A 144,179-nucleotide genomic window follows, 5' to 3' on the forward strand; every position below is an offset into this window, starting at 1 on the left:
TTAGCCCCATACTAATAGCTCATTCCTGTAAATCTAGCTACTCAGGACACCAAGTCTGAGGATTGTGGACAGGAAAGCCATGAAACTTAGATCTCAAAAAGAGAAAAAGTAGAAAAGAGCTTGTGTGTGTGTGTGTGTGTGTGTGTGTGTGTGTGTGTGTGTGTGTGTGTGTGTGTGTGTGTGTGTGTGTGTGTGTGCGCACGTTCTAGTAATTGGGCTCGAACTCAGGACCTGGCACTATCTTTTACCTTTCTTCATTCAAGGCTGATGCTCTACCATTTGAGCCATGGATCCACTTCCAGCTTTTTGTTGATTAATTAGAGATCAGTCTCATCAACTTTCTTTCGCAGGCTGGCTTCAAACTGTAATCCTCAGATCTCAGCCTGAGTAGCTAGAATTACAAGTGTGAGCCACTAGCACCACCTGGCTGAAAAAGAGTTTTGAAGAAAGCTGAAATGTGAGATGTTTGTCACGCAGAATGAAATTTGAATTTCAACTGTGAAATGAGTATGCCACACATATTTGATGTTTGAAGTCATCATATAATGTCCTTAGTATATGGAAGCAGTTCAATAACATTTCCTATTTCTGTACTCACAGACAAGTCCCACCCGCAAGTGCATTCTGTGTGTGTGTGTGTGTGTATGTGTGTGTGTGTGTGTGTGTGTGTGCCTACCGAGGGATGGGTAGGGGAAGACACAGATTTTGTATCATTTATTTAGAATCTCTTTCAGCACTTCCATAACTGAAGACAAAAAAAGAAGAAAGAAAAAATGGACACATTGCTGTTTTTATTGCTTTTCTGGCTAATTTCCAGAAGAGACTAATAAAATAATGCACATATCAGCACTGCCTGTGAGCTATGAGCAGCATTTATTTATTCATTCTAATTAAAAACTATTTTCATGTCCAAATGAAAAATTTTAAGTATATTACAATGAATTGCAAAAGATTAAAAATACTATTTTCTAAGAGTCAGTAGTGACAAAGAAGACAGATTAGTAGGCAACTTTATTTCTATATGAGCAAAATCTATTACTAGAAACCAGGGCAATTCTATGACATGATAAAATCTATTACACATGATAAAATATATAAATTTGTGACACATGATAAAATATACAAACCTAACTTCCTAAAGTAAGTACCCAGGGAATGCACTATTTTAAAATAATTGATGGCTGGGAGCCAGGAGCTCACACCTTTAATCCTGGCTACTAAGAAGCCTGAGATCTGAGGATCAGGATTCGAAGACAGGGCAGAAAAGTCCCTGTGAGACTCTTATCCTCAATTAACCACTCAAAAACCGGAAGTGGCACTGTGGCTTAAGTGGTAGAGCACTACCCTTAAGCACAAAGAGTTTCAGAGCAGGCCTTAAGTTCAAGCCCCACAAATGACAACAACAACAACAAAACCCCCCACAAAATCAGTAGCTGATGCGCTCATCCAAATACTGGACAGAACTAAAAGCTAGTCACTGGCAAAACCCTACTTGCTATTGTGGTTCCACGCAATTAAAATCTTTATTATTCATAATACGTGAATCCTGACTAGTTGCTTACTACAATCTTGGAATTCAGAGTTACAGTAAAATACAGGCTCCCCTGCCTCAGCATGAAAGCTTCCTTGCAGGCATTCAAACATTCACTGTAGATAAGACACAAAGAATTGGAAATTCATTCATTCAGTAAGCACTTTCTGTCAATTTGTGTAGTGAGGCACTGAAGTATGACACTGAATAAGACAAAGTCCCCAGTCTAAAATAACTTACAGTTCCTGGAGGTGGCTGTCCTAAAAGCATGCTAATGAAACAAGTTGGAAATAAAAGTACCTTCAGGTGACTACAGCCAGGCAAAATACTTCGTATTATTTCCAAGGGAAACCTGGGAAACCCTGCATGGAAATGTGAATCAAGGAGTAAAGGTGGAAGAATATTTTGAGCACAGACCACAACAATAAGTATAGAAGATTTACCAGACTAGCTGCTCTCTCTAGTTTATGCATGATGTTTTTTGTGTGTGTGTGTTTGTCAGATTGTGCTTCATTTCCTTCTTTAAGCTGTAGGCCCTTCTGAGTCTGGTGCCATTGTGTCTACTTTGCTTTCTAGTAGCTTTCACAGTGCCTGGCACACAACAGATTCTCCATAAACATGTTCCCAAATTAACTAAAAAGTCAGAAGCCAAGAATTCACTTGGATTTTAAAAGAAAAGAAAAAAACCATAAAAGTCTAAATCAACAGACTATCTCACCCAATATGCCCAGAACATACTGGATTACATTTATATGAAAATATTAACCCTATCCTGTGGGATTTACAGAAAGTTGAAATTCATAAGCACTGGCTGTTCTAACTGCCTGGGCCAGTTTTATCTGTTTACCCTAGCATGCTAAGTAAACACTACTAATTTTTATGTATTTCATGACATGGATACATGTGAAAAGCACTGGACTAAAACTTTTGTTTTATTACTTTGCATCAAGTTTTATTATTTTGCATTAGCATGGAGAATATACAGAGTGAACCACAAATGGAGCAGAAAGAAAAGACACAGGATAAAAAATAGATGGGAGCCAGACTGATCAACAGATGGGACACCATTCCCAAATAAATTCTTATAGAGCAGAATCAATGTTGCAAACTATATTGAAACGATTAAGCCTTTACAAGAAATGCTAGTGTGGCAGATGGCACTAGTATCTCACACCAGATTGCTTTAGCTTGATTCTGACTCCAGCCACAGTTCACAAATGGTTTTTCTTCCATCAGATCAGACTCATAGTACACTAGCAGTGATGCACCTCAAGAGAACACTGTGAGGTCTTTGCTTCTGTGTGACCAGTCCATAAGAACCCAAGCTTGTGCACAACCTGAAGCCTAATAAGTAGGTAACCGAAAATCATGGCAGAACAAATGGCAGTGGATATTCAGCCTCTCTCTTTACTGTGGGCAGTTCCCAAAGGACTATCTGGTGTGACATTGGATTAGTAATGAATCATAATGTCTACAACAGTGATCTTGATATTGCCTTCGGGCTCTGTTATAGTCATTCTCTTTCTACTTCTTTCTACTGCTTCTTTCTGGGATCATCTCCAAATATACCAGACTTCAGTCAAGCCCTTACTTAGGCTTTACTTTTACAGCAATGCATCCATGAGAAAGATATAGTATTCAAAGTAACTCTCAAATAATTATTAATTTTCTGCAAATTATAACAAAGGAACTGACTTGGGAACCAAAATATCTCAATGCACAATGTAAGATAAGAGTCATAAAACTTAAAAACCAGCTAAACCTAGAAGGAAAGTTCGACATAAGAGTATTCTCTCACCATAACAACAGATTTCCAATGGTTTCTTAAGGATGTGGAAGTTGAAAACAAATGTTAGAATACTACCATGTAACATTCCTACTGTGTTGCATTTATTTATGCATGTAACTATCAGCCATAGAGTATACAATATGGAGTACATCACTTTCAGCTAAAATGTTTAGTAGCTTCCTAAAGACTCTTGGTGTTAGGTTTTCTTCTTAGTGGTTGTCATAGTTCAATTTCTCAACTCTAGCTAATATTTCACTCGTGCTCAGAGCATGCAAAGCCAGGGGCAATGTCAGAAAAATTCAGAAACAACTTATAAATGAATGATATGGTTAGCTGTGCTGGGGTGCTTTCAGATATTTACATCATGAAAGTAAACATGCTGTTTAAGAGGTCTGGAGACAAAGAACTTACAGAGTTAAGTCCAAGCAATGAGGAACTACCCACTGACTTGAGTATAGTGAATAACAGTTTCTTGAAATATGGTCACCTTTGGACTCATTCGAAGGTTCAAAATTTAACATACCTACATGTTTAAAACCTTGTAATCAAGATATAAGTGGAAAACAAGGAATGAACAAGCAAGAATATTGTAAGAACCACTTCATTCCCCTTACAAATTATTTACTTCCATTACCACCAAAATGCTAGCCAGTCTGCACAAACATCTCACTGATATTCCTGTCCTAGCTCTTAGGAATATGAGTTCCTAGATAAGAAGTGCATCTTTGCTTATGGATTTTGCCCATAATAGTATAATATTAAGGAATCAACCGAGGTTTCTTTTGCTTCAAATTTTCCGCAGCATTCACAAAGCAGCCATAGTTTCCTCTTGACCCAGCTTTCAAGCAAAGATTTTCTATAGCAAAAAAAGAGAGGCAATTCTTGGGTTTGTGCTCCTGAATGGATTCAAATTGTATAGTGAGAAATAATCTTGAAAGCTGTATTAATCTGCCACAGCTTCTACAACAGCATGTCCCAGACTATATAGCTCAGAAACATATTTCTCATGCTCCAAAGGGGTCTGGAGGTCCAAGGTTGAAGTTTCAAATGGTTTGGTTTCTTCTGACACCTCTCTTATAGGTACTCTTTCTCACTGTATCTTTTCACTTTCACTTTTCTTCTTGCTGTGTCTTCACATGCTGTTTTCCTGTGCAGCCCTGGTGTCTCTTTATGTATCCAAATGTTCTCCTATAGGAACATAAGTCATACTGAGTTGGGGGCTACAGTCAACTCCCATTGTATCCTAATCACCTCCTCAAAGGCTGTGTTAATAACTACAGTCACATTCACAGTCACATTCCGGGTTCTAACATATGAACTTCGGAGGGCCACAATTCAGGCTATTAAAAAAAAAAAAAAAAAAAAAAACACTAAGGCTTCCAGGTGCCCAGTGGCTCAGGCCTGTAATCCTATCTGCTCAGGCAGTGTTGCTAGATTTAACAAATAATAACACACCAAGTTATCACTTACTTGAATTGCAAATGAATGGCAAGTAATTTTCAATATTAATATGTCCCACAGAATATTTGGAACATTCAAATGTAAGTAGGCATGCTGTATTATATCTGGCAGTGTTAGTCTCAGAAAGACACTGCAAAGAACACAAAAGTGAGTTTGGTTTTGTGTGTGTGTGTGTGTGTGTGTGTGTGTGTGTGTTATCAGTGCTCTATAGGAAAGATCAAATTCTTATATGGAAAACAACAGAACCTCCCACTTGAGATTAAGCATGCCAAACCAGAGAGGATTAGGACTTGATTTGCATTTAAGATTCTGAGAGGAAACAGCTTTACACTGGGTCCTATGACTGGTGGTAATGACTAGAAAAAGAATGGGAGGTTGCATCCAGTCTGGAATGCCTCAAGCCATCACCCCACATTCCCTCACCACAGCATATATCCTACTAACAAACAAAACAAGTTTACGGATAGCTGATGATACAGTTGCCAGCCTGAAATCATCTCAGAGCTAAAACTGAACATTTTTCTGACAAATGCTGTAAAGGTGTTTCAAGAATAATATAGCAAGAATGGTTGTTGATGTGGTCAGCATGGCCCAAGGCAACCAAAGATAGCCAGGATGAGTCAGGTATGAGAGCAGTCCTCCTGCAGAACAGGTCCCATACCCCTAGATCAGAAATATTGTGAATAATTGTCAAGCCAGGACACCCTGAACTTAAACCAGTTGAGTTTACCTTGAGGTTACTTACATCTTATTTCTAATTTTACTGCTAAAAAAATGATAAGATTCACCATCCTGTACTCCTGATTATTTGTACCTATAAACAAAACAATATTTCTCTTAGATTTCTCTTAATTCATTGATTCATTACTTAAGATCACTTGGAGTGATAATTCTGACTTTAATGTTTTGTCTCTCAGAGAAATTTATTTTAGATTTTAAACATTTGATTCTTCTACCAAATATGATCTTTATGACAAGATTTCTACCATGGTTTTGATCTTATCATATTCTTCCTCACCATAAAAAATAAAAGGACACAGAAATGTTGTAAAATTTCTAAGTAATCTTTCTTTCTCTCTCTATCAAGAGCAGAAATAGAGACCAGAAAATGAATATTTTTATTAAGAAATTTAAAGATTACAAAAGAAATCAAATGGAAAAATATTCCTAATGCAGAACTACTGCCATCTAAAGGTTTCACACAGTATTACAAGTCAGCTTTGGTTCTATTTGGCTGAATGGCTATTTTAAGTACCCTAGGAATTGATTTTGAAGCATTTGTATGTTTTCTCACTTTCTTTTCAAATTATTAACAAATTACACAGATCACAGATTTTTAGATCATCTTGTTCCATATAAGATTTCAACATCCCAATTTTAACTTAGAGTAATAGTAACAGCTTGTTAAAAAAATGATTTTATTGCAGATGTCAAGATGCCATAAATCCAGAAAAAGTCACTTACTGAGTTATTTTGAAATAAAAAATAAGCTAATTGATCATAAAGTTTTCAATAATAAATGATAAATTAACTGAAAATCATAGGCTAAAGTTTCTAAAGTATAGTAGTATCCTTATTAAAACGTAAGTTAGTTTTAATGATGAAATTCAATTTTAGAAAATCTACAATATTACAAATTATTTGAGCATTTCATTTTCTAAATTATTAGGGACCTCTATAAACTCCAGGAAATGAGATACAAAGGGGTAGGGGAGGAGGGAAGGAAGGAAGGAAGGAAGGAAGGAAGGAAGGAAGGAAGGAAGGAAAGAAGGAAGGGTGGGAGGGTGGGAGGGTAAAAGGGAGGGAGGGAGGGAAGGAGAGAGGAAGAAAGAAAGAAAAAAGAAAGCAAGGACAAAAGGAAGGAAGGGAGGGAGAGCAAAAGAGAGGGAGAGAGAAAGAGAGGAAGAGAGGGAAGGAAGGGAGAAAGAAAGGAAAGAAAGAAAGAAAAGAAAGAAGGAAGGCAGGGAGGGAGAGGAAGGAAGGAATGAAAGAAGGAAGGAAGGAAGGAAGGAAGGAAGGGAGGGAGGGAGGGAGAGAAGGAGGGAGGGAGGGAAGGAGGGAAGGTGAGAAAGAGAAAGAGAGGAAAAGAGGATAGGAAGGGAGAAAGAATGGGAAAAGAAAAAGAGAGAGAGAGAGAGAGAGAAAAGAAAGAAAGAAAGAAAGAAAGAAAGAAAGAAAGAAAGAAAGAAAGAAAGAAAGAAAGAAAGAAAGAAAGAAAGAAAGCTTTTAAGCCAGGTATTGGGAGCTCACATGGTATTAATGTTATACATAAGCACAAGGATCTAAATTTGAAAAGTGAATGAACAGCATCTCCCAAATCATTTCCTTGAAGAATCTTTCAAATGGAAAATACGTTTTGTTACACTGAATACAACATCAAGTAGAATAAAAGCTCATTTGGGACTACCTTGGTCAGACTGCCTTAACACAAAGGATGGCTTCAAACAGCAAAAATCACTGTCTCTTAGCTCTAGAGGCTAGAAAGCTCAAGATCACAGTGACACTGGGTTCAGTTTCCAAGTGCAGTCTCTCTCTTCAGCTTTAGTCATCTTATCCCTGCCTCCTCACACAGCCTTTTTTCTTTACTTGAAATCTGTGTCTCTTCTCTTTTTGCAGGGCACTAACTCTGATTAGAGCCTCAATACTGTATTTATTTAACCAACCTTTTTTCCAAATACACTTACATTAAGAGTTAGGGCTTTACCGGGCCCCACACTAGTGTTTCACACTTGTAATCCTAGCTAAGGCTGAAATCTGAGGGTCCTGGTTCAATCCTCCAGCCCAGTCAGGAAATTCTGATAATGTCACCAAAAGCTGAAAGTGGAACTATGGCTCAAGTGGTAGAATGACAGCTTTGAGTGGAAAAAGCTAAGGGACAGTGCCCAGGCCCTAGTTTTAAGCCCCAGTACACACAACACACACACACACACACACACACACACACACACACACACACACACACACACGAATTGGCAGGGATACAATCCCTCTGCAATACTGATATAATCAACATATCACCCAAACTGATTGATATATGAGTAAAAAACAAACTTTTAATACATAACTGCTAAAAAGCTAGTTTCTAAAAGTTTAATGTGCAGCAAAAAGGAAGCGTCTTTATTTAGAAATAAACCTTATGAAACACAGATAATGCTAGGATTGAAGTTTGGGGTTCTGTACAAAGATGATGGAAAAGAGGACACTTGTTCTTAGAGGAATTACACTGAGGTGCCAGACAGTGGAAAGAAAATGCTAGGTGGAGCTGAGGAGTATGAGTCTCCAGAAAGATAGGATTGGATAGTTTGCAAACTTCTCCCACTAGGAAGGTTTCTGGGTGCACCTAAGGAATATAAGAAGCTTAACCGTCGTTATTCAACAAGCAAATATGACTGCTGAAGAACATGTCTAATAGTCTATTCCAGTCCCAGGGCCACCTGAGGGAAACAGAGGGGGTTTATTTCTTAAAGAGTACTGGGCATTCCATCCCCACCTTCCTTACAAAGAATTTCCTATCCTCGTTTCTGCATAGAAAGGGAGATTTGTAAAGGAAAAAAAATGCTAAGTGACAAAGACACAAAACCTATTTTACTTTTCCTTCTGGCAATAAATGTACTCAGATATTTGCCAAACTAAGAGACTCTCTAATGGATCTGCCCCACGCTAAAATAAGATCTCTTCCAAGGAGACTTGTGGCCCTATCAAGGAGTCTGATTTAGCACGTACTCCAGTGCAGATGACAAAAAAAAAAAAATGCTGAAATTGTTAAAGCCCCATGACCAACAGACAAGAAAAGGGAAATGGATGGAATCTGCAAAACAATACTACTTTTTCTCTTCTGGTTCACAGACAGTAAAGAACGGGTTGTTGGGCTCTTCTTGAACAACTCAGTCTTCTTGAAGATTCTTACCTGTTCCTATTCCAGAGATTTGTTTTAAGGGTTATGATAGAATAAATTCTCAACGTATTCAAATGAGTCCCACTAAGTATTAGAAGAGTCCTACCTGATTGCACTATCTATTGAGCTAAATGAATCCTTTGGTCTATCTGCCTCTTAACACTATCTATGAGAGTTAAATTTATTTTTTGGACTAATTATATTTTCATCATAACATGACTACTGGTTTTCCTATTCAGCCAACTGTTCTTTTAAAGTTTAAACAGAACTATAAAGATAATAGATTTGCATTTTCACTTTCAAATAAGGAACTGGGTGGTAAAGATTTTAATTTGTCTTTCACATCCAGGTACTCTGAAATAATCAGATACCCTATGTCATCCATTGCCAATAATGATTTCACTTCTCTTCTTTGTATCTCGAGTGACACTAGTTATACACACTAGTCCCTGGAGGAACTGAACGATTCGTCGCTAAAATCATTTTGTACTGTCCAAAACTTTGTGCTTGAAAAATTCTCTGTTGTAGTAGGACATTCTATATATTTCTATAGCGTTTTCTAATGTCCCTTCATAGAAAAATTAATTATAATTAAAAACAGGATCATCAAATAAACAACTCTGGCCAGGTAGCATCTTAGGAAGTGAGAATTGTGTGTGTGTGTGTGTGTGTGTGTGTGTGTGTGTGTGTGTGTGTGTGCATATCCACAGATATAGCTTTATCCATATAGACGTATTAGAAATATATATTAGTATATATCATACATATGCGCTCTAGGGGATTGTTAAAAGGTCCGCTTTTCATCTGAACAATGTATGATTAATCAATCACCCCTCGTGAGTGAAAAGCCCTGTTAACTGTAGGCTAATGGCTCGGTCGGCTGTTTGTGTGTCGAGTTCTCTCCATTCTCTCGCACAATCCCACAGACACGAATAAAGGGTGGGGTTTCCGCGGCACCCTGAAGATTCCCGGGAGTCCCAGCGCATTCCGCAGTAACTCCCCAGCTCCGGCGGTCCTGGCTCCGCTCCTCTCGCCCGCGGGACTCGTAGCCCGGGGTCCGGGAGGCTGCGGGGTCCGGGCCGCAGGTGTCCCTGGAGATGCCTCCTCCCAGGACCGGGCCGACCGGCCGGCGACGGACGCGGAGCGAGGTGCAGCGCGGGGGGCGGGGAGAAGCGCGTCCAGGGGCGGCGCTCGCGGGCTCGGGAGGCGCGAGGGGCGGCCCCGCGGGTGCCCGGCCGCCCCGCCCCGCCCCGCCCCGCCCCGCCGCGGCTGCGGTCCCGCCGGGTCCGTCCCGCCCGCGCGCTCCCCGCGCCCTCCTCGAGGCCGACGCGCACACCCGCTCGCGCTCCCCCGCCCGGGGCAGCCATGGCTCAACACTTCTCCCTGGCCGCCTGCGACGTGGTGGGCTTCGATCTGGACCACACGCTGTGTCGCTACAACCTGCCCGAGAGCGCCCCGGTGAGTGGCGCGGGCCGCCGGGGCGCGCGGTGGGCCGCCTCGCCTCGCCTCCATGGCGGCCGCGCTGGACTCGCCGGGGCCGCCCGCCGCGCCTCGGCGCCGAACGCGCCCCACCCGGCGCGCGCGGGGCGGAAGTGCACCGCCGCCCAGCCCCGGGCCGGAGCGGATCGCGGGGAGGGAGGCCGGGGGAGGCTGGGTGTGCGAGCTCGGGCTGGAGAACGGCTGCCTAGCGCCGGAGGAAGGCTGGGGCCCGGGGCATCCAGGGGTGTCCGCCGATGCCAGGCCTTGCACCTTCCTCGCTCGTTGCCTCTGGGCACACGTTGGGCGTTGGACGCAGCACTTCCTGGGTTTGGTGGCGGGGGTCGGGTGGGGAGGTTTCCCTCGATTTTCGGTGGCTGTGCATTCCCTTTCGCACGGTCAAGCCGATCACCTGTCAGAGTTGCAGCACCAGCAGCCCGGGAGAGGCTTTGTCGTGCACTGCGCACTAGCTGGGTTAAGCCGTAGAGTCCTCAGCCCTTTCTTGCCCGTAGCGAAAGGATTAAAGATGAGCATTTTTGAGCACCTACTAAGTGCTACAGGCTTTTTGTAAAGCGAATAGCTTGTGGAATTTAAACTCTTCCTTCTGCCCGGAAGGAAGGAGAAGTGGATATTATGATTATAGACAGGTGCACGTGTATGCATTGCCCTCACTCCTCCAATTCCTCTGGTTTCACCAGAACCTGAAGACTCAACCTTGCAGTGAGAGATCTCAGCGTCCCTAGAGGGAGCTGGCTGTGAGCATGGTAATTAATTGGAGGACCCTGCAGCAGACTGCCTAACGAAGCACACTGTGACTGGCGCCGAGAAACTTGGGACAACTAAACCTGTGTTCTTCCTCTGTTTCCCCAGTACAATGAGGCTAAAAATTGGGCTTAGCTTAAAAGGTCATTGCAAGGATTAAGTGGGTAATAGATGAATCAGTGCCTAAAGCAGTGCCTGATGAAAACAAGTGGTTTTTTGTTTGTTTGTTTTTTTAAATAGTGTCTACCCAAACCATCTGGAAACCTCACCACTTATGGGTAAAGCTCCAGGTCACTGGGACAGACATCAGCCAACATTGTCTATTAGTCACAGTCCTGTCAGTTCATCACGTACTGAAAGGTCAAAACCCAGAAGCTCCTGAATGACTTATATGTGTTTACAATGCACAGGTACTTTAAGAAAAAAAACAAAAAACTGCTTTTAGTGGAAACCTAGTAGCTCACACCTGCAATCTTAACTACTCAGGAGGCTGAGAGCTGAAGGTAAAGGTTCAAATCTAGCCCAGGCAGGAGAATCATGAAATGTAAGTCCAATTAACCACCAAAAAGCCAAAGCGGAGCTGGGGTTCAATGGTAGAGTGCCAGACTTGAGCAAAAAAGCTAAGGAGCCATCCCTCAGTCCTACTGGCGCGAACACACACACACACACACACACACACACGTATGTTTTTCCTGCTGTTGTATTTTTCAGCTTTCCTGCTACACAGGTCTATTTTCCTTAGTTATATTGAGAGTTCAAAAGTTTTTCTTCACTTTTTTGGCTTTTAAGCCCCTCTTCCCCCGTGTCTTTGATTTGATTTGTATTTTACTGTCTGATTTACATTTTCTAATGCTCTTCCTCAGTACTCACTTTTGTTTGCAGAGCATATTGTTAAACCACTGTCATGTCAACAGCGAGTTCAGGGCAGTTGTGAGCATAAAATGTCAACATAGAACATCCTTAGAGACAAAATACTCCTTACTCAATATGAGTGATGTTTAAAGATTATAAACGTGAACCAACTGAGTTAAAGGTCCTGTTGATGTAAAAAAGCAAAACAACAACAACAACAACTTAATTATTAAGTGTCACAAAGTGCTGAGCACCTGAGTTGAGGGTACAGAAATCAACCATAACCTAGCAATGGACAGAGTCTTGGGAGAATGGTGACCAATTAGTTGCAGGCCCTGTGGTGAAAGCAGTAGTACCTGGGTCTCATACAGCTACTGCCTATCTGTGGAGGACCTCATCCCTTCCTCACAGTGACTCTTCATCCTTACCTCATCTGAAATACTGTTCCCGAGGGAAACCATCCCTGGTCATTTCCCTATTCTGTCTTCCCACCCTAGGGTTTCCCTTGAAACCTACCTTCACCAAGCATGCCACATGGGGTGTTTTTTCAACCATTTCCTGTTTACTTATTAGAGTCTTCCTCTATAGAGTCTATTTCCTTAACATCAGCCAGTGTTAAATGTACTGTGTCTATCAGGTTCAGAAAATAATTGTGTGTAATTGAATAAGTAAGAGTTTTAATAACAATATGACATATCTACTGTCCTGATAAGCATTCTGCTTGATGCATGGGGCTGAACCTTGTGGAGGGATATTGTCACCAATCAGTATACAGAGAGAGGACCACAAGGCATGGGAAGGTGAAGTATCTTAGCCAGAGCTGCCCAGCAGCGTAGTGTGGCTTGGGTTTCTGACTCTTTCCTGCCATGCTGTCACACCGTACAGTGCTGGGAAGCATGGAAGAGAGGCCCAGGATGAGCTCCCCACACAAAGCAGTTGGATTTGCAGGTGAGGATGTACAGAGGAAATCAAGCCAGGGACTAGAGAGGAGCCACAGCATGAACTGCTGGGTGGAGCATTGCAGATGATCCTGGAAAAGTCATCAGTATCCCCTTATATTTAGAAGGTTGTGAGTTTCTCTCCCTTCTCTCTCCTGGACCCTTAACAAATGAGCAGTGTTCTGCGTTTGCAGATCTGGGTATGTCTCCTCTCCTTTGAGACTCAAGAAAGATATCCAGTTGACACCTGTTTTCCCCTAGGGCTGCAGGTCTGGTACTAGCCAGGGTCTGTATGATTGGGAGAGCAGGTGTTTAGCAGGTGGGAGAACATGGGCTCTCAAAGAGAAGCCACAGTCAGCTCCTACCATTATTAACTATAAAGGGCTCAGCCTTGCCAGATCTTTCAGTTCTTTTTTTCCGGGGCGGGGGGGGGGGGGGGGAAGGGGGTTTGCCAGGAGCAGGCAAGCTAGGCATCTGAACATACTTGAGAAGTCTTCGAATTTGTAAGAGCTGCCTCATTTTCCAGCAAGCAGGATTATAAAGTTGCTAGCCTTAGCAAAGAATACAGCACACCTAGTTGAATCTGAATTTCACATCACAAAAACATTTTAGTGTATGTAATATCCCAAAAATTGCATGGAATGGGCTTATCTTCTACCAACAAAAAAAATTGGGGGGGGGCTGTTCACCAGAAAATCACACTCACCTATATGTTCGTCATTTTATTTGACTTTCTGAAGGCTTCTCTTGTCCTTTGTCTTCAGTTGCTTTTCTTTTGCTGAAGAATAAGATATTTCCTATACCTGATAGAGGCCTCCTGATTCCTTCTCTAAATCATCTGCTCAGTCCCCACCATATTTTGTTTTGAGATTCTTCTGAGATAGGGCCTTTTTAGTAAAGATTCATCAAGGACAGATGCAATGACAGAGTGGACCTGTTTATTGTCTTGATGACATATTAAGCAGTATCAGGTCTTAATTATGATCGCTAATCTGTTAAAATTTAAGAGTAAGATTAGTAATTGTCCTTGCATTAATTGTATGTTGATAGTTTAATTTTGGACAGACTAGTTACCCAGAGGTTGCACAATTTGATACATTTCTTATGGATTGAACTGCAGAACTTTCACATTTTTTCCTGCTGTTTTCCCCCCTCAATAATTCCATTAGTTTTTATGTCCATGTTAGTAAAACAGAATAGTAATTTTTTTCTTTCTTTATTTGCAGCTCATTTATAACAGCTTTGCTCAGTTCCTAGTCAAGGAGAAAGGGTACGATAAGGAATTGCTCACTGTGACTCCTGAGGATTGGGATTTCTGGTAAGTTCTTTTTATTTTTTTAATGTGGTTTAATTCTTGACGATAAAATATTAATACTTCCTCAGGTAAAGTTACAAAGTAAAATGTGAAATTGAGTCCAAAGGCAAAATGGCTTCTAAGCTAAAAGTTTTGTGTTTAATTGAATTAAGGTCTTTTCTACCTTAAACAAGTTTTGACTTAGTTAAATGTGAAAAATGAGCTGAGTTTATGTGACTAATTTGGATGTTTTTATGGCTTAGATCTGTAATAATTAGAGGTTTAAATGTTTATTACAAACTAAGGTTTCTATCTTTATGAAAAGGCTTTTTTGTTTTAAATCCTTCCAATGAAAAACCATAAGAGAATTCAAGTGACTGGATTAGTGTCTGGTTCTCCTGATTTAGTGTTCTCTTCTTCCTAATGCTTATTTTTTTCTTTTTCTCTCTCATTTAAAGAGCATAAGCAAAAATCATTAGCTACTTTATATGGTTTAGTTTAGCAGGCGTGGTGGTGGTGTGTGTAGTCTCAGCTACTCCAAAGCCTGAGATAGGAGGGTCACTTCAGCCTGGGAGTTGGGGTCCAGCCTAAGTAATATTTCTTATAGGTAAAAAGGTAGGTAGGTAGGTAGATAGCTAGATACTAGGTGGGTAGGTTGACAGACAGACAAAAATAGGTGGGTAGATATGTAGGTAGGTGGAAGAAAGAAAGGAAGGAAAAGAAAAAAATTGATTTAAATTAATAATCCTAAATAATGTCCATCTATTATACATTCCTCCAATATTTGGTTGGTCTTTTCATAGATCCTTTACACACAAAGAAGAAGCAGAAGGCTCTTGCTATGTGAAATTATTGGCTCTGAAATGTGCAAATGAAAGCAAATACTGACTTGAAGTGCCCTTTCATTTATGTTTGACTCTTGATATCTGTAGCCTCTTGGTGTTCATTATTCATATAAAGAATCTGTGCTCATTTCACTCCCCAAATCCCACAAGCTTTTTGTATCCAAGAAGCTAAAATTTTGACCACTCTTACTGGTTTTCAATAGTATGCCTTGCCCAAGAGCAAGTTCTTATAACTGGACCCAAATTGAGGCAAATTCTAATTAGTATAGAGAACACTCTGGCTAAGAGGTTATCTTGTATAAATATGTATGCAGGTATATGTTTGAGTATGTGTTTCTCATCACCATTTGTTGTTATTTTTGACTATACTGAGGTTTGAACTCAGAACTTAGCACTTCCTTGGAAGGCATCTTGTTACCTGAGTCATGTTTCTGGTTTGCTTTAGTTACTTTTCAGATAGGGCTAACACTGTGATTGTACTATATTTACCTCCTTTGTGTTCTGGAATTACGGGCACCTGCCACCACATCAGCTTGTTTGTTGAGAACTCCTGTTAACTTTTGGCCAGGCTGGCCTAAAACTTTGAGTCCTCCTCATTTTTGTCTTTACAGTAGCTGCATCTGCACATTTTTCCAGAGGCATAGAATAGTGTTCTGGTGTGTTGTTTTTTCCTTGTTTGAATTTCAGATTCATTTTTTAAATGTCTAAGGATTTGTAAACTAAACATGTTTCCTTATATTGCCTAATTCCTATATTCCTCTGGTTTGTGGTGAATATTTAATTTTGCAGTCTTGTTTGATAGCATATAATTTGCCTAGGTAGGAGAATCCTTTTTCAGCACTACAACTTTTTAAAAATACAGATTGGGGCTGGGAAGGTGGCTCAGTGGCAGAGTGCTTGCCTTGCATGCATGAGGCCCTGGGTTCAATTTCCTCAGCACCACATTAAACAGAAAAGGCTGGAAGTAGTGCTGTGGCTCAAGTGGTAGAATGCTAGCCTTGAGCTGAAGAGCTGAGGGACAGCACCCAGGCCCAGAGTTCAGGCCCCACGTCTAGCAAAAAAATAAAAAATAAAAAAATAAAAATAAAAATACAGATTATTGTTTCATAAGATAGCTAAGTACATGAATTAATTAAAATTTCACTTTTCTGTTTTAGTTGCAAAGGTTTAGTATTGGATCTGGAAGATGGAACCTTCATTAAACTTGCAGATAATGGCACTGTGCTCAGGTAATAAAAATTAGCAGTGAAATGAAACATGGCTTTCTCTAGGATACCTAACTCTCTTAGCATATGATCCGTAAGGCATGATAATATAATTAAGATTGTTTCAATCAGTGAGATGACAGACAATCTGTCTTCCTGAAATGTCTTTGTATGAATTGTTAGGAATATTTCAATATAAATCTGTGAGCTTTGGGTTTAGATGTTCAGTTCCTTTAAGTTTGGCTCATTAGAAATAGTGATAAAGAACTATGACTATTAGAGTTATAGAGTTAGCAACTTGCTTTCTCTCATTGAATACCCTGTGCTATATTAAGGCCTAGAAATCATAATGTTTTAGTTGGGTGCATAGGTGCCTAGATAAACTAGGGTTCTTTTACAGAAGAGAATCACTGTTGGGGTTGGAGTTGATTGTCTGTCTTTTCCTCAATTCTTCAAGACTCATGTATGTCCAAACTCATCCAGGAAATTCTTCTGCATAGTTCTAACCCATTCTTTTCTCTACCGAGTGTACAACACCCTCCAGTATTGGTCAAGGCATGAAAAGCAATAAGGAAGTAGCTGCTGTCATTGCTCCAAGTCTTGTAGAGACCAGTAGGGAGTTAGAAACTGTTCTTTTCCTCATACCAATAGTGTCATCCTGTCAACATGACTATGAAGCTATGTCTTAATACTTATACTAACATGGTCAGAGGCAAGGAAGATTCTGAGCTCAGCACCCTTGTGTATACTCTTGAAACCATTCATTTTGTATAATAGAAATTCTTTTCCCATGTTTCCCCAAACATTATGCCAAGGTGTTTCGAACTAGATGGCCTCCTCACCTCTGATTCTTTTGTCATTTACTTGCATGTGTCTTTTCTCAGGCAACTGGAGTTTTCTTAGTAAGGTCTACATGATGCAAAACTAGTATTTGAATCATAGGAAAAACCTACTTTCATCTCTTGATCTGTTTTGCTCCATTCTTCTTGCTGCTTCCCAGTGAGCTTCTGGCTGTGCTGTGTCCTTCAGTGAGCTGGTTGTGCCCTCTCTTCTCCTCAGCCCCCTGCGCTCACCGTCACCCTCTGTGGGGCCAGGTGTCTGCTGTGTCCCCTGTGGACCTGGTGTGGCTCCTGCTGTAACTCTGCTGTTCCTCGTTACTGCTGGCTCCTTACTGAGTCGGATTCCCACCCAGTCCATGCAGTTGCTCTCTAGTTGTCCAGTAATGTTTTTACATCTCTTTTCCTTATAAGTGTGAGATTTATTGAACCCAAAGTCTTGGTGCTCTGCTAGGAGCTATAACACCAGATACATATTTTTTATTTTTTTTTTGCAGCAAGTCAGGTCAATTTACCCAGTCTTGTTTGGAACCTTAGCCTCCTGCCTCAAGCTTTCTAGGTAGCTGGAATTAATGCACATGTAACACTGTGCCCAGCTTTTTCTCATCATTTGGTTAAACCAAAACTTCTCTAGTGAAGGGTGGTATCTTACACAGCATGGACCTCAGAGTGAAAGCTGTCAATCTCTTGCTAGTAGGTGGATCAATGGAGGAAGAGCTAGGAAGTACCCTAGTTGAAATATATGTGTTGTATATATGTATATATATTCTGGATATCACACACACATATACATACATACATACATACATACACACACATATATATATATAGAGAGAGAGTGTGTGTGTGTGTTTGTGAGTGAGAGAGAGAGAGAGCGAGCGAGAGGAGGGAGGGAAGACTAGGAATTCTCCTAGGGAAGAGAGAGAGAGAGGTGGGGGTGAGGCATAAACATGGTACATAGCCTACACTCTGGAGACGACTGAGACAAGTATCTCAAGTTACGTGGGAGGTTGAGATAGGAGCATCTCAAGTTCAGGACTAGCCCAGGCTACATAACAAGACTTTGTCTCAAGAAAACAAACAGACAATGAAAACTAAAACTTGGTTAGCTGCAGCAGCAAAAGTGTTCAATAATCTCAGTGCTAGCGCAAAAGGTGATTGAGGGGCATCATGAGCATTGTGCATGGTCTCTCACCCCAGGGCAAGCCATGGCACCAAGATGATGAATCCGGAGGTGCTGGCAGAGACATATGGCAAGAAGGAGTGGAAGCACTTTGTGCTGGACACGGGCATGCCTTGCCGCTCAGGTAGGCCTTACATGAGTACTGCTGTCATCCATTTCCATTTTGTTTTTGTGCCCAGAACTTGCAATGTGAAGACCCAGAGACCCCATGCAATCCTGGCAACCCTTGCAAGGCCAGATGGACAAGCAGCAGTAGAATGTATTTATTTTCAGGTATATCTGATTCCTATTTAGCAGTTGCTTCAGAATACCATTGACAACATTTTCACATGGTTATATTGAAGGATTTGTTGGTCCTCCTTTTCCCAGCACTTGTTCTGCAGTAAAGAAGATTAACACTTAGGAATAATATGTTCCTAAGCCAACCTGTCTCCTTTAGCAGACATTCGTATGACCCTTAGTTTCCCTCCATGTTTCTCCACATTTACATTGTCCACCTAAGTTTCCCATTCTAGGATCCTTTGACCCTCTTTTTTTCTAGTTTTAAAGTGATTTTGTGCTCTTTTGTTTTGGTGCTGGTATTCAGGCTTGAACTCAGGGCCTAGATGTTGGCCCTTAGCTTTTATGCTCAAGGCAAGTTCTGTACCACTTGAGCCACAGCTCCACTTTCAGCTTTTTGGTGGTTAATATTTGGAGAAAAGAGTCTCACAGATGTTCCTGCCCACGCTGGCTTCAAACCTTAATCCTCAGGTCTCAGCCTCCGGAGTAGGAGCTTGATTGCAGCTTGAATCAACAGCTCGTAGTCGTGCTCGTAGTCGTGCTTAGTATGCCCAGGAGCATCCTGGGAATGCTCTCAGGTTATCCCCTTTTAAGTGTTTCTAATCCAGTTGTCCAGTGCCCAGATAGTCAGCCTGTGACACATACTTAAGATCTCAAATTTCTGCAAAGTAATAAAGATAGGCTGATGGGTTTTTTTAAGACTGTTTTTTAATGGTAGAAAAGTTAAAAAAAAAAAAAAAAACGGTTGTGTCTCCACAACCCAATTCCAGTGTGTGTACATGTTTAAGAAAAATTATAGCATACAATTAGAAAACCAAGGATTTTTCTCAGAGATTTCTGACGAGATGCAAAAACAGTACCTCAAGTTATCAAGAGGCTGGGATGTTGGTTCACTGGCTCAACCCATGTTTTGTTCCATGTGGCTCCATGGCCTCTGAATGGGAATGAGTGGCACTGTTGTGTCCGAGGTAGGATGATGCTGTGCAGTAGTACAGTCTGGGCTCAGACATTGGGCCCCTGGGATGTGACAAGGGCCACTGAAAGTATTGTCCAGGAACAGCATAACTAAAAGTATCATGTATTCCAGGGGAGGGCTCAAGTGTAACTTTACCCCAATGTTACAGAATAAATCTGATTACTTTTTTTTCCCCTGCATGACATCCTGGAATTTTGCTGAGACAAGTCACTGTACATCATCCACATGTTATGGGTTTTTATTCCTCTCATCATCCTGGCTATCCAAAATTTTGTCCAAAATGGCATCCTCATTGACTGTGGTACACTAATATATATATATATATATATATATATATATATATATATATATAGCTTATATATATATAGCTTATATATATATATATATAGCTTATATATATATATATAGCTTATATATATACATATATATGTATATTTTTTAAGACAACGAGTCTTGGATAGAATGTTGAGCTTATGAATGTCTTACTTCAACTTGCTTGTAGTATCTTCAGAATTTAAGCAGCACTCAGAAGACACTAGTAGCCTGGACTGAAATTCTTTATGAAAATTTCTCATAGAATTTCTGTTGGGCAAATTGTTCCATTATATTCTGCCTTTGCTCAAGGGAAAATATGAAACAAACTGTGTCTCAAATAGAAATAAATACATAAGTAAACAAAATGAATGGATGGATAAATAAATGCCTTTGTATAATTAACCAAAACCTAGTATTTCTTCAAAGAAGTTTACGCGTTTTGTACTTGCACGAGGCATTAATTTGTTCTTAATTTTAAAGATTTCTTCTGTTTTTAGGAAAATACTATTTTTATGATAACTACTTTGACCTGCCAGGAGCTCTTCTTTGTGCCAGAGTGGTGGACTCTTTAACAAAGGTGAGTATAAGCAATCATTTAAAAAACCTGTGTGATTTGTATTTAATCACCAGTAAGAAGACTTAATTACACACACCTGTCAAGGGGAGATTTTTTTTTTTTGTATGTAGTTTCCTCATGGTGGTTATATAGGTCACCAAGGAAGAAAAAGCATGATGAGTTTGATCAACATATTTTTGGAACATGAAAGAACAGTGACTATTTTTCCTAGGAAAAATAAACCTATGTTCCTCTCCAGCAGAGGGTGCAAAAGTCTAGGAAAACAAAATACAGAACTTGATCTAGAAAACTCTTCTCTTAGTTTCAGTACAAGAAAACAAAAGCAATTAAGGAAATTCTATGTATCTTAAATATGCTATATAGTATTAACCATGAAAATCAGGTGAAATTTTAGGATCATTTTTGCTTTAAGTATCTTATATATAATTATATATAATTATCTAGTAATTGTTGTTTTGATAGAGGACACAGTTCATGATTCCAAAATATCAAAAAGCTATAAAGTTAAGTGTTTTAATATAATATTTATTTACTTTCTGGCCCAAAAAGAACTCTATAAAAATAATTAAATACTGGATCTGGAATCTCATTCACCTTTTCTGTAGTGGCTTACTGTTCTTTTTAAATATATATAATATATATATATATATATTATATATATATATATAATTATATATATAATTATTATAAAGGTGATGTACAGAGAGGCTACAGTTATGAAGTCAAGTAAAAAGTACATTTCTTTTTGGACAATGTCACCCTTCCCTTGCTGCTCTGTTTTTTGTTTTTGTTCTTTTTTGATCTAGGTTAAGTAGGCCCTGCAATCTGAAATAAAGCTTGGGGGCTTTAAAGCTTCAGGCCTTTGGGGGGCTTTAAAGCTTCAGGCCTCTGAGCTCCAATGATGACACAGTGCATTTAGTAATATATTTGTTTTTCTCAAAAGCCATAGAACAGTGTACATTTGCTTACGCATTTAAAAATGTTTTTTAGCTGGGCGCTTGTGGCTCCTGCCTGTAATTTTAGCTGAGATCTAATGATTGCCATTCAGAGCTAGCCCAGGCAGAAAAGTTCATTACACTCTTATCTCTACATAACCATAAAAATTCAGAAGTGGGGCTGCAGCTTCAGTGAGAAGAGCACTAGCCTTGAGCTCTAAAGCTCAGAGATAGCATCTAGGCCCAGAGTTCAAACCCTAGGACCAGAAAAATAAATAAATAATAACAATAAAAAATCGCCTGAGTTTGATATTTTTGTATGATTTTTGTGGACTGTTACTAAAAGCACTTTGAGTAGAATGAGTACTTTATTGATTTATTATGTCTCCTAAACCATAAATCCCTATGTTAGAACTGAGTCATACTGTTTACCTGCATTTTCCACTATGCTAAGACACAGAATTATTACATTTGTTACATTTGGAATTTTTTTTCCTTTTAGCAGAACAGTGGTCAAAAAGCATTTGATTTTTGGAAGGATATAGTTGCTGGTATACAACACAATTTTAAAATGTCAGCTTTTAAGGGTGAGTAACTTGAAGAGAGGGTTGCTAATACATATGTGTTCCATGCTGTGTGTCTATTAAACTAAACAGAAGTTGCTTCTTTTACTGTGATCCTTACTTAGGATTCAGTTTTGTCTTCAATATTGCTATAAAGTTATTTCTGCTTACCTTTTAAGTGGTTCTTAAGTTCATGTGTTTTATGGCCATAATTGCCAGTATTCTGAGCTTTGCTGTTAAATTGTCCTGGACATGGCTTCTAGTAGAGTTGTTCTGTGGTTTTGTGAGAATTGAAGTTGTAGTGTTGCTGTTTGGTGACACACACCTACGTCCTTAGTGGAGAAGTTATAGACAGGTGAGCAAAGTGCCTGCTGGTGAACATTGTCTTCTTGTTGATTAAGAAATGGAAGTGGTTGACCCAGAATAGGGGCAGAGTTATTGTCATCCTCAAGCCTACGGTTTCATGCTTTTATTTGCAGGCTTTCTCGGGTGACCTAAAGGGTAGTTCTAAGGCTACGGATGCCTTTATGTTATTCTGCTGCTTCAATCAGACTGGCTTGATGCAATTAGTTGGCTGGTAGTTACTCATGAACAGTCTTTTTCAGTTTAAAAACATTGCTTTTTGGTTTACACTTAAAAATGTATGACTTGGGCTGAGTAGGGAAGCTTACACCTGGAATCCCAGCAATTTGAGAGACTGGCTTGAGAGAATCACAGTTTGAGCCAGCCTAAGCAAGAGGTTAGCAAGACTCCATATCAACAGCTAGAATGGGGTATGGTTGTACACACCTATTATCTAAGCTATGGAGGGAAGTATAAAATAGGATAGCAGCTTAGGCACAGGCAAAGGTTAAAAAAAATATATGACCCTGTCTCACAACAACCAGTGCAAAAAAAGGGCTAGAGATGTGACTTGGCAGTAGAGTTTCTACTTTATAGGTATTAAGCAAGTTTAAACCCCCATACTTCCAAAAAGTAATAAATAAAATAGCATGCCTTGACTGGCATGTGGTTTACACCTATAATCCCAGTTATCCAGGAGGCTGACATTGGGAGGATCATGGTTTGAGGCCAGCCTGGGCAAAAAGTCAGCCTCCCATCTCAGTCGATTCATACAAAGCTGCATGTCTGTGATCCCAGTTATGCAGGTGGCCATAGATGGAAGAATTACAATCTGACACTGACTGTGGGCAAAATAGTGAGATCCTTCCTGAAAATTAACTAGAGGAAAATGGGCAGGGGAATGGCTCAGGTAGAATGCCTGCCAAGGAAGCATGAGGCCCTGAGTTCAAACCCCAATACTGTTTAAAGAAAAAAAACAAAAATGAACACTATGCCTTCTTCTTAAGATAAACCAACTTATCAAAATAAATTTAAACACTATGACTCAAATATTGGTTAGGCAATAAATAATTGCAGAATATTTGTTCCAAGTATATAATTCTCTGACACTTGCTGCTTTTCCTCCCATAGAAAACCAGTGCTTTGAGGTGATTTTCTCATTTATTTATGTCCACTCATTAGTCCTACCTCTGTCTCCTGGTTTACATGGGGTTTTGTGAGTACTTCTTCACTGTCTACACCGAGTGCTGGTGTGTGTGTCACATCCTTTCTCAATAAAGAGACATACCCATGACACTGTAAAAGATACCCACAAATTTACCATTTCTACTTCAATCATTTATACAATGGAAAGCCTCAAAAATACAATTGAGAATAGCAAATGACTGCTTTCAAGTAAAATGCAGATTCAAAGCGATTGATGTTATTTTATTGCTTGATAATGAATAGATTAAACATTTCATGCTTTAATAAGTGATGCACAGCTTAAACATTTAAAACAGTAATATAAAAATACAGTACAGAGCATAAATAAATAATGTATTTTCATTTCTAGTCAGATACGGAAACCCTCTATGTTAATTCTAATTCACTGGACAAGGAGACATAAGGTACATAACACATCATGTTGTATAAACCCATGAAATTATATTTCCAAGATTCAGTAAGGAACTAAAATCAAATTAAGCACACTTGTGTTAAATAAATAAAGACTAGGTCAGACACCTCTTTTCCAAATTGTACCAGGTATGTCAAAAGACTTTCTGTAATGACAGACTTAAAAAGGTTCATGACTGAAGCACCTTGCATTTCAGACTAGTTTTTGCACAATATTTTGGCTTCTTGTGAGAAGTTCAGAAAGTATATATGCACCTATGTATTTGAATCACTCTTGATGAAAAGGGCCAAGTAAGCCTTAATGCACCATGAGAAATATCCTAGGGTGTACAGTGTCTTTTAAATTTGAGAATTCAAGTATTTAAGTTCTATAAAGTTACGTGATACCTTCTGAATGTTTCCAAGAAGTTGTCATATTAATCCTTAGAAGCAGGCTTATTTTAAGAGGGAATGCTGAGTTTCTGAACTCAAACTTAACCTTACTTAAAAGCCTATTTCTGTTTGTGATCATTTCTTTTAACCTAGCAGGGCTTTTATAGTGAACATTTTTCAATATTGAGTAAGTTCCCAGAAAACCCTCAGAGGCCTTAGGACTACTGACTAGAAACTCATGAGGGCTTTTAAAGATTTGTTACTGCTGCTCATTTGTATGGGGGAAATTGTGTTTTGGTTTGGAAATTTAGAATCTGTGTTTGGGAACATTAATACTGCTCACATTATTTTCAGCTTACCTCCGTATGTATCTTGTGGGAGGGATGGGGCTGGGGAACACTTTTCCAAGCAGGAGTTTAGATCAGCTCTGTGGGAGTACACTTACATGGGAGCCACAAGGAATCCTGAGAAGGAGGAATGGACATACTCTGACGAATATAGGCCATTTGACTCAGCATTGGGCAGCTGGAGCCACACCTGGTCATTTTCTGTGAGATCCATGATGGCGCTGCCTGAAGCCTGATCCAGGTAGCCTTTGGAATACTCATCGTAGGTGTACATTACCGGGGTGCCATTCTTATACAGGCCTATCCAAGCATGAGTGCCTTTCACATGAATGTGATAGGAAAAATAGTATATTCCTGGGATCCTGCAGGTAAAGATTCCTGTTCTTGGGTCATAATGCTGTTGCCTGTTATATAAAATCTTATCAAATGGGATGGGAGCACCGATGGCTGGGTAAGCTTTGGAGAGAATAACACTGAAAGCCGACACAGGCATTCCAGTTACCCCTTGGTTGGCACTAACAAGAGGCATCCCAGAAAGACTGGGCCTTTGCCCTGCCTTTATAAAGCCCTCAGGCGGGACTGCTTGGCCTGGAGGACCTGGAGGGCCTGGGGGGCCGGGAAGACCTGGCTCTCCATTGTGGCCTCTTGGACCTGGAGGCCCTGGTGGCCCTGTGGGTCCATTCAGACCTTTAGTTGCTATGCCAGCTGGGCCAGGAGGACCTGGGTTTCCAGGATCACCTTTAGATCCAGGGAATCCTGGAATACCTGGGGGCCCAATGGGACCCCTGGTGCCTGGCATACCAGGAGTACCTCTTGGACCAGCTTCACCATTGTGTCCAGGTATCCCCTTAGCTCCCACTGCACCTGCAGGGCCTGGGAGTCCAGGCGGTCCTCCCACTCCAGGGTCACCTTTTGGGCCTGGTAACCCTGGGTTGCCCTTAGGACCATTGAGCCCTGGTTCTCCTGGGTATCCTGGTTTTCCATCTAACCCAGGGGGACCCCTTGAGCCTCTAGCCCCAGGGGGTCCTGCAGGCCCAACTGGCCCTATGTCACCTTTAGGGCCTGGGAGACCATGGCTTCCTGGGATGCCTTTTGGTCCTTGGGGACCCATATTACCAGGAGGTCCACTCAGCCCTGGCTCCCCTGGATGACCTGCTGGCCCTTGTTCCCCTTTGGCCCCTGGACCCCCCGGGAGACCAGTAGGTCCTCGTGGTCCTTTTATACCAGGCAAACCTGGCTTCCCAAAGCCAGGAGGCCCAGGAGGCCCATCACTTCCTGGAACCCCAGGGTGGCCTTTTGTCCCCGGAATCCCAGGCTGGCCCGGAAGTCCAGCAGCGCCTGGCTTTCCAATGCCTTCCCGTCCTCGTTCCCCAGGAGGCCCTTGTGGACCTGGTGGGCCGCTTGCTCCTCTTTCTCCTGGGAAACCCCGATCACCTTTGATGCCAGGCTGTCCTGGAAACCCATTCTCACCTCTTTTTCCCACGCCAGGAGGACCAGGCGGTCCCATGGGACCCTGAGGGCCTGGAAGGCCCCTCTCCCCTGGGCGGCCAGGCGCGCCATATCCAGCTTCCCCTTTTTGTCCGTTCAGCCCAGGGGCTCCTGCTGCTCCCTTTTCCCCAGGAAAGCCCCTAGGTCCTGGAGCACCTGTAGGTCCCTGTTGTCCAGGTTTTCCTGACACAGAAATTCCAGCTGGGCCGGGGATTCCAGGGGGTCCTGGTGGGCCCCGAGGTCCTGGTAAGCCAGCGGGTCCAATATCTCCTTTTGGTCCATACGGTCCTCTCTCTCCAGGCTTTCCTTGGAGCCCTGGCAAACCTGGTTTCCCAGTGGCCGATAATCCTGGTGGGCCCGGCAATCCCGGCTCTCCTTGGAGTCCAGGACTTCCATAGCCTGGTTTTCCTGGTGGTCCAGAGGGACCCGGGTGTCCTCGAGGTCCAGCGGGGCCCGGTGGGCCAGGAATACCTTGCTCACCTCTTACTGGTATACCTAAAAGATACAGTAATACAGCAGCCAACAGAGGGATGGTTAGTAACTTCAAGATAACTGATGTTTCTCAAAATATAGATCCAGACAGAGTACTGCATTATCATTTGATCCAGACATTAGGAAGACATTCTTCAGTGAGTTCCATTGATACTCTTCATTGAGTTCCAATGATACTCTTCATTAAGTTCCAATGATACTCAGTTTATATTTTGCTTATTTGTTTAAAAAACTGCTAGAGCTGGACATGGTAGCTCACACCTGTCCTTTCAGATAAAATGTTCAGGATAACCTCATCTCAACAGTAAGGGCTGAATGTGGTGTTATATATCTGATAGCCCAGCTAGGGTAGGAAGTAAAACTAAGGGGTATTCCAGGCCAGCCTGGATAGGTGAAATACTATCTCAAGAATAACAAGAGCCAAATGGAGTGGGCCCAAGCAATAGAGTGCTTACCTAGCAAGCATGTAGGTTTGAGTTCAAACCCCAACCAGCCTACTGGAAAACAGACTACTGGAGATAATGAATGTTTCACAAAGCCATGACTACCATAATGCTTCCATCATATCCTAATGATACATAAAAATAAACTAGAATTGAAGAATTCCTCTAGAAAATGTATGCATTGAAGTTTTTAAAGGAAAAAAATCACCTACTTAGAAATGGTAAGAAAAGGCTATAAATAAAAGTGAGCAATAAATGAAAAACTGTTTACTAACTGTAAAAAATTTTCCCTTACAGGGGGCTGGGAAGGTGGCTTAGTGGTAGAGCGCTTGCCTTGCATGCATGAGGCCCTGGGTTCAATTCCTCAGCACCACATAAGCAAAAAGAAAAAAGCCGGAAGTGGCGCTGTGGCTCAAGTGGTAGAGTGCTAGCTTTGAGCAGAAGAGCTGAGGGACAGCGCCCAGGCCCAGAATTCAGGCCCCACGACCAGACGCCCCCCCCCCCAAAAAAAAATTCTCTTACAAAAGCTGTCCTATAAAATAGAAGTGAAAATGGAATTAAATAAATTACTTCTGCCATGCCTTACTGAATAACTTAGATTTAGACTGGCCTTTTCTGTCCTTCGTATATACTGAGAGATCTCTATATTAACTTAAAATTGAAACAAAAAATTAGAGAATTAGACACGATGGCCAAGGCACTTAAAATAGTATGAAAGTGTGTACCTACATGGCAATAATATTTTTTTATTTCATAAGTCTATCAGTCCATTTTGGCTAGAACATTCCTTCTGATAAACTGAAGTTAAACCTAGCAGTCACTTCCTTATTCAGTGTGAGGAAGTCCTCGTGGGCTCCAGGTGGGACGGCTGAAGATGAGCTGGGGGCTCAGGAAAGTGATGATGTACCATGTCAGTGCTTTAAGCTGCCAAGAACTGCTGTGTTCTTTGAGAGATGGGCTGCCACAGCATTGCAGGGGTTAGTGTTACATGCCCTAGAGAAGGATTACTAATGCCAGTCTTTTGAGAGCAGTCACCATAAACATCTACATAGAATAAACTTACACGTGATTTTTTAATGTCTACTTGCAGAATTAATATTAAAGTAATGTTCCTTGTATACCTGCCTTTGTTGGAAAATGGTCCATCATAATCTTGGTATTGTAGATATTATAGTAGTTCAATAATTTGCTCAAAAACACATGAAAATGACATAACTATGACTTTTTGGGGGATAGGGGCACAATAGAGCCTCAGACAAAATAGTTAAGTGTTTTACCACTGACCTGTACCCTTGCCCAATAGCTATAATTTTTAAGCCATATCTTTTCTGAAAAAAATGGACTTAAAATGTTTCATGGCTTAAAATGATAAATGAAGACTGAAAGAAAATTGTTTCAAACAAACTGAAATGAGTTACAGATTGTCTTTTAAAATATTTTTGAGTACAGTTCCCTTTAACTATTAGTTGTTGGTATACAAATGTATTAAGATTTTAAGTTCTCTCATATAATTGTTTCACAATTATAAGTTGCTAACAGTGACTGTTACTCTCTTAGCTAGAGATGTTCCTGAGAGTTGAAAAACTCTTGTTATATGCAAATCACCAAAGAAATTCTTAAGACATTTTTTAAAATAGGAAAACACTTGTTTTAGACTTAGATGTGTTTATGTTTTCAGTTATTGAAGTCATATTTTCAGTTTGCAAACCTTAAATATGTACAGTTTTCCCATGAATTTTTCAGATGAAAGTATTAGGAAAGAGGAAAAGAAAAATTAATTTATACAAAAGTTTCTATATATTAAAACATACCTTACTGATTGACATGAGTATACATCCACGGTATATCTACATGTATAAATATATGTTGACACATGGCAAATAGAACAGATGAATAGCAAGGGATTTCTTGATGGTTTGGACTATGATAGCACATTTTTTAAAAATGTAAACTGGGTTGGCTATGTCAGAACCTAAGGGTCTTGTTCCAATTAAAATAATTGTCTCACCTGGAATGTTATACTGTTAAAGAGGAAAAGCAAGTCTTATTGAGAATGATTGTACTGGACACTTGAGTCCAGACCTCCAGTGACAGGAGTAACTTGGAATGTTGCCCTAATGGGGCCTAAACTTCTCAATGCAAGAAAGAATTTGACTATGCTGAGTCCTTGGGGATTAGCCCTTGTTTCAGTTTGACCCCTGAAAGAGTAAGATTAGGGTGTCACTATCCTTAAGAAAAAACCTACTATGAAGTTTCTTAAATATCCACAAACTGAACTAGTGCCCCGGTGTGTCAGATATGGCACCCGTGTCAGCCTAGCAGCTACAGCATACTTGTATGCTTTGGCTGAACTCTCCTTTAGCCCGTGCTGCACAGATATGACTGGGAATTATACAGGAACTCTGTATTTCTCTTCTCAGCTTCATGTTTTACTTGTATAAAGTATGGCTTTGTTTCTGTTATCGTGCATTACTGCCTACCAATCAATGATAATGTATTTGAGTTCCTATTTTACATTATTACAAAGAAATAAATGTAGATGTTATAAAATACAACTTCTAAACTTTTTGTTTGTTAATAAGATATTTTCATTTTCCTGCAAAAATAATCAGGATGATGAACAGTAAATGTTAACCTTCTAAATGATGCATTTTATTGTGTATGATCTTGGTAAGTCTGAATTTGTGATCAGAGAGTATCAAATCTAGTACTGTATAACAGTTCAATTGCATTTGTTGCTTCAAGTAAAGTAGCCATCTTTTAAAAAAATCTTTCCTTACTTTTTGTCTTTCTTTTATCCATATTTTGAGGCACTCACAAGTATATGATGTGCTCTTATTTTTAAATATTAAGCTACTTATGAAATACATGAAAATGTATTTTACATTTTTACATTTTTGTCTTTCTTTTTTTAAAGGACAGTCTTAAAGTTTTGTTCTTTGAAAGCACTTGTTCCCAGAATCATATTACTTAAAGTTTATGGCAAATGGCCTTAGCTGTATTTGCAGGACAAAATATCTAACTAAAATGAAAACTTAGAAATGAAATCTGGAGACAACAATGATATTATCTTATTCAGTAGGTATTTTAAAGGCAGTATATAGCTGATGCTTTGAAATGGAATTAGTGAAAATATGTTTGCCCTTTTTGGAGAATCTCTGTGTCCCCCCCTCTTTCTCTCTCTCTCTCTCTCTCTCTCTCTCTCTCTCTCTCTCTCTCTCTCTCTCTTTCTCTCTCTCTGTATATATATATACATATATTACTTAATATGCATTATTTTATATATTTTACATTATGTCATTATATATTATTAATATATATTATTTAAGTAAGAAAGCCACACAGATAAGAAATAGGTTAAAGAAGAGATAAAATTTATCATGGATTATATCCATAGAGTAGAAGTGGAACTAGTTAGTAATTTTTCAATGTAATAATAGCTAAGCATACACTTGACAGACTTTGACCATTTGAGGGTCTCAGCAGCCCTTTAAGATAGCTACTCTGTGCTTTATAAATAAGGAAACAAGACACAGGGGAAAAATAATTTACTTGTGGTCTTAAAGCTAGTAGATAACAGTTAAATCTACATTTAATCCCTGTACTTTATAAGAATCTAATCTAAAAATTGATACTTACTGGACTATTAGATTTATTGGAAGCCATCAGGTTTTTAATGGTTTTTATTAAAAGTCTAAATAAGCATTTAAACCTTCTACTCTCTTTGTACAAACATTTTTGTTAAAATCCTAAGTATAATTAAATCTCATTGAAGTATTATTTATGGATTATAGCAAGTCATTTGTGCAAAAGCATCATTTGAGAGAAAAAAATCTCCATACATAAGAATCCTTGAGATTCTCCAGATATATTTTTCTGTTATATTTAGTGTTCAAGTAGGTCCTGTACAGACTTACTTTCCTACAGATCATTGTTTTGAGAATTTGGACTAATTGAGGAACTTGAAAACACATTAAGACCAGAGGTGAAAGCATTTTGCTAACATGATCACCATTAAGATTGTAGAAAACACCAGTCAGCTGGTCAATAAAGTAAAATATAGAATTCAGCTTACCATTCCTCTTTATGCTATAGGGAATGAAAAACTGGGTCTTGGTGTTGGGTGGTGGGCCTTTTATGCCAGTGGGTGTTTGGTATCGCTCATCATAAAACCTTCCATGAACCAAGTTCAAGAACATGAGCAGCAGAAAGGCTCTCTGTGGCAGCATTTTCTCAGATGGATTCTGGAAAAGAAAAGAACAATTTCAGTAATCTTTTGTTATTGGCCTGTTTCATTTTTCTAATGTTGCACAGATGAATTCTTCATGCAGTTAATTACTTTTAAAATCTGATGCTTTATATGTTGAACATATTCCATAAATTAATGAGGAATTTGTTTTTAGTCATTTGAATATTTGCCTTGTTTTTGAAAGCCAAATTCAAGTAATTAAGGAAAAATAAAATGACTTACAAAAAAGGCTATGCAAACAGAAATCATCATTAGATATCTATATTTAGTAATGCAGAATTTTTGACAGAACCTGAAATACCTACAGTTTCAAAATACACTAAAATTCAGATTAGGACGAAATTATAAAATCTGGTTTCATTAGCTATCTCATGTAAATGGACACAGATATTTCTCTGCATTTTAATACAAAGACATTTCTTTTAAAATCATGCATCAGAAACAAAAACCAACAGGCAAGCAAAACAACAAGAAGAAACTCTAAAATAGTTGATACTTTCTTGAAAGCAAGCTAGTATGGAAATCCATTAATGACCCCTCACTCTCTGCACTTACCTGGGAGCTGTGACTTCTGAAGTTGGTGTCCTAGTAATTTTTTGGCCTCCTCTACTCAGGTGAGCAGTGAAGATGCCCCTCCAGAGCTGCCCTGAATTATTTATACTGTTTTTCTCTGACTGTATGAGGTTACCCTTAGTTTAAGCTCCTCCCCTCAGAGGTGGTAGGCACTAATTATGGTGGGACGTTCTATTGGTCAGGCAAACAAAATCAGGTTAGGTTCTCTTTTTCCTTGTTTTTATTTTTATGGAAAAATCAACTCTTTGTCTTAAATACATATTAATAGTTGTTTAACCATACACCATCTTTTTCTGTGATTTTATTTTAAAATTTCTTACTCCAGTGTTGGTTCATGATGAAATAATGAATCCTCCTTTTTTATTTTTGTTTCTGAAAAGCACATTCTGTTTTGTTTGGTTGAAAATATTTGGTAGTATATAAAAATAGGGAAAATACTTTTTTGAGGGTATATGGATTTAAACCATCATCTAAATTCTTTATTAATGCATCAGTGTTATGAAATTAGCTTACCCCAGTTATTGCTTATTTTAAAGCTTGAGAGAAAAAAACAACATAGTGAAGATGTGGGTATATGTTGGTACAGAGGTTTAAACCCAGGACTTCATGCTCTGTCTCCATCAGGTGGCTTGCCTGCTCATGGCTGGTGTTCTACCACTTGAGTCATGTCTCCAGTCCAGCATTCTGCTGATTGCTTTGAAGATGGGGTCTACTAGACTTTTCTGATCAGGCTTGCTTGCTTGCTTGCTTGCTTTCTCTCGCTCACTTTCTTTCTTTCTTTCTTTCTTTCTTTCTTTCTTTCTTTCTTTCTTTCTTTCCTTCCTTCCTTCCTTCCTTCCTTCCTTCCTTCCTTTCTTTCTTTCTTTCTTTTCTTTCTTTCTTTTCTTTCTTTCCTTCCTTCCTTCCTTCCTTTCTTTCTTTCTTCCTTCCTTCCTTCCTTCCTTCCTTCCTTCCTTCCTTCCTTCCTTCCTTCCTTCCTTCCTTCCTTCCTTCCTTCCTTCCTTTCTTTCTTTCTTTCTTTCTTTCTTTCTTTCTTTCTTTCTTTCTTTCTTTCTTTCCTTTCTTGCCAGTCCTGGGGCTTGAATTCAGGGCCTGCGCACTGTCCCTGAGTTTCTTTTGCTCAAGGCTAGCATTCAACCACTTGACCACAGCACCACATCTGCCCTTTGCTGTTCATGTGGTACATAGGAATCGAGCCCAGGGCTTCATACATGCTAGGTAAACACTTTACCACTAAGCCACATTCCCAGCCCCTGACTAGCCTTTTCTGAGATCCTCCAGATCTCAGCCTCCTGAGTAGCTAGGGTCACAGGTATGAGACACCAATGCTTGACTTAGATTCTTTATTCATAACATTATACTAAATTTAATAAATAGCTTCTTTTCTGGCTTTAATTTCAGCTGTAGAGTTGGAGTAGAGTTTGCAAAGAACGTTAACCTAATAATCTTGTATTACATTTATTTATATAAATTTCATTTTAGACAAAAGTGTTCGTTCACTTTTCCTTTTTAGCTTTTTAAAAATACCAGCAACTTACATTGCATTTTCCCTCAAAGGCAAAAATACACATAATCACTTTCGATTTCAGTAGTTGATGTTTCATTTATAACATCAGGGCACTCATAATCAGTTTTTAAAAACCCTAATAAATGCAGGAAGTTGAGGGCTGAAGTTTTACACTGTGTTTAATTTCATAATTTTGGGTCTAAGTCAAAATCAGCTAGAAAGATAAATGAAGTTTGAGGAGCTCCATAGATAGTGAAGAGTCATATCAATACTATATCTCCCAGGACATGGATTCATGATAGATCAGCAATTAAATAATTAAATAATTTGACAAGTGGATGAAATAAAGCGTGGTCTTTTCCTCTCCCCTTCCCCACATATGTGTATATTGTCATAAATGTCTATGTAATATGTCTGTATAATAGTCAGATACACATCTAATGTAATATGTCTGTATAATACTCAGATACATATGATATATATGTATCTTTCACCATTTATAAGTTATACATGGAATAATTTTTGTGATTACAGTATGAATTATATCACATTAGTAAGAAACTACAAAAGATAAGTAAATAAAAGCAGCTACCTTCCATTTGCTTTTGCTTCATTTGGACATGATTTTACAAAATAAGTGTTGTAATATAGATGCTCTTTAGTGTGAAGTTGAAGAGCTTGTTAAAGGAATTTTTAGAATTTTTAGAAATGCTCATTTTAGTATTTTTTCTATGTAAGCTTATTATGCCTGCCAAACACAGGAACACAATCAACACCCTGTTCAATAGTATTCCTTTGACTGTTCAAAAGATTAGTGCTATGTGCTTCACACCTAGCACTTTGTACCTGTACATAACATTTGTTCAACTATGGCACAATTCCAACTTCTTTTAGAACTTTTCACTTTTAACCTTTTCTAGATGACTGTTTTCCCATACTAACAACAAAATATGTGGAATAGGTGATGTCTAAAGTTCTTCTGGCTTTAAAATTTGATTATTCCCACTGGGTATCAGGGGCTTATACCTGTAATCCTGGCTACTCAGGAGGCTGAGATCTGAGGATCAAGGTTCAAAGCCAGCCCAGGCAGGAAAATCCCTTATCTCCAATAAACCAGCAAAAGAGCAGAAGTAGAGCTGTGGTTCAAATAGTAAGGCACCAACCTTGAGCAAAAAAAGTGAAGAGACAGCACCCAGATACTGAGTTTAAGCCCCAGTACTAGCACACACATACACACACACACACACAAACTGTTTATGTGCCTAAGGTATTTGTCTCTATTTTGTACTTTAGAGGCAATAAAGAAAAACACATACTTGGCGGTTATATGCCTTCTTTTGGATATACATAAATATATGTGGATATTTGTCATTGTATATTCTTCTTTAGCTTTGGAAACTGTGGTGTCTTTATTGGTAAACCTGGGGTTTTCAGCCCTTTTTGCAAATAGTGGACTTTTATTTCCAACACACGGAATCTGAAGAGTGTTTGCTTTGTTAGTCACATAAGAAGCATTGGCCTGTCCAAAACAGATTGTAGAATCAGAATATTTGCTAGCCACACCCATCCCAATTGTGTATTTATAACTATTTTTATTTCTCAGTGTTTACTTGTTAGCTGTTAGAAGTGACTAGTCTGTGGCTTTATGAAAGAAACCCATTCCACTTGAAACACAGAAGTACACTCTTGAAACCTGCATAATTTTAATATAAAAAATGGTGTTTTCTCACTTCTACTAGCTAGGTTGTAAAGCTTGCCTATCCATTTGTATAGCGTTAGGTCATACGTTAATTCACTAAGTATTTCTTGATCTCTCTGTAATGTCAGGCACATTCCCTGTGCTTAAGCTGCTTGCATGGAGGTTCACAGTCACCTTTCCTCATTCCTGCAGTGCTGACGCATCTGAGACACTTGTTCAAGATTTGGGAATCATTAAGAGAATAGTAATTGAGAAGCACTATTTTCCTTCCTTGGGTGATTGTCATGGACTCCTAAGTAGGAATATACAGTCTGATATCAAGGGTCTTGCCTGCTTGGTATTACTAGCTACCAAACTTGTTATTGTGTATGTTCATATTTTTTTCTTTATTACAGGAAAATTTGTCTTACCTAGAGCTAAGGAGAATGGTTACAGTGAAAGCCTACCTACTACCTATCACCCCCACTTAAACTGTCAGCTCACCATCCCTTAGTCCCTCTTCCTCTAACCCACACCCAAATTGTGAAGCAAATTTCACATATGATGCCCAGTTACCTGTGGATATCCCAGTATATTTCTCCATAAGATTTTTTTTAAAGGACAACAGTCATATCAAGAAAGTGAATCATTTCTCAAAATTATCAAATACTTGAATTCACATTCACATATCCCATTATCTACATATGACACACACATATATATAGATAGATGTATATAAACATATACATACACATGTATTATATACATGCACATACCCATTCATGTATATTTTTTAATAATTGATTTAAACTTGTCAGGTTAGATTCATGAATTGCCATGGATTCATATGTCCTTCGTTTAGGGTTTTTTACCTTATGTCTTTTTTTTCTTCCCTCCACAGCTTATTGAAAAGTGGTGTATTCTACCCAGTACATTTTTTAGAGTCTAAATTTTGTTGTCACTTAACGTGCTCCTCTGAACACTGGTAGTTAGATTTATAGTGTTGAAAGGATCCAAGCTTGAGATACAATCACAGATACACATACCACACATACTTTTTTGGCAAAAACATTTTCCTTCTATACTGAGGGTAGTAGACTATATTGCCTAGACTGATTATCTGGTGTTACTAGACATTAATAATTGCCAGAATTCATTATTGTTGTCAAAAAGTGGTGGGGCTGGGAAGGTGGCTCAGTGGTAGAGTGCTTACCTTGCATGCATGAGGCCCTGGGTTCGATTCCTCAGCACCACATAAACGGAAAAAGCTAGAAGTGGCGCTGTGGCTCAAGTGGTAGAGCACTAGCCTTGAGCTGAAGAGCTCAAGGATAGCGCCAGGCCCAGAGTTCAAGCCCCACAACCGACCAAAAAAAAAAGTGGTGATATTCTACCTTTTTAATATATAATTTTATTGTAAAGATACTGTACAGAGGCATTAGAGTTACATGAGTGAGGTAATTAGTCCATTTCCTATCAATCATTGTTACTCCCTCCTATATATTTCCCCTACCATCCCTTTCCTCCCCAACGCTCCCCTCCCTTCCCCCATCTTTCCTCCCCCCTCAAAGTTATAAAGTTCATTTTCAACATACTGTCTTGTATATCTCATTGTTACAATGGGTCATCCTGTATCCTTATTTCAGCATATTTTACTTTTTATCATTCCTCCTCTTATAAAATCAGTAAAGGAATTTTTATAAAGAAAAACACATCAATCAACCATGTGAATACCAAATATATAGTTTATATAGAAAAGTAAAAGTAAATATGTTCAGTGTTGCAAATGGGCATCTTATTATCTGTCACCCTCTAGAAGTGGCCCATGGAGGTGTTCATGTGTGTGTCTGCGCTTCATCAGAAGCCTGTGGATGTTATATGTGTCAGTCCATTCCTGCCATACTTATCATTGCTCACATATTCTCTCAGCTTTGACCAATGGGAACACCTTCATGTTGGCTCCTGAGTCCTTTTGATTTGATCCCAATGCCACTTGTTTCATTTTCGTTTTATGTTTAGGACTGTTATTCCTGAGTTTAATTTTGTTTTCAACTTTACATTTTTACATTTTTTTAACTACAAAGGTAAAGATAGCCAGCACAACAGATACCCAAATATTTATCAAAAGCTCCAGTGTACATTGCTAGTTCCCAATTAGTTGTTTAAAATAAGGACTAACTAGAGTATTCTCCAAGCTTCTGTTACTATAAATAGTTATATATTCATTCTTCTCTCCCTATCTTTCATTTGCATTGTAATATGTACACTTTTCATTTCTTTTTGTTAATACGACAGCTAATCATAGATATCTTTGCATAACTTTGTATAATGATGGTCTGTATTTTCTATAGCTTCATAGTACTCCATTATATGGACATACCATGGTTTTTTTTTCAACCATTGCCTGATTGGTAATTATGTGTATTATTTTTGGTTTTGCTAATACAAGTATTTATATAATTAGCAACTTTATATATGGGGGCATTGGGTAGATGTCTTTAGAATGGATTCATAGTATTTGGATAATTTGAAAGTAAATAGATGAAACACAAGTTTTTAAACAGATGAGGCCCTCCCTATCTATAGCTCACTTTTCCTAGCTTAAGAATACAAAACTCTTCTTCAATAAAGTTTTTAGTTTATCTTTTTAGTTGCTTATGAGGTTTATTTATATGTAAGCTTACTTAAAGTACACAAACATCAAATCAAAATTTTTGTTCATGGAGTCTGAACTGTAAGGGGCCTTGCAGGTCATTCTGATCAATCATCTTATCAGATTCAGAGTCTGATTTCTCTCTTCTGCATATTTAATTTATGTTGAGTTCAGTTACATTTCTTTTTTTTTTTTATGTTCATCCCCCTTACCCAGAGGGATACTGATTTTCCTGTTATTCCAACCCTTCATTCTGTTTTTACTTTGGAAATTTGAAGCTTGTCCAGAAGTTCAGTTAGAGCACCAAGGCTTACAGCTTCCCCTGCCACTAGGCCATGCCCTACCTCATTCCTTCTGAAAAAATTGTAAAGGGACACTTGTGTATGCTACAAGAGAGCCAGAACTAGAAATGTTCTATTTGCGTAAATAGTCTAGTGTGGTTTAGTGGTTAGATACCTGCTGAGGGCTTGGACAGAGAAATTTATGCGTAAAAACAGGTGTTTGAGAAAACACCCTGACACTTCAGGTCAGAAAAACCTGAGTTATTTTTTTAAAGTTTGAACAAAGGCATTATGTTTTTATTTTCTATTTGTTTTAAAGTACTACCTTACTTAAAGTACACTACCTTACTTAAAGTGCTCATGTTTTTAAGCCTGACACTTCATGACTTTACTTTTTTTCCATAGTAACCTTATTGAGTGCAAATTATAGAAAGCTTCTTGGCTGGCCCCTGTGGGTCTTCAGGCATATGAACATTTTCCTCCTCTGTTTGCAAGTATAGCTTTCTCTGGTTGTTTCTGGGAAGTGAAATGAGTTAATATGCTAATTAAGGAGGTCACAAGAAAGTATGTTTATTCAAATCTCTTTAATCTCTGAACTGTTCTACACTCTGTGCCATCAGTAGGGTACAAAGTATGTATGTATATCTATATCTATACTTTATATATATACACACACATAGATATGTACTTTATACACACATAACACATATATGTATATATGGGTACATGAGTATGAAGTTTCTATAGCTACCTGTAGAGTTTGTATAGCAAAACAAACAACAAAAAACCTTCCCTAAACACTGAAACTTACACAATTATTAAACTTACTTATATTAACATTTAGCTTATATCCCAGAGTTTTCCATTTCAGTCATGCTGTGACTTTTGTCTGTTAGTCTTTTATCTTTTTTTTTAACCCCTTCACTATGGGCAGATGCTACTCAATCTATCATCTCTGCCCCTGGCCCATCAATAACTTAAGCAGTCACCTGACCTTCTTATATCTATTTTCCTTATTAGAAATCTGTAGCATCAGCTCACTTTCTTTCACATCTTAATAGCAACTACTATTTAGAGATAATAGAAAACAAAATGTATATACCATACAGATCAAAGTGACTATTAATAGTGATGATTTTCCCTCAATGATATATTTCATCATTCTTTAATCACATGAGGGGATCAAAATAACTTCTGCCATTTATGACCACACCACAAGCTGAAAAGGTGGTTATGCTATAGCCTTACCTTATTTTTACTGACTAGAGATCATGAAAAGTGGAATAAGATACATTTTAGGTGTTAGAACAGTGTGCAAATGTTTGGTGTGAATTGTTAGGATAACTACGCTGATGTTAAAGAAGTCAATCTCTCTGACATTAAATTGGAATCTCTTTATAGTGCCAGTCTACTTAATGCTTGCCAGACTTGTTTTGACCATCCACTAGGTGCCAGACAGTATAAATGGAGCAGGAGTGCATCCTGCTGCTGAAGATCTTGTGTCTCAAAGGACACACATCACACACCACAGAGAGACTCTCATGTTCTGACTTTGTATATGTCTGTGTGTCTCCATTTCCAAATCATGGTAATTTCTCATCATATATCCTCTTTTTTCTAAAAGAAATTCAAAGATTAATGGTTATTTGTCATTGAAATTTCATTCTGCACAAACCATAGCTAGTACAAAGCTAAAGAATAAAGCTGGGTAATGCTGAAAAAGGCAACTAGAGAAGTGAGCTTTAGCAAAACAGATTTTGATACTTATTAAGGTAAGTCATTTTCTTCAAGTCAGGGGCTCAGAAAGGTGGAGTCCCTTGCACAGTGGTGAGTTTGGAGCTGAAACTTTTTAACAAGTGTCTTACCTTACAATAACTAAATTATTATAGTGGTTTCAATGTCAATGACTGCTTCCAAAAGCAGTTTCTACAAAAGAAAATAGCTGTGGGTGCTGTTCTAGTAACTGTGTGCCTGAAGTCATTCTTTTGGCTAACAAGTTCAAATTGCAAAGTTGAATTTTCCAATGACGCTTGTAATGTTACCATGGTAAGAAAATAGATAGGAGGGTAGGTGCGAGTTGGAGTCTAAAGATGGAGAAAAATGATAAAAGAACCCAGAGTCTTGGAAATAGAAAGGAATTTGATTCAATGTCTTAAAACCTAGATTTTATAACTTGAGAGCAATACCTAACTTTTTAAACATGGATGATATGCTTTATTTTCATCTGTCTTTTCCTCGTTGACTTTTAGGTGCATTGAATCGTTTAATCTCATTGAATCATTCAACATATTCAGCTCTTGTTATATGCAAGGAAGAGAATACTCATGGACTATTGATAACATTCGATTCTTCCCCGCTCACATAGTCACATAAGCTTGAAAAGGGGAAATGTTTTTACTTGAGTATTTGATTTTATATTATTAGAATTTGTAAGATGAAAAAGTTGGAAATGCATTTAGTAGCAGTAAAAATAAACATTAGTGCTCCAAGGATATGAATCTTAGTAAGTACCAGAAATTAATATTTAAATTTGACTCAGAGCAGGCAGAATTGCATTTGTGTGTGTACATGCATGTGTGTACACCAGTGCCAGGGTTTGAACTCAAAGCTTTGTGCTCTTGCTTGACTTTTCCACCCAAAAGTGGCTCTCTAGCAATTGAGCCTTAGCTCTGCTTTTAGCTTTCTGCTGTGTAATTATATAAGAGTCTCATGGATTTGTCTGGCCCAGTCTGGTTTCAAAACTTCAATTCTCAGATCTCACTGTACTGAGTAATTAAGGTTACAGGCATGAGCCAGCTTTTTACTTTTTTTAATTCCAGTTTTATTGAAATATGACTGATAAATACTATACATAGAGGGTCCTGCATATGATGTTTTACTTTGTGTATAATTTATGAAATAATTGCCTATGAAGCTAGTTAAGCATATCAATCACCACATCTGTGTGGGATGAGACCCGTAAGGATCTATTCTTTTAGCATACTTCATATATGTAGTCCTCTCTAAGTAGCTTTGGGGAATCGGTTCTAGGGCTCCCCATGGATATCAAAATCCATAGATACTCTAATCTCTTGTTAACCAGGGCATAGCATTTAGATGGTAATGTTTTTTATTGTGAAAATACTGTAGAGGGGTTACAGTTACATGAGCAAGGTAATGAATACATTTCTTTTTTTAAAAAATAAGTTTTTTATTGTGAAAATACTGTACAAAGGGGATACAGTTATATGAGCAAGGTAGTGAGTACATTTGTGTGTGTGTGTTGCTGGAGGTCAAACCTAGGGCTTTATGCATATCAAATACATATTCTACTATAGAACTATATCCCAATCTCTCCCATGTATTTTAAATCATCTCTAAACAACTTATAATAGCTAATGCAATATAAATAATTGTTGTGTTGTTTAGAGAATAATAACAAGAAAAGACAATGTGTGCACACTAAATGCAGACATATTTTTCTTACTGAAATCTTTGCAATCTACAGTTAGTTGAATCCATAAATCTAAATCTGCAGGTGCTATGGGCCAGCTACATAATGCAGTATTGATAGCTGTAGTCTGCCATGCTATTTATTAGATCTTTGAACTTACCTACTCTGAATATCTCATGATTTGTCCTCTGTCATCTGCAGCTCTCTTCATTCCTTAACCCTCCAACCCCTGGTGATCACCATTTTACTTTCTGTTCCCATGAATTTGACTTCTTTACATTCTACATATGTGTGAGGCCATTCAATATTTGTCTTTTTGTGCCTAGGCTACTTCATTTAGTATAAGATCCATCTATATTATTGAAAATGACAGGATCTTATTCCTGTTTAAGATTAATAAGTATTCTATTGTATATAGAAGATCCTCTTGGAATTATAATGAGATTACATCCCAATGAAATCATTATAACTTGACAATATCAGTAAGTCCCAAATGCACTTAGTACCCCTACCCTACCAAACACCATAGCTTAGCCATATAGTACATAGTAGAGTATTCGCCTCATGACTGCCTTTCTGATCTGCCTGGGTTTTGTAGCTCACTGCCATTTTACAACATCACAAGAAATAGCTGCACTGTGTATGCATATCCTGGGAAAAGATCAGAAAGCCTAATTCTCAGTTCCACTAGATATCTGTTGCTTTCCCACCATCTCAACGTTGAAAACACATAAGCTGAATATTGTATATCTGTATATTAATTTTTATTGCTATCAAGTCAGCATACTGTTGATCTATGCATTTGGGCATTTGATGTATGTTTTTAAGGCAAACAATCAATGTGTGGATAAGCTTAGGAAATCAGTTATTCAGCAAACATAGCTAAGTATAATTTTTAAGGTTTTTTTAATTGAAAAAACTGGTTAGGAACTTTTTAAATTGTTTTTTGTTTGCTTTTTACCCATTGCAAAATAAATATGGCCATTTTTTTTTCATTATAAGGATGTCTAGAGTTTATTACTGATATCAGTAATTCTTCATTTAGGTATTTGGGTTTCCTGGAGTTTTGTATAATTGTAGTCCTTTTATAATATGAAGTATGGAACTATACTGTTGTTGTAATGCTAAAATGGAAACTTAAAGGAGAACTTGTATTCATATAGACTGGGATGATAACTATATATACTGAACTTGCTTTTCCTGATTTTCTATATTGCTTTAAATATTACTCTCAGTTTAGAATGCAGATATTTAAATTAACGACTTCCAATGAACAAGTAAATAGGCTCTAAGAATTTTTTGTAATCCACTTTAGGACAAATGTTCTTCAGACTTCCACCAGTAATATAATCCTGGGGGGACAGGATGTGATAACAGGAAGTCAACTAGGAGTGGTAAGCCAGTGACTCAGCCACAAATATGCATAATAAGAGAATGAAACCGCTATTTGGCACTTGGTTCAAAATGAGATTTTTCCTAATAAGAGATCACAGACTTGTAGCATTGACTGTTCTCCCAACAACTTTTTTTTTAAGTTATTGGATTTGTTTTATTTTATTTTATTTCTTTGTACTGAGTCTTGAACTCAAGGCCTCAACACTGTCCCTTAGCCTTTTTACTCAAGGCTAGTACTCTAATACTTGAGCTATAGCGCCACTTCTGGCATTTTGGTGGTTAATTGGAGATAAAAATTCTCATAGGCCTTCCTGCCCAAGCTAGCTTTGAATCATGAGCCTTAGAACTGAACCTCCTAGGATTACAGGCGTGAGTCACCTCAGTACCTATATTGGAAAAATGACCCAAGGGAAAAGGATTTATCTAGAATGTGCTGGTAAAAAATTCTCTGCAAAACACACCACCCATCATGGATTTTATTTATCAGATTGACACACTAAAAGTAGAATGCCTTTTAAGTTTAATTTATTAGCCAAGTTATAGAATATAACAGCAGTACTTGTTTGAAACATCATAGTAGATGAACAGTTTCTTTAAATGCTCCCTCTTGCCCAGCAAAGCATTATGGTAGGCAGGTGACAAGCAATGGCATACTATTCAATGTCTCCAAAATAATTTGTCTGAAAGATGACCTGCTATCAATGAACAGCCTCTAAACATTTGGCTTCTCAGCCAAATTTCCTGAATTCTTCATAGTCAATTGTAATAAAAAGTTAATAACATCAACAAAGGGGAAAATAAATGCTGGCTTTATACTTTTGAATAGGGAATCAGCCTAAGAGTTTAGCTTGTTAAATGGACTTGATTATACCATTTCATCTCAATGTCAGACATAAGGGGAAACAAGAAACTCTGAAACTGTATGATATAATAAATAACTGGAATTTCTGCATATGATAGAAAAATCTCTTTGGGTTAAAATTAGGGGCATGCTTAGCCAGACACATAGAAATTTTCCCCTTAGTGAAAGTGAATGTCAAGAGAGAGGAAAAGGTTAAGTGAATTATGGTTACATGAATTAGAAATGGATGTTACAACTAGGAGAAATATTTATTTGTATCTTATAGTTTTCCACACTGGAGTTTCTTAAACCTAAGTACACTAGAAATTCCTATTGATACCCATTCTTTAATAATCGTGCCATTCAAAATGATTCCCAAGTCCAACCATAGACCCAAAGGGACTTACAAATTTAGTACATGATAAAGGTTACATTTCAAAGCATTAAAAGATGGTTATTCAAGAGATGTTTGACTTATGAGTAATCATCTGGGAAAACAAACCTGTGTCCTAACTCATGCTTCATACCAAAATAAATGCCACAGAGATCAAAGGTATAAACAATTTATAGACAAGAAATATGCATGGCTTTAAGCCTATGCAGAATTGTACAGATTGATTCATGAGAAACTGCTGAAGGAAGTGTAAGTGAATATTGACTTCAACATCTTTAAATGTATATCTGCTGCCAAGACCCCCGTAAAAAATTATTTTAGAGATATATTTACATGTGGGTAAAATGATGAATATATTATTCTTTACACCATTGTAATAGCTGAAGGATACTGCTCAAGTATTCACTCATAAGCATTAGCTTTTCTATGCATCTGTATAGAAAAAGATGGAAGCATTTCATTATGGAATATTCAAAGATCTCCAGGAAATATTTAGTATTTGTATAAAGTATTGGCATTTGTATAAAATATTGTATAAAATATTGGCATTTGTATAAAGTAAATACACATAATTGGCATGTTCAGAATATCTCATATATGCTGTAAAAGGACAGACAAGCAACTAACAAAAATGGTTTCCTTTTGAGAGGGGAATTGCGTAGACTGGAGAAGTGAGAGTGATTGATGCTTATATTTTATTGTATGCCAGTCTTTTCTAGTCTTTACTTTTTTGATATTTTGTGTACAAATATGATCTTTCTCCTAAAATATCCCTATGAAAAATCAAAAGGAAGAGTAATGTAGTAGTCTTTATTGAAATTTACCATGTATGCCATTCAAAGACTGCCTACTTTTTGAAGTATTTGAATTAAAGGATAGAAAATGGTAAACCTATAATTATATTTAACACACATATGTATTTTATGCCAGTACTGACTGCTCAGCCTTCGATTGCCTTAAGACCATTGTTGAGGTTATTAATTTTTATTTTGCTCTCAAAGTGTGGGCATACTAATTAATAGAGATAATAATATAATCATTTATTATATATATTTTAGTACACCTGTTTTTGTTAAGGAAGAAATAGCTGCAAGTTTAGTAAAGCTCAAAACCTATGTACATACAACTATATAAGATGATGCTAAATGAAACTAACCCCAAGATATGGACACAAGTGGTTCTTCTTTGTTGTTGTTGTTTTTAATGTACTATCTGATTGTTTTGTTTCCTTTGTATGTTCTTCCCCCATATGGTATATCTTTTGTTGTCAATGTACTTGATATTGGTACCCTGCATCTTGTATATACATTTGTCCAATTCGGGGACGAGAAGGGGAATAACAAAATGCTGAAACAAGGAAACAGGATGACCTATTACAGCACTGATAACCACAAGACACTATATTGTAAATGAACTTTACAACTTTGGGGGTGGGGTGGGGGAGAAGTAAGGAAGATGAGGGAGGGAAGGGATAGTGGGAGAACAACAAAGGAGGGAGTACAACTCTCAACAAGAAATGTACTCATTGCCTTACTCATGTAACTGTAACCCCTCTGTACAGCATCTTTACAATAAAATAAAAAATTTTTTTTGGGGGGGTCCAGTCGTAGGGCCTGAACTCTGGGCCTGGGCACTGTCCCTCAGCTCTTCAGCTCAAGGCTAGTGCTCTACCACTTGAGCCACAGCGCCACTTCTGGCTTTTTTTTTCTTTTTGATTATGTGGTGCTGGGGAATCGAACCCAGGGCCTCAGGCATGCAAGGCAAGCGCTTTACCACTGAGCCACCTTCCCAGCCCCAAATAAAAATGTTTTAAAAAGAAATACCTGCATGTTTATATAACAAACTCAACTAAATTTTTTTAAAAATTTTATTGCCAAGGTGAAGTACAGAGGGGCTACAGTTACATAAGTAAGGTAGAGAGAACATTCCTTGTCAAACTTGTTTCCCCCTCATGTTTTTTAAAAATAAGTTTGGAGATTTATTTTTTGTGAGAAAGAAACAATTGAGATATACTTCAGTGTACAGATTATAGGTTATCATTTCCAAAAGTAAACATTTTAAAATAAAAAGATAGTAGAGAAAATAAGAAGCATCCCAATTGAACATACTTTCAATTAATAATATTACATGATGTTGATTTTTAAGCTATAACTTATCCTAAGGAGTGAGTTTCTGGTCACTAGAATATACTACATATTTACATGTTAAGGACATTGCATTCATTCTTAGACATTCTTGATATTTGGATTTTTAACTTAATTCATGTTTTTTGTATTTCTTAATTTTTTTCACTTTATTATAAGACAGATATGTAATGTATAAATAAACATAGAGAATAGTAAGTCAATAAGGTTCTCAAAAATATATTTTGCCTGACAGGACATTTTGGTGTAATTATATATTTGGCTCAGAATTTGATGATATAGATGGTATTATTAGCAAAGTGAACACAATTTAAATTATTCAGTGACTTCAGAGACTTTAAGAATTTTTTAATAGCCTAAGTATTTGTTTTTATCACTGTAAAATTTCAGAGCATTATAAGCCATTTTTATATACTAACACACTTTTTGCAGTATATGTGACAGGAAATCAAATAGACAGTATGTCTTTGGGTGACCCTGAATTTTTAGGAATATAATCTTCTAAATTATTTCCATGCCAATATTAGTAGAACACTGACCTATTCAAAGGCTACTTTAGTAGTATAAATAAGTTGAGTCTGAGATGGTGTTTTCAGAACACTGTGGTATTTGAATAGTTACGTGTATAGATAGCACTGTTGCCTTTAACAAAGGTGATCCAAAGGACAGCTGTCAGAAGAGAATCTAGACTTGGGAGAAACAATTGTTTTCCAAAGGAGTCCAAATACTCAGTGCAGACTCTGAATTACAAAGGAAACAGTTGGACTTAATATTGATGTGCCAAGTCAGGTGCAGATTTAGGATATGAAATCTCCATGTAAAATAAGTGGCAAAAATAAATGTGCAATCAGAAAGATTGAAGGTTCAAGTAGACATCATTTTTTTTACTAGAGTCCTTTCTTTAGAAATAAAGAAATGCAGATAAAGAATTGGAGTTACCTAAGGAATTAGGATTAGGACTCCTAGCTTTTTGCCTGAACTTCAGCTCCTCTCCCTTTTACAGACATACAGGTACAATTTAATGTTGCTACATTATTGGATTTTGATTGCCTGTGATAATTCCCTTTGATAATTGCCATCAAGCTGTTGCAGGGTTTCCTGAAGCAGTTTTGTGGCTCAAATGCAGCAAGACTCAGAAATAGGAGCTAGGGATATAGTTGTGTGGGCCCTGTTAAAGAGGTTACCTTTTAGAAAGGCAATGGCTGAAAGGACTTTTGCAAAAGATAGATCAAATTAGATGCATATTTTTAAGATTACTGTGGCTGCCATAAAAGAAATCCAAATCAAAACAATATTGAGATTCCACCTCACCCCAGTTAGAATGGCTATAATCAAGAACTCTAATAACAACAGATGCTGGAAGGGATGTGGCCAGAAGGGAACCCTACTGCACTGTTGGTGGGAGTGTAAACTTGTTATACATATACATACATACATAGACATATATACACACACACACACACACACACACACACAATGGAATTCTATGCCTCCATCTGAAAGAATGACATTGCCCCATTTGTTAGGAAATGGAAAGACTTGGAAAAAATTATATTAAGTGAAGTAAGCCAGGCCCAAAAAAACATAGGTCCCCTGGTTTCCCTTACTTGCTTGCAATAACTAGTATATGTCTGGGACAAGCAGAAAGGTCAAAAGCTATGTACATATGACCAGATAAGATGATGTTAAGCAAAATGAACCCCAAGATAGGAACACAAGTGTTTTTTTTCTTTCTTGCTGTTGTTTCTAATGTATTTATAATGTACCATGTGATTTTTTTTTGTTGCTTTGTATGACCCTCCCCCACAGTATAATCCCTGTTTTCACTGTATTTTATATTGGTATAATTTGGGGAGGGGAAAGGGAAAAGCAAAATGTTTAAATAGGGCGCAGGTTGATCCATTGTAACAATGAGATGTATAAGACACTATGTTGAGAAACGAACTTTACAATTTAGGGTGGGGGAAGTGTAGTTGTGGAGGTGGGAGCAAATGGATGATAGGGGAAAAACAAAGGAGGAGGCAACCATGCTTGTTAGGAAATGTACTCATTACCTTGCTCATGTAACTGTAACCCCGCTGTACAATATTTTTACAATAAAAAACATTTTTTTTTTTGGTCGGTCATAGGGCTTGAACTCTGGGCCTGGGCACTGTCCCTCAGCTCTTCAGCTCAAGGCAAGCGCTCTACCACTTGAGCTACAGCGCCACTTCCGGTTTTCTGGTGGTTTATTGGAGATAGGAGTCTCACGGTCTCTCCTGCCTGGGCTGGCTTTGAACCGCGATTCTCAGATCTCAGCCTCCTGAGTAGCTAGGATTACAGGCATGAGCCACCAGCACCCGGCAATAAAAAACATTTTTAAAAAATTTAAAAAGATTACTGTGGCTGCAATATGAAGAACACATTGAGTGAATCAGTGGTCACTGCAGTGAGGAAAATAATGCCTAAATTAGAATTATCAATGGAAGTGGAGAGAAGAGCTGGATAAGAATGACTTTCGGTTCTTTTCCTTGTGCCTAAATTGAGGCATTACTCTAGCAGTATTTGTTACACTTATTTTTAGCTAATATCATTTGGTATTGTTGCTTTTTGTCATTGTGATCCAATAAAATAGAGGAATACTAGAAAGACGGAAAATCTGGGAATTTTGTATGCCTAATGATCATCAAGTGTAAGTTTTGGAATATTCCCTAAATGTGTTATTTCATATATACAACATTCATCTGTAAATACTACATGATTTGATTCAGGTACTATGACTGGCCTTTAAATTTTCTAGTAGAAACATTTCATGTTTTGTAATTTTATGGTGGTTGATAAATGAGTGAACAAGATTTCATTTTAAACTGTGACATTTAAAAATAGAATTTATAGATTGAAATCTTCAGACTTCGGGGTTTTCATAACTTTTGCAGTTTTTCAGGGATTGGAATTTACAGCGCCTCATTGTAATTTGTTGCAGCTGCTCACCCTCCTTTTTGCCCTAGTCAGTTTTCTAGCCTAATGTTAGGGCCTACATCATCACTTGTAGGCCACCTGCACCACACCCTCACATCCTTATAAACTCCACAGGTCTTCTCATGAGCATGTCTGTCATCTTGGATCACATTCTTGCAGTACAATCCTTGGCTTGATATCGTTTCAAAATAACTCACACAGAAAGAAAACTATTGGATGATTTTTAACTTGAGTTTTTGAATTGCATGTTGTAAGTTATTGTTGGTTAAAAGACACTTGTAAACAAAATGTTATTCACTCATTTACTCACCTGAAATATATTGAGCATTTACATGTTGTTCCTCATTTAGCATTGTTAAGATAAGTCTATTAAACTTCAGTAATCTAGCTGTGACCTGTTCACAGTGATACCGAGAAAAAGCGATACACGCAAATATCGAAAACTACAATATTGAATTGTTGAATTTAGATTAAGTTGATAAAATGCTAATAACCCTTATTTTATATTTCTACTCCCCCTTTTTTTAAAGGTGGGAATAAATTTATCCATTTTAACTTGTCTATAGTAAATACCAGCATAGACTACCACAGCAAACAAAACAAATTTAAAAGGCAGCAACAAAATACTTCAGCATAATTTATGAATAACAACTCTTTTTATTGATTCTTGAGAAATGTATAAGCTGATAGTTTTTTCTCATCAAATATCCTTTTCGTTTCTGGAGCACCACAGTATTTATTTTGACTCCTAAAGCTTTCAGAGGACATATACTTGATGCCAACTTTATTTAAAAAAAACAACTGTTTTGTTTCATTAAGTTACCTGTCTTAACAGAGGTACGGGATTACAGTTTTCTTCCAAAGGGGAAAGAGAAATGGAAATTTGGGAGGGAGCAGAATGAGGTTTGTGTTTCAGAATCCACTTTAAAAAGATGAACTGTCTTCATTTCCATTAAGATAACATTTAAGGTGATTGGTTTCAGAGATGGAGGCAAGAGTTTCACTAGCGTTGAGGACTCAGAATTTGAAATGAATGTAGATGACTGGAAAATATAGCTGCTATTTTCTTTTTCTTCATTTAATAATTAATATTAAGGTTTTAACACCTCAAAAGTACACACACAGTTGAGTTTCCTATTTATTTTACCACTGAGTTTCCATTCCTTTTATCCTGGCCTCTCTTCCTTTAGTATGAGGTAGATCCTTTTACCTCTGGTTAACACACACACACACACACACACACACACACACACACACACACACACACACACACACACACACACACACACACACTTCCTTTAGTATGAGGTAGATCCTTTTACCTCTGGTACACACACACACACCCCTCACACACACACACATACCCCTCACACACACACCACACACACACACACACACACACACACCCCTGGCCTCTCTTCCTTTAGTATGAGGTAGATCCTTTTACCTCTGGTTAACACACACACACCCCTGGCTTCACACACACACCCCTGGCCTCTCTTCCTTTAGTATGAGGTAGATCCTTTTACCTCTGGTTAACACACACACACACACACACACACACACACACCCCTCACACACACACCACACACACACACACACACACACACCCCTGGCCTCTCTTCCTTTAGTATGAGGTAGATCCTTTTACCTCTGGTTAACACACACACACCCCTGGCTTCACACACACACCCCTGGCCTCTCTTCCTTTAGTATGAGGTAGATCCTTTTACCTCTGGTTAACACACACACACACCACACACACACACACACACACACACACACACACACACACACACACACACACACACACACACACACACACACACACACACACACACACACACACACACACACACACACACACACACACACACACACACACACACACACACACACACACACACACCTGGCCTCTCTTCCTTTAGTATGAGGTAGATCCTTTTACCTCTGGTTAACACACACACACACACACACACACACACACACACACACACACTTTTGCAGCTTTTCAGTTCTTTTCTCTTCTGTCTTTAAATTCATCTAACATGGTAAATAGCATGTGATTGGTCCAAGCACAAAGCACCTTGTTCTTTCTTTGAAGTGAGACTGATTCTTCTGTCAGGGATTCAGCTCCCTGAATTGAAATTGGGATTTGTGATCAAGGTCCTTTCTTCACCAGCTCATTTGCACTCCTTAACTTATTTAAGACAAAAAGAACTCTACGTGGCCTGTTCTCCTTCCCTGTATAGCAGTTCTCTTGGTTTGATTCCCCCATGCTTTTCTGTTTTCCTTTTACAACACTAGTCCAGTTCTTGGCACAATTTTACTTTTTTTGATAAGATCAACCAGAAACTCCAGCCTCTGAGTTGAGCGATCTATTTTCTTTAGTCACATTGTGATTCCTGTAAACTTCTAACATTATAAATCACCCTTTTTCAAAATCCTCTCCTCTCTTGGCTTTTTTTTTTTAAATCACTTCCCTGGTTTCACCTCAACTGTGTTATTTTTCTCTATTTTCTCTCCTGATGTCTTATAATTTGCTAAGCTGATGAATTCTGATTCCTAATGGAGCTATAGTTGGCCCTGTTCTTTTTACTACATTGACTATATTTATTAGATGCTTATACCAAATAAATTCTGGAGTTTCAGGGTGGATAAATAAGTAAGTTAGGTGTTTACAAAATAGAGTAAGGAGGTAGACCCTACAGGAGCTAATATAATAGTTGGGGGAGTGGAAGGAAGGGAATGATTTGGGGGTTATCAGTTTGGCCATTTCAAGATTTGTGGCTTCAGTCGTTAAGATTTACAGTATAAGAAAATAAACACAGCTTTCAAAGATAATAATTGTGTCTTTGTATATACAGATTTGGAAGGATTTGTTAGATTTCAATTATTTGTTTGTCTTGCATGAGTATGGAGGAAATAACAGACTTGAAAAGAACTCCTGTACCAACAGACATGCAGATGTGAAATAGGACACAGCCCAGAACATCAGAAGGGCTAAGATTCCTACTTGTCATACATGACTTACTTTTTCCACTTCTTTGGCTCTTTCTCCACATTTCCACATGTAAAGTTTGTTGTAACCACAGAAAATTCCTTGAAACTGTATATGCTGTGTTCTTTGTCCTTTGTCTTTAATGTCTTTATACACACAATGTCTGAGTACCCACTTCATCCTCATACTTACTGTGAATTCTTTCTGCAAATCCTCCACAATTTAGCCCTGAAAAAGTATTTACCCACAAAGTGGTAATCATATTTGAGCATCTCTCTGCATGGAATTAACATGATGTTTGAGTATTCCCACAGCAACCTACCAATTGCCTTTCTTGATTTCTATGGCTTTTATATGTCTAGGTCCATCCCCACTGGGGATGTATGCCTCTTGACTTCTGGTGAAGAGCTTAGAACGAATCTAATTATTAATGTTACCAGATTTTTTTATCATTACATGACTAAGACATCATTAAAAAATAAACTAGCATAAGTTTAATAACTGGCCTTGTTAATATTAAAACGTGACTTTTTAAAAATACAGTCAAAGGGAGAACAACAAAGGAGTGGGTAACAATGCTGGACAAAAAAATATATTCATTACCTTACTCATGTGACTGTAACCCTCTGAACAGCATCTTTACAACAAATCCTCAAAGAAACAACTGCCCCATAGTGAGCTAAAGACTTAAAGAGAGTCTTCTCCAAAGAGGAAATAAGAATGGCCAATAGATACATGAAGAAATGCTCACCTTCTCTAGCCATTAAAGAAATGCAAATCAAAACAACATTGAGATTCCCCCTTACCCCAGTTAGAATGGCTATAATCAAGAAATCTAATAACAACAGCTGTAGGGAACCCTACTGCATTGTAAACTTGTTCAAACCACTTTGGAAAGCAGTGTGGAGATTCCTCAAAAGACTCCACATAGAGCTCCCCTCTGACCCAACAATCCCACTTTTGGGCATTTACCCAAATGATCACAAACAAGGCTATACTAAAGCTACCAGCACAACTATGTTTATTGCAGCATTATTCACATAGCTAAGAAATGGAACCAACCCAGATGTCCCCTACAATAAAATTTTTAAAAAAATTTTAAGGGAAAAAAATCTAATCTGAAAATACTTCTTGAGTTCTTGATTGTACTCTGTGAGCTTACTGAAGGAAAGAAATAGTACACTTAGCCAGGCGCTGGTGGCTCACACCTGTAATCCTAGCTACTCAGGAGGCTGAGATCTGAGGATCTCAGTTCAAAACCAGCCCAGGCAGGAGAGACCGTGAGACTCCTATCTCCAATAAACCACCAGAAAACCGGAAGTGGCGCTGTAGCTCAAGTGGTAGAGCGCTTACCTTGAGCTGAAGAGCTGAGGGATAGCGCCCAGGCCCAGAGTTCAAGCCCCATGACCGATAAAAAAAAAAAAAAAAAGAAAAGAAATAGTACACTGAAACAACAGATAATTATCAGCAATAGATGATAATTTAATTATCAGTATATTTATTATCTATATGTATTTTTATATATCATATATTTATCAGTATAATTATCATATATTGCTAATAGTTATCCATATTACTGATCTCACCTGATAGCATAAAATAGAAAGCATTGCTTTCTATTTTGTTATGAGATGGGTGAACTGTATTGCTTTTGGAAAAGACATCAGATTTTAACCATTTGAAATAGCTGAGTTTGTAACATCAAAAAACTTATGTTGGGCTCTGGCTGAGACCTGAGGATCATGGTTCAAAGCCAGCCTTGGCAGGAAAGTCCATGAGATACTTATATCTCCAGTTAACCACTTGAAAAGCAGAAGTGGAGCTGTGGGTGAAGTGGTAGAGCTCTCACCTTGAGCTGAAGAGCTGAGGGACAACACTCAGGCTCAGAGTTCAAGCCCCACAACCAACCAAAAAAAAATATTCATGTCATAAAAATTTGCATGGTTAGCTATTTTTCTAAGATATAAGACACATAAAAAGGTTAGTATATTTTTAAATCATGTGCTTACAGAAAAAATCTACAGCTATCAGCTCTGAGTTTCACAGATACCCTGAGGATACTTTATACTGTATCATTAACCTAATATGAATGGCCAGATGAGTATATTCATGTCATCCTTACAGAGGCTTTTGCTTTTTGGGATTTTTGTACCTACTCTAGGGCTTGAATTCAGGGCCTAGGTGCTGTCCCTAAGTTTTTTTGCTGAAGGCTAGTGCTCTACAATTTGAGCCACAGCTCACTTCTGGCTTTTTGGTGGTTTATTGGAGATAAGAGTCTCATAGACTTTCCCACCCAGGCAGGCTCAAACCGTGATCTTCAGAGTTCAGCCTCCTGAGTAGCTAAGATTACATTAATAAGCCATTGGTACCCAATTGAACACAATGTTTTAGGTTGTTTTTTTTTTAGAGTATTCAGAGTTCAAAATGATAGTAAAGGTGATATTCATAATATTCACTTAAAGTTTATGTTAGGAATTAATGCATTTCAACCCTTAGTCTCATTGAGCCAGGTCTTTCTTTTTATATGTGTATTTTTATTTTATTTATTCTATTTTTTGTTTATTTTTGCACTTCTTGGAATAGATCCCAGCTCCTTCTTGTGTTAAGCAAGCATGCTACTACCTGAGCCACACCCCCAGCCCTCCTTGAGTCAGGTCATATTTATTCATAAGTATCTCTATTTTCAGTCAGCTTCAGGACTATACTAGGTTACTCCATATAACTCCCATATTAGTAAGTCAAAAGCAGTCAAATAATTAACCATTTCGTGTGGGCCAGTTTAATGACTTTCTTATTTCTTATTAGTAACTTTTATTTCTACTCTTTTTTGCAATGATTTTCTTGGTTATTATGGACCTGTTAAGTCCTGTGGTTCTAAGTCTTAATAAACTAAAGATTTCCCTGTGGAGGTTATTTTCTTAACTTCTTTATTGAATTTGGTGGGGATACATATATTTAAATACAATGTGGTAAAATAAGATTCAGACGGGAAACTAGGTCTTAATACCAAATGATTCTCCAAGTGCTATTTCAGTATAAGGTTATACACACTGTGTTTATAAAATGCAGGGTATAGATTTTTGAAAATATGATGGTCTTATCTAAAAGGACTATTTCTACACTTATTTTGGTGATTGACTAGTTAACATTTTTTACTGAATTATGTTAAAACATCGCTCTTGAATCTGTATAGATTCGTAGTACATCTTTTTCTTTTCAAAACAACAGTAATATAATAGTCTACTGATTTTATTTTTGCTTTCTTCATAGTAGTGTTAGCATTTAATTAAAATGTGTGAGCTCTTGAAATAGTTGGTCAATATGTTTAATATTGTAACACAACAGCAAAATATCAAAAGTGATGTTTTGGGCTACACTAAATGATGTTGTCACTGACTCTTGATCTCTTTCCATTCCTGAATCCTAACACTGTCCATGGTAATCCAGTTTCCTCTCAAGAGGAGACATGGTCATATTTTGTTTTCTTTCCTGAGCTCTGACAAGAGATTCACCCAAAGACATCACAGTCTGTGCTACAGATGATCATGTTCATGTCTTGGAATTTTTATGTTAGCCTTATTTTAAGTCTCGCAACGAAATGTTGATTGAAAATACTCAAAGTTTGTATTTGCTTTTGTAAAAGGGTGCCAGAACAGTGAGGTAGTATTGAAAACAGTTTGAAAGTGCACTGTTCATGGTGTTTATTTAGTAAATTGAAGGTTAATTTAATTATGGGAGGGAGAGGTTCTCTCCGAGAAATACATGTTTTGGTGAATTAAATAATTCTGTATTTGTTCTGTTTTATCCATCAAACTAAAAATAAAACAGCATTTCACTTGTTTATGCCTCAGGATTAGCAATGAGGAGATAGTTCTCCCAGCAGAGATAATCATATTACATTCCTTAACTTGGCTATATTGTGTGGTAGATGAAGAAATATAATTATTGGTTTTGAGGATAAAATGCCATTTTTCTTGAATAAGATGAAAATAAGCACTGTTCAGAACTTTGAGCATCAAAATACAAAAACAACCCTCAACAAACACATTGTTCTTTCTGTGTTATTCTTTTCTCCTTATGCTGATTTGGAATGGGGCTGATTCAGTAGAGGAGAACTTTGTTTTGCTAGGGAGTCTATATATTTTATATGTAGCCAACTGACTGTAATGTTTCATTGGAGTATGTCTCCTTTTGGATTTGTTAAGTATACAAATAGTTCCTATGGCTTTCATACTCATAGGATTTGACTGAAAACTTGCAGTCACTATGTGAAATACTGTGCAGTTTTCCTAACTTCTCCAAATGGCCCCAGACATTTACAATTGTCTAGGAAGGATAATTTTTCTTATTATGAACAATCAGTTTACTTTAGCACTAAACTTCATAGAAGTGGTTTTCAGTTTTCAGTTTTTGTTACTTGCCAGTACAAACGTCTCTTTGGAATTCAGTAGTCACTTTGGAAGGCATCCTAAAGGACTATTGTGAATCATCACTTGTCTAAAACTATATTTTAAGAATAACTAGTATAGTACATTATAAATACAGTTTATAAAGCTTGAAATATTTTTAAAAAGGTTTCCTCCAGGCTGGTGGTGTGGTTCAAGTGTTCAAAAGTCATATATTTATTTACTTATCAGTGATGTATCTTTGTCAATGTAATAACATATGAATAAAGTTAGCTATTGAGGCATAGATGCTAAAAAAGCAAAAGGTTAGAAGCAAAGCAGGCATTTGAGTGACTGAACTACCAGTTATCTATATACAAAGAAATAATTTTATTCAGAGAAAAAAGTAAATTTTGTTCCATAGACACTGAAATTGAAAGGTTTTAATGATATGTGACCTAAGAAGAATAAATCAGAATTCATAGTTGTATATATTTTATGCTCTTTTCTGTAAAAAATGGGGTAGTGTAGAAGAGTATTCAAGAAACTAAAAACTTCCTAAAGGCAATTTCATAAAAAGAAACCTTCACCTGATCCGAAGTCAATATTAGCTTTTTATCTCTTACAATGAAATATTGTGAGTGATCAGTCTCCTTTCCTAAGATTATAAAATTGCTTACAAATCTTGAAGTCATGATAGGATTGATAATATTTATTTGCTTTGAAATATCACTGGTATTCTATTCTCTAGTATTCTTACTTGGGAGAAGAATATGTAAAATATTTCTATTTGACTTTTGTCTTTGTTCTTTAAGATCATAGTTTTCGTCCCACTACTCTAGCTAATTTTTTGTTTTGTTTGTTTTTTAATATCATGTAGCTGCTTTGGGATTAGAAAGATCAATTACATGATCCCTGCTTTCAGTTAGCTTATTAATAGTCTGACTATTAAAGAATTACCATAGTACATAAAGGACAAAGAGGAATGCATCTTGAAGAAGACATGTATAGGTATGAGAAAGGACATAATATATCTATCAGAGCATGAAGGAAAGAAGACATGGAAGCCCCTGTGGAGACAGTGAGACCTCGAAAGATAAATTTGATCTGTAGATTCAGATTAAATGACACTAAAAATACTCCTGTCATACTTCATAAGATTTGCTTTTAAATGGAAGCATACCTTGAGTCAGAATGATATTTGAAAGTTATATCAAATATCTGAAGAAATAGATCCAACCATAGTCCCTTTGTGCTTAAGTCCTAGCTCCATCTCTGCCAAAACTATAGCCATTGTGGCATAGCTCTTGCCATAATCCATTTGTCCAAGTTGGGACTATTTTGTGTGAGTATCCCCTGATCAGAGTGACTCAATCCCTGGAAAGAAGGCCCACTGCCTCTTTTCTCATCTCAGATTGTTAATGCTATCTTTGGCATTAATGTATTGCTATACAACACTACATCACTTTTGTCCAGTTGGGAGGAAGGGAAGGCATGAGGTTTGGGGCTACACTTACCTGGATTATTTGGGGGTAAGAAAGTGGAAGGCAAATGAATAACAAACCCCTATCTTGTGTATGTCGCAGAAATTTGGCCCCCTTTTTCTCCACCTAACATTTTATTTACTAATTTGGTCTACAAACAACAATCCCTCCATCCCCCTCATGTCTCTTGAATTAATTGTAGTGGTCCACACTTCTATAAAAATATCAAATTGTGTGGGCCTTATCAGTCATTGGGATAACTTGTTTGGTGGAAGCGTAGACAGATGGCTTTTCTGGGTCTCCACTCATTCTGATGCTTTGACTGCTGCTGTCTTGGAAGCTCAGGCAGTGGGGAAAGAACTTGGGGACCAGATCAAAGCCTTGAAACTATGTTGAAAAAGCTGACTGCCAAAAATCCAGTGTTGAAGTCTAAAACTAAATTGTTTTTTAAATTCAAAAAATATTAACATGCATTGTTGAAGAGATTCGGGTCCAGTGAAGGATCAAGTATATGGGAAATTGCATTTTTTAAAGTTACTCATTTTCAGTAGACCATAACAAAAAGAAAAAAGAGAAAAAAAATACATGAAACCTCAAGAAAAGATATCTCTCTGCCTGCCCAGAATTTGGACCTACTTTTTAGCAAAACAAAGGAAAAAGAGTTAAGCTAAATTAGAATGTTCGAGAATGTTAAAGTGATGAAAATGAGTAGAAAGGCACATCAGTTCCCAGAGACTTTAAGAGATCATAAGCTGATATGAGACTAGTATCTATCCTGACTAAGCTATCGAGCTCCTTCTGAAAGACTTTCCATCCTTGAGTTAGATGTCATTGAGACTACTGATATTATTAAAGCACAAAACCTAACTGCCTTGTATGGATTGCACACTCAGAAATTTTAAAAAGCAAATTTTTCAACTAATGTCTAATATTGTCATTCTCTCATCTTCTCTTTGCCATTTTTTAAGAAAAAGCATCTTCCATGGGAAGAATGATGGATGAGCTAGCACATTGATTGAGATGGAGTGTACTCATAAATTGACATGTTGAACTAAACCCCTTATGCAACTACTGAAAGATAAAAAGGAAAGAAAATTTTAAAAAATCTCCCATTGGTAGCATGAGCTTTCAAAAAAAAAAAGTAATTCCTCTAAACTTATAAGAACTTTACTAGTTTGAATGGCTGAGATCACATTACCCTAATGCAGTTTTTATAAGATAATAACTTCTCATAAAACATACTCATATCTCTCCGGTAAATGGTTGTACCAAAAGTTTGAGTGTAGATATGGCAGTGCTCGGGCATGCTGCCTCCTTGAAAACATTTCAGTTTAGACAACAGCTTTATCATAAACTCTGCATGTCTACATAGGTACTTCCTCCTCCTCCTGTTTAAATTACCTAAAACATCCCTTCAAACCCAGAAAAAAATAATTTGTAGATTTTTTTTATTTAAACATTGTTTAGTGAAAACAAGAAGATGCAATCTTATGAAGTACATACACACACACACACACACACACACACACACACACACACACACACACACACACACACACACACACACACACACACACACACACACACACACACACACACACACACACACACACACACACACAATCCTGTTTTCTTTAGATATATTAGCTCTCCTAAGAGGTACTTTAAATAGTCATTGTCAGTGCGCATGCCCTGTTTTTCGTCTATTCACCTCACTGTTCATAGAAACCTCTTTCACACGTTTGAATTTCTCCTACCTGTGCTTGCTGAGAGCCCCTAAGTGCTTGTTGTTGGCTGTTCTTTGAAAGTCACAATTTTGTCATGCTGGTGTTCATAGATGCTGTCCGTAATAATTCCAGGAAGGGTAGAAAACTGTCCACTGGGTCCAGAATCCTTTTGGGGTTGTTTTTGAACTTTATACTTTTTGTACAAAGCTGTGCTGAATCACATGCTGGCTACCAAATGATGGCCTGCCTTCTGATTCATTTCCAGGAGAGAATACATTTCTGTTGTTTTCCAGCAACAGTGACTTTTTGAGATGTGGAAGGGGATTGGGAGATTTTCATTTATTTGATCCCATGTGTTAATGCAAGAATGGAATGATACCTTGGCCTGAACACTTACATTGCGAGAGTTCAAAAACAAATTCTTCAGTAGTTTTAATTATTAAATCTAAATAAAGTGTACATTTCAGAAGGGAAATGTGTTTCATATAAGTCTGCTAAATAGCTTTTTTGTAACATCAATTTTTAATTCTACTTTATTCCTTTTCAAAATTGACTCAGCACTGTGTTTATTCTTTTTTTTAAATCCAGAGAGTCATATTAAGTTTTCCACAGAGAGAAAAAAGAAAAGTTTTATTAAATAAAATTAGTATAGTTAAATGAAGTCAAAATTACACATTTTCTTAAAGCAAGCATAAAAAGACAATGTACTGTATCTTCTCATTTGTATGCTGAAGTTAAAAAAAAATCTGATCTCAGTAAGCAGAGAATAGAATAGCAATTACCAGTGCTTGAGGTTAGTGGGGATAGGGAGAGACAGAACAATTAACAGTATAGGGTGCAGGGAAATAGGAGGAATAACTTCTCATATTATGCAGGATAGCACAGTTCTGTACCCCACTGTAGGATAGCTAATCTTGACAATAGTTTGTTAATTTCAAAAGAGAATTTTGAATATTAGCAAAACAAATCATAAATGTTTGAGAGGACAGATGTACCCCTTTTTAAATTTTTTATTGCCTTAGAAGTTTATTCTATTTAAACTAATATCACAACTGTTTTAAAGTGCAAAGTATATCACTTCTATATTTGCATTTTCTTGTACATGTAAAAATCATTGGTGATAAATTGATTCTAAGCAATTTAGTATTCTGAATAGGCTTTGTGATTTAATCTTCTTGAAGAACAGAAATTTCTCAACCATTTATTAGATTGCATGTCACACATAGTAGTTTCCCAAACACACTTAACATAATAAACAAAATTCAGATAGACAAGAAAGATCACATAATTCCTCTGCTTGATTCTAATAAGAAAAAAAACATCATTTCAAATATGTGTAAGCACATATGTAAGCATTGTAGTCTTGTCATGTTTAAATAGACGTACCATAATGAAGTTGTTTCAGAGAATGAGTTTTTATCTTTTCCATAAATTAACAACTAGATACAAACTGAAATAAGGTCTCTTTGAAAATTTAGTAGACATTTCCCACAGATCTATGGTATAACTGAACTGCTGTCCAAATGAGTGCTTTCCATTTATTTATGTGGACAAGGACACATATGTTTAGGGGAGCAAAAGAAAAAACTAATTATAACACCAGCACGGAGACTCGATAGGTCAGTAAATTAACTACTCAAGAATATCTGGCAGATAATCACAAAGGACATTCTTTACATACCTTACTGCACATTTTTGGCAGTAGAGCAGTAAAGAACAAAGGAGTAGGCAGGAAGTGAATAATGCATGTACAAAGTATCAAATAATTAGGGGAAAGCATGGGAAGGAATAAAAGAATAAGACTGATTTGGTACAAAATATACTTATTAACAATATTTGCACTTCTTAGAAAATGAAATACTTTTGTGATAAATACACAGTGATTATCTTCACTGAAAGAATTATAATTCTTATTACTATTTCTTGAAGAGTATTTTCTCCAGGGATAGTTTAATGGCTATTTTCTGCACTGTCTTATGGTTCTGTTGTATATGTAAAAAGCCCACTCTGCAATTGTTCTTTTTTTTTTTTTTTTTTTTTTGGTGGGTCATGGGGCTTGAACTCTGGGTTTGGACACTGTCCCTGAGCTCTTCGGCTCAAGGCGAGCACTCTACCGCTTGAGCCACAGCACCACTTTCAGTTTTCCAGTGGTTTATTGGAGATAATTGTCTCACCGACTTTCCTGCCCAGGCTGGCTTTGAACCGAGATCCTCAGATCTTAGCCTCCTTGTGTAGCTAGGATTACAGGTGTGAGCCACCTGCACCAGGCTTGCAGTTGTTCTTGAAAGGCTGTTTTGCTCAGGCTACTAATTTCTCTTTTGTCTTTAGCTTTTAGCCTTTTATTATTCTGCACATTTTCTTTTCCTTTGTTCTCCTTAGGACTTGGAGGATTTCCCAAACCTATAAGTAGTATCATTGGTTAGTGTTTGGACACTTCTGAAACATAAGCTCTGTCTCCTTTGGCTATGCTGAAATGCCCTTAAAAGTGGTGACATTCATCTTTTTTTGTTTATTTCTTTCTTAGCACAGTTCTTGGTCAGTACTAGATGTTTAATAAACAATTATTGAATAACTAATAAATTTAAATATGAATAACTTGTGAATGTAATTGTTAGCACTGTTATGGCTTGCATATTTTAAAGTTGTAGTCAATTGGCTTCTTTGTTAATTACCCACCAAGATTATTAAGAAGAATAGAAGTCATAAAGTGAAATAAATAAATATGTGTGTTTTGCTCAGGTTTTGCAGAACATTATTTTGTTCAGGGAATTAGAACCTGGGAATGTTAAATCGACACTTCTAAAAGATCATTTATAATCTAGCTATCGGAACTTTAGACTACATTTATTCAAACAGGTCCTGGTATGGAAATGCTGATAAAGATGGTCATTATATTGATAATCATCAGATTTCAGAACTAGCACTCCTGAAGAGGTCCTGAGAAAGGAGAGGAGATTAGAATAGTCCATGGTTTAGAATGGAAAATCAGAGCACATTCAGTTCCATATTTGGCATCCCCGTTCTCTTACTATTTATTCTACTGTTCGGTTTAAAGATCATGATAGAATTCTGAGTTCTCCAGACTTTCTCCCTTGATGGGAAAACTAGGCCATGTAAGACAAACAGGCTCAGAGAAGTCCTGAGACAAGATTGTGTGAATGAATGTGTAATGTCTCAGTTTTTGTGTTTTGATGTTGAAGAGGTACTTAATGAGATGTTTTTAAATCTGGTCCTACATTCAAAGCAGCTCAAGTCCAAGGGTAAGAAGGTGTTCTGGCCTGTTTTGGTTAATAGTAGGGATTTTATTGATGGATAGCCAGTCAAGTCAAAGCAACATCTTTAAGAAGTATTAGATTGTAGGGCTGGGAAGGTGGCTCAGTGGTAGAGTGCTTGCCTTGCATGCAAGAGGCCCTGGGTTCAATTCCTCAGCACCACATAAGCAGAAAAAGCCAGAAGTGGCACTGTGGCTCAAGTGGTAGAGTGCTAGCCTTGAACTGAAGAGCTGAGGGACAGCACCCAGGCCCAGAGCTCAGGTCCCATGACTGGCAAAAAAAAAAAAGAAGTATTAGATTGTAGAAAGATTGTAAGATGGAAAGAAAGACAGGGTTTTTTTTTCTCAAAAGCTATCATATCCATCTATGCATATTGGGCTCCTGACTTTGCCATCTGTAAATCAAGATAAATACAGTAGTTGGGCATTTCTTAATTGACTGTAAATCTGAAGCCTTTCAATAGCATCCTATGTTTCCCTCACAAAAAGCTCAAAATTATTTGTCTTCATTTTTTCATACTGTATAAGTGGTTTTACAATTATTTTAAGTATAGATCACTATGTTATTTCATGTGTGGAGATATAGCAATGAAATTCCTCCCACATACTTAATTTAAGCTAATAAACAGCATATATTTTTAAAGACTGTATTATTATTATGCTTGGTAATATGTATACCTTAGAAAGATTTTTTTTCTCTACATAGCAACTAATAGTTTATATAAGAAAGAAAGGTTGAGAATTTTAAGTACTTATTACATTAGATTTAGAAATAATAAGAAACCTGTTATTCCTGGATGTTTGGAATTTATACAGTTTGATCTTTAAGAAAATCTTTCTTTGTTCCTGTTTGTTTTCTAAATAAGGAAATGACAGAATAATTCAGAATAGGCACTTTGCCACAATTGAAGATCTCAGTTGTAGATTCCCAATTAGGTTAAAATCCTCTGTTTAATTTGAAAACCATTTTGATTTTTTATATATTTTTTATTGTAAAGATACTGTATTGAGGGGTTACAGTTATATGAGTAAGGTAATGAGTACATTTTCTATTGAGCTTTTTTAACATAGAAAAATTGATCAGAGAAGTGAAGCTGTGGCTCAAAGTGGTAGAATACTAGCCTTTAGCAAAAGTGCTCAGGGACAGTACCAAGGCCCTGAGTTCAAGCCCCATGACTGGAGGAAAAAAAAAATCAGATGACTGTTATACATACATCATTGCTTGCAAGTAACATAAAATTAGTTATTTTATGTTCTTCCACACAATTTTTAAGTTCAAATTTTTACTCATTATGCTTATAATCGCTTATAGTATTTATAGTATCCTGGAAATAAATTAAACATAATGTATTAAAAGTAACAATTCAAACATTTCTAAACCATAGCCCCTAGCAGTGTTTCTATGAAAATAAACTGACAGTGTTCCTATCTATGGGTGGCTGTTTTGTATCACTCACTTGAAAAACATATCAAGACTTCCCAGATTTTATGTTAAAGAGTACTAAAAAGTTGAAGCTTAGAAAAGTATGGTTAAAAAAGGAAGAAATGAAAGCATTTCTCCTTTACAATCTGAAACTGAAATACCTTCACCTATCTGAGGTAGTAAAACAGTGAAGATCTGTTTCATCTGTGTGAGTTTTGAACAATGGAACAAAATCTTCCAGTGGTGTGACTTAAGGGGGTAGATGTATATCATATCCATCCCATTCTGCAATGAGTCTTCTTCCCTGCTACCATCACCCAGCCAGGATGCTATATGACAGACCCTATGCCTTAGGGTAAGGAGGAGAAATCAAACACATCTGGCCAATACCCCCTTGTCTTCTCTTTTCCCATTACATTAGTATTTATTTTTTTGTTGTTCTATCAACTTTTTGTTTTGGAGTCATCCCTAGATTTACACAAAAGTAGTGAAGAGATCCTGTACTTCCTCTACGTGCATTAGTCCACACACTGGATATTGCTATGAATTAATCTTCATAGTTCATGGGGTTTCTACCAATTTTTCCACTAATGTCTTTTTTCTGTTTCAGGATACCACATTCCATTTAGTCATCGCGTCTTATTAGCCTCTCTTCTGGTCTATGACGGTTTTTATTTATTTTTATTTTATTTCCCCTAACCTTGACAGTCTTGGAGTACCAGCCAAGTATTTTGTAAAACGTCCCTCTGTTTGGGTTTGTCTGGGGTTATCCCATGACTGGACTGGTGTTATGGGCCTGAAGAAGGCTTGCACAGAGGTGTTGAGCCTTTCTCTTCAGCATATCAGAGATGCATCTGTCAGCAGGACATCTCTGGTAATGCAAAGCGAGGTTATCTGACCTTAAGCATTTACTAGCTTTCTCCACTGTGAAGATACTTATCTTTCCCTTTTCATAATTTATTCATTGGAAGCCCATCAGTAATTCCAGCTCAAATTCAAGCTTTGGTGGTTGGAGATGCTACTCTGCCTGGAATAGTGAAATTGGAAGTGTTCTATAAGACACATGGACAGACTGTTTTGATCCTACCAGTAGGACAGAAAGTGCAGTAGTGTTAATCCTTTGCCTTTCTCTGAGGCAAAACATGGTAGGCATGTTCAAGTGAAATCATAAAAGATGTCTGGGTGGAATATAATATTTATCACTTGTTATAAAATTCAGGTTGCAAGTAAGAACAAAATACTTCTTTCTTCATGCTTTTCATGGTAATGGGAAAATGAGTAATTTGTATAAAAACTAGACAGACATTTTCTCTAGCTACCTTCAGGATTTTCCTTTTGTATTGCTCTTTAACTGTCTGTTGTGTAGTAAGTACCAGGATAAGTGATATTTTTATCACTTGTTCTCTGAACTTCTTGGATCTGTGCAGCTAATAGCTTTTGAATTATTCATTTTCCCAGCAGTATTTTTTTCTGTTTTTATTTAGCATAGAGAAATTCAGTTGACTATTGTTCAGTTTCATTCATGTGTCCTTAGTTCATCAGGAGCTGATGAGCCCACCGAAGAGTCTTCATCTTTGATAGTCTTTTAAATTTTCAGTATTTCCATACTCCTTTGCTTACATGTCTTGTCTACTCAATCATATTCATCTTTTTCACTAGAGCTTTCAACACTTTATATCCCTTCCTGATAGCCCAAAAATCTGAATCAAACGTAAGCCTGATTGTATTTGTTATTTTGTCTTTTAACAGTAAGTGGCTTGGGAGAGGGTCATTTGTCTAGTCACAATTTTCAATTGATTGCCAGTGGTTTTGTGAACATTAGGTACTTCATCAGCAATATTTGTACCTCAAAAGGGACTTGGTAGCTTTCTTCTGTCAGGCTGTTCATGTGTTGGTTGTAGTCTAGTCAGGAGTTGAGCTCACTTTTGGATTTTTTCCTACCTTCTGTGGTCCACCTGTTTCAAAATCCTCGCATGCTAGGCTGCCCTGTCCAGGGCTTAGAGATGCTGTGCTGCATACTAATTCATCTGCATCACTGCCTCGCTTTCAGCACCTGTCCACATTCTTGCGTTCCCCTAGACAGGATACTGTGCTATGCATCTTTTTTTTCATCTTTTTTTTCTTTTTTTGCCAGTTCTGGGGCTTGAACTCAGGACTGGGCACTATCTCTGAGCTTCTTTGGCTCAGGGCTATAATGGTCTACCACTTGAGCCACAGCACCACTTCCTGTGCTGTGCATCTTGGAGGGGTCGAGGCAGGTGTGGTTCTGTCCTGACTCAGCCTCACTCTTAGGAAGCCATCTCATCTACAACTGGATTTTTTTAAAGCAATCTTGGTTTTCCTCTCCATGACAGCCAAATGCTATCCTTTCCCTACAGCTAACAGTTTGCTGCCTCATCCAGAAGCAAAACACCTTTACTTGGTATTGACATAAAATCATAGATCCAAAACTTTGCCCAGGGCAGAGTTTTTCTCTCATCTTTCCCCCAGTCATACTTTGTCCTTTCTGGTTTCTATAGATACTTGCTTCTCTTCCTCTGGCTACCTATGCCTTTTGCCTCATTCACATTAAGATTCTGAGCAAGTAAGTGGCACTTTGTACCTGACTCTTGCAGATACTCTCATCCTCCCCCCAGCTTTCCTATGACTGCTGATCACTTCCTTGAAAGCCATGTGGGCTAGAATGTGTGCCCTCAGACGAACAGATGCATGGAAAGTCTTGCCTGGCAGCTGGTCATGTGGTAATCCTTCCACCAGCTCAACATATGGTCCAAGATGAAGAAGCCCTCTTCCTCATTAATTCTCTTATATTTCTTTGTGCTTCTGCCTCTTCCATAGTTCTAAAGAAATGTATGCTGTTTGGGGTTATCTGGACATTTGTTAGACTCTTTTAAGTTTAGACGGTCTTCTATGTCCTTCTTTCTCTTGGTCAGAAACCACACTTGCCCATTGGTTTTCAGTTATTCCAAGTGTATTAGAATTTCTTGACCAATATTAAACATTATTACAGCACAGCTATAATATAATGTGTAAATTTTAATATAATGTGTAAATGAGAGTTCTCACCATTCAAGGTGATAAGTTTTATCTTTTGCTAATGAATTTCTCTCTTAGTATTATTCTTGATATTTCTTTTTGGAAATATGCTCTTAATTACACGTATAGAAAAATGATGTCTCTTTGGAAGGAAGAATTTGGTAGAATAAAGAAATCATGGCTATAATTTAGCTCATATAACCAAGTTAAGACATGGTATACTTTGTATGAGACACATTGTAAAGTAGCTATTTTTAGATCAAATTTTATTTCATGAGTTAAACATAATAAAATAGGCATAGAATTATTGATTTTAAATAATTAGTTAAATCATAATTTTGCCTTTGAAGCTGCTTTATTTTGCCAATACTAGATTTGAATTCAAGATTTTGAACATATCCAGTTAGCTTGCTAGGTTAGCTGTTTACACTTGAGTCACACCTCCAGCCCAGCTTTTAGTCAGTTATTTTGGACATGTTGCCCAAGCTGGCTTCAAACAGATACTCTGATCTCAGCCTCCTGAGTAGTTTAGGATTGCAAGCATGAAATACTAGTGTCCAACTTGTTTTGTCCATTTAAATAAGAACGTTTATCTAAGAAAAAATGTTTCTATATTTCAGTGATTTTTTCTATATATAGATAGACACTGTCTGAAAGTCTTTTAAGGGATTTGTGATATTTAATATTACCACTGAGAAGTCTTGTATATTTAGTACGTTTTGAAGATGGTGTTAGTAGAAATACAGTAACAAGTTCTTATTAGCTTTTATAGAGCAAAATTGTAAGATAAGGGTTTTTATTTTTTATTGTGAAAATACTGTACAGAGGGGTTACAATTACATGGGCAAGATAATGAGTACATTTCTTATCAAGCATTGTAGCCTCCTCCTTTGTTTCCCCTTCCCCTCCCTTCCTATCCTTCACCCGCCTCCCTCCCCCTACCGAATCTTATTTTGTTTTTGTTTTGTTTTTACATTGCTGCGACCAATGCCTTACTGACATTAGGCAGGTCTACTAAGCTGCATCCTTAGGCCCTAGAAAGAGGAAATATAAAGAAATTGAAGTAGAGAATGAAGGTAAGTCCACAGTTAGAAGTAGTAGGAAGTCGTCAGGATCTTAACTTTTCATCACTTACCTTTCACATATTCCAGTGTGATCTTTGGAACTATTACAGTATCTAATGTTGTCATCATCATCACCCTTGTGATTGATATCTGGAGTAGGTGCAAAGAAATGATCCATGTGACATTTCAGCCCACAAGATCCTAACACATAAGGGAGATGGTGTTGGCAGCCGTCTGAGTGACTGACACACAGGCTGGCTAAGAAAAACCATGCACATAGTTTCTGGAAAAGGTGAAGTAATGCATGGGTACAGGCTATACTCGGGGGGAAAGAAGCTGACAAGATTTTGGTAAAATTGGAAACAGTTTTTCTTAGACTCAAAAGTCAGATGTTAGACTATCAGATGGTACTCTTTAGCTAGTTTATCATCAGAAGTTATACATTGACAAGAACTGAAACTATTCTACCAAATGTCCTTTCTCCTCCATTTTTAACTAGAACTCCCTACACACATACATGCCTGTCTTTGCTTACAATAATTTTAATACTAGAATGGAAACATCATAATGTTTATTGAAAAAAAATAGTCATTTACTAGTCACCTATTATGTATATATGTGTAATTTTATATTTTTAAGACACATGGGGGGCGGGGGAGATGGGAAGGATGGGAAGGGGAAACAAAGGAGGAGACAACAATGCTTGATAAGAAATGTACTCATTATCTTGCCCATGTAATTGTAACCCCTCTATACGGTATTTTCACAATAAAAAAGACACATCATAAAATCCACATTTGAAATATGTAAAAGTGTACATGAGCATATAAGAAGAGAATATATATCTTAGGGTTCATTTTCCTAACATCACCTTATCTGATGTTTTCTGCTTGACTCATAGATATACTAGATATTGCAAATAAGGGAAATCATGGGACTTATGTTTCTTTGGGCTTGGCTTACTTCACTTAATATAATTTTTTCCAAGTCTTTCCATTTCCTAACAAATGGGGCAATGTCGTTCTTTCTGATGGAGGCATAGAATTCCATTATGTATATATACCACATTTTCTTGATCCATTCATCTACTGAGGGGCATCTGGGTTGGTTCCAGATCTTAGCTATGTAAACGAACTTTACAACTTGGAGGGGGGGGGGATTGGGTGGGAGGGGAGGGAGGATGGGAAGGGATGGGAAGGGTAAACAAAGAAGGAGGCTACAATGCTTGATAAGAAATGTACTCACTATCTTGCCCATGTAATTGTAACCCCTCTGTACAGTATTTTCACAATAAAAAAAAAAGAAAAAAAAAAGAAGAGAATATATACACTACAATAACAATTCTCTACATATTAAGGATCACAGCTTCTGGCAGTAGTAGTTTTTGAACCATTTCTATTTAAGAAAAGTAAGAAATTACAGCCTTCATTTTCTACTTTAAATATTCTCATAACTTTTTCTTCTTGTTGTCTTTTTAATAATAGTGTTGTAAATTGTGAAAAAAAAATGATCACGTGGGGCTGGGAAGGTGGCTCAGTGGTAGAGCGCTTGCCTTGCATGCCTGAGGCCCTGGGTTCGGTTCCTCAGCACCACATAAGCAAAAAGGAAAAAGCCAGAAGTGGCGCTGTGGCTCAAGTGGTAGAGCAGTAGCCTTGAGCTGAAGAGCTGAGGGATAGCGCCTAGGCCCAGAGTTCAGGCCCCACGACTGGACCCAAAAAAAAAAAAAATGACCATGCTTTCCTAGGCCTTTCCCTCTGAGTAATAATACACACACACACACACACACACACACACACACACACACACACACACACACACACACACACACACACAAATTGAGACTAGTGAAATCTGGTTGTATAATATTCAGATTTCAACTAATACTTTCAGTTGAATTCAAAACTTTTTATTTTGAGACAAAATCTTGATAAAAAAAATTAAAAATTTCATTTAAGGATACAGGTGGACCCGTTGCATCTATGAGAAGTACAAGTTGTCATGTCGAAAACAAACTTTACAACTTTGGTGCGGGGGGGGGGGGGGGGGGGATTGGGTGGGGGTGCGGAGGGGGCTGGGAAGGGATGGGAAGGGTAAACAAAGGAGGAGGCTGCAATGCTTGATAAGAAATGTACTCATTATCTTGCCCATGTAATTGTAACCCCTCTGTACAGTATGTTCACAAAAATAAAAATAAAAATTTATAATAAAAAACTTTTTTAAAAATTTAAAAAATACATCCCATGCTGTCCTAAAATCCTTGAAATCCTCAGCCTCCTCCACCACCATGCCAGCCTAATCCAAAACTTAGATCAGCTTTTTTTATTTTTGTTTTCCAATTTGTCTCCAAATATTGACATATTAAAGAGAATGTTTTATTTAAAAATTTAGAAATGCAAAACTTATTTACCTGTGTAAGGCAACTAGATAGTAACTGGTAGTAGTGCAATTTTTTGTTTGCTTCCACATTTTTTTATATTCCTCCTTCTAAAAGCACCTTTTCCTTCAACCATATAATTTTAGAAAGCCTATAAAATATATGTAGATATTTTTAATACTGTTTTTATTACATGGAATCAAGTACTGGGACACAGGCTTAGAAAAGCCCAGAGAACCATCATTAAAATGTAGAGTTCCTATTTAAAGTGCAGTTTCTGTTACAGTGTGTGGACTAATCTCAATATAAATACTTTGTGGTATCTCATGGAATTGATTTCATGCATAAGACTACAGAGAGTAATCCTTTGTCATGTGAGCTTTCCCTTTTCAGCAAGTTCTCAATACAAATAAGTTTCAACACATAGATTACATTCCTTCTCTGTTTATAACACTCATGGCTTTTTCAGTTAGCTGTGTTTTCATTCATGGCAATAGAAGTTTTAAGGAAATACTGACTATAATATATCCAAATCCAGGCGCCACTGTGAGAGCTAGACTATTATTTCTATGAGTGGATCTCACTACTATAAATATTATAAATAGCTCCCATCTGCTTCACTGTAAAGTTGGTCAAAATATATTTATTACCTTTTTTTTCTTTTTAATGATGTGAATTTTCAGCCTAAAAGTGAATTACCAGAGGGACCTGTGATGGCATTCACCTGTAATCCTAGCTACTGAGAAGGCTGAGATCTGACAGTTTATGGTATGAAGCCATCACAGGAAGCAAAGTCTGTGAGACTTCATCTCCAATTAACCAACAAAAAGCCAGGATGGAAACTTGACTCAAGTGGTAAAGCACAAGCCATGAACAAGAAAGCCCAGTTTAAGTACCCAGCACTGGTACACAAAAAGAAAGTAAACTACCACTAAGCATGGTGGTGCACCCCTAGAATTTCAGCAGCCAATCAGTATAAAAACATTTCTAATCAGGGAGTTTACTTACAGCGAAGTGGGGGTTTGGGGTTTGGTTTGGTTTTTTAACCCTACATGTCTAATTTTCATGAAACCGTTCCTTGCTTTTGAAAGGAGAGAGAGAGGGAGGAATAGAAGAAGAAAAGAATGAGATTAAGTCTGAATTTACGTGATCTAAGCTAATGTGCTTTAAAATCCTCATAACAATCTGGATAGATCATGACACCCTCCTAAACTCCTTAACTTGAATCTAACCTTTCTTGATAAATGGAGGAGATAGAACTAATGTACAGACAAGTCTGCTTTGTGTCCAGCATAGGACTCTTAAAATGAGATGATCACTCTTGGACCAGTTCACTAAGGAATTTCTGCAGTGGTGCTAACAACTAGCCTATTCCCCGACATTTGTTGTTGAAGCAGTCATAAACAGTGGTAGTACATGTTTGGAAACTGAATTACTAAGTGCTTCTAACTTTTCCTCTAAGTAATGGACTGCATCTTGTGTATACATTGTTCTAATTTGGGGAGGGGAAGGGGAATAACAAAAGCTGAAACAGGGACACAGGATGACCCATTGCAACAGTGGCACCCACAAGACAGTATATTGGAAATGAATTTTACAACTTCGGGGTAGGGGAAGAGTGACGGGGGGTGGAGGGAGGGGATAGTAGGAGAACAATAAAGGAGGGGATAACCGACGAGAAATGTACTCATTACCTTCTCAGGTAACTGTAACCCCTCTGTACAGCATCTTTACAGTAAGATACGTTTTAAATAATGCTATGGCCCACAGTATTAACGAAAGCAGTTTTACTGAACTTCTAAAATTTTAGGCCACTGCTGAAAACACACAGCAGTTTTTCCCTAATAACAACTTCTTGATTAACACCTAATTAAAAGTAAACATCAGAGAATGAAGGAAGAAATGGATCTAGGCAAGGACCAAGAAAAGCCCCAATTCTCAACAAATGCGCTGGTTTGACTGTTCACCCTATAAATCATTTTGCCATAAGGAACACTCCACTGACTTAATATTCGCAGCTCCTAACATTTTTTTCCTGGGTCGGGCACAAAGCCAGTAAACAATGGAAAAGTGTTCATAATCTTCATTTTTATGGCTCTACAAATGATAACAGTAAAATAGTCTAGGCATATTGGAAAAGTATAAAATTAGATATGTTAATCTTTTTCCTCTTAGCATAAGTGAAGATACATAGCTTGGGGATAGCATTGGTTCAAGGACAAATAGCAGTTTCTGAATAGTATATAATAAGTGTCAACCCAGTGTGTGTGATTCACTCTTTGTGTTAAAACATGCCTCACCTTATTAGATGAAAATGAAAAATTCTAAGAACTGACTCCTGGCGAGAAGATTTACATTCTTATTCTGATCAGACATTAATACTCTGAAGAATTTTGGTTTTGGCATACAGTATTTCCTTGAATATTAGCATTTACACAGATATTTTTTTAAATCAACATAGTGATATTAAATTGTGTTAACTCCAGAAGTTTTAGACAAGGATGAAGATTTTAAATAAGCATTTGGCAGTTTGATGGTAAGAATCTAAAAGATGGGCTCATTAAATGTTAATTCTGCTTTGATAGACATACATGCCTATCTTTAACACCTTGTTTGTTTAGGTGTACTGAGAATTACTGTGATCTTTTTTCCTCTTTTGTCTACTGTGATCTTTGTTCCTCTTTTGGAAATCTACAGGAATATATATATATATATATATATATATATATATATATATATATATATATATATATATATATATATATATATATATATATATATATAGAAGATTGTTGAGGAGATATGAAAATTACTCTTACCCTGAGGAATTTGTTAGCTGGTGATTCCTCTGGAACAAGTTTATACTTAATTAGAATTTTAGACAAATTGATAGTGTAGATGGTTCTAGATAGATAGGTAGTTTTGATAATTTAGGTAATTCTAACCCCAGTTGCTAAAATACTAAGAAGCACATTTTCATAATAAAATTGCTTTTCATTGTAGTATATCTGTTAGTTATATTAACTTTGTAATAGTCTGAGAATTGTGTAGAAGAAATATTTAAATTTCTTTAATTACTTTTAAATTAATGTATTTTTAATTATGAAAATAAGATACAGGTAAAATATGTATTTTACTTTAAATATATTCTCTGAAGAGTAGAGTGTCTTACTGGGACCAAAGGTTTAATTCTAAAACTAGTAAAATAAAAGGAAAGATTTGATTCAGTTACCAAAGAGCCAGTTGTCTATTTTATAAAATTCTGATTCAGAGTAACTGGTTTATGCAAAAAAAAAAAAAAAAAGTTTCTCTTTATAGAAGAATCCCAGCCTTTAGAAAAAAATGAATTAGAGTGACAAAATGGCATATTTCAATTTATAGTCCCTAATAAAATAATGGATCTAGTCAATGATTATTAGTGGCTGATAGACCGTAAGAGACATTAGGGACATATTTTAACCACTAACTGGTACATGATAATATTAAAAAATTATATTTTTCAGGCGTCATAAGGTTTAGTAAGAATTCTTACCTTTCAAGTATGTATACTAAAGTGGTTTTGGATAAGATGGTATGTTCTAGCTGTCTGTCACTGATAAAATCTCTGGGAGAAACAACTCAAAGGAGGAAATACTCATTTTGAGTCACAATTTGAAGGTTTCAGTCCACAATCCGCTGATGCCATTGTTTTTAGGACTATAGCAAGGCAGAACCGTCTGTTTCTGACCCACCAACTAACTACCCTTGAGCGTACCTCATGGCAGTCAGGAAATGGAGGTCAGGGTATAGCATCTAGTGTTGTAACTAGAACTATTTTTTTTCCTTAGGGATCATTAGGATTTTTTTTTTTTTTTGGTTGACCATAAGGCTTGAACTCAGGGCCTGGACATTGTCCCTAAGCAGTTTTGCTCAAGGCTATTACTCTACCACTAAGAGCCACAGTACTGCTTCTGGTTTTCTGGTTAATTGGAGATAAGAGTCTCACAGACTTTCTTGCCTGAGCTGGTTTTGAACCAAGATTCTCAGATCTCAGCCTTTGAGTAGCTAGGATTACAGGTGTGAGTCACCAGCTCCCAGCTTGGACTATATTATAGATAGACAGCAATATAGATAGCCCCATGGTAAATGCAAGTAAGCTTAATCTATTTTGTGACTCCTATATAATCCCAGTACTGTTATATACTTCTGGCTTACTATTTTTCTACTTTGGGCATCTTGTCCTAATTTACTCTGGTTGTGATATTGTTTATCTGTATCATTCTAGCAAACACTTTGTACAGTTGATGCACCTTCTTTTTCATTGAAGAAGAACATATGACTGTGGATTTTGGAATACCCTGAACCATGCTTTTGTGACTCTTGGTTCTCTGCAGCTCTTGTGGATGAAATGAAGTTCAAAAGTTTAAGCCAGTTTTGCAGCCTGTTTTTCTCCCCTTTAAAAAGGCTTTCGCTTGTCATGGGAGAGTAAATATTTACAGTTGGCAATGGTAAAATATTCTGTGGGTGAAGAAAATGATTTTAATAGAACTGCATTCTAAATAGGAGACATATAAAAATCCATTCATATGCAGAGGTAGGGGAAGTGAAGTAATGGTAGCTGCAGTCAGTCAAGCGAAGAATGCTCATTGCCAGCCCTTCCAAAAAAAAATACAGGATTCCTTTTTGTACTGCAGCTTGAACTCAGGCCCCCTTGCTCTCATTTGGCTTTTTTACTCAAGGCTGGCATTCTACCACTTGAGCCACAGCTTCACCTCTAAACCTTTGCTGTTTACTTGGAGATAAGAATCTTTACTGCCCAGGCTAGATTTATAGCTCAATTCTCAGATCTCAGGGTAGCTGGCATTATACGCATGAGCCAGGCATGGAGCCTGGCTTGGAGGTGCAGAATCCTTTTTTTTTTCCTACACTATGCCGTATGTCCGCCTGCTTTCATAAGAAGTGTTCTTTAAAAAACTGATTTCAAGCCAGGCACCAGTGGCTCACACCTGCAATCCTAGCTTGTCAGGAGGCTGAGATCTGAGGATAGCAGTTCCCAGTTAGGAAAGTCCATGAGACTTTTCTCAAATTAACCACCAAAAAAAAAAAAAAAAAAAACCAGAAGTGGTGCTGTGGCTCAGAGTGGTAGAGTGCTCACATTAAGTGAAAAGACTCAGGGGCAGTGCTCAATTCCTGAGTTCAAGCCCCATGACCAACAACAACAAAAAAAAATGTTTTCAGTTGGTGGTAAAATACATCATTCTTTTAAGTGTTCAGGTAGTGGCAGAGTAATGATGTAATGAAAACTGCATAGATTCTATGAAGTAGGAGTAAGTCCTTTGAATCAATCAACCATAGGCTCTTTTCAGCTATAACATGGCTATAAAGTCTCAGAAACTGTATTGGGTCCTAAATGAGATATGATATATAAAGTCTGTGGCAAATAGTAGCTGATCAGCATATCTGCATTTTTTAATTCTCATTTGCACATTTTTAAGCAATGGAAAACCAAGCATTCCTTGAGCTGAAACTGTTTTTAGTTGTATGCCTGTTCTTTCTTTTATTATTATTTTAGTATCATTTTATTACCTTTAAGTCATTGTACAAAGGAGTTTCAGTGCAATGTGTCCTTTTATGAGTACAGTGCATGGTGTGACCAGTGTCCCCACCCTTTCATCATTCTCCCCCATCTCTCCCAGCCCTTCTCATCCCCTCAGCTTTCCTTGCTCCATTTTCACATATATACATTGAATGCTATAACTGCATTCACCCACCCTTTCTCCATTCATTCACCTCCACCCCTTCAACTCTCTCCCTGCTTCCTTATATTCAAGTTCCTGCTTCCTTATATTCATCCTTTTCCAAAGGTGTTATACCACTGGAATCCTCCCCTGCATATCATACTTATTAATACAGTTGTGTATATGTGCATGTGACCTTATATGTTTACATATATATATTTATATTTATAATTTAGAGCTAACTGCCACCGATGAGTTTCTCCTTGGTTATATGAAAAACTTTTCCTTGAAAGGTAAGTTTGTCACATGACGAGAAAGAAGTGATTTGTAATAGCTCCTATTTTAAAACAAGGGCCTGGTTTAATGAGTGGAAGCGGAAATTGAGAGAAAACATGATTGGCTTCTTGCAGGAGGGCTATGAGGCGAGGACGACAGATAGTAGAGGGTATCTTTGAAAACAATACAGACACCCCCATCATGTTAAACTTCTGGGTTTAGATACCTAAAATTGCCAAGAGGAATAAAACTGACAGTTGGCTGAGAGATAAACCCCTAGTGCAGGGGGAAGGGGGAAAAAAAGAAAGAAAAGTCTTGGACTTCTGTACAGCTCTATCCTTTATTGAGTCTTGAGTAAAATCAAACAGGAAAGACTTTAGACCTGCCAAACTGCCAAAAATGTAGTGGTCTCTGGACTCCTGACAACCTCACTGCCGGAATTGTGTGGTATGTGAAGCGGCTGGGAGGAATCATCACCGCTCCTGAGAGGAGCTGTGACAGGTCTGCTGCTTTTCCGCCATCTGAGACCATGCCAGACACAAGCAGTTTCATGGGGTGGGTGCCGGGTGCTGGATGCTGCTGATACATGGTCTTCATGAGCAGTTACTTCTCTGTACAGAACAGGAAAAAGAAATCCCACAGTTCTAGAACTGGAAGGATCCCAGAAAGTATTGAATGCCAGTTCTTTATTTTAAATAAGGAAGCTGAGACTCAAAAGCCTAATGTGTTGCAAACCTGAAGTTGCATGCTGAGTTGAGTATTACCACTGGAGCCAAGACTTGAGTCTCTGAAATTAAGTAAAAGGCAGAGAAGACATTCAAGATGTAATATGGGAGGCCCAGTATAGTACCACATATTTGTAGTCCCAGAGGTGGGGATCTAGAGGATGCTTCAAGTCCAGCCCAAGCAAAATTTACTAAAATGCTGTGTCTATAATTCCAGCTATACTGGCAACCTAAGTAGGAGGACTGAGGTCTGAGGCCAGTCCAGGCAAAAACATAAGGCCGTATCTGAAAAAGTAAAAATAACATAAAGCAAAAGGGGAGGAAGGTGGAATAGGAGTTTCTGCCTATTGACATTATTCAGCCCTAAAAGTCAACATGCTAAATAAAGAAAAAGAAAACAAATAGCAACTTCTACCTTTCCTTCTATAATTTAGGGAGAATTTTTAAGCTGTGACCCTCAACTCCAGGGCAAGTTGATTTAAAATAGAAAACAAGGAATGGCATCTGAGGCCTTTTGTTAACCATAAGAAAATGAGATACTTTGCTGTGCTTGATGATGGCTCCCTTTTTCTCTGGAAGAGGAAGGTGAGAGAAGTCTCAAGGGAAAAAAAGGGAAGGAAAAATTTTACCATATAAAAGGCATTTATTTGCTCAGGTACTTTCACAGATTTTTTTTTGGATACATTTATATTTCCATCTCGCAGCGAAGAAGTTTTGATCAATGACGGTCTAACTCAAAATGATTTATATTTGATTAAGTAAGTGTAAGAATAACATCTTGCCTCTTAAAAGTTTAAAATGCCACTAGTTATATGGAATGAAATGCAGTTGGAATATAATTTTACCCACTGTAGTCTGTTCCTACTGTTAAAAAAAAAACCATCTGCTACTCAAAGAAGCAACTGCCCGATTAATAAGTGGGCTAAAAACTTAGAGAGAAACTTTTCTGAAGAGGAAATAAGAATGGCCAATAGACACATGAAGAAATGCTCAACTTCTCTAAAAGAAATGCAAATCAAGACAACATTGAGATTCCACCTCACCCCAGTTAGAATGGCTGTAATCAAGAATCTAATAACAACAGATGCTGGAGAGGATGTGGCCAAAAGGGAACCTTACTGCATTGTTGGTGGGAGTGTAAACTTGTTCAACCACTTTGGAAAGCAGTATGAAGGTTGATCAAAAGACTCCACATATGACCCAGCAATCCCACTTTTGGGCATTTACCCAAACAATCACAAACAAGGCTATATAAAAGCTACCAGCACAACTATGCTTATCCCAGCACTATTTACCATAGCTAAGATATGGAACCAACCCAGATACCCCTTGATGGATGAATGGATTAAGAACATGTGTGTGTGTGTGTATACACATGTATGTATGTATGTATGTATGTATGTATACACCACAAACAAAATGTAATTCTATGCCTCCATCAGAAAGAAGACATCGCCCTATTTGTTAGAAAATGGAAAGACTTGGAAAATTATATTAAGTGAAGAAAGGCAGGCCCAAAGAAACATAGGTCCCATGGTTTCCCTTATTTGCAATAACTAGTATATGTCTAGGACAAGCAGAAAAGGTAAAAAAACTATGTAGATATGACCATATAAGACGATGCAAAGTAAAATGAACCCCAAGATAAGGACACAAGTGATTTTCTTTCTTGCTATTGTTTTTAATGTATTTATAATGAACTATGTGAGGTTTTTTTCGTTTCTTTTGTATGTTCTTCCCCCATGGTTTAGCCCCTGTTTTCACTATATTTGATTCCAGTGCCCCCATCTTGTATATACATTTTTCTCATTTGGGGAGGGGAAGGGAAATAACAAAATGCTGAAACAAGGATCTAGGTTGACCCATTGTAACAATGAGATATACAAGACACTATGCTGAAAATGAACTTTACAACTTCCGTGGGGGGAGGGAGGAGGAGTTGGGTAGGTGGGAAGGGAAGGGATGGTAGGGGAAAAACAAAGGAGGGATTAACAATGCTTGATAGGAAATGTACTCATTGCTTTACTCATGAAACTGTAACCCCTCTGTACAGTATTTTTACAATAAAAAATATATTTTTAAAAAAACCATCTGTTAGACAGATGTCATAGTACATACTTAACATCCCAGCACTGGAGAGGCAAAGTCAGGAAGGTCTCAAATTCAAGAACAGCCTTCCCTACAAATTTTTGTAACATGCATGATTAGAACCATCATCTAGATTTTGAAGCATTTTTCCTGGTACCTAAATAAATAAACAGTGTGCATATAGATATGTCATATTTCCTCAGAGTACTGGCAACTTAGGGCTGCCTGGCTGTCATCATTCATCATTGTTGCCACCAGCAAGAAAACAGAAAACACTGGCACAAATTAATTCAAATCAGCTTTGCTACTTACAAATTATGGTTGTCTTCTTTTTAAAAAAAAAATAACGATGAGGAAGAAATTATCAATAAATATGAAGATGGTTATTTAGAGTTAGGAAACTTAGGGAATTCATATCCCTTCGGGCTATCCCCTGGTTGACAATTGATCATTAATAGTATGGAAAGAGCTGAGTATAGTGCAGCTCAGTGGTAGAGTGCCTGCCTTGCATGCAAATGAGTCCTAGATCCATCCTTAGCACTATAAAAAATAAATTCTGTATAGGTATTCACTTAATTGGCTATTAAAGAGGTAGCTACAAATTAGGGTACACTTAGGAATTAGAGAGGTGATGGATGGGAAGAATCACTAATCACTTAGATTATATTATGAGGAGTTAAAATTCAATGGAATAGCAAATAGGACTTAGAGGGTAGTATTTGAACTTAACAGGGCTCAGTGTAAGAATAAAATTTTAACTATAGAAATTATGAATAGGAGGAAAACAAAACAAGTTAATGTGAAATAAGCAAGTTCTCCTTTCTTGGTAAGAAGTTAATCAAAGTCTATAGTTTATGAACTAAGAACTGCAAAGATCATTGTATTAGAGTTCTGAATAAAGATCATCAGAAGTTTTAAATGACTTAAGAGTAGTAGCTTTAAAGAGCAATATGGGGCAAGTATCAGATAGAATAGTTATTTGTCACTTGGGCCATCCTGTAGTCTTTTACTAGTATTTTTCCCTCTCATCCAGTTTTACACAGTAGGGGACTTAGAAAGACAGTTGGCTACCAGCATATCTTCCAAATTTCTGCTTAAGAAAGCTTATCTTAAAAACCTAACACTGAAAGAATTCAAGCCCCACAACCAGAAAAAGAAAAAAAAAAAACCCTCAACACTGGTGAATCACACCTGTAATCTTGGATGTATGGAAGGCTGAAATCCAGAGAATCACAGTTCAAAGCCAGCCTGGAGGGAAAAAATCCTCAGACCCCATCTCAGTAGAAAAGGCTGGAACCTTGGCAGTTTAGTGCATACCTGTTATACTCACAACAACAGAAAGCAAAAAATAGGAGGATCATGGTTCAGGTGTAATCCTGGGCAGGAAGTGAGTGAGACACTATCTCAAAAAAATAACCTGTACAGAAGGCAGAAGACATGGCTTAATGGTGGAGCACTTGCATGAGGACTTGACTTCAAACCCCAGATACACCAAAAACGAAAAAGAAGAAGAAAGTGCATCTCTAGAACACAGTAGACTTTCTTGTCAATCACGTAAGTGTGTTCTTTGGTAAGACTGAAATATACATAGAATTCAGTCAACAATAAGACCTAAGAAAACTTGAGGCACAGAGAACTCTGAGATCATGGATGGGCTAACTTAAGAAGCAACTAACAAGAGCCATTTTGAACCACAAATTGGGACAAGCAATGGAGAGCTGGGGAGAGATTCTCTACCTTCTAATTGTATTTGGTACTGAGCCACATATTTATTCATCCACTTCCCCCACCCTGCTCAGTATTTTTTTGAGCACCTACTGTAACACTGTGATTGGTGAAATTATTTACAGGCTAAACTTGATATTCTGTTATACCTGTGATCTTTAGACGTCAGACTGTCTAAAGTAGGCTTAATGGGCTCAATGTCAGCTTGATTCTGAATCATGAAGCATCCAAGTTTATAGACAATCATTTCTCTTTGTGGGGCCAAATGAGACTGATGACTGACCTTTTACAAAAACCACTGAAAGGGAGACTGGGAAGTTGACTCAGTGGTAGAGCGCTTGCCTGGCATGCATGAGGCCCTGGGTTCGATTCCTCAGCACCACATAAGCAAAAAAAAAAAAAAGCCAGAAGTGGCTCTGTGGCTCAAGTAGTAAGGCGCTAGCCTTGAGCTGAAGAGCTTAGGGATAGTGCCCAGGCCCAGAGTTCAGCCCCCATGACCAACAAAAAAACAACACGGAAAGGCCTACTTTTCCTGCTAGATCTCTGGATATTGTTGTGTCTGATTTGATCTCTGGTTATTATTGTGTCTGATTTGACTCATTAGAGAATTCTTGGTAGACTACTTCTTAAAATTCATACGTTTCCCTCCACTGTCTGCCACGTGAATTTTGAGAACAAATATAGCTAGGTTCTGTGGTTAATAATTTTAGCTGCTGCAGTAGGGGCAGAAGATGACATACAATAGTAAGGAATATATCATGGTTTACAGTTAGAAAAATCAAACAGCAGTTTCATTACTTTTTAATTGTATGACATTGTCCATTCAACACAATTACTTTTAAATTAGACATACAAAAAGAAATGTAGGAAGGCACCTATGACTGACACCTGTAATCCTAGCTATTCAGAAGGCTGAGATCTAAGGATCATGATTTGAAGCCAGCTTGAATAGGAAAGCTTATGAGACTCTTATCCCCAATAAACTACCAGAAAGCTGGAAGTGGAGCCATGGCTCAAGTGGTAGATTACTAGCCTTAAACAAAAGGAAGCACAAGGACAGTGCCCAGTTGAGTTCAAGCCCCAGGACTGAGACAAAATACTAATAAAAATAAATAAACCTTATGATAAAGATATAGGATATTTTATGAGGATTCATTGAAATAATAAATTAAACGGTTAGCACAGAACTTAGCATATAGGAAGCACTAAGGAAACGTGTCTTTGTGGTTGCTATTGAGGAATTATTGCCTGTTGGCATTGTGGCATGTTGAGTACTTCATGTGCACATATCTCTTGCATCTGGAGTTCTCCAGCTTTATCCCTGATCCTACTGCTGTCATGAAAAGCTTTCAGAATACTTTCATGGGGTAAATGACAACTTATGGCTTTAAGACACCTCGCTTTGCTCAGAAAATGGCCTTTGTTAGCTTGCTAGTACCCACAATAAAAAGCTTTTTTGTTTTGTTTTTAGCTTCCAACCGAGATCATGGTAAACAAAAAAGTTCTTTCTCCTGTCAGGCTGCTGGGTGGTCCCTGACTACATCAACAAACAAAGATTCAGTCACTCACTTCCTCTCCCAATTGAGGTCACCAAGGAATGAGCAACCGTTTTTGGGTAACTGCCATCTCTTTCGTAAGATTCACCATTCATTGGCAGATTGTCCAAGTCACCTTGGTGTTCTGCACAGCTTGTTCCTGAACCAGAAGAAGACAGTGGATGATGGTTTATGCACAGCTACGGGTTCCCTGTTCACAGCGACACCTGAGTGCACGACTGCTCTGCTTATGCCCTGCTGGACTCAAGAAGCTCTCTTTGAATAGAGTGTCTTCTTCTATTTGTCCAATATCCGATAACCATGGGAATCTCTTTTTAACTAAAATGAGGCCTTTTTCTTCTGATAGGCTAAGTTTTCAGGCCACGGAATAAGAGTCTTACACGTTGGTTCTTCTGAAGCCACCAATAGAAAAAAAAAAAAAAAAAAAGGATGTGATTCTTCTAGTAGGCACGACTTTGACTCAGTCCTTGTCTTTTTAAACTTAGATAACTCAACCACCACTCCCATACCAGAGTCTGAATTCAGGTCCTCATATTTGTTCAGCTGGCAGTCTACCACGTGACTTGCACCATCAGCCACACTTCTTGCTGGTTATATTGGGAATGGAATCTTGCTGACTTCTCAGCCCAAGTTGGCTTGTATGTTGATTCTCCAGATCTAGTTTCCTGAGTAGCTAAGATTGCAAGCTAGCTCTGAGCCATCAGCACCAGATTTAGAGCTCTTTGTTGTAGAAGCTGTTCTGTGCATTGTGTGATGTTTAGCAGTGTCCCTTTGCCTCTACCCACTACATGCCAGTATCAGTGCCCATTTACCCACCAAAAAAAGTCTCCAGACATTGCCGCACAACTCCAAGAGTAGAGGGAACAAAATTACTCCCAGTTAAGAACTACTTCTGTAATATAATTAAAGACCTTTTCACAGGAGACAAAAATCTCTAGTGTTTCTAGATAGGTAGGGGAGTGTGCCAGATACTCCCATTAAATTTTCCCCTTGTGAGAGGACTGTCTCCTCAAAGTGCCTTTTTATTCTTTCATCTTAAAGTTGTTAATCTGGTCTTTACTGCTTTGTTCTTATCAAAAGGACTTCAGATAATAAAAAGGGCATAGAACTATCATCAGAAGACTGACTTTTATCCTAGCTGTACCAGTATTAGCCTTAATACTGGGCACAACCCTTACTACTTTGAGCCCTTGGTTATAGATTTGTTAGTGAGGTTGTGGAAAAGAGAGAGGTAGGGGTGTGTCTGTCGGTCTGTCTGTCTGTCTGTGGTGTGAGAAAGTATCTGGCATCCTAATCTTGGTGTCTAATACCATTCCCCAATAATAGGAATTGATTTCTTAGTGTAATGCATAACTCTAGGACTGCACTAAAAACAATACAAGATGACTTGATGCATCTTGTAATACTGGAGGATAAAGAAGTGCTTTTAAAAAAAGAAAAAGCCATAATGATGGGGACATGTCATCAAAGGGACACAGATCAGATGACAGAGTTCCCAGTGGCCAAAGCTGGAACTATTTAAGAGCAAAATTAAATAAGTAGTATTGGATTACAGCCCTGAGTATAAAATAAATTTCAGTGAGTCTAATATAAATAAATTATTGAACAAATAAATGAGGTTAAGATACTAATCTCCAATGCAAAACAATTGCAAATAATGTTGTAGATATTTTCCTCTCAAGAGGTAGAATGTATTCCCTGTTGTGAGAGTAGAGTGGACATGATAGCTTCCTTACAGGGGACAGTGTGGGAAGTTAGACGAAAGAGTCACTTGACGAAGAAGTCTGACATGTACAACCTTAGGCAGATGGCCAAGGTCAACACGAACAGCATTAAGTCATGTGGCTAGCATGCACCCTTTATATCATGTAATGAGTGTGCACTTTACCTTCATAAACATTCTCACCTAAAACCTGTGACTCTAGGTAATCACAAAACACCCGATAAATCACAACTGATAATTTTCCTCAAAACTGTCAAACTTATCAAAAAGAGAAGAAGGAAGAAAGGAAGGAGGGAAGGAAGAAAGGAAGGAAGGAAAAGGAGAGAGGGAGGGAGGGAAGAAGAAAAAAGACACAAATGGGAAGGGAAAAAGTGAGAGTCATAGCCAAGAGTAACCCATGAAGATCATGGAATATTAAAAGGACATTAGGTTTAAAACTAAGTGAATATAAACAAGGTGTGGGCATCAGTTTATAAATGTACCAATGTTGTTTCATTTATTGAAAAATGAACCATAATAGTGTGAAGATGTTGATAGGGAAACAGAGTGTAAGGTGCATGGAAACTTACTGTACTGTCTTTTGTCATATTTCTGTAAGTCTAAAACTATCTTAAAATGAAAAAGTTGTTTAAAATGTAACTCAGTACAGTTAAGGAACTATTACAAGTAATGATTATCTTATCCAAAAGGATATTGTCAAGCTCTGGTATATAATTTCATAATCCTAGTTACTCAGGAGTCTGAGATCTGAGATTTGTGGTTTGAAGCCAGCCTGGGCAGGAAAGTCCGTGTGTCGCTTATCTCCAATTAACTACCAGAGAACCACAAGTAGGGTTGTGGTTCCAAATGGTAGAGTGCTAGCCTTGAGCAGAAAAACTCAAGGACAGCACCTAGACCCTGAGTTTAAGCTCTACAACCAACAGCAACAACAACAACAAAATTGGTTCATGAAGTCTGTCTCCATTTTCATTCTCATGGTAATTTAGCATACCAATCATAGTGCACCCCTCACTACCATAAAGCAGTTGTAGATTTCAAGCTAAAGAAGCCAAAGTATACCATGTAGAAATTCTTCACCTTCTAAGAGTAAGTTCTGTGGCAAGCCATATCTACTCTCCTGTCTGTTCCTCCACCTAGTCAGAAATATCGCCCCCCGCTTACAGGTGTATCTGTTATCTGGGGCCTGAAAAACCTGTTTCATTTCTTTATTGTCACAGGGGAATGGGAGGAAAAAGAGTAGAGAGGTACTATGGAATGAGGCATGAAGCACAAAGTCTCCCAGAAAATAATATAACTAATGTGCAGAATAGGCATGTGATATGAAACAGTCTCAAAGGGACAGTGCATTGGAAGCTCCACAGCATTTAATGTAGGTAACAAGAAATAATTGCCTCTGATGATATTCTTGCCTTCCTTGCTATAACTGAGACACCTAACTATATAATTGGAAGTTATTCCTACCATTTTACTGCAGTGTGTGGTACTGTTTGTTCATTTTACGCTTGTAGCACTGTATAAAGGTTTGCATTTAAACAGGACTCATAGAAACTTAACCCAGAATTGCTACATTATATATAAACAACAATGTTCTATAACCTCTTTGTAAAAAAGAACTGACTAGCAAGTGTCCCTAATTTGACCAATGACTTGCAGAATCACCTCCACAAGGTTTTGTTTTTGTTTTTGTTTTAATTCTGAACACCACAATGAGGTGAGCATTTGCTGGCATAGAGTTTAGTGACAATACTGAGCTGTCATTTAACCAAGGGCTAACGTAAAGAACATGTGCTTGCCACTGTCTGAAGTGTTCTCATGTAAGCTGGATTGACATCCAGTGCATCGGTACAACAGCGAAGATAACATACTGCTCAAAGATAGGAAAAGGCACAGCTAGAGCCCAGGTGTGCAGTCCAAGCCACCTGACCTTGGGCAGAGTGGCTCCCTTGTGAACCAGCACTAATGCCTTGGCGTGGCATCAGGATTAGATTATTACTTCTATTTTTTAAAATACTCTATTTCTGGACCAAATGTTTGCTTGTTATTCTGAATCAGATGCCACATTGTCGTTTTATGCAACCACTACTGGTAATTTTGGGGAAGACCTACTGAAATTAACTTACACTTTGGGGATGTGCCGGCTGTTAGAACTTCCTGTAGTGATGAAATGGTCTACCTGTGCTAGCCCCCAGAATAGCCACTAACTGCTCAAGGCACTTGAGCATGTGGCATGTGGTTGGGTTTTGCTGCTACTGACTTCTAAATTTTATTGAACTTTACCTAGTTTGACTGTAAGAAGCCACTTGTGGCTAATGGCCTGCCCGTTAGGGCTCAAGTCTAGACAGTGTAGAAATCCTCCATTATGATTCAGGCTCCTCTGGTGTGTGAGCTTTTGACATTTCTGTGTACACCTGTCCATTCTTGAGGGGGAAAAGGTCATTTTGGGGGAAAGACTCTCTTCTTATATGTAGGATATTTCAAATGAAATGTGGGCCCTCTCAAATCTAAAACTGTGAAATTTTAAACTCAACGCTAAAAAATGAAATTCGCTCAGTTTAGTTCATCTATTTGGGAGGGGGCGGGGCAGGGGGAATGAGGAGAGTGATCCCAAATGTTCTTGATTCTACCTTTAAGAAAATGAACCTTTAGAAAATTATTGTTGGCAAGAGGTTTATTTCTTTAATTCCAGAAACAAAGAAATATTTTCTTTTACAGATACAAATCTGTTATTTGATGCCCACAAAGTTCAGTGACACTTTAAATCCGGACTGAGTATTATTTACAGAGCCAGACAAAAATCCAGTCCCATGATATTTCCATTAGGCTAAGAATGGAGCTTCATAATTACAGTCTGGAAAAGGGTAGTGGTAGTTTACAAATGCATAAATGCTTCACTGATAAACATTAAAATACTAAAACAATGACAGCTGTTTCCATAATTCAGAAACTCTATGGAAGAAATCAGAAAAGATCATAGTTACCAATAACTTAGTTTTCTTGACTTGAAAAATCTTCAAGAAGTGAGGAAAGTACAAAAAAATAACAATAAGAAATAATAATAAGAAATGGAAAGAGGCAAGTGGTTTCATAAGAAGCCTTTTCTACTTTTAACATGGTTTTGACTTCTTAATACACATTCTTTCTCACAAATGCATCACTTTTTCCCATAGATTATGAAATTAGAAAACTACTTCTTAGGCTTAAAGGCAGGGACTTGTGAAGGTAGTCTAAACTGTTACTAAATGAAAATTTGAGCAATTGAAATTACTAAATGCTTGTTTCTCTATATTGGGGTGTTTCCCAGCTCCTGTCGGTGTTAATCTTTCATGTCTGACTCAATAGTGGGTTTTCATCTATTTCATGAGTTCCTTTCATAATCATAAAACTGTCATATCCATTTTTTGTTATTACTCTTATTAAACTTTGTTGTTAGCCGGGTACTGTGGCTCATGCCTATATAATCCTAGCTATTCAGAAGGCTGAGATCTGAGGATTACATTTCAAAGCCTGTCCTGGCACAAAAGTCCATGAGGCTCTATCTCTAGTTAATCACAGAAAAAGCCAGAAGTGGTGCTATAGCCCAAGTGGTAAGAGTGCTAGCCTTGAGCAAAAACAGCTTAAGGACATTGCCCAGGCCCAGAGTTCAAGGTCCAGGGCCAGAAAAAAAAAAAAAAACTATGTAGTTAACTAGGAACATTTTTTTAAGCTAATAGAACTTTATCACTCTCCCAGAATTCCACCTCATATACTCTACCAACTCTCCCTTCCCTATAGATACATTTAACATTACAGAGCAAATTTCTCTGATTTTGAACATTGTTCATAATGCTAGAGTGTGCTCAAAATATATTTGGTAGGTATTTGTAATAAAATAATTTGATAAAAGTTGCCATCAATTCATCCATTTGTTGAATTTAACAAAACTTTGTATGTGGTGTTGTGGAGATGTTTAAAAATGAAGGCTAAGGACTCATACTCAAAGGGAGCTTTGCTTCATTAGTAATCAGGGAAATATCTAATGAAATAATGAAATGCCATGTTCACCCAGTAGAATGGAAAAGTTGCATGTCTGATACATTCTAGAAGAGAAGTCGCTGTAAGTATTAAGATTAGAATCGGGGATATTCGTTGGCCTCAAAGTACTCACTCTGTACCAGTAATCACAATAGTAATTATCCCCAGAATTTAGAAAAACTAATCATTAAAGACCTAATATATTCATACAGTAGATTCCAAGTTAGAGGTTAAAAAGAACATACTATTGTAAATGTAACCCCTTTGTAACAATTATATTTATAACTGTACATCATCTTTATAATAACAATTTTTAAAATTTCTTTGAAAGAATGTAATTTTAAAAAACTATAGGAGAAGGATCTTTAATGTTCACTCCTATGTCTTCAAAACTACAGCAAAAAATAGTATGTAGTAAGAGCTCAGTACACTATTATTTGGTGAATGCATAAACAGAGGACTACATTTTCTAGGTTACATTGTTGAGTCAAAAAAGCAAATAATATATAGTTAAATCTGCTGGGTTTTTTTTAATAAATACCAAAATGACAATAGTACCCTCTAGGGTAGCATGTTAATAATTTTTCTGTCCCTGTGACAAAACAGTTGAGAAAAACAATTTGAAAGTCCAAAAAGGTTTTGTTGACTCAGTTTCAGCGGCTTCATCCCAACGTTTGCATGCTCTTGTCAGTTTTGAGCCTGTGGTAAATCAATACATGGTAGTAAAAGAAACCTGTTCACCTCGTGGTAGCCACCTAGCAATAAAAGAGGTAGTCAAAGGGACTTGGGCTCCCCCAATATCTCCTTCAAGGGCATTCTCCCAGTGGCCTAACTTTCTTCCAGTAGGCCCCACCTCCTACAAATTAAATCATTTTCCTGGCTTTGGACTAAGCTCCAACACATGAACCTTTGAGGGGGACATTCCAGATCCAAACGGTAGCACTCCACCATAATCCCCAAAGCATCCCACAAGCATCTCACAGTGCAAAATGAATTCTCTCCCTCTTCAAGAGTCTCTGCAGTGTTACCAGTCCCAGTACTGTTCAAAATTCCAAGTCCAGCCAGCCAGCACTGGCATATGCCTGTGATCTTAGCTAGTCAGGAGGCTGAGACTTAGAAGATCAGGAATTCCAGACCAGCCATGTCTATGAAAAGGCAGAATAGTCTTTGAGAATCTATCCCTAAAATAGTCAGCAAAAGGTAGAGCTGGAGGCATAACTCAAATGATAGAGTACCAGCTGAACAGCAAGCTGAGAAAACCCAGGGCCTAAAGTTTAAATCCCAGAACCACCAAAAAATAAGAAGAAGAGGAGGAGGAGGAGGAAGAGGAGGAAGAGAAGGACAAAGATGACAACAACTACAATGGCAGTGATGACCATGTACAATGAAAAAACAATTTCCTTGTTATCTACCAAGTAGAAATTTCCTTGGTCAGGAGCTCCTCATTTTAAAGCCTCATGGTCTCTTGGTAGCACTTCTCTTCCCAAAAGGAATTCTGTGAATTTGTAAAACTTTGGCAGAGGGTTGCTTCAGCATATTCCTTTAGGAACAAAACAGCTGTTTGTTCAATTCCCATCTTTATTCTGATTTTGGATTAGAAAGGCACATAAAGATTGTCTTGTTTTTCATTTTGCTAGTTACATCTTAACAGAAAGGATAAAATAACTTCATAAAGGGATTAAATGAATAAAGCAAATAGGCATGGTAAAAGAGCATGGAGTGATATCAGTGTGTACTGACAGGCAGTAGGCCTCCCTAGATCTCATTTTCATATGTGTACCAAGAGAAGCCTGGGTTTTACAGTCCCCAAGCTCCCACAGCCACCTGAAGGTGCCCGTCTCAGTGCTATGTGAGAGCAATGGATCTTTCCAACCAGTGTTGTCCCCTCGAAGGGACCAGAGAAGAACTGCCCTACTTTGCTCTCTAAAGGACATTCGGGGGTTTTTCCATTACAATTCTTTTCAAAGTGCTCTGAAGGCAACTAGTATTTCTACAGGCAAAATCTTGCATTTTGAACCCATACAGGGCAATTGCACACAGTGTGGCCCATAACATTTCCTAGGGAGTTAACTGCCTGTACATAAGCTAGGGAACTTAGTAAAGTAAAGATAGAAATACCACAGAATGCTTATCACGTTTCATGCACTGTAACTAGATGATGGAATTTTCTTCAATCCCCATAGTTAATGGAATATTATTATCATTGACTAGAGATGTGGCAGAAAAGTGACTCAATCAACTTACCCAAGTAGTCAGTACAACTGAGACTTGAATCAGGATTGTTCAGTTTGGAACCACGCTCCCCGCCCCAATCGACCACTAGGGATCATGTCCTGAAACAGGCTTTTAGCTTTGTATTCACACAATTACAGAACTGCTGTGTCCTTGGAGATGAAAGAGGCAACCACTGACCCTCCACCTACAGCCACAGGAGTTCTTAATGAAGTCATCTTCAAATCACAAATTCCTTTCTCCCATCTTTCCTATCCTGTTCTATAATTATTTAATTTGCTTGCATAACACATGTAGATGAAACCTTTTTGAAGTTCTAAACAGATTTCTATTCTGGAAAGAAAAACATTTTCTTTGTCATAGTTTTCAGAAGAGATGTTACTGATCATCTATGGAGGTCTAGTGCAATTTCCTTTTCATTCACCTTTTTCTTCATTGAGTATACATGGCTCGTTTAGTGTCTACTGTTGATTTTGCCAAATAATTGTGAGTAAAATATTTATTTTGTTTTAATTGAATTTTGAGTATTTTCTTCTTGATTATTAAGTAATTCTAGGGTTTAAAAGATACCGGATTTATGTTGGCAAGTCAAAAAAAGAAGTAATCTGATTACTTACATGCTTTATTAATCCTGTCAAAATTTTTCAAGTAAAAAATTTTACTATAAGCTAAACTTTAATTTTTACAATGTTTTATCCAGGTCTTGTGAGAACTGGTAGGGTATCTGCCTTAATAAATATAACTACTCTGTGCCTACAGCAAATGTTTTATTCTTAAGAATTGAAGGTACTGGGTACTGGTGGCTCATGCCTATAATCCTAGCTACTCAGGAGGCTGAGATTTGAGGATCACAGTTAAAGCCAGCCCAGGCAGGAAAGTCCATGAGACTTATCTCCAATTAACCACCAGAAAACCAGAAGTGGTGCTGTGGCTTGAGTGGTACATGCTAGCCTTGAAGTGAAGAGCTCAGGGATAGTGCCCAGGCCCAGAGGTCAAGAAAACAACCACCAAAGTGAAAGAAAAAAAAAAAAAGAATTGAAGGTATACACTAGATCTGTATCTGTATTCAGACTTGCAATCCTATTCCTGAAACTTAACATTGGGATTCCTTCCCATTAAACAAGCTGTTGCATTAAAATGTCTAAGAAGCTTTGTGTAGGCTGAAGTGAAATTTGTTTTGAATGCAGAAGAAAAAGGCTTATTTTATTAAACCACATATCATTTCAATGGAAGGTATGTTTAACCATTTTGAAAGAACAAGTTTTAATTACGTTACCTTTCCATAAGATATCACTGGTATTCAGAATCCTTACAATGGCACAACAAAAATTGGTTTCATGAAGCGTAAGTGGAAAATAAAATCTATTGTGACATTAGGGAAGTGCATAGAAAAGCAAATAAACAAGAGCTGGATGTGTGATATAGATGTAATTTCTGGCATTTTCAATAGAAAGAGAAAACTAGTAAAAGTGGGTATTAATTTTTAAATTAAGGGTGGAATTTAGAAAAGCAGAGAGGAAATCAGTTTGCTGCACAGTAGCTGTACGTTGGTGACATGGGCCAAGAAGCAAATATCTGAACAAGGGCATTATAGTAGGGCCAAATATGCTCACTTGTCCAGGCAGTAAGGGCAGCCTTAACTTCCCATCCTCTCTGGCCTAGACCTGGACCCAAAGCCTTGGACATCCCTTGAAGTTCACTTTGGTTTTTTTCTCTTCTGGATCAAACTCAAAAAGCCATTTATACCTTTTTTTGATTCATTACAGTACTTGTTGGAGTAACGGTTACTTTCTCCCCCAGCAGTCATGGCTGTCTAACCCAGTGCACACTTCCCCTTGGGATTTGTTTCTGTGTCCTCAAAGTTGAGATCTTTTTGAAGGTAGGAGCTATATTACCACACCGATAGTCTTAGTGCTTTCTTTTAAGAAATGGTGGGAAGAGAGTCTTTCTGTACCTCCTTTCCCTATTCACCTCAATAGAGTTTCTAGATGTAGAAGTAAATGTATTGTTTTTCACTGTTTTTTTAAATTGTAGACTTTATGTATCCAAAAAAAGAGAAGTGTAAGAAACTTCCTTTCAAAAATTTTAATAATACAGATAAGCAGATAGATATAGATGGATATATACATATATATATATATATATATATATAATGAGTGAGTTGATAACAGGTTTTAGATTCTTTTCATGCTACTCTGAAAATGGATCTTTAATTTTTACTTTTAGATGATTTTTATGTTTAAGTATTTAAAAGGCATGATTGTCTGGGTGGCAGTGGCTCATGTCTGTAATCTTAGCTTTTCAGGTGTTTGAGATCTGAGAATCGTGGGTTGCAGTGACCCCAGGCAGAAGAGTCTGTAAGACTTTTATCTCTAATTAACCACAAAAAGCCAGAAGTGGAGCTGTGTCTTGAGTAGTAGAGTATAAGCCTTGAGAAGAAAAGCTTGGGAACAGCACCAGACCCAGAGTTCAAATGCCACAACTAACAAAAAATAATAACTTTTTAAAACATGATGATTATTATGTTAGTATGATGTTAATGTGTTAATATGATACTCTGTTAATATTTGGGTTTTTTTAAAGAAAAATCCCGTACACATAAACTTACATTCATTAGATTTTTAAGAAAGCAGAATGAAAGAGACAAAAAAAAAAAGGTCAGGCCAGCAAAGAAAAGTAAGTACTAAGAAGGAAATCAAAGGAACTTCTGGCAAAAGCAAAGCCCTCCAAGATGGTTGTGTGTCTGGCAAGTGCATTTAAAAACACTCTGGAAAGGAAATGTATAATGTAGCTCCTTGAAGCTAGCCCCTAAAAACTTGTGGTAGGTGTTATCTGTAGGCACCTTTATTTTTATTCATATCATGCTGTGATAACCACGTCTGTGTCATTTTGGTGATGTTGTCCTGTGTGTTTTTCAGATCTTCCCACTTCTTCTAACATTAAGCTAACAACATTGTTGTTAGTCTTTAGCGCAAGCCTGACAGTGTCTTGCTGTGGCCCCTACTATCTATTGCCTTATTAACATGCAGACCGGGTAAGCAAAAAATCATCGTATTCAGAGACTAAAAATAAAAATGTGCCAGAATCGCCAAGGCAGAATTAGACTTCAAAGTGGACAGGTTTTTAGAAAATGGCAGAGAGAAGAAACCTAGGCTGGAGACTCACTGAGGTGAGGTTACATCATGCCAGTGACTCCAGTTTTATCCCAGATGATTCTGTAATAGTCTCTATTCAGAGTCTGTGTGCCCTCTCAGCAATATCCTTCACATTACCAGTTTCTTTACGATCCTTTTTGGCATATTCTAGTATCAAGTTATAGCCTGAACTCAGGGCCTGCACGCTGTCCCTGAGCATGTTTGCTCAAGGCTAGCAGTCTACCACTTGAGCCACAGCACCACTTCCAGCTTTTCAGTAATTTGGAAATAAGAATCCCACAGACTTCCCTGCCTCAGCTAGCTCTGAACCACCTTCTAAAGAGCTAAGATTACCGGTGTGAGCCACTGGCACTCTGCTCATACTATAGCTTTTTTAAAGTTACTGTCTTATAGGAATGATGCATTATATCAGAAATAAGAAAACTTTTTCTTTCAAAACCAGATAATAAATATTATAGACTTTGCCCTCCAAGAGAAAAAAATCAAAAACACTGTGTAGATATTTGTATAACCATTATAATGTAGAAAGCCTTTCTTAGCTCATGGACTATGGTTTGCCAACCTCTATCTTCTGTTGTTTTCCTAATATCAGGAATATGAATATGAATGTAATGACAACTCCCAACACTGATGCCCATCTATGAACTTCAGGTTCAACGCCCCAGCCATGCTGTTCTGTCTGTTATACCAGGAAGTACTTATTTCACTATTCTAGTGCCATTTTCCCTATAACTTCAAAGCCAAGGTCTCCATTAAAAGCATTATCCAGGGAAGAATGCTAGAAGGAGTGACTGATGGCCTTGCACTCTACACATAAATGGACATTTTAAATTATTGTGGCCTCTGGGGATATCCATCTGGAGAAAATACCCGAATTTAAATTTCACTAATCTGAAACTTTTTACTGTTTCCCTTTTTTTCTTTTCTTTCTCACTTTTTTCTTTTTTTCGCCTCTCCTTCCTTCCAGTCCATCTCTGTCCTCCATCTTTCACTCTTCTATCTCTCTTTCTCCTTTCCTTCTCCTTGTCTTCCCTTTCAAAATACAGTAGGTAGGCCAGATGATTTGAGGGAGAGTCATGTAGAGGATACAACTCAGGTAGAAAGTGTAATGAAAAATAGAATACTGACTTAATGAAAACAGACACTTCTTTTGTCTATGTGTGCTACAGAGTGTAGATATTACCTAGGCCTGGTAGCTTGGTTATCTTGTATATATGATATGCGGTGAGATCAGACATTTAACAAGTAATCTTTTAGAGCTCATCTAATGTACAGAAATGGATTTCATCTCAGTTAGTGATAGCTCTGAATACTGTTGTCTATGTTAGTCAGAAAATACATTTCTAGAGACACTGAGGATATTTGGCCTAAAGGCACTGAAGAAACGGTGTACCCTCATGACAAATTTGATCTTTGAGATATGTGTATACACAGACACACATAAACACAGAGTTAAATTTGGAAAAAGGAAGTTTGGGTTGAGATTTACCAGAGGATGAGTTAAATATCCCAGGAAATTTATTTCTTATTGTTATAATCACTAGACTTGTCAACAGTTCATATTTCTTTCCTCTAAGTGGATCAAGATTGAAATAGGTGAAAAATCAAAAACATCATGTAAAATTTGCCTTCATTTCTTGTTAATGTTGATTTTCAAACTATTCAAAAGATGTATGCTGGCATGATCTATACATATATTTATTTTTGAAAATTTATATACAATAGGAACCTTTTGAGTGGGGATTTTTTGAGAAGAATAAAAATAATTTAGAGTCTGTTTACTTTTATTTCAGCTGTTTCTACAAACATTTGTAAATATTTGCTAAATCTGTCTTGAATTACATAGAAATAATTGGAATTATGACTCCATTCCAGAGCATCTTGTACTAATTATTTCTTGCTCCATAAGAAACTGCCAGAAAATTTAGCAGCTTAAAACAGCTTTTTATTATTGCCACTTAGGCATATGGGCTCAGTGGAACGTTTTTCAACTGCAATGGTGTCAGCTAGGCTAAAGTCATCTGGAGATTTGTCTAGGCTGGCCATCATCAAAGGAGATTTCATCTTAGGCCTGTGGTTGAAGCCTGGAGTTCATTTGGGTTGACAGTTTAGAGCACCTACAAACTCCTCCCCTGACTTCCTGCTTACAGCTTGGTCCCAGATTGGCTTCACTTTTTACATGGTGCCTGGATTCAACAAAAAGTTGAAGCTGCTAAGCTGGAGCTGGCCTCAGAGTGTCACTGGCACCATATTCAGTGGGTTACAGCAATAAGATGGCCTTCCTAGATTCAAAAGAATAGCGCAACCAACTCCATCTCTAGACACAGGTAAGGTGAGGGGTATGTGACCATCTTTGGAATACGACTCTGCTCTCACATTTTCTAACATATATGTACAATAAGTTAAGCATACATTTTTATACCATATGCACAAGAACATGAAAATGTACTTCCTATTAAAATGAAAATTACTAAAAAAAATAAATTCTGTAGCTGAAATGTAGTAACACACAGAGTTCTGGCTATTTCACTTTCAGAAATGGACTCCCTACCAAAAAATCAGAGATTATGTGTCTGTGTATGTATATACAGACATATATATATATATATATATATATATATATATATATATTCCAAGGTGTGCCACTATAGTGACCTTAGAGAGACAGACTCTGGTTTGTCTATACTTACTTAAACTGTGTAAATAATTTTCTCTAAAATAGTTTCATGTCATTTGCATTTTCTAATTACAGATCTGAAAGCCATCATTCTAAACTTAGAGTTAACTATTAACCAAATGTAGACTGCAGTGCTTTATTTGCATAAAATAAAACTTTATCTTGAAGTTCCTCAGCCACAATAATACTTAAGATAATCACCAGCAATTAATATGTATTGATTGCCTTGATGATATTCAAGGCTCTAGAAACTATAAAATTAAGATGTTTTTGTCCACTGACAGCCTGAGATTTACAGCGAAAAGCATTCAGGATCTAAGATAGCAGTAAGAGTCATGGTTCTTGTATTCTAGAGCAATCACTTTTTTCTCTTTTTCTCTCATTTGAGTATTGGGGAGTCGAACTCAGTGCCTCACAAATGCTAGACAAGTGCTCTACCACCTGAGGTGTCCTTGCAGTACAGAGAACTACTTTTTAACCTAATGTCACATAAGTTTAAAAATACTTGGGGGGCTTTAAAAACTATCAGTGTTGTGGACCCAGCCCACACAAATTAAATCAAGATCATTGGTATTGAACATAAATGTGCACATTAGAGTACAGAGATACAACTCAGATCTTGTTAAAATGTAAATTGTATAAATTAGGTTTTCTCAGTATATCACATACTTCACTTCTCAGTTCTTCTTTAGGGTCCTTTTTCAAGAATTATAGTCAGCTTGCCGATTTTTGCTTTCATTTAGCTCAAACTACAGAGCAAACATATACTAGACATCTGTTTTAATGTAAAAGTTAGTTTCATCCCTTGCTCTCTGCAAGTGAACAAAAGAAATTTAGTTCTCTGAAAAGAAGACCAAATTAATTAGATATCTGTACAGCAATTGCCTTCACTTAAACAATTCATAATTAAACATGTTAACTTTCAAATCGCATGCTCTTATATAACTGATAAAGGGTGTAATTAGTTCATCAATCTCCTAAATGATTTTCTGCCTTGGGACCTTCACAGACCTTAGTTGGCGGTTTCTGTCCAAGAGCTTGCATCCCAGCTACTCCGTCTGGTCCCTCTGATAGCAGCTTAGAAAACTCTCAGCCCACATCACAAGAAAGGTATTACAGGCTCCCCAGAAAGTGCTTATTCAGGGATGCTAGAAAATAGTGATGTGGCACAATTGTCTATTAAACTACAAAAAGCACTTAGCATTTGAGTTGTACTAATTTTTTTTTACCACAAGAGGTCCCTAAATCCTGTTTGATAAATAGAGGCCATGGCTTGCACACCTCTCCAGATGCAGTGCTTCTATGACTTTCCCAACTCTGTGTTTAATAACTTTTTAGCACAGGAAAGCTAAGCTTTGGTTCTTGAGAATCAGCTGCTAGGAATTTTCATTTTTAATTACATCGGGATAAAGAAAATGGCAGCATCCAGTGCTAGAAGAGAAGGTGGCGCCAGGAAAAGAAGTTCCATCAAGTTGGCAGTAAAGTAGAATTCCTTTAGAAGTTAAGTGAAAAAGTCGAATTTTTCCAGAGGTTAAGTGAAAATGCAGGCTACTTTGTGAACTGCAAACAAACAAAACTGTTCCTCTTCCTTTTTGCTTTATGTCTAGATTTTCTTTCCTGTCCAATCAATGTAAATCTGTTCTAGTTTTTGATAACAGAGAAGAATGGGAAGACTCTTCAGATAACAGGGACTTTGATAGTTCATGAAACAGCAATTTTTGTTGTTTGGTCTGACTATTCCAAATCTCATTATTAGTCTTAATATAAATGTTCCACTTCTACTACTAATTTAGCTGTTCATGCATTCAGTGTCTGTTCCATGCTGAGAAAAAGGATGTATTTATTTCCTTTAGAGTTTTAAACCTTCTTAGAAGATTATAACTAGTTGCAGTTTATCTGGAATCTAAAGTCTCCCTTTAGTTTCACAAGCTTAATTTATTTTGATAAAAAGATGTAGTTATGTAATAATTCTAATCCTTGGAGATTACAAAGGGACAAAAGTAGATCTCATGACAGCCAGGGAGCTTTTGTAATATAAGATCAACTCAGATTCTGTGATGGGTTTTTTGTACAGGGTTGTTTTCTTTTATAATTTTTTTTTCATTTCAACAGGTCGACAAAAAAAACCCAGTATCATTTTATAGAATAGTCTTCACTGATTATTATATTTTCTTCTTTTAAGTTAGTATTATTGAGATACTAATAAAATTAAGGACAGATTTAGATTAGAGTATTTAAAGGTATATGCTTTTAAAATTCTTTTGGAAATGTTAACACTAGGTTATTAAATAGCAATTTGTAAATTGACCATTAGATGGCGCCAAGTACACATGGCTAGGAAAACCACAGTTTTCTGAATATATAGTGCTACAAGTTTTCTCATTCCACATTATAAATCTTTGGTTATATAGCCCAAATTGCTCATGTAACTGTAACCCGACTGTACAGTATTTTTACAATAAAAAAATACAAAAAAGAATTCCAAACAAACAAAAAAATTTGCTACAAAAGCTGTTTTTCTGAATGAAATAACCTCACATATGACTCCCTTAGGAAAAGAGACCTAGCCTCTAAAACTACTTTGATGGTCACGCACACATCAATCTGATCTGTTCTTAGACATTCATTTTATTTTATTTTTCTTAAAAGAGCCTTTTCCTAATAGCATCTTCCCCTCTCTGGCACAAAGCAAAATGTATTTTGATTTTGATTGGGGTCATTACATAACTTCTGCCACATTTGGAGATCCAAGAGAATGAGACCAAAAAAATGTCCTTATAGAATAAAAGAGCACAGCCTCATTTTTGTTCTTAATCTCCTGGTATCTGTATATAATTTTCTTGTTGTAACAGTCTTCCTTGTATTATTGGTTAGCCTGACTTTGGTATTTTTACAATGTGTTATTTTCCCATTAAATAATGATAATCTGAGCCAAGATGCTTTGGGCTACATATAACAGGTGTCCTTATGTTGAAGCTTTATTAAGTTAAGGACTTCACATGACCATAAGTCATCCAGAGACAGGGTAGGTTGTTCTTCCAGTGGTAGTGTGTTAGACATAAGTACTGCACAGACTTTTTCTGTGCAAGGCTAGCTTCCAACCTTGATCCTCAGATCTCAGGATTACAGGTATGAGCCGCCACCACCAGGAAAAAAGAAATTTAATGTTATGTGAATCTAACATTGTTATGTCAATCAAATCTATTTTCTGCTACATATGCACAACTTCAAGGCACTGGGTAAAGTACTAGGGATAAGTCTGGAGGGAAGTTGCCACCATCTGGAGCTTAACCTAACACATAGATTCCTAAGGACCTGGCGAATACAGCCAGCAGTACCAGCTCATTAATTGAAAGTCAGCATTCACTATCAGCAATGGGCCCTTGTGGTCTTCCTGGCTTGTTTTGCCCTGACTTTTGCATGTTGTTTGTGTTCTGTCATTTATTAACTGAAATATGATAGATTCAAGAGAGATCTCAAATTCCTTAGAAAGCCAAAAACAAAGTTCAGCAAAATAAAACACCAGGAGGCAGGTACCCAAAGAGGGTGGGGCAGGGTCAAGATGGAAAGGGGTAGGTGAACGAAGAGGAGAAGAAGGGGAGAAAGCAGTCGAGAATGCAATATATATTAAGCTGAATGGGACGGGGAGGAATGGGGCAGGAATGGATCAGATGGTTGAAAGGGGTGACATTGATCAAGATAAAGTATATTCATAAACTGATTTGTTAAATGGCAGCTCCTTTGATGATAATTTTTAAAATATTCTTAATTAAAAAGAAGAAAAAGATACGCTATACCTATAAACTAAAGAAAGAAACACTGCTTCTATGTCCCAGAGGAACCCAACTTCTGTACAGCTGTTTCACACCAAAGCTCTGTGGCTGGTGCATCATCTGAATATTTGGTTCTTAGCTCTGTTCAGCAAATATTTGTCTGAATACTTAATAGCAACTGGAACAAGATTTCCTCTGTTTTGGAATGTTGATAATACTGTGTTTATTATATTGCTTGTTTTAATCATTTATTTTTTCTTATTCAATGAACAGTCAAAATCATCAACTGATGTTATCAAGCATCATTTTTTTAATGAAAACAAAAATTACTTTTACAAAACAGTCTTGGTATCATTGCTAAATTGTTTGAACCTAGTCTTAATCCTTTTAATTTTAGCCATAGCTTTGAAAATAATGAATGTTTTTTAATCTAAAGAAATTTTTAATCACCTTGGCATTTTTTTTTTCAGAAAACTGTGGGCTATATTTTCCTGAAATTAAAAGAGATCCAGGCCGATATTTGCACAGTTGTCCAGAATCTGTAAGAAAATGGCTTCGACAACTCAAGAATGCTGGGAAAATTCTGTTGCTGATCACCAGTTCTCACAGTGATTACTGTAGACTTCTGTGCAAGTATATCCTTGGGTAAGCAACAAGCCATTACATTGTATCTAATAAAATACTGGTGGCAATTAGACCAGTGACTAACATTGGGTACAAAACTGTACTGTGTAAAGTAGTTCTGGGAGACAGTGTTTTGGCTTTCTTATTACATACCTAAGTATCTGTGGCCAGCAACCTATCCCAAGTACATTTTCCAGGAGCAGGAGCAGAATGTTCTGGGGACAAGATGTACTTATAGATGGCTAAGGCTTGATGTTTTCTACAAGATAGGTGGATTCCATGTCCTTCAGCCTCCCATGACTTTTTGCTACCTTTGAATGATTACTGAAGGACACTGAATTGCAGAATTGATTTCCTGACAAGTGTCTTAGTCAAAACCATATCTGGGTAGCGCCATAGCCTTTGCTGTTTAGCACAACCAGGGATACACCTGACATCCATAAAATCATCTTTAGAATAAGCAGTTGTATTTAGAATAAGGCAGACTTGGAGGAAGGCTCTACTGTGCAACTTAGTGTGCTGTTGGCTTTTGGTTTGACCTGTCATAAGAGCTCTGAAGAAACCAGAATGGGAGAAACATTTCTCAACATAATAAAAGCTGTATAGGACAAACCTATATTCAACATCCTGAGACATGGTGAAAAACTGAAATCATTTCCTCTAAAGTCAGGAACAAAAGAAGTATCCCCATTCTCTCTAATCTTATTCAGTACCATACAGTAGTTCCTAAGCAAAGCAATAAAGCATGAGGAAGAAATCAAAAGAACTCACAGATATGGCTTTATACTTAGGACCCTAAAGATGTCAACAAATAAAAGCTAAAAGCTCCTATCTTATAAACACTTCTGGCAACATACCAGAATATAAAATCAGCATATAAAAACCAATAGCTTAGCAGGGCATGAGTGGTTCACACCTAAAAACTTAGCTACTCAGGAAGCTGAGATCTAAGGATCACAGTTCAACCAGGGCAGGAAAGCCAACCAACCAGGGCAGGAAAGTCTTGTGAGAGTGTTAGCTCCACTAACCTACCAAAAATGCTGGATGTGGATCTGTGGCTCAAATGGTAGAATGCTAGTATTGAGCAAAAGAGAAAGTCAGGGGCAGCACTCAGTCCCTGAATTCAAGCCCCAGCACTGGTACCAAAAGGAAAAAAAAAGAAAAAAATCAGTAGCTTTTCTATATACAGACAGTGAATACACTGAGAATGAAATCAAGAAAGTTATTCACAATAGCTTCAGCATAAATTAAATATCTAGGTATAAACTTAACCAAGGAGGTGACAGAAATGACAAAATTAACATTATGAAAATGGCTGTATTACTAAGATCAATGTACAGATTCAGTGCAAGTCCCAATGGCACTTTTCACAGAAATAGAATATTCAATCATAAGATTCTTTGAGAATCACAAAAGATACCAAATACCAAAAAACAGTCTTATGCCAAAAGACACAACACTGGACTTCAAATTAGACTCCAAAGGCATACTACCAAAAGCAGAATGGTGCTAGCATAAAAGCAAATATGATGACCAATGGAAAGAGCCAGAAATAAATCTACACAACTACAGCCATCTGATCTGCCACAAAGGAGCCAAAAACATACACTGAAGAAATGTTTTCCATGATTTACTGCTTTGACTAGGAATTCTAGTACAGTATTAAATAGAGGAGAAAGAGTGGACATCTTTGTCTTGTTCTGGCTCTAGAGAAAATGGTTCCAGTTTTCCCCTATTAATAGGTTACCTTTATTATGTTCCTTCTGTTCCTAGTTTGTTCAGCTTTTCCTAGTCTGTTCAACAAATGAAGTTGGAAAAACTAGTTATCTCTATAAAGAAGGCATGAATCTAGAACCCTAGCTTCTTTTGTTTTTGGCCAGTCCTGAGGCTTGAAATCAGGGCCTGGGCACTGTCCCTGAGCTTCTTTTACTCAAGGCTAGCATTCTACCACTTGAGCCACAGCACCATTTCTGATTTTTTCTGTTTATGTGATACTAAGGAATTGAACCCAGGGCTTCATGCATGCTAGGCAAGCATTCTTCCACTAAGCCACATTCCCAGCACCTCTGTCTCTCTATTGTCATCTAAAGTGTGCTACATTATAAGATTATACTAATTTTTTAATATCTTCATAATTAAAACACTCCAAGAAATTTTACCAGACTTACTATTGCAACTTTAAGACCAGTGTAACAAAAAAAGTACTAATAATTCTTCAAGATAATTAGGTCTAGACAAATCCCAGTCCCCAGATTTGAAAACATGGCTCCTGAATATTTCATTGATGATGGAGACGATTGAATCCATCACTGTATTATCCTCTGGAGGTCAGTTCAATATATAGATTCAGGGTGCTTATGAGTGCCTGCCTTGCTTGCTTTTCTTTTTTTTTTTTTGTAAATGTCTGATTTTTTTCTGATATTTTTGTTGTGTACATAATGTAAGGAATTGTCAAGAAGACAGGCGATCAGCTACCTTTTATTTCTATGGTAATAGAAATGAGTGAGAAAAATGTAATGCATGAAACACTTGACCACAACAATGCTGTTGTAAACTAGACCAGCAGAGATTAAATTGTTCTCTGTGGAGAGTTCCTAATCCCTTAAAATAAATTTACGAGAAACATTGTTGCTTTTAGAGATGATTTTGCTGACCTTTTCGATGTTGTAATTACAAATGCATTGAAGCCTGGCTTCTTCTCCCATTGTCCGAGTCAGAGGCCTTTCCACACACTTGGTAAGTTGTATTCTCTTTCTTTTCCTCTGTAGCTATTGGCTTACAAGCAAGTACAAAGCAATGTGTCATATTCCCATATGGGGGGGAAAGAGAATGAACCTGTGTTTGAACTATATTCTGCCGTTTTATATCCTAATCACTTATGTGCACGTCAGTCTCTTTCTGTTTTTGAAAAATCAAGGGCACAGATTTTACCTTGATCTTTAGAGTCTAGGTAAACGCCGAAGTAAATACCCCCAGGGAATGACTTCTAAGTCAAAATTGATTATTTTAGTACTTATGGAATTTATGTTTACTGTGCAAATATTTAGAAAAGCTTACTGGGGGTTTTTTTCCCCATCTGGAAAGAGTTCGACAAGAACATATCAGAGTCCTTTGGAGCCTTCATTTTTGGAGCTTCTAATTTAAAATATTTTGATGGAAGATACAGTGAATTCAGTTGTTTTTAGAGTTAAGACAAAAAATACTTCATTCCTTTTAGAGTTTAAAAAAAAAAGGTGGTTGGACTGTTATTCAGCAGAGCATGGAACTGCCCGATTTTTTAAATCTCTAATTCACTATGTTCTGCTGCCGTGTTTATTTTGTGGCTGTTGCTGATTCTCAGCTACCTTTAAGATTGCTGTCAGTTTCCGCTGGTGGTTTGCCTTTCCCTTTCTCTCCAGATGCTGCTGATCACCAGCTGTTCTATATGTGGCTGTCCTTTCTTTTCTTGTCCTTCACCTCTGAGTGGTTGGAACTCAGATGTCTAATTTCTTCTCTCTCCGCTTCACTTTCAGACCTATAGATGCCTCTTTCTTCTCCACCCCCAGAACTCAGGTCACATACAATTTGAAGTGCCCCTTGCTAGGCTATTCTGTAATTCTGTAGTCATTTTTCTAATGAAACAGCAAACATCATTCATTCTTCAGTTCCTCGGCCTTTCACATCCACTCTGTCCTTAGGGCCTCTCAGGTTTGTCACATCACCACATTCCCATCACAATCCTTGTCACACCTGGAATGGCTTGGTACGGCATGAATTCTATCATGCCCCAGGTTCTGCAGTGCAGTTCCACAGCGCAACAGCTGAGCTCCGAGACTCCATCTTGTCTTGGCTCCTTCAAACCGTTCTCGGTGGCAGGTGATGTGATTGTATGACATGAGTCATATCAGCCCCTGCCATAACCTGTGGCCTGGAAATGATTAAGTCATTGTTCCAAAGGACAAAGGCAGAGGAATAAGATGAAGACAAGCACAAGCGAGCTCCCTGAGATAGCAGTGCTAGAGGCCAACCTTCCCTGGAGTCACATATTGGTGACCAGTGGTTGTCATGGTGACAAGGGGAAAGAGTGGGGGCTCGGTTCCTCCACCTGCAGAGACTGCTCTAGGCAAACAGCATCCTTTTGGTTGCTATCTGGAGCTCTGACTGATGCTAAGGTTTTTGAGAGGAAGGGAGGATCTTTGGCTCACCAAAATTCTAAATTCACTGCAGTGTTAGCAGGAGTTACCACGTCTGGTTTGATGTCTGACTTCAGTCTCCCCAAAGCTGTCAACTCTTTCCCGTCCCCCGTTGTGCAAATCATGATCCAACACCTTGTCTCTGTCTCCTTTGCCTGAGCCACTGCCTATATCCAGTGATTCCTAGCTCTTCCACTCAGAGACTTCCTTACCTGTATCCCTACTGGTGTTTTGGTAGACTGAAATAAAAATGCTCTCTTTCTACCTAGAAATTAAGCACAACTAAAATGCTGATTGGCTTCCATGCCTCATAGTCCTCATGTAACCATTTCACGGCCTGAGCTAGAAACCTCCATTTTCATTATCCTTTCACATCTTGTATGCATGAAGTCCTGTGTGATGTACTCAGAAATCACCCATCCCTATGCTCTTCCATTCTGCCGAGCCTTCTCACTCCTCCCCTTCCTCACTTGAAGTACTTTGCATTAGCACAGACATCCATTTGACACTTGCTTTTATTTTTTCCAGTATCTTCTTATATTATTCACTTATTACTGTGTGGTACAAACTATGTACCCCACAGACACAGACTCTCAAACCCACTTCCCCACTTGATGTGGCATCGTAAGGCTAATTTCACATCTCAAATTGCTCTCTTTGTTCATTGCAGTCTGTCTTTCCCTACCAGTGTTTATTAAGCCACTCTGCTAAAATGGGTTTTATTGTTCCCCACCCCCACGGTTCTCTGTCTCTAAGATTTTCACACACATATGAAAGCACCTAGGGACCTTGTTAAAATGGAGATTCTGAATGTAGTGGGCCCTAATGAAGCCCTAGATTCTGCATTTCTAAACCAGTATTGGGGTGGGGAACACAATGCCTCCCTCTCCTATTTCTGATGACCTCCTACCTTACAGCAAGCACAGAAAATACCTCCTTCCCATACCGTCCTTCTGCTACAGTTCCAGGCAGAGAGCTTCCTTCTCTATCCTGTTTAATGCCTTTTGCTCGTCTATCATGGAGACATTTTCTGGCCGCCTTGCATTGGGATGTGAATCCTCAGAGTAGCAGCAATATGTCTCCAACACAATGCTGATAAACAATAAAAACTCACTGAATGAAAGAGGCCGAGTGTGACAATCAAAAATACTGTTGTTACTCTAACTGTGAGACTTTGCTTTGCTCATTGAATTGCTTGGATTTGTAGCAAGTGAAATTACCCCATAACAGACAGAACCAAGGTTTCTAACTAAATGGTGACCTATATTACAACTCCATTATACCATCATGGCAGATTTTGGTAACTTAAGTCATAATGTATATATTTATAGTGGTAAAACATTGCGTAGTATGTACAAGGTCCTGGGTTTATTCCCCAGCATCACAAATAAAAGAAAAATAAACTGAAAAGTAAATTTTCTGTCATTAATTGATACAGAAGACTGTTAGTTTTTTAGGTAACCAAATCAAAGTATTGAAAGGTGCTAGCTTATTAATAACATTTATTTTCCTTAGTAGTAGCATGTTTTTTAGCATTTTTCCTTTCTAGCCTCCAATACAAACAAGTACTTTAGTGAATATGCATTACTCTTTCAAAATATGCATTACTCTTTCAAATTAGATCTAGTACAGAAACTGGAAACAGATCAAAGAAGCAAAGTTTGTAGACAGAGCTGTTTTAATTTGGTTTGTTCCTTTAATTTTTTAATTTTTCTTCTTACTAGGTTACTGGGTCTCAGTATTTGAGAAGCTAAACTTCTATAAATGTTGTTTTGTTTTAATAAGCACTAGAGAGATTCCCAATGTCATGCAAAATGGAAATCTACATACACAAGTGAATCTGTATTTTAAAATATTTCTATAAGGTATTTACCTTATAGTTTCTCTCATACCCACACAATAAGAGACAAATAAATCAATAAAGACAAATAGATATGAGAAGTAATCACTTTTTAGGGTGTTTCTTCAAGGAATGTGCTAAATGAATCTTCTTGTCATTTTGATGTTAGGCTAATACTCTTCTCAAGAAGAGTGAGCTTTTCATTGGGTTTTGCAGAAATAGTAAAAAAGTAAGCTCTGAGTGGCAGCAAACTAAGTATAAATATGTCCTAACCAGAAGCTTCCAATTGATATGATGTTGCTGTAATTATCTATAAACATGACTTTAGAACTCCTGCTTCAATACCTAAGATTTTATAGAAATTCACTTCATATTATTCTGATATATTTGTTCCATATTTATTGTGGAATTAATAAATTACATTCTATTTCAGCTATACTAATCAACATTTAGGTTATAAACCACACTTCCCAGTACTGTGTCCAAGGTAGGTTTTCATATAAACTGAGGAGTTCAATTGTAACTTTTACATATAGAAAATAGATTTTAGCTAAAAGGTACTACTAGTGCCAGCGATGTATTTTTAATAACTAACATGTCTTGCTTACTTCCTTCTTTATAGACTCCTTGTTTCTTCTTTATCTTACTCCATGTTGATTTATAGCAAGGCTAATGAACTTCAGCTTCAGCACCCTCAGCTGTCCCTTCTACATCTTTAGAAACTGTGGCCATTTGGATCCTTTTCTTAAAGAAGGCCCTTTAATCACATAAGCCTCTTTGACTTCATAAAACCACTTCAACATATAACATATGATTAGATATCATCAGGATCTTTCTTAGGGATACAGCAGAGAAGACCAAAAAAGTAAAAATGAAGCAACTTTTTTTTTTTAATCTGAAGTCATACATTTAATGTAGAAAATAGAATGATGATTTTTTTTTTTTTTGCCAAATAGAATGATGAATTTTTTTTTTGCCATACAGTTTCTAAAGCTCCACCAAAGGCTGCTGTTCTCTGCTGGTATATCATCCTTTTCACAATACTTTGCCCAATCTTCCTTCATCGTTTTGCTGATGGACGTATTATCTTCAGCTCTCAGCCCGTCTACAAGGAAGTGAATAGCAGGCAAGATCCAGACTGACAGGGATGTCTTGCCTCTGTTACAGCCCTGCCTCAACAGGAGATATAAGACAGTAATGTCAGGAGAGGACCTTGCTATATAATTTACAAACCTGTAAACTATTTGGCATCATGTAGTTCTTCTTCTGTTTTCTCCCCCAGCCCATAACTCCAATAATGCAATCGAGGTACCTAACATGCAAAATTAAGCTTAGATTCATGAGCCTGCTGATAAACGTTCACTCACTGAATGCCAGCTCCCTTCTCCACCCCGTTACTTTTGTACAAAGTCTGCAACCAAGGCCATGAGTACAATCTGCCTAATGGAATGCTCTCACTTGATTATAAAGTACATAATTGTCCAACTGTTTTTCCAGAGAATGATGAGGAGCAGGAGGCGCTGCCAGGTCTGGATAAACCTGGATGGTACTCCCAAGGGAATGCTGTCCATCTTTATGACCTTCTGAAGAAAATGACAGGCAAAGCTGAACCCAAGGTATTGTCTGGTTGATGCAGTCTTTGATAACCACTTATAGATACCAGCTGCTGTAAACTAAACCCTTTGTTGCAAATCCACGTGGGTTATCTATGGAAGAATTATCTGCTTCTAACCACTTACCAAATCTCTTTACACCTTCTGATTAAATTAGTTCTTCCCTTTTTGATATAGCCTTGGTCTTTATCTCTGAAAGAAAAAAGCTAAGGCTCCACACAGGGAAGGCCACAAATCTAGGGAATACACAGCATTCATATGTGATACTGTGATATCCTGATAACGGTTCATCAAAAAAGTTTCAATATGTGAAACAAATAATACTGAAATTATAGACAGTCTAGACTAAGGACACAGAAGACTAAGCACTTTGCATTTGACATCCTGCTTATATTGTTGATGTGGGATATTGTAAACTGTTTACAACAGAACCTTTTCTTCTTAAAACACAAAACAAAATGGGTTTAACAATGGGATTCTATGCTTCCATCAGAAAGAATGATATGGTATCATTTGTAAGGAAAGGAAAGACTTGGGGGAAAAAATCTTATTAAGTGAAGTAAGCCAGACCCAAAGAAACATAGCTTACATGGTTTCCCTCATTTGTTGTAACTACAATATGCCTATAAAGCTACAAGTCAACACACTCAGTGGTAAAAGAAAAAAGATGCACTAGGATATGGTACTTTGTACAGGACTCTAGACATTGACACAGTGAGACCAAAAGAGGTTATTCTCAGAAGAAAATGACAAAAGCTCAATAGTTATGTGTGTGTGATCACATAAAATGATATTTATGGAAATGAACTCCAAGAAATGGCAACAAGAGGTTTTTGTTATTTTGCTTTTGGTTTGTTTGTTTTTTCTCCTTTGTCATTGTTCTTGATTCCTGTACCTTTTGTCTTGTATTCAAGTTTATCTATTTTGGGAAGCGTAAGGGGAGCACAGAAATGGTGGGATAAAAGGTGAACGAATTCAGCAGTGGTACTCACTAGACACTATGTTGAAAATCGACTATACAACTTGGGGCCAGGACGAGGGGAAGGAGAGTGGTCAGGAGGGAAAAACTGGGAGAAAACGAAGGAAGAGGTGACACTATTCAAAAAGAAATGCACTCATTACCTGATGTATGTAACTGTAACCACTCTGTACTTTGCCCTTATAATAACAATAAATTAAAATACTGTAAAACCAGGTGTTTAATAGGAATCACATAAAGCAAGAGAGGTCATCGGAGAGGGGAGGAGGAAGGGGTGGAGGTACACTTGGCCTTGCAATTGGCTCCCACATTGCCACCACTCAGAATTTCTGAGGGCTTTAGTGGACAAAGACATTTGGCTTGGAGGTTCTAGTTCTTAACCCTTTCTTAACCATATTTCCTCATCTGTATGTTGAAGAGTAGACTAGATCAGTGGGACTTTGCCTTAATATCTAATGAGCTTTCTAGATTTCATGTGCCAAGCCACACTTTACCCTATGTCTCAGCACCTGTCAGGTAGAACGCAGAAACTACTTAGAACAGTTAGTGTAATGTATATTCTTTTTCTTGTGTGTGTGTGTGAGTGTGTGTCTGTGTCCATGTGTGTCTGTGTCTCTCTGTCTGTGTCTGTGTATGTGCCAGGGGATTGAACTTGGCCTGGGCATTTTTTCTGAACTTTTGTGTTCAAGGCTAGTGCTCTACCACTTGAACCATGCCTTCACTTCCAGCTTTTTTTGTTGTTGTTGTTAATTGGAGATAAGATGGAAGCTGGGCGCGGGTAGCTCACGCTTATAATTCTAGCTACGCAGGAGGCTGAGATCTGAGGATTGCATTTCAAAGCCAACCTGGGCAAGAAAGTCTTTGAGACTCTTATCTACAATAAACTACTCAAAAAAAGCCAGAAGTGGCACTTTGGCTCAATTTGTAGAGCGCTAGCCTTGAGCACAGAGGCTCAGGGACAGCACCCAAGCCCTGAGTTCAAGCCTCAAGTCTGGCAAAAAATAAAAAGTCTTATGCAACTTCCTTCCCAGGCTGACTTTCAGTTACAATCCTCAGATCTCAGCCTCCTGAAAAGTTAGAATTACAGGTGTGAGTCACCAGTGCCCAACTATAATACATACTCTTGATAATGACTCACAAACTGTAACTAATATTTCACCAGCTCTTCAATTCTGGGAGCAGGTTGAATTATAAGCATATAGAGGTTCACTTCTTTAGAATTTCTTATCTCATCTTCTGCCTTTTTCCTACCTGCAGATGGCTTACATAATTTCTTAACATAAACCTAGAGCTCTGTAAATCAAGTGGACAGGTCAGCGGTCAACTGTGAAGTTATCCAAGAAAGTTTAAGATGTCTTTGGAATTTTTGATTATCATATTGTGAAGCCTGTTGAGGAATTTCCTTGTCTTCCACAAAACAGCCCCCACTTTCAGAATTTCCATGCTTTAGTGGCGCTGTAGCTCAAGTGGTAGAGCGCTCGCATTGAGCTGAAGAGCTGAGGGACAGCACCCAGGCCCAGAGTTCAAGCCCCACGACTGACCAAAAAAAAAAGAATTTCCATGCTTTAACAGAACTTGCTCTCTGACTTTCAGGTGGTTTACTTCGGTGACAGCATGCATTCAGATGTGTTTCCAGCCCGTCACTATAGCAACTGGGAGACAGTCCTTATTCTTGAGGAGCTCCGAGGGGAGGAAGGTGGGAAGCCTGAGGATTCGGAGCCTCTGCAGAAGAGAGGAAAATATGAGGTGATGATCCTACCAGCTCTTTTCCAGAAAACTCAACATCCTCATACTACCTGATCCCACTAAGTGCCCTCATCATTCTATCATCTGTTTTTGTATATATTATTGGGCTCGTGCTCCTTTGGGAGAATTTTTCAGATTATGAAAATAGATAACTTACACTAGTTTCAGTTCAAGGTAAAGGCTATTTAATTATAAATAATAAGTATAATTTCCCTTCCATAAGTGTAATATGTACCCAAAGCCTGCTGAAAAAAAACAAACAGAAAAAAAAACCCTACAGAGTTTCTCTGGTTTGACTTACTTACAGGTGGACCCATTGCAACAATGAGATGTACAAGTCATTATGTAGAAAACGAACTTTACAACTTTGGTGCGGGGGCAGGGGGAGGGGAGGATGGGAAGGGGAAACAAAGGAGGAGGCTACAATGCTTGATAAGAAATGTACTCATTATCTTGCCCATGTAATTGTAACCCCTCTGTACAGTATTTTCACAATAAAAAAAAGAACTCTGAGATTAATTAATCACAAGTTTCATTATTAGTCGTAATTGTTATTCTGTTCTCTTGTTTCAGAGACCAAAGGCAAAGCCTCTAAATACTTTATCTAATAAGTGGGGCTCTTTTTTCATTGACTCAATTTCGGGACAGGAAAATTCCGAAGACTCCTTGGTTTATACCTGGTCTTCCAAGAGAATCAGTACTTACAGCACAATCGCCATTCCAAGTATTGAAGCCATTGCAGGTAAGGTGGAAAGCACCTGTGAAAGCTTTTCTGGTTGTTAGAATTCTTGCTATTGAAAGAAGGAAACTTTCTCATGCATTAATATTTTTCCTTGGGAAATATCTTCTAGGTATGGCAGCCTGTCTGTTAGAGCCTACTACAAAAGTTAGATATATTTCTGAAAGGTCTTCTTGGAGGAATGGAATCAAATAGGGAAAATTTACCCGGATGGGATACTTAGAAGGCCCAGTAAGGTGAACCTGGCTTTGAGGTTGCCTCCATCCACCCTCCCACTTCTCCCTGTTCCAAGCTGCTGGTTCCAGAGAGGTTACCACAAAGGATGAATGCACTTTGAGTAACTTTGTGAATCTAATGGGATAAGAACTGGAGGAGAGGGACTGCCTAAGGAAAGCCAGGCCTGGAAAAAAAATATATACACACACACACACACACACACACACACACACGGAAGGTATATGCATCAGGACACACACACACACACACACACACACACAGAGGGAAGGTATATGCATCAGGAAGTAATCCTTATTTTCACAGGGGCTGAGCCCTGCTTCACATTAGCCAAGCTCATCATTCTACATCTTACATTATTCCCATGTACTTTTTTTTTTTTTTTGCCAGTCCTGGGCCTGAACTCTGGGCCTAGGCACTGTTCCTCAGCTCTTCAGCTCAAGGCTAGTGCTCTACCACTTGAGCCACAGCACCACTTCCGGCTTTTCTGCTTATGTGGTGCTGAGAAATCAAACCCAGGGACTCATGTATGCAAAGCAAGCACTCTACCACTGAGCCACCTTCCCAGCCCTCCCATGTACTTTTTATAAGGTACATCACATAATGAAAAACAGCCAGCCAGACTTATCAGCATATAAGAACACAGGAACAGAAATACTGTGTTTCCTATAAACACATACAGAAAAGAATGAGAAATATGTTACAGATGTAAAAACTATAAAAAGATGGAAATTTTAGAATTAAAGTACTAACAAAAAGAAATTAAGAATGAAATGGATGGGGTTAACAGAGTACGCATAATGGGAAGTAAATGATTGTACTGTAAAATCAAAAAAAATGTGGAGAGACCAAAGGAAAGAAGGCATGTTAAAAAAAAAGTCAATAAAGAGTGAGGAAAAGTGAATTTTGTATATTCTAGAACTTAAATACTGCTCCAAAGAACTAGAAAAATTATTCCCTTCACCCCTGTGTCCTTAGCCATAACCTCAGGGCACCATCCATTTCTTTATCCTGAATGCTTTGTTCACAGCCCCCTACGACTTGGTAGGGTCTTTGTCTTTTGTCTAACTTCTCTCAGGAAGAATAATTAACTAGGACTCACTCATAGTCAAACAAAGCTAAACAAGCTCCCACTGTTCTGTGGGGAAAGAGAGAGTTGTTCTGTTTAATTGATTATTTGCATGCTGAAGACACTTCCTTAACACTAAAAGTATTCATCGGTACCAAGCACATTTGGCTGTAATGCCATGCTTATTAAGAAGGTGTATGTACCTCACATAGAACTTCTCTTCTTTCATTCTGATACACATTTAGCACAGTTGGGTACTGCTGTCTAATTTCAGATTAGAAAGATGGCTAGAAAAGACAAGTGTGGTAGTTATGGCTTTGGAGATTTTTGTTAAAGGTAGAATTCTTATGTGAAAATCTTGTTAGTCTTCTTTTAGTCTCCAGAGTTGTTTTATTTCTCTGTATATTATATTCTTTTACCTTCAGTGATCATGTAAGAATATTCATTTTTATTCACTTCACTTAATTGCTCCCTAAATTTGGATAATATATTTAGTATTGTAGTGTATTTCCTATGCAGAGGTTGACGGAAAACTGTTGGTGGTAAGCAAGAATTTGTGTCTTCCTTTCCCTTTTCTTCCAAATAGCACTCAACAATGACTTTGCTGTAGTAGAGATGTGGGTTTTTCTTGTCAATGATTTTTAGTTTTTCTGTCCTATACCTAGATTTATGCTAGATGTGCGTGCATGCAAGTGTGTGTGTGTGTGTGTGTGTGTGTGTGTGTGTGTGTGTGTGTGTGTGTGTGTGTGTGTGTGTGTGTGTGTGTGTGTGTGTGTGTGTGTGTGTGTGTTGATGCCACGGCTTGGCTTGCTTACTTACAGCTGACATTCTATCATTTGAGACACACTTTCAATCCAAAATTTTGCTGGTTGTTTTTTTTGGAGACAGTCTCTCAGACTTCTTTTTCTCTTTATGCTGATTTAGAACTGAGATCCTTGGAATCTCTGCTTTCAGAGTAGCAAGATTACAGAACATGAGCTACCAGCATCTATACCTAGATACCTTAACAATAACAGATTCTTTTGTTTGCTGCAAGACAGAATACCATTATTTGTTCTGTGAGAAAAGAGATGGAAAGCAAACCTTCTACACCTCACTAAGACTTGATTATCTCATTGACATTTACATACCCAGAAGACATTTTTAAAATATATTTTTATTCTTTCTAAGTAGTTCTACATAGAGGTCACAACTCAACATGTCAGGTCATGAGTACAGTGTATCTTTATCAGTATAACCCTTTCCATCATTTTTAAAGTTGATACAAAAGTAGGTACTTAACCACAAGTTAGATGGTGGTAAGCATTTTGATAAGCTTTGTTAAACTTGTAATAATTGCATAAACATCCATCTTAACTTTAATGAATGTGCAAGACAGAGCAGATTGAATGGTTGGTTCAACTCTTAGCCCGTATCACTTCAGAAATTTATTGGAAATATAGGACCTCAGTTTTAGAAACTGAACTTCATTACTTTCCAATCTCTTTTAAAATGCATTACCTAAAATGTATTCCAGCTGACTGAGCAGTGATGACCCGCAGCACTCACTAATGCTGAATGTTTTTTCAGTACACAGTAATCCTGGCTTTTTCTGGCATCAGGAAGGCAGTGTTCCTTCTTACTAACTAGAACTATTTCTTCTCTTCATGATTAACTGTGTCCTGTGGAATCTCAACAGCCATGTATTATAAGCAATAATGGCTTCCAGTGTCGTTTTTAGAATACTCAGTTCTACTGTGTGATAGTTTACTTACAAAGTTTGTGATACAGGTTTTACTATCCCATATCTACAGGGTGACTGAATATCATAACATAATGTTGTTATTTTGTACTATTTCTTCTATTTGTATAGGTGCTATCTATACAAATGGTTAAAGGAATATTAAAAGTATGAGACTAGAGATCAAGGCACAATGTAGTCATAAACTGCTTTGTTGAATGGTAACACCTTTGTACAACTACTTACAGATAATAAAAATAAACTTAAATATCAAATTTTGATTTCATTTATATTCATGAAAGGTATGGATACCTGCAAAATAATCATATTTTTTTGTTTTCCTCCCTCTCCAGAACTACCCCTGGACTACAAATTTACAAGATTCTCTTCAAACAATTCAAAAACAGCTGGCTACTATCCATTGGTTCGTTAGCCTTTTGGTTCACTGCACCAGTATTCGTATTCAATGATAAGACACTAAATTGTCTTTCCCAAAAAAAGTGAAGAACTTCTATGCAGCAAATATACTGTAAAAATGTTTTCAGAAATATTGTAAAATTCTTTATAGGAACAAGTTTTTAATGAAAATTGATGCAAAAATTGGTATTTAGAAAATACATCTCCTTTTATATAAATCATTTTGATGCCTAACAATTCATCTTATTTAAAAATCTTGGAATTTAGAACTAAAAAGAACACTTTTGCTATTTTCTCTACCATTAATTTTAAAATTGGAATTCACCTGGGAGTATATAAATGCACATATACATTTGTACATATATCTCATCCAGTAGTTCTCAAAATATGGTCTACTTTGAGCATGGTGTCACCTAGAGCTTTCTAATGCAAGTTTGAAGATCTATCCAAGAGCTAAGGAATTAGAAACTCTGAGACTAGCTCCAAGATTTTTCAGGAGATTCTGAATCATACTACAGTTTGAAAACCAATAGCTAGATATTGGTCTAATTGCTCTGGATAAATAAAGCTAAGTACTGCTTTTTTTTTTTCTATTATCTTTTTTTGCCACTCCTGGGGCTTGAACTCCCCGAGCTTCTTTTGCTCAAGGCTAGCATTCTACCACTTGAACCACAGCACCACTTTGGGCTTTTTCTGTTTATGTGGTACTGAGGAATGGAACCCAGGGCTTCATGCATGCTAGTCAAGCACTCTCCCACTAAGCCACATTCCCAGCCCTATTGCTATCTTTTATATTACCTTATTAGGAAGTAAGCTAATATATACCAATTTTTTAAAATTTATAACCAAGACCATTGAGTCCAGGAAGATTAAATTATTTTTCCAAGATGTTGGGTTTTATGCTATTCTTATGCTTTCCAAAATAAGGAATTAGTAGGAAAATATGGGGCAGATGCCACTCTGAACATCCTAAGACCTGTATTCTCAGGGGAGCAAAAACTGGCTTTTAGGTTGTAAAACAATCTTAGATAATACAATGGTTTGTTCCCTTCCAAAATGCTCGATCATACTTGCCAACTTGACTTCCATAGCACTAACTTTATCACAAGGGAAAATCACAGTTACTAATTTTCAGATAAATTTTATTTTTCTCCTTAGGGGGAAAAAAACGTGATAGAAAATAAAACTTATGAAAAACTGCTTGAGGGGGTTTTAGGAGTAAAGTACCATCCAGGACTGTTGTACCCTGTGTGCTATGTGTAGTTAAATTAAATTAAGAATATTCGTTACAAGCTGTTTGGATCCAGAAAGTGATTACAGTAAATTCCTGGCTACATTTATTCTGTCATTTCACTGTCTACAATGGACAAGACCAGAAAACAGCCTTGGTCATTATCATCCGTTTTTTTCTTAGACTGTTTCAGGAATGTAATATATTGACACATGCAATGAAAAAGTATTTTGTTAAAATTTGTTAAGATGCTCAGATAAATCCCAAACATACTATAGGGATGACTTTCTCAGGGTAAATGAAATGTTAATAAATTTGTTTTCCCTCAAAGTTAGTGATGTTGTTTGATATAAATCAATTTGAAATCTTTCAAATGACAACGGAGTATCATAATGAGCATACACTGTCAAGCTCAAGAAAGGCCAAGTACAAGATGCTCTCATGTCTGCTTTCAGTAAAGATTTGATGTCTTTTTAAAATAAGAGCTATTTTTCCTTATCCCTGTTTGTTTATAAATGAGAAAGAATATCTTTAATGCTTATGAACTGCTATGAATATGAAAAATAAGAAGCCCTAAATACAAATTAATTGTTCTTTGCACTTTTTTCCCACTTAGAAGTGTGTATGGCAGGGCGGGGTGGGGGGGGGCGGGGAGGGCAGGGGGATCTCTTAAGCTCTAAGCTCTTAGTCCTATTTTTGCTGGCACTCACTTCCAGACATTGAGGCCCGTTACCTACCACCCAATATAACCTTAGCCCTCTCCATCTTACAAAAAGAGAGGTCAAGAGTTGTTTTGTTGTTGTTGTTTTTTTAAGTTGCCTTCCACCTTTCTAGTATATCAGATCTGACTCGAGTAAATGTTGTTAGGCTATAATTCGGCTTTTTTAATTTTTACTCTTTATTTTTAAAAATGCCGGTGTTTCAAACTGGGTATGAAGAATAAAACAACGATCATCCAAAACTAGAATCATAAAACATTTAAAAGGACTATTGGGAGAAGTAGCGTTTATTTTTTTAAAGGAGATGTGTAGAGTAAAAACACAGAAAACATTTTCCAATACAAACAGTGTAGTTTTCAGTAGTAATAAAGTTTTTAGTAGGAAATACCTACAGTGATATTTGAAAGTTAAAATACTGTTGTCAGTAAAAACTATCCTATTCGTCATCCTTTACTATTAATGTTGAATAGAATTCTTTCAACAGGCTTTAGAATTTTGGAAGAAAAATAGATTCTATGAATACATAATTTTATTTTTCCTTCTCCAATTTGTTGTTTTAAAAAGAATACGCACTGGGCACCTGTGGCTCATGCTTATAATCTTAGCATCAGGAGGCTGAGCTCTAAGGACCAAAACCAGCCTAGGTAGCAAAGTCTGTGAGACTCTTATTCCAATTAGCCACCAAAAAATGTAAAAAAAGCCAAAAGTGAAGCCATGGCTCAAATGATAAAGTGCCAGCCTTGAGCAAAAAAGCCCAGAGACAATGCCCAGGTCCTGCGTTCAACCCCTAGTACCAGCACACACAGAGAAAGAATACCCAAAAGCTGGGCATCGGAGCCTCACGCCTGTAACCCTAGCTACTCAGGAGGCTGAAATCTGAGGATCACGGTTCAAAGCCAGCCGGGGCAGAAAAGTCCGTGAGACTCATCTCCAATAAACCACTAGAAAACCAAAAGTGACGCTGTGGCTCCAGGTGGTAGAGCACTTGCCTTGAGCTGAAGAGCGCCCAAGCCCAGAGTTCACGCCCCACGACCGACAAAAAAAAAAAGCCCAAAATAAGATGACTGAAATATGTCTAGATATAATTTTCTATATCTAAATATAATAATGACAGTAATAGTATAATTGTAATATAGCAATTATACTATAGTCACTATACTAATTATAGATAATGGTAATGATACTAATATCTTGTGCTTTGTTGTTAGGCTGTTTTGTAAAAATTTGTATAACTCTTTAGGCTTTCTGTAGTCTAGTGCTATGAATGCCACCAGAGCTTGTGACCTGAGTCACTAAGCACTTTTAGCCATCTAAGCAACCACTTGACATAACTGGCCCAAAAGTTCTGATTTGCATTACTAACTTAAATACACAGAGTGCTGTCCCTGGGGCAATTCTTTGTGAATTCTACTTGCTAAGGTGCAAGTAACCCAGAAACTTAAAGAGCTAGGTTTTCTTTTGTTAAGCTCAACCATCTGTTTGAAGCATTATCCCTCTTTTATTTCTGTGAATGTAATCTGAAAATGTCCTAGTTCCTACCTTTATTACCAGCTTCGGTCAAACCAGTGGAGTTCATCCCTCTAACAAATGAGCCAGCATCACTCCTTCATCACAAATTACCAGTTAGTCTGCTGAAGTTAGTCATTAGACTCAAATATCATAGATTTCACTTACCAACCATTCATTTCACTCCAAAAACCCCATTCCATTTTGTTGCACAACCTTGACTTTCTTCCTCAGTTAAACACTCTAAATTATTTATTTATTTATTTATTTATTGCCAGTCCTGGAGCTTGAATTCAGGGCTTAGGCACCGTTCCTGCGGCTCTTTGTGCTCAAGACTAGAGCTCTACCACTTGAGCCACAGTGCCACTTCTTTTTCTGAATAGTTTTATTGGAGATAAGAGTCTCACAGACTTTTCTGCCAGCACTGGCTTTGAATTGCAATCCTCAGATCTCAGCCTCTTGAGTAGCTAGGATTGCACTGGCTTCTGGCTTAGACCCTAAATGTCTTTATTGACACTGAATCCTAAGGTATCTAGGAACTTAGGATCCTCCAGCCTCAGCCTTCTCAGTGTACCTCTGCACACAGCTTCTCATGTTATTCTTTATGTAGCCCTCTCTCCAAACCAATCATCCTCTAGTCCTCTAATCACCAGAGAAATCCTGTCATTCTGGTCTGGTGAGGAATAGAGAGTGATAGAATCTTCCTGTGCCCTTTTCATAACTTTAATGATCCCCCAATCATGTATTAACCTACACAGCACAGAACTTTTTATTCATTTTTATTGTAGGAAGGGAAACAAGAAGTGTGTCAGTCACATTTTTTTCCTTCAAGCACATAGGAGAGAGACAAAGTAGTAGTGATTCTCATTTAGTGTGACAGTGATTCTCCTAATCCCTACACTGGTTAGGAACATAGTATCAAGTACATTATTATTTGGGCAAGAGATATCAAGTAAGACAACAATTACATTTTTCTTTTTGAGAATACTTTTACGAGACACAGAAACAATTCGCAAAGTCTTCAAACTCTTCACAGGTCACATTAGAACTACACACTGACAAAGATCAGAACAAGTTAATCTAGTTAATGAATATTCACAGAAGTCTTCATACTGCACAGGACACAAATTTCAATATTTTTTTTGCACGTGTTCACAATGACAAGCAGAAAGCAGGGCTGTAAACATCAATTTTGTCAGTAGGCCGAAATGGAGAAAGGAATAGGATTTTCCTCACACAGTGAAATAAGGAGCATATACCATAATCCCCCACATTTATAAAGGACACTACTAGAATCATAGAGAAAACACCCAGACTAGTATTAATAAAATTCTACTCGTGAATTCAAGGAGTTAGGAAGAACTGGAGGACCATCTGCTCTGAACATCCTATTTGATTCTCCCACCACTACTGACAAAGTCCCTCAGGCTCTGCCCTTCCCCCATCAGAAACCCTGCAGGGCATCTTTTCCTGTGGTTCCTGGGGAAGCTTGCTTTCTCCACCTCTGCATTTAGGCCTTTACTTAGATTTCAGCCTACAGCAATCACCCATTGATTGTGCCCAAACCCCTGGAGAGCTTAGGGCAAAGCCTTCAAAGTAGGAGAGGAAAAGTGAGGGCTGATGGTCACACCACCACACCCCTTCACATTAAAACTGCCCCAGCAGCGCTGAGACTCACGTACAGGGACTTACCCTGGAAACCCAGACTTCCCATGTTCCCTCATTCCCTTCATCCTCCAGAGGAACCCTGGGGTCTACCTACGCAGCCTGTGCCCTCCCTTGTGAAGATAAATGCAGGGAAGGAAATGCAAAAGCTGCCAAGTGAGAGCTCCAAAGGCCAGGCAGTAGGATAGAGCCAGTAATGAAATAATACAGACCAATGCAGGCCAGAAATGCTGTTGTTAGATCATTTCTGCAGTCCAAAGGTCCAAAGACAAAGAAAAAGCTGGCATCCTTAAGAAAAGTGAAAGGAATTCTTAGTTGCTTTAGTTCACACCCTCGGGCTGGGGGGGGGGGGGGCTTGAACCCATCACCTGCTCTGCCTGGTTTGGGTCTCTGTGTGAGCTGTAACTGCTTCCAAGAAAGAAAAGGAAGAAGAGGGAGGGGGGATAGGAAACCATATTTCTCAGTGCCCCTACTCGTACAACTTTGTCATGACCAGAGAGGGAGTGGAAGAGGCAAAGGAGGGACTATCTATAGTAAGGGTGGTTAGTTGTAGGGCTGAGAAAGAATACAGGTTCAAAGTGACTCAGCCAATTGGATTTGTGGGAAATCAGGGGGCAGGGGGGTCCTGTATGCTGCCTGGAAGCCTAAGTCCATAGGTAGTTCTGAGGCAGCCAAACACAGGCCTCCATAATGACCAGTAGCCGATCACGATGCACAGTAAACTAAAGGTACAAGAAGACCAACATGGTAACATAAAACTCACGTTACTTCACTCATGCCTAGAAATCACTCACACACACACACACACACACACACACACACACACACACACACAGACACCTTCCACCAGCCTCCTGCTTGTCCTACCAGATTAACAAGCAGAATAGATAGAAACAGCCAGCAAAGCAGCTGGACCCAACTTAGTGGCTGCCTGGACTGTGCAGTTGGGGTTGATGGCTGGGTTGGCATGTCAGGTTCATCTTGCAGTGGTGAGACTCAAAGAGCTTGTCGTCGTTGCCAGGACATCAGGAGCAGAGCCGGCCATAGCACATGAAGCCAGGCTGGTTATTCATAAAGATGGGTCGCGCTTCCTCGTGGCAGAGAACCACGTCGACAAACGGGGAGCAGACCACCGTCACAGACAGGGGGGGAAGGGGTCCAAGCCATGCAAAGGAGAGCAGTCCGAACCATCCGGAGCTTGGCAATAAAAGCAGGAGAGGCCATGCACTCGGAACGCGCTAGCTGTGATGCGGAACAGCAGGAAAAAGTGCAGAGGAAGAAGAGCACAGGCGTCTATACACGGATCAGCGACAGTCCGACCGTCTCAGCATCAAGGGCTGGAGACCTGGAACCACAGGACCACATTAACTCAGTACGAGAGAAAGCAGACAGAAGGGTGCATGCTGCCGGCCAAGCACAGGAGGGTGGTGGGGAAACGTGAGCGGGAGCTCGTCAGGAGGGCCGAGGCTCATTTTAGCCAGACTGGAACCTGAAGGATCTGGGGCTCTCCACGGGCTGCCTGGGGGCGCCTCGAAAGCCTCTTCGGGGCCCTTCACCCATCAGGTAGTACTGCAGGGGGTTGGACCAGAGTTCGCCTTTGATGATCTCGGCGATCCTGTCGAACTCCAGGAGGCTGTGGTCTGAGAACCAGTTGAAGAAGCTGGGGATGGTGTTGCCCTCCCGGTTTCTGTGGATGTGAGCCTGGGGGTCCTGGCCCCGGTGCCAGCGGATGGGCGTGGACAGGGACACCACGCGGCCCGAGGATCGGCGCTCGTACTCCTTGACCAGCCCCTCGTTTCGGAAGTAGGGGTTGCTCTGGAAGATGAACTTGAATTTGCAGCCGGCTCGGGGGTGTTTGAGCTCCTCCACCTCCAGGTTGATCATGTACCTCATCATGTCTTCGTCCTGGCCGCTGATCATGGGCGACAGCTGGGGGTGGTTCCGAAACGCGGTGACCCAGAACCCCGGGATGTTCTGGATGATGAAGCTCCGGCGCTGCATGTGGAGCCTCCGCATCCGCCCGAATTTGCGCTCCAGCTGCAGAAAGGCCCGGTCGGCCTGGGCGTTGACGTTCGACAGCTCCTGATCGATGGCCTCGAGCGAGTCCATGCAGGTGTTGATCTTCGGGGCCCGGGCCCGCGGCTCCTCCTTCCCGCCCGCCGCCGCCTTCTTCTCCTTGGGGGCCGCCTTCTTCTCCTCGGCCGCCGCCGCCGCCACCGCCTCCGCCTCGCCCTCCGCGGCCGCCGCGGCCGACATGGCGCCCTTCTTGGTCGTGGTCTCCTTGGCCTTGGCTCCAGGGATCCTCAGGGCCCCCGACCCCGCGGCGCCGCAGGCTTCCAGAGCCTTGGGCCCGGCGGGGCTGCGCGGCTCGCCATCTTTCGGGCTGGGGTCATCTTTCTCTGCAGCCGCAGTGCCGGAGGCGGCCGCGCCCGGGCCCGGGGATGGGGGCTCGGCATCTCCCGGCCCCTCTCTCGGGACGGCGGCGCCGTGATCGCCGGCGGTAGGCGGGAGCGCGGGGCCGTGGTCCCCCACGGGATCCCGGGGCGCGCCGCCCTCCGCTGCGGCCTCCTCCGGACCGCGCTCACCTGAGTCCGCCATCACCGGCGCCGCCTCGCCGACGCCCTGGCACCGGTTTAGATTCGGATCTGCCGGCACATCGCCGGGAGCCGTGGCTTGGGCGACGGGGAGCTTGGTGCCCCCATCCAGGCCGCTCATTTTGGTGGATGTCAGACCCGCAGCGGCCGAGCAGCGAGCGTTCCCGGTCCTCTGCGGTAAAGCGGCGCTGCTGCAGTCAGCCCCTGGCGCCGCCCCTCGCTGCCTCCAGAGCGGCGCTGCCATGGCAACCGGTGACGTCAGGGCCGTAGCATCTCTCTCCACTGCGCCAGAACGCGGCGCGCTGGTGCCCGGGCCTGTCTGTCCAGCCTTCCCCCCCACCCCCCTTTGTCTGGTTTCAAGATGGGTTACGGATTCGGTCTTCTGGGAAGGAAATTTGATGTGCATAAATGGATGCGGAACAAACCCGAGCGTGTCAGGGCCCTGTTAACGTATAACCCTGTATTTCTAAGCTTCCCGATTGATTGACTGGCGTCATTGTCCAGTAAATTCGGTTCATAGGGCTCTTTCCATAAAGAAAAATGAGGGCTCGCCAATCGGCAAGTCTCCTTTAGAAAGGCCTTGGTAGCTGTTGCTAAAGAACTGCGATCAGGATTTGATTTTTTTTACATTACAAGTGAAGCGTTGCTGGGTGGTGAAGATGTGTTCCACGAGTCACGGGGGTGAGCACAATTCAGGATGCTGCACCCGCCTCTTATCAACAAATTGAATGCCTTAGCTTCCAATCCATCAGATTTGACTTGCTTTTTATAACTCCATGTTTCTTTCATAAAATTCAGATGGTATGCCATCGTACCTCATTTTTGAAATAAATCCAAGATCTTAGTTTTAATTTAAAGGACAAACAAAAGGAAAATAAAGCTGCCAATGCGACCTAAAACAGTGCAGGTGCATTGAACCAGAGACATAAACAACACCACTTTGGGTAGTTTTAAAAAAAAAATTCCAGACCTGGGTCTTGAACTCAGGGCCTGGGCACAGTCCCTGAGCTCAAAGCTGGAGTTCTAACGCTTGAGCCTCAGCACCATTTCCAGTTTTCTCTGTTTATGAGGTACTGAGGATCGAATCCAGGGCTCATGCATGCTGGGCAAGCACTCTACCACTAAACCATATTCCCAGCCCCGCAAAATTATCTTAAATGATGAGAATTTATATGGTACATATCTTTTCAGTTCTAGGACATACTTTTATTTCATATCTTAATATTTTGAAATGACTGTCCACGGAGTAGCATCCTACAATTGCAGAAGAGCAGTCATAGTCTGAGCATGTGTGAACTTGCTTATTGTCTTCTTGACATTTCAATCTGATGGTACCAAGGTGTGTACCAGGGCCTTGTGCTTACTTGGCTTGTTCTGCTTAGTTGGTGCTCTACCACTTGAGCAGAGCATCAATCCCTGTTTTGCTGGGTATTTTAGGGACAAAGTCAAGAAGATTTACTTGTGACATAGGAAAAATATCTAAGAGAAACACTTTTATAAAAAGGTGACATTAAGAAATGTCCTCACTAAGTACAAATTGTCATGTCCAAAATGAGCTTTACAACGTGGGGGGGGGGGGAAGGAGAAGGATTGGGATGGGGGGGAGGGGGAGGCTGGGAAGTGATGTGAAGGGTAAACAAAGGAGGAGGCTGCAATGCTTGGTAAGAAATGTACGCATTATCCTGCCCATGCAATTGTAATCCCTCTGTACAGTATGTTCACAAATAAAATAAAATAAAAATTTTAAAAAAATGTCCTCACTAAAATTATTCAAGGTCCAAAGACAACATTTTTTAAAACCCAAGGACACCAAAAACTGTGAGTAAAGAGTGATTAAGGGCACTTTAAATGGGAAACTTAAACTAATGAAACTACTTCTTTCACACATAATTTACTTTTTACATACAGCCATGAATGATATAGGACAAAAATATTTTGAAGTCTTTATTTTCACGGAATAACAGTACATTTTACAATTCATTTTAGATTTGATGAAATAAGAAATTTGTGTGGTGGGGGGAGGAGGTAGTAGTATTAGAGTTTGAACTGAGACCTTCACACTTGTTAAGCAGGTGTTCGTTTGCTTTAGTTACTTTTCAGATAGGGTCTCACAGAATTTGTTTTTCCCTAAATCAGCCTCTAGTGCACAATCTTCCCACTCACATAACTAAAGAAATTGCTTTTTAAATGTATACCTGTAATCCAATATTTTTAAAATACACACCTGTAATTCAAAATACTAGGGAGATGGGTGTAGGAGAATGGGCGTCTAAGGCTGGACTCAGGCAATAGTAAAACGCTGTTTTGAAAAATAAATGAAAAAAAAGAGCTGGAATGTGACTTAAGTGATAGTAAGCATGATATTCTGACTTCCAAACCAGTTCTGCAAATATCTATTTCTATCTATCTATATAGAAAGAGATAGAAATATTTGAGAGACAAAAATAGATATATAGATACATAGAGATAGAAATCTATATATATACATAGAGAAATTTGGAATGTTGTTTTCATACACAGTGCTAGTTTCTAAAAGTAAATAATAGTTTTCATCCAATGAAGATTTAACAGTAAATACTTTTATACAAGGAATTATCCTGATGTGGAGCATCTCAACACCCTTAATTTACTAAAAATGCCCCCCATTTACTATAAGAAAATGACTCTGGTGACTAAGGAGTCATGAGGGGGTACACACATTGCACACACACAAATACACACAAATCTGTTTCTAAAATGCTTATAAATATGGTATTCCTAGTCCTGGTCACTAGAGGGAGCAAGTGATCTTTACGATAATAGGATTCTTGTATGTGTGTCTTGTTAAAGTTGCTCTACAGAAAATATTTACGGTAATTATGTATATATGGCTGCACATGCACATAAATTATGTGTCCATGTGTGCACTACACATACAGCCAGCCATTCAGCCCTGAGTTGCAGAAAATGATATGTATTTTTATATGTATTTTTAATTGGAGATAAAAGTAAAGGATTAGCTTAGAGTTTTGTTGAAATTTTTTTTTCGTTTTGGTTTGTTTTTACATTTTTTTGTTTTGTTTTGGACCTCTTATTTTGAATTTAAGATGTCTGTGTTGCTGAGATAAAAAAAAAGTTTGTGGCTCTTAATGATTCCCCTCATAAAGCATGATAAAGATCACACTAAAAGTTTCTTTCAAAAACTGCAGTGCTTTAACTGGATTTTAAATAAACTAAAAGTTTTCTTGGCTATCCAAAAAATAAAATACAAGGCTAGAAGAATGGCTCAACAGAAGAGTGTCTGCCTAGCAAGTGCAAAATCTTGAATTCAAAGAGTAGGGCCACAAATAACAAAAAAAAAAACTAAAATATTTATGGTAATTACAGACCATAGAGTTCACTGAAAGAATTATGGATGGCTTTTCAACATAAATTTGGTGCTATTAAAAAAAAACAGTCATAATCCGTATCCAGTCTACCACTGCTACAAATTTCTCCACAGATGACTCCCCAGAACAACAATCTCAGATGGCTCTTCTTTCCCCAGTCTTAAAAGGAAATAGGACAAGGTCCCTGACCTGCATGACCTCAAACTTGTATAGGATGCGGTGGGTTGTTTGTTTTGATTGTTGTTGTTTGTAGTACTGGAGATCAGCCAGGGCCTTGTACATGGTAGGCAAAATGCTTTTACTCAGCTATATATACCCTAACCCAAGACACATATTTTGAATCCATCTGGTTTTAAGGCCCATATCTGCTACTTGTGATAAGGGTAAATCACTGCTCAGGGCCACATTATTATATGAGTGTAATAATATGAAACTTAGAGAACTGTCATGAAAATAAAATGTGGTATCTGTAAAGTATTTGTCAACATGTATGATAAATATAAGTTGACTTAGTCATTTGTTTTTATGCTAAAATGTACGAACAGTAACTAGATGTAATGCAGGAGGCATAAAATCAATGTCTAAATGGGGCTCATACCTGTGACTCACTCAATGTCCAAGTGACTCATACCTGTAATCCTAGCTACTCAGGAATCTGAGATCTGAGGATCACAGTTCAAAGCCAGTCCAGGCAGGAATGGCCATGAAACTCTTATCTCCAATAAACTACCAAAAAGCCAGATGTGGAGCTGTGGTAAACACTAACTTTGAGCAAGAAAACCTCATGGACAGTGCACACACAGGCCCTGACTTTGCCCTAGGACAGATACACACACACACACACACACACACACACACACACACACACATCACACACAAATCACTGTTAAATTCTGTTTTGGAAGTTTAATTGAAGTTCAGACACAATAAAATACCCATGTAGAATAAATCAGTAAGTGAAAACTTTGTGAAAGAAAAGTTGAATTGGACCAAACAGTGTATGATTTGAATAATCAGACATCAAACATTAGGGCACAGTAATATTGATCTCCTATGCTAGTGTTTTTTAAGATAGTTATTTCTAAATGGTTCTTTTTGATTATGAGAAAGACATATTGCTGGAACCAAAGTATCACAATCTTGATGTAATATCATATTAAAGACCTTATAAAATATCTTTAAAAATAATTTTAATCTTTCTTGCAATAATTAATTTTAAGCAAACTTGCTCATTCAGTCTCATTGACAGTGAGGGACAAAGAGTTATGAATTGCAACCAAGTTTGTCTGTTCATCAGAAACCTTTGTTTATAATAGATTAACACAATTCATTCACCAATATTTGAATCAAACTAGAATAGTCACTATATCTAAAATTAAAATATTAAATATGCTAATTTAATATTAAATCACATTAAACAATTAGCATGGTAAGATTATATATACATGTATGTGTGTACATATATGTGTGTTTATATTTTGTCTATATGAGACAATTTCTGCTCTGATAGAAGCAAAAAAGTCTAAGTGTAAATAATATAAAAACAGAATTTTATTCTGAAAAAAATAGAGTACCAAAATATAAGATGGTTAGACATTATAGCCACTATATTTCTAGGAGTCATAAGAATGTAAATAAACGGTCCTCTTCTTGCATCATATACTTGAGTCTAATGTTCATTTTTTAAAATTACACAGTACATTTCCCTCATTGTTGATGAAATTGGAAGTTATCAAAATAAGCTGCAAACTCTGGTAAGTTTAGGCATTACATTAACAATGTAGACTAGCATGCACCTGTTTCTAGAGCCATTTGAACACTACTCTGATTGTGTTATCCTAAATGAAGTTGGGAACTTTGATGAAGAGGATGAGTACTAACTGCTTGTTACAAATTTAATCATTCTGTTGGCTGAATTAAATTTTTAAAAATGTACATTACCTCCACTGCTTAGAGATATCAATTCTTTACACATGTATAGCCAAATTCCACAAGAATATAAAAATATCTAAGCTGCTCTCATCCATTCTCTTCTGAGGCGAAGTACAGACAAGCAATTTAATTGGATAAAACTATAATGACAAGAAAGTTATAATCTGATGTAATCTGGAGACCCTACCTTCTATTTTCTTTATAAAGGTATCATATCTAAAAGCCATTCATGAATAGATTAAGAGTAACTATTAGATCTAGCTATTTATGCTTACTTGGGCTTTTAGGCATTTTTGTGGTTAAAATTAGTTACAAGCTGCTATAATAGAGTTCAAGGCATCTTAACTTGAAATAAGAAAGCTTAATTGAAAGCAGCAGCCTATCATTTAGAGTAATACATTTCTATTTGCTGAGCCTCTAGTTCCCTGTCTTAATGGTACAACATGGAAGCTATGGAATTACAAAATGTGTATTTCTGATCTATCTATAACTTAAAAGAATGAAGACAGCTGTATGCACTTGACACAGAATTGTAAAGTTACTTTTCATGACATTGGGGATTGAACTTGGGATCTTGAGCCTGCTAAGCATGCACTCCACTATGGAGCTAAATATCCATTTCCTAATATCTGAAGTTCAAATTGTGACTCCAGTAGGGAATTCTAGGGTTTTTGTTGTTTTTGTTTTGAATAAAAGTTTAATTCAGGAAACTGAAGCAGCTGAATCAGCAGTTCCCCAGCTGTTTAGAGCATGGTTGCTAGGACCCCTCCTCCCACTCGAGAATTTCATTAGGTCAGGAATGGAGTCAAATTTTGCTTTTTTATAAGATCCAGATGGTGCCCAGATTGCTTTCTAGAGGCCACCCTTCGTGCCCACTGCTTTAGGGTATTGGAGAGGAGCAGATTAGAAATGAAGGGGCTGGTGACAGGGTCTTCTGTGCTTTTTAATGTCCAGAAATGGAAAGGGCAGTTCCAACATATTCTTGTACAATTCTGTAGTGTTCAGTACTATTTAGACAGTATGTCCTGAGAGCAGACTCCACTTTAGTGACCAGATTGCCCACCTATTAATTTAACTGAATACTTAAGATTAATCTTTGCCTAGTAGTACCTACTATATAAGCTGATAATTTTATGCAAAACATTTTTGAGATGTACTCATGTTGTTCCTTTATCATAACTTAGTTATGAATAAAACTGCTGTGAACAAATTTTGGTGCTGTATGCAAATGTACTTTAATTATACTTTAATAAAGAATATCAGTAACACCATTGGATACTTTCAGATAAGCTAGTTATCTAAAGGAGTCGAGGGATCATAAATCCATTCTGCAAGACCACAAAAGACAAAATACAGAGCAGGTGAAGTAAGTACGTACTATATACTATGCCCTGTAGAAAAGTAACTAGGTCTTCTAGGAAAATCTCTACACCAATTTGACAAAACTGAGTAAATAATTGAAGAGTTCAAGAAGCCATCTATGAACCTCAAACATGGCTATCCCTTAGGTTCTAGTTTGAGGTAGAATCTGGGTATCAGTATTTTTTTCAGAACTTGCAGCTAAAATGCAGCCTGGTTTGAATGCAGCCTGCTAAACTAAATGACTACTTGTCTGGACATTAAATGAGAAATTAAAAATATGAGGAAGATGAGTATAATTAGTATTCATTGATTGGATATTATGCTAAACATTGTATTATTCTCAGTCATTTATTTTACATATTAGCCCTCCCCCAACTCTTTAGCAATGAAAGATTTAGCTACTTATTCTTTTTCTCTTCTCAGGGCCTAAAAGAATGTCTTAAAAACTTGTGGAATTAACTAAAATTAGTAATTGTATGTTATTTTCCCTACAAAGTGCACACACACATCTGTATATATCTCCTATGGAAAACAAGAGACTACAAGACAAGAGTTACTAGGACAGACCTTGAAGGATATACAGATAGGAGAGGAGAGTGAAATTTGAGTAAGTAATTTTTTACAAATGAAGCAGTAGGGGAATAGTACATTATATGACAGGTACTCCCTGAACATCTGCTTATTGAGTGTAAATGTAACTTGAACAATTTCACTCAAGCATGTTTATGAGCAGGTGAAAAAAAAGTCTAGCAGAGGCATGCTTTTATTTTACCATCACACATATAAAGCCAATAGTACACTTCCACATAGAGTAATCTTACAAGAATTTATACAATTTAGGAACAGATACATCAATTACTAATTTGTTATCAGAGCCAATTATCAAAATAATCAAGTCACAATTTTATAGATTATTTTTCCACAAAGACAATAATTTTACAGATTTGATAAATACCAATTTATCCAAACTATGTTTCTAAGAATATAGTTTAAAAGAAACAAGAACAAGTTGAAAACTGTCATAAATATCCACTTAAGTCTTAATATTGTCCAAGAAAGACTTTTATTCAATTGTTGCCAAACAAAAGCAAAAGAAAGCTTGTTCAGCTAAGTTGTTCCAGTAAGCAGAAACAAAATACTAGATACTGGTAAAAATAAGGGCACAATATTAACCTTCACACACATGAGATCACATATAAAGTGAAAACATAACAAATTTGCAGTTTCTTTAAAGAATCTCTAGGCAACATATTTAACATTCCAAATTCCCTGCAGTTTTTCTGACAATTCTGAAAAAAAAATTTCTCCTCCTATCACCATGAACAGAATAATACTTGAAGGGCTGACTAGTCAGCCCAGTTTTCATTCTCAGCTCAAGTTTTACTTGGCTCATTTGTCTCCAGCCATTTCTATTCCCCATACTTTAGGAACCCATTACAATCTCCTTAGTCTTTCACCTATTGTTATTATTATTCCATCCACCTCTTTCTATCTAGATCTAGCTCCCTTTAGTTCTTCACAACTTGTTAAGGCTAGGGAGTTGGGAAGAGAAGAGGCAATCACACTTCAAACAGTGGGAAACTCTCTTATCTCTAGAAATGACAAGGACCAACATAAACTAAGCTGTCTACGTTCATTGATATTTCTTAAGTATCTTAGGGGAGGAAAAAAAAAAAGGGAATGTGGACTGGGACTTTGCAACAGTCCAATAGGGGTTGGGATAGCTCACAGCAGGCAATATTTGGTAGGTAACCAGTGCAGAAAGAGGAATGGGGTAGCATAAATTACAAAGAAAAAATGGCCCACTGTTGTTATCCCTTGACCATCATCAATGCCTATTGTGCACAGGCCTGTGCTGGTACTGCAGATACACAGCAGGGTGAGTAGTAACAAGGGGCTTCTAGACAAAGCTAGAAACCCAGGCGATAGTAACCAAATCCAGAGGCCCTGGGAAAAACAGGGTGTGGCAAGGCAAAGGCAGTGCATTCTATAGCATCATTTGCTTCTGTTAGAAGTGGGTGTGAATCACGGATACGCAGCATGGAGCAAGCGTGCAGAATAGCAAGGCCATGTGAAGTAGAGAAGCATGACCACAACAGTTTCAGTCTTGAGATTGAGAGAACTCCAGGGAAGACGCAGAAAAGGTCAAGGGACCAAAAAAAAAAAAAAAAAAAAAAGCAGCATACCCATTGCACAGCAGTAAATAGAACTGGGCCTTGAGCAGCAGATGCCCAAAGGCAAACGTTAACCGGACTGGAACCCGAAGGGTCTGGGGATCTCCACTGGCTCCCTTATTGGACGACGTCTGGGTCTACGGATTCCTTCACGTAGCAGGTAGTACTGCAGTGGATTCGGCCACAGGTCCTCTTTGATAATCTCAGCAATTTTGTCAGACTCTGGAAGGCTGTGGTCTGAGAACCAGGTGAAGAAGCTGCAGACGAGCTCTTGGTTTCTACGAATGAAGGATTGGGGTTCGTACCCTCGGCGCCAGATGATGGGGGTGGAGAGAGACACCACTCGGCCGGAGGATCGGACTTCATATTCCTTGACGATCAGCTTGTTTCTGAAGTAGGGGTTTCTTCGAAAGAAGAACTTAAACTTGCAGCCAGTTCTAGGGTGCCTGAGTTCCTTCACCTCCAGATTGGTGACGTACCTTAACATCTCGGCGTCGTGGCCCCGGATCATGGAGGTCAGCTGAGGGTGGTTCCGAAAGGCGGTCATCCAGAAGCCGGGGATGTTCTGAATGATGTAGTTCCTCCGCTCCAGGTAGTGACGCCGCATGCGCCCAAACTTCTGCTCCAGCTGTTGGAAGGCTCGATCGGCCTGCGCGTTCACGGTGTCCAGTTCCAGCTGGATGGCCTCCAGGGGGTTCATGCGGAGGTCTACGTTCAGGTACCAGTGTCCGGCCTCCTCCTTCCTCTCCTCCACCACCACCTCCATGTCTTCACCCCCGGGCCTGGCCTCCATTTCCGCGGCCTCCGGCGCCGCCCCCTCGGCCGCGGTGGGCCTCTCCTCTCCTCCCACGGCCAGGGCGCACGCATCGGGCTTCACGTCCTCGGCCTGCGCCTCCAGCAGCCCAGATTCCGGCCACTGCTCACCACCGGTTTCCAGATCCTTCTCTCCATCTTGAAAACAGTTTTCCAGGGGGCCGTCGGGAGCCTCCTCCCGCGGGCCTCCCACCGCCGCCGCACCGGGGCCCGCAGCGACTCCGGCCTGCGGGGGACGCCCACAGCCGGCGGGGTCCTGGGGTACGGCCCCCACCCCCGAGGGCTGGGCCGACGGGAACGCACCGGCCTCCGCCATCGCCTGCGGCGCCTCCATTTCCCCGCGGCGCTCCGGACTCTGGTCTGCGGCCTTCGGGGTCCGGGTCAGGAGTGGCGAGGCTGCAGGTTTAGGGGAGAGGGGTCCCCTCCGGTGCGGCACAGACAGAACGACGTCAGGACAAGGCCCGCTTCCCTCCGCGGCAGCCGGAGCGGGATGCGCGCAACGCCCCTCCAACCGCCGCTCGCCCCGCCCACTCCCGGACGCCGCCGCCGCGTCTCCAGGGCGCTGACGTCAGCGTGCAGACTTCGCCGTCTCGCGAGAACTCGCTGCGCGAAGCGATTGGTTCCCTCCCACTCGGGTTCGCCCAGCCCAGTCCCTGGGAGCTTCTGCTGCGGGAGCGGCCGCTCGGGTCGCCTTAGTGACCCCCGGACCCGGGGACGGCAACGACGCCCCTTCCAGTGCCCGTCCCACCCTGGTGGCTGGAGCGGCTGTAGGGTGCTGCCCCATGTCAGGCGAAAAACCTGTTCTCCCCCCCCCCCCTTTTAGGTTTTGAGGCAGGAGGACTAACATGTTAACGTTAAATGCGAACAAAAATCGACTTTTTTCCCCTCAGGTGAATGGCGAAATAGTTCTCCCTTCTTAAATAGGAGTGACACGGAAAATGTCTATTCTAGAGGGGCGGTGGTGGCTTGTCCCCCTCACCCCCCACCCGCACCCCCATCCCCACCCCCACCCATCCCCATCCCCCCACCCCCACCCCCGTGAGGCTGGAGAATCCGAGGTCAAGGCCAGCCTGGGCTCCACAGCCTCCCTGGATCACCGAAACGAACGGAGCCAAAAACCAATCCTAGCCTGTCAACGATATCGGGAGAAAAGGTCCCGTTACCACTCCGTTGACGCTTACTGCTCAGCGCCGGTTCTCAATTTATGATCTACACCAAATGAGAGTTTAGTGCTGGGTAGCAAGGCAGGAATTAAATCTCAATTTCCTAAATTTTGCTTCATACTCTTACACTACTAGGAAGATGCCATATAATATGTATATATTATACATATTATATATATATATATATATATCTGTGTCGAGATTGATTAATTTACGAATGTTCTGTAAAGGTTGGCACTAGTAAAATGCACATGTGCAATCAGCTCATAGATCATCTGAGATAGAAGTTAGCATCTCTGATTATTTTACTTTGCTAAGCTATTATTACTGAACTAAGAAATAATTTTGCAAAATGCAACACGTAGCTAACTGGTTGATTCAGTGTAAAAGAAGCAAACTTTTTTTTCTCCTAGTAGGTTTACTTTGTGTCATAGTCTGAAGATCCTCAAAAATATCCATATCTCAATTCTCATATGTGACTTTGCACTTACGGTTAATTTGAGGTTCTGGAAATGGGAAATAATATTTCAATTATCTAGGTGGGTTCTGTGGAATTAAATGAACTTTATAAAAAGGAAATAGAAGTGGCAGGAAAGGTGTGATGACAAAAAAATCTAAAAAGGGTTGGGAGAGAGCAGAGATAGATAACTAGGGAGAAAATAGAAATACTTTTTAACTTTTTGCTTTGAAGCTATAGGAAGGAATCAAGAGCCTAGGAATTTAAAGCAGCCTCTTCTAGAAACCAGAAAGGAAAGAAAATGGATTCCCCCCTACGTCCCTTAAAGGACTGATGATTTCATGACATATAACCTCCAGAGTTGAAAGATGATAGATTTTTGTCATTGTAAGTCATTCACACTGTGACAAAACTGTTACAGATGCAATATGAAATGAATACAGTGTGGAGCAAGGATTGGTGGGTTCTGTGCACATCCCAACTTGTTTCCATCAGCAGCTGCTGTTCTCCCATGAGGACTGGCACATGGCAGGCCACAATAACTCAGAGCAGTGACTTATGATTTGAGTATCTTTATATATTAAGATCAGAAATATACTTAGACAATACAGAAGAGAAAATTAAAGCCAAACATACCACAAAAGGGCATTGGAGAAGATTGAGCCACAAAGGGACAAGGTGGTGCTTTTACATTTATTGAGGTAGCATGAGGATTCAGGTAGATCCTACATAATATTTGTGGAATTTGGATAGCATAAACCTTAACCTTAGAAAAGCTAATTGTGTGTCTATATTCCTATTAATTTTATTTGAAAGAGGAATTACATTTTGCCTATGCTTCATCTATTGCACTTTGGCACATGATGAACATTTGGCAATTGGAAATAAGCCTCATTATTCAGAAGGTAGTGAAATCTTTCCTAAGATTGTTTCTTTGGGAGAATATCAGCAGAAGAAATATCACAGAATCATAGATTCTTCAGGAATGGCTTCACTGAGGGAAAAGAGTTTAACAGAAATTTTAACATTTTTGTTTTACAGAAAATGTTTTAAATAACTGTAATTTATGATAACTTGTGATATCAGTTACTTTTGTAACCACAATCCCATGCAGAATATCACTTTGTTCTTACAAGAATCCTGTGAAGTAATGGTACTGCAACCTTTGTTTTACTCTCTGTGGAAGGACACAAGGAGACTGAGTCACTTACCCAAAATACAATAGAAAATGAAAGACTAATGACATAAGAGTCACACTCTTTTTGTTGTTGTTGTTGATCATAGGACTTGAACTCAGGGCCTAGGCACTATTCCTAAGTTCTTTTGCTCACAGCTGGTCCTCTACCACTTTTCAGCCACAGCTGAAAACTGAAAGTTTTCTGGTAGTTAATTGGAGATAAGAGTCTCACAGACTTTCCTGCTCAGGCTGGCTTTGAACCATGATCCTCCAATCTCAGCCTCCTGAGTAGCTAGAGTTACATGTGAGCCACCAGTGCCAGACCAAGAGCTGGACTCTTATCTCTAATTAACCACCAAAAACCTGAAAGTAGAACTGTGGTTCAAAGAGTAGAGCTCTGTCCTTGAACGAAAAGCTCAGGATTAGTGCTCAGGCCCTGAATTCAAGCTCCACTACCAGCAAACACACACACACACACACACACACACACACACACACACACACACACACACACACACACATACACACATATCAATATAATAGTCTAACAGTAAGAAATACACATAATTTAGAGTAATATCACCTTTAATATGGCAAGGCATTAAATTCCCTATTCAAAATGGAAAATTAGTCAAACATGTAGTCAACATGTTAAGATTACTGTGGATGGAGAGTGACAAAGGTATGTGATAACCCAATCTTGGTAAGTCCTAAAGAAATAAGATAAAAATGCTTCCCTTGATTGTAATGGCACTTGATTCCTTGTGGACAAAGATATGCATTTCCACTTTTAAGTACTTGTTAGCTATTGTATTCCCATTGACCCTCACAAGAGGGCGCAACTGGCCTTCAAGAAACTGATGTGTCTAGCCTTTGATGGAAGAGCTGTAGGATAGTGGTTCACTGTAAATTAGACATTCTTGTCAATTAAAGTGAATCATAATCTGCTATTCCCACTATTCCACAATGGTTATAACATAGGTATCTCAAATAGACGTACATTTACGGATGTTCAATAATCAAATCAGAACAAAGAATCCATTTGGATCTGTCTATTCTGTAGTCCCCACCCAGTCATGGATTTGGTTAAGTGTTAGCTCTCCACACGCTGGCCATTGGATTGGGAGAAGCCACTTATCCCTGTTTCTGAGTTCTCTCATTGGTAAAATTGGAATTATAATACAGATTTTACAGACCTACAATGAGGATGAAATAAGATATGTGGAAATTATGTAGCATATATAATAACTTAATAGATGACTATACTTACATTTTATGCTAAACTTTACATACATCAGAATTAAGTTATTGGGCTGGGGTGTAACAATAAAGTACTTGCCTAATAAACCTGATGTCCTGAGTTCAAACCCCAGTACCACAGCCACTCCCCCCAATTAAAATATTGTACAAGATGTTAGTGCTAAATTCCAAATTTCTCTATATTATTAAGTATATATAGGAGTTTGGCTAAGTTGTTGGACACTTCATGGAAAAAAATGAGGCTTGACTTTAATCCTACTTTGGGTAATAGTTAAGAAAGAAGTGCAGCTGGGTGCTGGTGGCTCACACCTGTAATCTTAGCTACTCAGGAGGCTGAGATCAGAAGATCATGGTACAAAGCCAGCCTGGCAGGATAGACCATGCAACTCTTAACTCCAATTAACCACCAGAAAACTGGAAGTGAAGCTGTGGCTTAATGTGGTAGAGCACTAGCCTTGAGCAAAAGAGCTCAGGGACAGCACCCAGTCCCTGCGTTCAAGCTTCATGATAGGAAAAAGAAAAAAAAGGAAAGGAAAAAGAAACGGGGCATGAAGACATCACCCTCACACTTGCCACTGCTCCAGCTATTTCTGTGTGCATTCCATACATGTACTATCTAATAGAATAACCACTAGTTACCTGTGGCTACTGTATTTAAACTATTCAAAATTAAATGAAAATTTCAGCTCATTTATTTAAAGTACTCAGTAACCATATCTGGCTGGAGGCTGTTATATTTGGAAATCATGCAACATTCCATCATGACATCATTTATTTTATCGACTAGACAACGTTGCTCTAGACATAGTATCTTTGGGTGGGAGAAAAATGGAAATGCTGGAAATAAAAGGACATTGAGATAGCAGGCCTACACTTTATAATGTGCTTCAAAAAGAAAAAAATTAAACTTTCTTTTAGCCTTTGGATGAAAAATTCAATTTGTAATTTGAAATAAATATTCTAACTAAATATCTCAATACCATTAAGATGATCCAAATATTATGGCTCTTCACCATGAAACTTATAGCTTTAAAATTAGTTATAAAAATGTCTGAGCCAGATGGCCAATAGACACATGAAGAAATGCTCAACCTCCCTAGCCATAAAAGAAATGCAAATCAAAACAACATTGAGATACTACCTCACCCCAGTTAGAATGGCTATAATCAAGAACTCTAATAACAACAAATGGTGGAAGGGATGTGGACAGAAGGGAACCTTACTGCATCGTTGGTGGGAGTGTAAACTTGTTCAACCACTTTGGAAAGTAGTATGGAGGCTCCTCAAAAGACTCCACATAGAGCTCCCCTATGACCCAGCAATCCCACTTTTGGGCATTTACCCAAATGTTTACAAACAAGACCACACTAAAGCTACCAGCACAACTATGTTTATTGCAGCACTATTTACTATAGCTAAGATATGGAACCAACCCAGATGCCCCTCCATAAATTAATGGATCAAGGAAATGTGGTATATATACACAATGGAATTCTATGCCTCCATCAGAAAGAATGACATCACCCCATTTGTTAGGAAATGGAAAGACTTGGAAAAAATTCTATTAAGTGAAGTAAGCCAGGCCCAAAGAAACATAGGTCCCATAGTTTCCCTTATTTGCAATAACTAGCATATGTCTGAGTCAAGCAAAAAAAAGGTCAGATAAGTTGATGTTAGGGAAATGAACCCTAAGATATGTATTCAAATGTTTTTTTCTTTCAGGTGATTGTTTCTAACACATTTATAAGATGATTTCTTTGTTGCTTTATATGTCCCTCCCTCATGGTATAACCCCTGCTTTCACTGTATTTGATGTTGGTATAATTTGTGGAGGGGAAGGGGAAAAACAAGTCGTTTAAATAGGGATACAGGTGGACCCATTGCAACAATGAAATGTACAAGTTATTATGTCAAAAACAAACTTTACAACTTTGTTGGGGGGGGAGTACTGGGGGGGAGCAGGGGGAGGATGGGAAGGGATGGGAAGGGGAAACAAAGGAGGAGGCTACAATGCTTGATAAGAAATGTACTCATTATCTTGCCCATGTAATTGTAACCCCTCTGTACGGTATTTTCACAATAAAAAAATAAAAAAATACTTTTAGGATAAAAAAAATGCCTTCAGAAAGAATGAAGCAAAAGACACCAAATTTGGGAACCTGTTAATAAAAGATGTATGCTATTATATTAGTTAATAAAATGTATGGTCTGTGGGACAAAACTCTATAATCTTTTAGTAAGGAAAATAATTTAAGAGGAAATAATGAATGTGAAATAATTCATGAAAATACTTACATAGATTTCTTTAAGTCATCATGAACCACCATGATTTAGTATACCAGAAATTGATAGTGAAGCCATTTAATAAATGAAACTTATAATTTGAAAGTCTTTCAAAATCCTAAAGTTAATAAGTTTCATATAAGGGAAAATATCTCTGCATATTTTCTAGATATTACGATGTCTAGGTTAGTAGTTAAAACCCTTTAAATATTAGTCTTCATTCAAGCTCCTGAGTTCATATATAATCTTACAAAAATAATGGCAACTTTTAAAAAATATAAGTACAGTTCCAAAGTCAAAGAACCTTTTTAGAACAAGCAGACTCTCATGAAAAAAATAAAATAAAATGCCCTCTTGTTTTAAAGCAAAGTTCATCAAGGTCATTTACTACTTTCCAAATAAACACTAATTCAATATGAAAAGTTAATATTATGCTATCTAACTTAATACTTTGATTGTCATAACACTTCATCTTTTAACTGAGAACTTGGGCTTATGAATTCTTTAGCTCTGAGACCATGTTACAGCTTCCTTTGGTTAGTAAGCAACCAATTCTGTTTAAAAAAAAATCTAAAAGTTGACTTGGAAAAAGACCACCATCCACTCATTCAATCAATAGAAAGGTTTATATTTATTGTGAATATTTACCTCATAAACGGTACTGTAGTAATGTTTTCCAGGTACTGTTTCATTGAATTATCTCATCCCTTCATGACAGAGGTGTATTCACTTTATTGTCAAGATTAAGGTACCTCAGAGCAGGTGTGATTGGCTATGCCTGTAATCCCTGCTACTTGGGAGGTGGAGATGGGACAATCCCCCATTCAAGGCCCACTCAGTCAAAAAGTGAGTAAAATTCCATCTCAATAAAATAAGCTACATATGATGTCTCATGTTTGTAATCCCAGTGAGATAAAAAGCAAGATTTGGGGTCCAGTCTGACACTGGGCAAAATTTTTAGACCCTAACTGAAGAATAACACCAAGAGAGAGCAGGGAGGGGAAAGAAAGTAAAAGTGGAAGTAGAGAGGGGAGAAAGATTAAAAATGGGAGGGGCTCCAGGGATGTTTCAAGCTGTAGAGCACCCAATAGATCAAGTGACTTGCTAAAATTACACAACTACTTGATAATGGAGTATAGATATAAACTCGGTTTTCCTGACTTGACATCGCTTCCTACTATACCATGTTGCTTTTCTGATTTCTTGAAATCTTTGGCAATAATTAGGAAACCTGATGATCCTTTTCCAGGATCTGGGTTTTCAGGAACTAGCACCCAGAGGACTCCCAGGTGGTGCCAATCACACTAAATGAGTCCACCTTGAAGGCAAATACAGCCTGTGAACACATTCCTTGTAAGTACAGTAGATTAAACATATAGCTTTCCAAGGCGGGTATATCCTCTTTAGAAGCAATTATAAAATGTGGAGCAGACTAAAGAAACATCTAGGGACTTAGTGGCTGGAGCTCAGCGGTAGGTAAAGTGCGTGCCTAGCATGGCTGCGGCCCAAAGGGAGGTAGCAAACAGTAGCTCTTCCTAAAATTGCTATTTTCAGCTTTTAATAGTGTACCCAAATTCTCATACTTGGAGTTAGTTCAAGGATGCAAGAGAGCTACAAGCCCATATTGCCTTAGCTTATTTGGAGGACTTGTGGAAATTAAGATTTTTCCTCCTTCCAGAAATATCTGAAGTCCAATTTGGAAGTCACGCCTTTGCACTCCTCCTGCAGTGACAGTGCAGTCGGAATCCTTTCCGTTTAGGATAGCCTGTGCCCACAGGTAGCCTCACGCTATGGAAAACATGTTCCTTATCTCCAAAGTTGAGAGGAAATCACTTTTCCCAAAGGGAGTCACTTTTCCTAGCACAACCTCAGTGAAATGTGAATTAAGTCCTTATCCCAGAATTTCCTCCCCCATACAGAAAGTGGACAGATTACCTATTCCATATTTGCTTAATTTTATGGACATGACTGTGATCTCCAAGGTCATATGTAATACTGTGGACCTGAATACTCCATGTGTTCTATCAACTCTAGACAATTTGTTAGTGTTTACTGTGTGTAGGGACCCAACATACATGATAGAATACAAAGATTTGGAAAACATGGTCTCTGTTTATTAGAAATTTATGGTGTTATCCAAAAGATAGATACAGAAACAAATCAGTCTAATGCCAAATGTTAAATTCAGCAAGAAGGTATGAAAGCAAAAGGCTTTGGATGCTAAATATCTTTTCATAATTATTTTCCCTGTTAGTCTACCCTAGGCCATGAAGTCTTACAGAAGGATTTTTAGCCTTCTATTATTTTTTTTTGTACTTGTGTCAAAGAACTATTGTCCTCTGCTTTCCTCCCAGTCTTTGCATCTTAGTCCAAAATAAATGAATGGTAACAAGTTTTCTTCGTTGCTTTTTTGCATAGAGTTTTAGTTGAGGAAAGTTCTGTTCAAGAATGAATTCCAACAGTGTTCCTAAAGCCAGCAGGCAGCAAAAAAGTCTGAGAGTATGGAAAGAAGCCAGAATAAATTCTGCTGGATGTGAGTGAAGTCATTTATACAAGATAACATATTTCTGTCATTTTAATGGAACTTCAAGCTCACTTTTTCTTAAAAATTTAAATGGTCAGCATAATAGACAACAAATTTAAAAGATAAAATCATCCCAAAATTGTACACTTTTAATTCTTATTCTGTTTAGATTTTATATATACATATAAAATACTAATATATTATAATTCTTAATGAAACAGCAAATAATTCTTTCTGTTTTCCTGCAGTGATAGTGTGCTCTGAATCCTTTATATATTATATCTAACAATCCTTTATTATATATGTAATACTCCTTTATGTTATAAAATAGTATTACATAATGTGTATATTATTTATATGCAAATACATACATTGTATATAATAGTATTATCTATAATGCCATGTAAAGAATAACATTCAGATTATATACACACACATAGAGTGAGATAGTAGGAGGAGGAGGAGGAGGAAAAGGAGGAAGAGGAGGAAGACAAAGAGGAAAAGGAAAAGCAAGAGACTTTTTTTGTGTGCTACTAGGCTCCTCCCAATCGTGGTTAAGGTTCTTAAATCTGCCAGGGTCTCTGTAAAAAATACATCAAGAACCAACCTCACAAAGTGGCAAAATACAAGAAGGGTAAGAAATCTGATTACCCAGGGAAAGCAGCATTATAACAGGAAGCACGGTGGCTATGGCGGACAGATGAAGCTGATTTTACAGGAGGAAAAAAATCTAAGACTACAAAGGAGATTTGTACTGAGGCTTGAGTGTATTGAGCACAACTGGGCTGGCTTTTAAGAGCAAGCATTTTGAACTAGGTGGAGATAAGAAAAAGGGGCAAGAGATCCATTTCTAAGCTCCAACTTTTATTATGAACACAAGGAAATCATGAGGTCAAATTTAAAAGAGAAAAAGAGACAAAGAAAACCCTCATCTTTGTCCACTAGGAAATAACCAAGTTTTCCAAGGCTTCACTCATATGCCAATATTCTATGTTACTTTGTTTGAAGAGCAGGGAGCACGTTATTGCTCAGGGTCATGCTCATGTGGTATGTTTTGGTGTTATATTTTTCTATTTGCGTGGCTAGAAGACAATTTTATCTTTAGTGAATTCTTTCTACAGCAGCTTGTGTCTTCCATTCCGTCTGTACATAACGTTCAGAGTGAGCTGGTGAGTTCTATCTGATTGTATCACATCCTGACTTAAAACTCCTCAGTGGCTGATTAGCACTCTTAAAGCTCTTTTAATTCCACTTGCTCTCTTTCTGTGCACAAGTTATGACTTTCGCTTCCACATTTAGGCAGATCTTCTTCTGGTTTCTGGTTCTTTTTTTGTGCAGTTGGTATTGCCTAAAATTCTCTCTCACCCACCCTTCCTAAAACTTCACTCTCTTAACTGTTCATCATCATCTCAATTCAAGTCATTCAAGTCCTTATTTCCAGGAAGACATCTTGGAGTCTGTACACCAAGTTAGGTCCTGCTTGCCCCTTGCACATTCCCATTGCACACTGCTTACCACTTTGCAACACTTGCTATGACTCTAATTAACTATCTGTTTAATATTTGTTTCCCTTACTACATTGTAAGCTCATTGATGACACAGCCTTTGGATGCTCATTACTCTGTTTCATGCACTGAGGACAATATCTGGCACATTGTAGATGGGCCATATATATTACTTGACTGAATGAATCATGAGCAAATAAAGAGTCCACTGATTGTTTCAGTGCCTGGCTAGCCTGCTTCCATATGTAATCCACTTCCTGGGGTCAGAGCTAGACAGCAAAGGGTAGGGTGAGAGATTAATCCTGTAGGGCAAGGTGAGTGGGAAAAGAGTGCTGGTGGGTGAAGAGGAGTGGCAAGCTCTTATGAAGCAGTTACAGGCCAAGTGCTGGTGGCCCACGCCTACAGTCCTAACTACTGAGGAGGCTGAGATCTAAGGACTGAGATTCAAAGCCAGCCCAGACAGAAAAGTCTTTGAGACTCTTACCTCCAGTTAACCACCAGAAAACTGAAAGTGGAGCTATGGTTCAAAAAAGTGCAGAAAAGCTCAGGGGCAGTGCATAGGCTCCACGTTCAAAGCCCAAACAGACAAACAAACAAACAAAGAAGCAATTACAGTTCAGAAGGATTGTCTCACTCTCCGGAGGGCGTAAGTCCATCTGCCTAGAAGAGAACTTGGCCACCTCCTGCCTTTTCTCAAGGCTACTATGAGATGGTAGTCAGTTTACTGTCAATCAACCATCTCCTGAATTCATAGCCTAGTCCTCAAATAGAAATGTCAGCAGAAAATGGGTTATCTGGATATATCCATCTTTAGGTAATCTCAGCTGAGTTCCATGTCCTACTTACAACTGCACAAATACAGATCAATTCCATGTTAGCAATCAAAATTGGTTGTCATCCTTCAGTCTAGACTCAAATAAAAACAGAATTAGATGCTTATTCTATCATCTTTAT

General features: G+C 38.2%; 4 protein-coding genes across 5 annotated transcripts; 1 reads left to right on the forward strand and 3 right to left on the reverse strand.

The window, feature by feature from the left end:
- The first annotated feature begins 9,966 nt into the window (after nt 1-9,966).
- On the forward strand, nt 9,967-117,291 carry Nt5dc1 (5'-nucleotidase domain containing 1). 2 transcript variants are annotated; one of them, XM_069986954.1, is made up of 12 exons: nt 9,967-10,134; nt 13,931-14,022; nt 16,001-16,072; nt 18,085-18,191; nt 20,135-20,214; nt 21,652-21,736; nt 100,810-100,984; nt 103,602-103,699; nt 108,473-108,591; nt 111,161-111,313; nt 111,887-112,055; nt 115,429-117,291. In XM_069986954.1, exons 1-12 carry the CDS (start codon nt 10,042-10,044, stop codon nt 115,506-115,508), a joined length of 1,323 nt encoding a protein of 440 aa, XP_069843055.1. In that variant the 5' UTR covers nt 9,967-10,041; the 3' UTR covers nt 115,509-117,291. The 2 variants fall into 2 exon arrangements, with proteins under 2 accessions (XP_069843055.1, XP_069843056.1); XM_069986955.1 differs by having other exon boundaries at nt 21,655-21,736.
- On the reverse strand, nt 24,279-31,042 carry Col10a1 (collagen type X alpha 1 chain). Its single transcript, XM_069986945.1, has 2 exons — nt 30,889-31,042; nt 24,279-26,373 (listed from the first exon to the last, which is right to left on the reverse strand). The coding sequence occupies exons 1-2, from the start codon at nt 31,040-31,042 to the stop codon at nt 24,485-24,487; spliced, it is 2,043 nt and encodes a 680-aa protein (XP_069843046.1). The 3' UTR covers nt 24,279-24,484.
- A 2,419-nt stretch (nt 117,292-119,710) lies between the features above and the next one.
- Nucleotides 119,711-123,410, reverse strand: Tspyl4 (TSPY like 4). Its single transcript, XM_069986956.1, has one exon. It carries the CDS (start codon nt 123,326-123,328, stop codon nt 122,087-122,089), a length of 1,242 nt encoding a protein of 413 aa, XP_069843057.1. The 5' UTR covers nt 123,329-123,410; the 3' UTR covers nt 119,711-122,086.
- Nucleotides 123,411-130,591: 7,181 nt separating this feature from the next.
- Tspyl1 (TSPY like 1) lies at nt 130,592-133,383 on the reverse strand. The gene has a single exon (XM_069986957.1). It carries the CDS (start codon nt 133,188-133,190, stop codon nt 132,114-132,116), a length of 1,077 nt encoding a protein of 358 aa, XP_069843058.1. The 5' UTR covers nt 133,191-133,383; the 3' UTR covers nt 130,592-132,113.
- Nucleotides 133,384-144,179: the final 10,796 nt, after the last annotated feature.

Source organism: Dipodomys merriami, unplaced genomic scaffold (assembly GCF_024711535.1).
Source record: "Dipodomys merriami isolate MVZ:Mamm:240054 unplaced genomic scaffold, mDipMer1.0.p SCAF_335, whole genome shotgun sequence".
NCBI classification, from domain to species: Eukaryota; Metazoa; Chordata; class Mammalia; order Rodentia; family Heteromyidae; genus Dipodomys; species Dipodomys merriami.

Bases quoted from the DNA above. Each gene is read 5' to 3' on its own strand.
- Nt5dc1 (XM_069986954.1), top strand. From the start codon at position 10,042: ATGGCTCAACACTTCTCCCTGGCCGCCTGCGACGTGGTGGGCTTCGAT. The intron at 10,135-13,930 runs GTGAGTGGCGCG...CTTTATTTGCAG, and splicing joins ACCTGCCCGAGAGCGCCCCG to CTCATTTATAACAGCTTTGC. The intron at 108,592-111,160 runs GTATTGTCTGGT...TCTGACTTTCAG, and splicing joins CAGGCAAAGCTGAACCCAAG to GTGGTTTACTTCGGTGACAG.
- Col10a1 (XM_069986945.1), bottom strand. From the start codon at position 31,042: ATGCTGCCACAGAGAGCCTTTCTGCTGCTCATGTTCTTGAACTTGGTT. The intron at 26,374-30,888 runs GTAAGCTGAATT...TGTATCTTTTAG, and splicing joins CTATAGCATAAAGAGGAATG to GTATACCAGTAAGAGGTGAG.
- Tspyl4 (XM_069986956.1), bottom strand. From the start codon at position 123,328: ATGAGCGGCCTGGATGGGGGCACCAAGCTCCCCGTCGCCCAAGCCACG.
- Tspyl1 (XM_069986957.1), bottom strand. From the start codon at position 133,190: ATGGAGGCGCCGCAGGCGATGGCGGAGGCCGGTGCGTTCCCGTCGGCC.